At 53.4% G+C, this 139519-nt stretch overlaps 4 protein-coding genes across 10 annotated transcripts in view; 1 reads left to right on the top strand and 3 right to left on the bottom strand.

Moving 5' to 3' along the window:
* The first annotated feature begins 38204 nt into the window (after window positions 1-38204).
* On the top strand, window positions 38205-90670 carry PLXND1 (plexin D1). Its single transcript, XM_037802540.1, has 36 exons — window positions 38205-39679; window positions 54926-55102; window positions 57990-58121; window positions 59005-59105; window positions 59194-59323; window positions 60850-61027; window positions 61204-61312; window positions 61783-61885; window positions 67796-67900; window positions 70779-70868; window positions 71043-71136; window positions 72219-72373; window positions 73219-73370; window positions 74245-74344; window positions 74433-74572; window positions 75317-75484; window positions 75574-75664; window positions 75967-76233; window positions 76343-76492; window positions 77315-77429; window positions 78936-79043; window positions 79128-79240; window positions 80107-80211; window positions 80692-80822; window positions 81111-81309; window positions 82983-83129; window positions 83277-83433; window positions 84242-84345; window positions 84438-84501; window positions 85191-85225; window positions 85460-85564; window positions 86064-86227; window positions 87344-87491; window positions 88609-88749; window positions 89134-89208; window positions 89480-90670. Exons 1-36 carry the CDS (start codon window positions 38360-38362, stop codon window positions 89594-89596), a joined length of 5790 nt encoding a protein of 1929 aa, XP_037658468.1. The 5' UTR covers window positions 38205-38359; the 3' UTR covers window positions 89597-90670.
* A 4597-nt stretch (window positions 90671-95267) lies between these two features.
* LOC119529304 (histone H1.8) lies at window positions 95268-106590 on the bottom strand. The gene is made up of 5 exons (XM_037829568.1): window positions 106527-106590; window positions 100604-100863; window positions 98212-98554; window positions 95849-95910; window positions 95268-95534 (listed from the first exon to the last, which is right to left on the bottom strand). Exons 1-5 carry the CDS (start codon window positions 106588-106590, stop codon window positions 95268-95270), a joined length of 996 nt encoding a protein of 331 aa, XP_037685496.1.
* Window positions 106591-114580: 7990 nt separating this feature from the next.
* RHO (rhodopsin) lies at window positions 114581-121190 on the bottom strand. Its single transcript, XM_037802528.1, has 5 exons — window positions 120800-121190; window positions 118839-119007; window positions 117441-117606; window positions 117056-117295; window positions 114581-116148 (listed from the first exon to the last, which is right to left on the bottom strand). The coding sequence occupies exons 1-5, from the start codon at window positions 121158-121160 to the stop codon at window positions 116038-116040; spliced, it is 1047 nt and encodes a 348-aa protein (XP_037658456.1). The 5' UTR covers window positions 121161-121190; the 3' UTR covers window positions 114581-116037.
* IFT122 (intraflagellar transport 122) overlaps window positions 120835-139519 on the bottom strand; it is a 104366-nt gene continuing 85681 nt past the window's right edge. For 2 of the 7 annotated variants that reach the window (XM_037802468.1, XM_037802509.1), the window contains 9 exons: window positions 138350-138447; window positions 135005-135105; window positions 132846-133011; window positions 131896-132007; window positions 131193-131318; window positions 129496-129575; window positions 128931-129095; window positions 125852-126086; window positions 120835-120968 (listed from right to left, as the gene is read on the bottom strand). In XM_037802468.1, coding sequence (XP_037658396.1) covers window positions 125874-126086; window positions 128931-129095; window positions 129496-129575; window positions 131193-131318; window positions 131896-132007; window positions 132846-133011; window positions 135005-135105; window positions 138350-138447 — 1061 coding nt within the window. In that variant the 3' untranslated portion in view covers window positions 120835-120968; window positions 125852-125873. Of the gene's footprint in view, window positions 120969-125851; window positions 126087-128143; window positions 128598-128930; window positions 129096-129495; window positions 129576-131192; window positions 131319-131895; window positions 132008-132845; window positions 133012-135004; window positions 135106-138349; window positions 138448-139519 lie in introns of those variants that run through there. The other 5 variants (XM_037802479.1, XM_037802490.1, XM_037802501.1 and 2 more) reach the window with 5 other exon arrangements.

Genomic DNA, 139519 nt, shown 5'->3' with positions numbered 1-139519 from the left:
ATGCTCTGGCTTCACACTGAGATCTACTAGGAGACTTGGGGAGGCAGTACATCCTTTTCCTCCATCTTTTAATTTTTTTTTTTTTTTGGGGGGGAGTAGGGTCTGGTAGATCCCTGAGGAAAAATAAAAACTGAGTGATTCCAGGCCTCAACAAGTAAAATCAGAAAACCCTGAGGACTGATGAGTGGGAGAACCAGATTTCCAGAGTGACCAAAGTGTTATACTCAGAATGTCCAATTCTCAACAAAAAAATTACAGAACATACAAGGAGACAGAAAAGTATGGCCCAGTCACAGGAAAAAAGTTTGACAGAAACTATCCCAGAGGAAAGCCAATCACTAGAATTATTAACCAAAGATCTTGGACCAACTGCCTTCTATGAACAATGACCTGGAGAGAAAGAAACATGGACAAAGAGCTAAAGGAAATCAGGAAATTGAAATATGAGCAAAAAGAATTTTAAGGAAGAACCTAAGATGGCAAAAAACACCTCCGTGTAATATATTAGATAAAAGCCAGAAAGTGACCCAGAACACCAGTCCCAGTGATGTACCAGATGGACAAGATCTGCTAAATCAACAGGGACCATGCACTTGGTGAAACCGGGAGTCTGCGTTCTGAAACAAGTGAGTAAGCCGCTGAATATCCAGCAGCCACACTGCGGTGTGGGGAAACCGAGGGTTGACATTTGGAGGTGGACTAGTTCTTTTTAAAAGAAACCCAGGAGAACCTAAGATGGTGGCTAGGAGAGACAGGGCAAAAAAACACCTCTGTGAAAAATAGTAGATAGAGGCCAGAAAGTGACCCAGAACACCAGTTTCAGCAATGCACCAGCTGGACAAGTTCTGCTAAATCCACAGGGACCATGCACTTGGTGAAACCAGGAGTCTGCATTCTGAAATGAGTGAGTGAGCCGGCTGAAAGTCCCGCAGCTGTGCTGTGGTGTGGGGAAACCATGGGTTGGCATTTGGAGGCAGACTAGTTCTTTTTTAAAAAAAACCAAAAGCGGCCACAAACACGGCAGCGAGAACCACACAGTGAAGCACAGCAGGAAAGGGCTGTGCGAATGCCTCAGTATCTGGCATGGAAGATAGCCTTTCACGCACCCACTGCTAGTTGTCTCAGAGCAAGGAGGGCAGAGGGGAGCCAAAAAGGGAAAAAAACCACACCTCTTGCAGCCATCTTCCCGGCAGGCTGGGAACACTCCTGCCCAGCACTGGAGACACAGCCCAGAGCCGTGCCAAGGGACCCAGTGGGACAGGAAGTGTTTCTGGCAACACCGCTCATGCGCCACAATATCGGGCGTGGACAATAGCCTTTCGTGCACCCACAGCTAATTGTCCCAGGGCTGAAAAGGTGGAGCTGTGCGAAAAGGGGGAAATTAACACGCCCATTCAGCCATCTTTACAGCAGGCTGGGAATGCCCCGCATGGCCCGGTGGCCCAGTGCTTCCCTTGAGGGATGGCACGCACTTGTGACATAGCACAACCTTCCCTCGGCAGAGGCCCTAGAAGGGCACGGCTGAGAAGAGGAACCCACCTGGAAATCCCAGGGACCCTACACAAATACCAAGGACTTGTGGGTCAGCAGCAGAGAAAATCTGTGGCGAGACTGAAATGAAAGTTTAGACTCTTGCAGCAGGCTTAAATCTCCAGGAACACCTGGGAGGCTTGATTATTAAAGCTGCCCTGCCTCCCTAACCACTCAGACACATGCCCCACATTCAGGGCGGACAGCACCAACATTACACCCAAACTTCGTGCACGAATTGGACCCCACAAGAACCAGACCCCCACACACCACAAAGACAAAGTTGGGGAGAGCTGACTTGAGGGGAATAGGTGACTCGCAGACGCCATCTGCTGGTTAGTTAGAGAAAGTGTACACCACCAAGCTGTAGGTCTGACAAATTAGAGATTGGTGTCTGAATAATCCTTCTTATCCTAAAAGAACCCTATCAAGTAAAGCAAATGCCAAGAGGCCAAAAACAACAGAAAATTTTAAAGCCTATGAAAAAACCAGATGATATGGATAACCCAAACCCAAACACCCAAATCAAAAGATCAGAGGAGACATAGTACTTGGAGCAATTAATCAAAGAACTAAAAATGAACAGCGAGAACATGGCACAGGATATAAAGGACATGAAGAATACCCTAGAAGAGCATAAAGAAGAAATGGCAAGAGTAAATAAAAAAATAGATGATCTTATGGAAATAAAAGAAACTGTTGACCAAATTAAAAAGATTCTGATACCCATAGTACAAGACTACAGGAAGCTGAACAACAACTTGGCAACCTCGAGAACCACAGAATGGAAAATGAAAGAACAAAAGAAAGAATGGGGAAAAAAAATTGAAAAAACCAAAATGGACCTCAGGGATATGATAGATAAAATAAAACATCCAAATATAAGACTCATTGGTGTCCCAGAAGGGGAAGAGAAGGGTAAAGGTCTGGAAAGAGTATTCAAAGAAATTGTTGGGGAAAACTTCCCAAACCTTCTACACAATATAAATACACAAAGCATAAATGCCCAGTGAACTCCAAATAGAATAAATCCAAATAAACTCATTCCAAGACATATTCTGATCAGACTCTTTAATACTGAAGAGAAGGAGCAAGTTGTGAAAGCAACAAGAGAGAAGCAATTCGCCACATACAAAGGAAACAACATAAGACTAAGTTGTGACTACTCAGCGGCCACCATGGAGGCGAGAAGGCAGTGGCATGACGTATTTAAAATTCTGAGAGAGAAAAATTTCCAACCAAGAATACTTCATCCAGCAAAACTCCCCCTCAAGTTTGAGGAAGAGCTTAAATTTTTCACAGACAAAGAAATGCTGAGAGATTTTGCTAATAAAAGACCTGCCCTACTTCAGATACTTAAGGGAGCCCTACTAAGAAACAAAGATAGAGAGATATAGAGAAAGTTTCGGTAGTAAAGAGATTCAATATTGGTTCATTAAAGGACAGTGAGAGAGAGGGAAAAAATATATCTGATGAACATAAATCAAAGAAAAAGAAGGCTGATTCAAGAAATGCCTTCACAGTAATAACATTGAATGTAAATGGATTAAATTCCCCAATTAAAAGTAATAGATTGGCAGAATGGATCAAAAAATAGGAACCATCAATATGTTGCATACAAGAGACTCATCTTAGACACGGACACAAAAAAAATTGAAAGTGAAAGGATAGAAAAAATATTTCTTGCAAGCTACAGCCAAAAGAAAGCAGGAGTAGCAATATTAATCTCAGATAAAACAGACTTCAAATGCAAGGATGTTATGAGAGACAAAGAAGGCCACTACATACTAATAAAAAGGGCAATTCAACAAGAAGAAATAACAATCATGAATTTTATGCATCCAGTCATGGTGCCACAAAATACAGGAGACAAACACTGGCAAAACTAAAGTATGCAATGGATGTTTCTACAATAATTGTGGGAGACTTCAACACATCACTCTCTCCTATAGATAGATCAACCAGACAGAAGACCAATAAGGAAATTGAAAACCTAAACAATCTGATAAATTAATTTGATTTAACAGACATATATAGAACATCATATCCCAAATCACCAGGATACACATTCTTCTCTAGTGATCACGGAACTTTCTCCAGAATAGACCATATGCTGGGACATAAAATAAGCCTCAATAGATTTAAAAAAATTGAAATTATTCAAAGCACATTCTCTGACCACAATGGAATACAATTAGAAGTCAATAACCATCAGAGACTTAGAAAATTCACAAACACCTGGAGGTTAAACAACACACTCCTAAAATAAATGGTTTATAATGTAGAATGTAGGGGAACTAGCAGTAGAGAGCAATTAATGAAGGGGGAATGATAACCCAATGAGAACAGATAATCTATCGTGGGTAAATTTAACGTTCTGGGGATGCCCAGGAATGACTATGGTTTGTTAATTTCTGATGGGTATGGTAGGAACAAGTTCACAGAAATGTTGCTATATTAGGTTATTTTCTCGGGATAGAGTAGGAACATGTTGGAAGTAAAGTAGTTATTTTAGGTTAGTTGTCTTTTTCTTAATCCCTTGTTATGGTTTGTTTGAAATGTTTTTTTATTGTATATCTTTTTTTAAAAAAAAAATTTATATAGTTAATTAAAAAAGTTAATTAAGACTTAATGACAATCAATGCAATATATGATACTGGAGTGGATCTAAGAATGGAGGAGAAAAGCTCAAAGGGGGCATAAGGAAAAATTGGAATATGGAATTGAAGCTTTATGTCCATATTAATTTTCTTGAATTAACTGCAGTTAAGTTCATGACATAAGTGAATATCCTTGTTCGTAGGAAATGTACGTGGAAGTGTTATGAGTTCAAGGAGTATGATATATGCAACCTGCTCTCAAATGTTCAGAAGATGATAAATGGGTAGATAAATAATTGATAGAAAGATAATAGAGTTGAAAGAAAGAGGAAGGGAGGGAGGCAGAGAGGAAGGGAGGGAGGAAGGAAGGAAGGAAAGAGAAAGAGGTACAGCAAAGGTAGCAAAATGTAAAATTGGTAGATATGGATATCTGGGGGTGGGGGGATGTTGGAGCTCTCTGTATGGGGTTTCTATTATATTTGCAACTGTCCTATATGTTTGAAATTATTTCAAAATAAAAATTTAAAAAAAAGAATTTTAATAATGAGGTAAAAATCATAAAGAGGAACCAATAGAGATTCTGGAGCCTAAAAGTATGATAGCAAAAAGTTGAACAGAGGTGTTCAACAGATTTGAGCAGGCAAAAGACAGGAACAGCAAACTTGAAGATAAGACAAATGAAATTTTTCAGTCTGGGAAGAAAAAAAAAGAATGAAGAAAAATGAGTAGAGTCTGAGGAACCCATGGGACACCATCAAGTGTACCAACATATGCAACACTGGAGTCCCAGAAAGAAAAGAGAGGGGAAAAAAGGGCAGAAAAAAATAAGCCAAAAACTTCCCAAATCTCTTGAATGATGTGAATATATAAATCTAAGAAGCTCAACGAACTCCAAGCTGGATAAACTCAAAGAGATCCTTAAACAAGACAAAGTATAGTTAAATTATCAAAATCCAAAGACAGAATCTTGAAAACATATTTAAAGTGCCAAAAGAAAGGAACATTTCTGGATAAACAAAAGCTAAGTAAGGGAGTTCATTACCACTAGACTGGCCCTATAAGAAATGCTAAAAGGGGTCCTTCATGTTGAAAGGAAAGGACACTAGACAGTAACTTGAAGCTGTGTGAGAAATAAAGACCCCTGGTATAAGTAACTATATGGGTAAATATAAATGCTAGTATTACTGCATATTTTGTTAGTAACATCGTTTTTGTTTCTTTTACTTCTTATGTATTTTAAAATACAAGTGCATTTTAAAAAGATCATAAACCTCTGTTACTGAGCACAAAATGTATAAAGATGTAATCTGTGACAAGACAACATAAAGAGAGGAAGGTATATAGAAGAAGATATTTTATTTATTGCAATAAAGTTAAGTTGATATCAATACAAACTGGATTGCAATAGATTTAGGATACTAAATGTAATCCCAGAGGTAACCACAAAAAAATCTAAAAAATCTGCACAAAAGGAAATCAGAAGTGATTCAAAACTGTTCACTGTTTAAGATCACCTAAATAAAAAAAGTATAAGACACACAGAAAACAATTAGCACAGTAGCAGAAGTAAGCCTTCCCTTATCAGTAATTACCTTAAATGTAACTGGATTAAACTCCCCAATCAAAACTCAGAGACTGGCAGAATGGACAAAGAAATAAAACCCAACTATATGCTGTTTACAAGAGACTCACCTTAGATCCAAAGACATAAGTATGTTGAAAGTGAAAGGAGGGAAAAATATTCCATGCAAATAGTAACTAAAAGAGAGCTGAGGTAGCTATACCAACATCAGACAAAATAGACATGAAATCAAAAACTGTTACAAGAGACATAAAGGACATCATAGGGTGATAAAAGGGTCAATTCAATAAGAAAATAAGATGATTATAAACATATATTCCAAAATATATGAAGCAAACATTGATAGAATTGAAGTGAGAAACAAGAACTGTTGTTTAACAGTACTATTAAACAATAATAATAGTTGGAGACTACAATATATCACTTAAATACGGGATAGAACATCTTGACAGAAGATGAACAAAGAAATAGACAAGTTGATCAACTCTATAAAGCACGTATAGCTCACATATTTGGAGTATTTCACCCAATAATCACTAATACACATTGTTCTCAAGTGCACATGGATCATTCTTCAAGACCGTATATTAGGGCACAAGACAAATCTCAATAAATTTTAAAATATGAAATCATATGAAGTATCATCTTCAACCATAATGGAATGAAGCTAGAAATCAGTAACAGAAAGCTTGAAATTTTACAAATATGTGGAAATTAACATACTTTTAAGCAACCAATAGTTTAAAGAAGAAATCACAAGGAAAACAAGCAAATATGTAGCGAGCAATGAAAACAAAAGCACAACATACCAAAACTTACGGACGCAGTGAAAGCAGTGCTCAAAAGGAAACTTATAGTTTCAAATGCCCATTTTAAAAAAGAAGAAAGATTTTAAATTAATAACCTAACTTCACATCTTCAGAAAAGGGCAAAGTAAGCCCAAAATTTGCAGAAGGAAGAAGATAATTAAGATTAGAGTGGAGATAAATGCAACAGAGATTAGAAAAATGGTTAAGAGAAGCAATGAAAGTAAAGTTGGTTCTTTGAAAAGATCAATAAAGTTGACAAACCTTAACTACACTGATAAAGGGAAAAAAAGAAAGACAAACTCAAATAAAATCAGGAATGAAAGTGGTGGCATCACCACAAACTTTACAGAAATAAAAAGAACAAGAGAAAACTGAATAATTGTATGCCAACAAATTAGATAATCCAGATGAAATGGACAAACTCCTAGAAATAGACAAAGAACCTACACTGACTAAAAAGAAATAAAATATCTCAGCAGATTTATGACAAGTAAAGAGAATAAATCAATAAAACTTTCCATTAAAGAAAGTCCAGGACCGCATGGCTTCACTGATGAACTCTAACAAACATACAAAGAAGAATTGACAACAATCCTTCTCAAGCTCTTCCAAAAAATTCAAGAGGAGAGAACACATTCTAACTCATTATTAGTGGCCATCATTACCCTGTTACTAAAGACAGATAAGTAAAGCATAAGAAAAGAAAATTACTCACCAGTCTGCCTTGTGAATATAGATGCAAAGATCCTTAGCAAAGTACTAGCAAACCAAATCCAACAGCATATCATAAAGATGTTATACACCATGACCAAGTAGGTTCTATTCCAGAAATACAAGGTTGGTTCAACATAAGAAAAGTAATCAATGTATTACACCATATTACTAGAACAAAGGAAAAAAAAATGCTCATCTCAACAGATGCAGAAAGGCATTTGAAAATATTCAACAACTTTTAATGATTAAAACACTCAGAAAACTAGGAATAGAAGGGAACTTCTTCAATTAAAGGGCATTTATGAAAAACCCACAGCTAACATCATACTCAATGTTGAAAGACTGCAATCTTTCCCCCTAAGATCAGGGAGAAGACAAGGATGTCTGCTTTCGCTACTTCTCTTAAACATTTTACTGAAAGTTCTAGCCAGAGAAATTAGTCAAGAAAAAGAAATGCAAGGCATCTAAATTGGAAAGGAAGAGTAAAATTATCTCTATTCACATATATAGAAATTTCAAAGGAATGCACAAGAAAGCTACTAGAGCTAATAAACAAATTCAGCAGAGTTGCAGGGTACAAGATCAACATGCAAAAATCTGTAGTTTTTCTCTACCCTAGCAACAGGCAATCTGAAGAGTAAATGAAGAAAACAGTTCCATTTAGAATACTATCTAAAAGAATAATATATCTAGGAATAAATTTAACCAAGGAAGTGAAAGAATTGTACACTAAAAACTACAAAACACTGTTGAAAGAAATGAAAGAAGATCTAAATAAGTAGCAAGGCATCCCAGGTTCATGGATTGGAAGACTCACTATTGTTAAGATGTCAGTACTACTCAAAACTATCCCTGTATATCAACACTATCCCTATCAAAATTCTAGCAGCCTTTTCTGCAGAAATGGAAAAGCCAATCCTCAAATTCATATGCAATTGCAAGGGGTCTCGAATAACCAAAACAATTTTGAGAAAGAAAAACAAAACTGGAAGACTCACACTTCCCAATTTCAAAACTTACTACAAAGCTACAGTAATCAAACCAGTGTGATGCTGGAATATGGATAGATATATAAACCAATTGAATAGATATGAAAGCCCAGAAACAGACCCACACATCTATGGCAACTTGATGTTCAATAAGGGTGCCAAATACACACTGTAGGGAAAGAATAGTCTCTTCAACAAATCGTGCTTGAAAAACTGGACATCCACATGCAAAAGAATGAACTTGGACCCCTACCTCACACCACATACAAAAATTAACTCAAAATGGGTCAAAGATCTACATATAAGAGCTAACATTGTGAAACTCATAGAAGATAGCATGGGGCAAATATTCATGACCTCGTATTGTGTAATCAATTCTTAGATATGATTCAAAAACCATGAACAATGGAAAAAAAATAGATAAATTCAACTTCATCGAAATTAAAAACTATTGTGCATCAAAAGCATTATCAAGAAAGTGAAAAGACACCCTTCAGGACTTGGGTGGGATGATGATGGAGCAGGAAGCTCCAGAAATCAGTCCCCCACCAAAACAACTATTGAACTAGCAGGAATTTTCTGAATCAACCATTTTGAAACTTTAGAGTCTAGGGAAACACTGTGCAGCATCCAGAGAGGAGCAGGAGGAAGCAGCTGGTAAGCTGTGATAAGGACCACTCCTGGCATTCAAGAAAATCTCTTTCGTGTCACTAACTGAATACAAACTTAAGAGACAGCCCAGGGACTAAATCCCAAAATTAACACTTTAAAATATTAACCTACAATGTGCAACAGAAGACTACAAGACAAAGAATCAGGAACGACGGCCCATCCAAAGAAACAAATAAGAATCCAGAATCCATCGATGAAGAGGAACAGATTTGTGACTTACTGGACAGAGACTTTAAAATAATGATCCTCTATATGGTCAATGAGATAAAGGAAAACACAAAGAGAAGGACTAAAGTATATAAGGAAAATAATGATTGAAAAATATGGGAATCTCTCCAGAGAATATTGGAATTGAAGAACACTATAATTGAAATGAAAACTTCCCTAGATGGCTTCAACAACAGATTGGAGGTGGCAGAAAAAAGAATCAGCGAACTCAAAGGCAAGACAACTGAAATGATTCAGGCTGAGGAGCAGAAAGTTAAAGAATGAAAAAGAAAAAAAAAAATGAACAGAGCCTGAGAGAACTGTGGGACACTATAAAGTGTACCAAAATATACATTATGGGAATCCCAAGAGAAGAAAGAAAGGGGTAGAAGAAATATTCAAAGAAATAATGGCAGAAATCTTCCCAAGGTTAGTGAAAGACATGAATATGCACAATCAAGAAGCCCAATGAACCCCAAACAGGATAAATACAAAGAGAACCATGCCCAGACACATAGTAACCAAATTGTCTAATGCCAAGAACAAGGAGAGTTCTGAACACTACAAGAAAAAAGCAACAAGTTATGTACAAGGAACTTCCAATAAGATTAAGTACTTTTTTTCTCATCAGAAACAACGGAAGGTTGAGTACTAATTTCTCATCAGAAACAAGGCAAGAAGGCAGGGGTACAAAATATTTAAAGCACTGAAAGAAAAAAAAAATGTCAACCAAGAAGTTTATATCCAGCAAGACTTTCTTTCAAAAATGAGGGAGAGCAGTCACATGTAATCCTGAGTTGTAACGGTTATCTCCAAATCCTGAGATGCTGAGCTCTTTGTGTATAACCTGGTCAGTCTCTGGAACTTTGGGTATCTGTGTGACACCCAAAATACAGAGCTAGAGCTCAGCAGCTGTGAATGTCAGTATTACTTCATACAATAACTGTTTTTAAAGAAAGCTGAAAAAGAGTTCAGACTTAAATTAGAGATATGAATGAAGCGGATCTGGTTAGGACTAAGGCAAATCAGGCCAAAGGGTAAAGGACAATATTGACTGTTTTAAAACTTCAGCTTCTGTGTGAGACCAAGGGAAGAGATGTTTATTTGGTGCAGGATCTTTATTTTCTGTAGCACACTAAATAATTTAACTTGTATGGTCAGTTTATTCAAACACCACAATTACATGGAACTTTGAATAGGAAGTGAGATCTGGTAGGTTTGTACAGGTTAGTGTGAAATCCTGATACATCCCAAAGTAATTTGGGCAGAGAATAAAAATGTATTTGCAGGACTTCCCTGAGAAACTGGGGGAAAATGAAGAAATATTGGACTTCCCCATTGAGGACTACCAATTTAGTAAGCTGAACCCTTGATCTTGGTGCTTGCCCTTGTGAAGCTTGTTGCTGCAAAGGAGAGGCTGAGCCTGCTTATAATTGTGCCTAAGAGTCTCCCCAAGAGAACCTCTTTGTTGCTCAGATGTGGCCTCTCTTTCTAAGCCCATGCAGCAGGTGAACACACTGTCCTCCCCCTACGTGGGACATGACTCCCAGGGGTGTAAATCCCCCTGGCAACACAGGACATGACTCCCAGGGATGAGCCTGGACCCAGCATTGTGGGATTGAGAAAATCTTCTTGACCAAAAGGGGGAAGCAAAATGAAACAAAATCAAGTTTCAGTGGCTGAGAGATTTCAAATGGAGTCAAGAGGTCACTCTGGAGGGCATTCTTATGTGCTATATAGATATCCCTTTTTAGTCTGTAGTGTATTGGATTAGCTAAAAGGAAATACCTGAAACTGTTGAACTACAACCTGGTAGCCTTGATCTTTGAAGACTATTGCATAACTATGTAGCTTACATGGTGTGACCCTGTGATTGTGAAAACCTTTTGGCTCACACTCCCTTTATCCAGTGTATGGACAGATAAGTAGAAAAATGGGGACAAAAATTAAATGAAAAATAGGGTATGGGGGGATGGAATGCTTTGGGTGTTCTTTTTTACTTTTATTTTTATTCTTATTTTTAGTTTTTCTGGAGTAAGTAAAATGTTTAAAAGTTGATTGTGGTGATGAGTGCACAACTGTATGATGGCACTGGGAACAGTTGACTGCACGCTGTGGATGATTGTATGGTATGTGAATATATCTCAATAAAACTGAATTTTATAAAAATGAGGGAGAGATTAAGATACCCCCAGATAAAAGCTGAGGGACTTCTCACCACTAGACCTGCCCTACAAGCAATGCTAAAGGAAATTCTTCAGACTGAAAGGAAAGGACATAAGACAGTGGATCAAAGCAGCATGAAGAAATAGACTTCCAGTAAAGGTAACCATTTGGGTAACTAATAAATGCCAGTACTATTGTGTTGTATTGTTTGTTATGTAACTCCCCTTCCAACTTCATACAGGTGCTAAAATGGAAATGCATAAAAGTTATAATAAATTGATGGTTTGGAACATACAATGTCCAAAGATATAATTTCTAACAAGTACAAAAATAGGTGAGGAAGGGGTATAGGAACAGTATGTTGTTGAAGGTAAGTTGGTATCAAATCAAATATGACTGTTACAGATTTAGGATGTTAAATTTTAACCTCATGATAACCACAAAGAAAATATCTGAAAAATATATTCAGAAAGAAATAAGAAGGGACTCAAATGGTGCAATACAAAAAAGCCAAATAAATATGGAAGTAGGAAATAACAGCAGAATTGAAGGTCAAAAAAGAATAAGATTTACAAAAACAAAATGGCAAAAGAAAGTCCTGGATTATCAGTGGTTATTTTAAATGTAAAGGGATTAAACTCCTCAATAAAAATCAAAGATTGGCAGAATGAAAAAACAGTGTGGCCCAACTATATTCGGTTTACAGGAGACTCACTTTTAATTGAAAGACATAAAAAAGTTGAAAGTGGCAGGGTGGGAAAAAATATACCATGCAAGTAGTAACAAAAGAGAGCTGGGTAGCTATAATAATAGCAGATAAAATAGACTTTAAGTCAAAAATAGTTACAAGGGACAAAGAAGATGATTATATACTGATAAAGGGGTCAATTAATAAGAAGACATAACAATTATAAATATATATGCACCTAATAGCAAAGCCCCAAAATATATGAAGCAAATATTGACAAATTTGAAGGGAGAAATAGATGGATGTACATTAATACTATGAGATTCAATGTACCACTTTCAATGACAGATAGAACATCTAGACAGAAGATCAGTAAGGAAATGAAAGACTTGAACGATACTCTAAACAAGCTAGAACTAACAGACATACATGAACACTTCACCCAGCAGTAGCAGAACACACATTCTTCTGTAGTGCACATGGATCACTCTCAAGGTTAGACCATATGTTAGGTCATAAAACAAGTCTTGAGAAATTAAAAAATATTGAAATCATACAGTGTATTTTCTCTGACCACAGTGGACTGAAGCTAGAAATCAATGACACAGAGGAAATGGAAAATTCACAAATACGTGGAAAAGAATGTACTCTTTTCCCCCCATTATTTTATTTATCCTATGTCAGCCTTAATGTTTTTTAAAGCAGTTTTATTTACATACCATACAATCCATCCAAAGTATAAAATCAGTGGCTCTTGGTATAATCACAGAGTTGTGCATTCATCACCACAATCAATTTTAGAACATTTTCATTACTCCAAAAAGAAAATCCCCATAACCCTATAGTCCCTACTATTGACACTTAGCCTTGGTGTGGTAACTTTGTTACAATTGATGAGAGAATATTGAAATATTACTGTTAACTAATCCATTACTTGCATTAGGTATATTTTCCTCCATATACCATACCTTGTATTATTAGCACCTTGTAATAGTGACATACATTTGTTCTAGTTCATGGAAGAACATTCTTATATTTGTACAATTAATCACCTTCATTGTCCACCACAGGGTCCACTGTGTTATACTGTCCCATGTTTCATCCTCTAGCTTTCCTTCTAGTGACACACATGACCCTAAACTTCCCCTTTCAACCACAATCACACCCAGAATTCAGTGATATTAACTACACTCACAATAATGTGCTACTATCACTTCTATTCATTTCCAAACATTTACAATCAACCTAATTATAAAATGAACTCAAAATGGATCAAAGACCTAAATGTAAGAGCCAGGACCATGAAACTCCTAGAAGAAAGTGTAGGGAGGCATCTACAAAATTTTGTGGTAGGCAATGTTTTCTTTGACTTTACACCCAGAGCACAAGCAATGAAAGAAAAATGGAATATTTTGTGCTTTGAAGGACTTTGTCAAAAAGGTGAAAAGGCAGCCTATTCAATGGGAGAAAATATTTGGAAACCACATATCTGATAATGGTTTAGTGTCCAGAATATATAAAGAAATTCTTCAATTTAACAATAAAAAAGACAGAACCCCAATTTAAAAATGGGCAAAAGACTCAAACAGACATCTCTCCAAAGAAGATACACAAATTGCCAGAAAGCACTTGAAAAGAAGCTCAAAACCATTAGCCATCAGGGAAATGCAAGTCAAAATCACAATGAAGTATCACTTCACACCCATTAGAATGGCTGCTATTTTAAAAATGGAAAATTACAAGTGTTCAAGAGAATTCAGAGAAATAGGAATGCTCATTTATTGTTGGTGGGAATGTAAAATGGTGCAGCCGCTGTGGAAAACAGTTTGGTGGTTCCTCAGAAAGTTAAGTATAGAATTACCATATGACCTGGCAATCCCTCTTCTAGGTATATACCCAAAAGAACTGAAAGCAGGGACTCAAGCAGGTATTTGCACATTGATGTTCATAGCGGCATTATTCACAACTGCCAGAAGATGGAAGCAACCCAAGTGTCCGTCAACTGATGAATGGTTAAATAAAATGTGTTGTATACATACCATGAAAGATTATCCAACCATACAAAAGAATGAAGTCCTAATACATGCACAACATGGATGAACCTTGAAGACATCATGTTAAGTGAAATAAGCCATACACAAAAGGGCTCACTGATATAAAATAATTAGAATAAGCAAACTCATAAATTCAGAAGCTAGAACCCAGGTTACCAGGGATCAGGGTGGAGGTAGGGAATGGGAGTTAATGCTTAAATTGTACAGAATTTCTATTTGGGTTGATTGTAAAGTTTTGGTAATGAAAGGTGGTTGATGGTAGCACAACATTGTGAATGGAATTAATAGCAATGAATTATATATTTGAATGTAGTTAAAGGGGGAAATTTTATGTTGTATATGTATTATGAGAATAAAAATTAAAAAAAAAACATACGACTGTACAAATCAGTGAACCCTGTCATAAATGATGGACTATATCTAATGGTACAATTATTAAAATGTTCTTTCAGGAGTTGTAACAGTTGCACTATGCTAATGCAAGGTGTTAATAATAGGGTGGTGTTTTAGTTTGCTAAAGCTGATGAAATGCAATATACCAGAAATGGGCTGGCTTTTACAATGGGGATTTTTTAATTTACAGGATTACTTCTTAGGCTGTGAAAATGGCACATGGTGACATCTGCTGGTCTCTCCCTTCTCTCCCAGGTTTCATTGCTTCCAGCTTCCAACTTCAGTGACTTCCTCTCTGGGCTTCTGCATGTTTCTCTCTTGTCTCGCTTAGCGTCTGCGTGGTCTTTCACTTGTCTTAATTTCTCTGAATTCCATTTCTTATATGGGACTCCAGTAAGAGGATTAAGATCCACCTGAGGCACGACTCAATTGAAATAACCTAATCAAAAGGTCCTATCCACACTAGGTCTACACCCACAGGAATGGATTACCATTAAGAACATGCTTTTCTGGGGTATATACAGCTTCAAACTACCACAGGTGGTATATAGGAACTCCATATTTTATGCATGGTTTTTCTGTAAATCTACAACTTCTCTAATAAAAATTTAGTCTTGGAATCAAAGGATTGCAAATAAACTTGAGTGTAAATAAACAGCAACAATTTTTCCACAGTAAAAGTTTAAAGAAATTATCTTTTCTTCTTTAAATGTTTTATTTTGAAATAATTTCAAACTTAACAGGACAGTTGCAAAAATAATACAAATCTCATACAAAGAACTCCAACCTACCCCCATCTCTCAGACACCCAGACCCACCAATTTTAACATTTTGCCACATTTGCTGTATAAAGATATTTTTAATCTGTTAGTTGACAACTCGATTGCACCTAACTGGCAATCTGCTCCCAGCCTTTGGAGCCTTTAGATCCCTTCTCCCTCTCCAGATCCACTGCTGGATTCCAAGTGGCTCTGCCTGCCTCAAGATGGGGGGCTGGGGGGAAGTTTGCCTTCCTTCCTAATGTGCCAAATGGTCCTTTCTTTAGGGAGCCAGTGCCCTTTGGGGAGTCTTTGGTGCTCTAATTTGAAGACCGCTGGACCCACTGACCAAGGCTGGGGAAATGGGCCAAAATCAGGAAGTTGAAAGAGCAACGCGGCTTCAGAATGCAAGTGAATTCTCCGACGCCGCTGCTCCCTCCTGGGCACCCTATCAGATTCTCTCTGCAGGGTTGACTTGCTGCTGGCGTCACGAGGGTTAAGAAGGGTGAGGCTGGAACCCTTTGCACCCATCTTTTCTAAATTATTTCAGCCCAGGAAAGATTACTGAATACATTGTAATTAAAATAAAGATGCACAACTACATGCAATGGGTGGTGTGGGAGTAGACCTTGGGTTTTTGCCGGGAAGGGGGAGGATGCTTCAAAAGACACCGCTGGGACAACTGGCAATATTTGAGTAAGATTTGCAGATTAAGCAATAGTACTGTATCATGGCTAAATCTCCTGATGTTGAAAACTGCTGTGGTTGTGTAATAGAAAGTCCTTGCTCTTCGGAAAAACACAGGCAAATCTTTGCTCTTCGGAAAAACACAGGCAAATCAAAGGCAAAAGGTGAGCAACTTACTCTCTTGCGGAGAGGGCGCAAATGTTAACACTTGCTGAATCTGGGTTAAGAAGAGGATAAGGAAGTTCTTTGTACCATTCGATCGACTTTTCCGTAACGCTGAAATTATTTCACAATTAAAAAAAAAAAAAAAAAAAAATCGCGCCCAGTCGCCAGGCATAACCCGGTCTCTGCTGCCACTTGGTGTCTGCTTCGGGTAGCGCACCCTACGTGACTCAGATCTTTAAACTTCCCGCCTCCCGCCAGGAGCTCCCGACGTCCTTGGGTCCCGGCCTCTGCGCGCCGCCGCAGCTCCCGGCCACCCGCCGGGTAAGAGAGTCCTGCCCCGGGCGACCCTAGCTGTGCCGGTTTTATTTCTGTTCGTGTCCAAGACTGCCTGCCTCTGTGACACGCTGCAGGCGCATTTCTTGTGCAACCAAAGTAGATTCAGAATTTCAGAGCCTCCAACCTTGATCCCCTTTACAAATACGGAAACTGAGTCACAGAGGGGGAAGAGACCGAGCATGACTAGAACCAAAGTCTTTCTGACTTCCCCATCATCTCCTCCTTGGGTTTGGCCCTCAATTTCTGACATACTGCATAAAGCCTCATGCCGGTCATTGTGTGGGTTGTAGTGTTGGGCTGAGGTCCAAATGACCAGAATTAATCAGGTGTACCTTTACCTTGTTTTTCAGATAATGCAGTAGAAGCCGTGGATGAATTTGCTGGCCACCTTAATTACATGAGCCCTCCCCTCCCTAGTGTCTATTTCAGCACCGATTTGTGCAATTATACATTCGTCTGTTTGTTGTTGACTTGTCTGCTGTCCTCCCCGTTCCCCCAGTGGAATGAGAGTTCATGGGTGCAGTTCCTTGCCCATCTACTTTCCCGGTGTGTCTCCAATGCCTGGCATGCAGCCTGGCACAGAGCAGGGGCTTGGCAAGGACAGGAATGTCTGTCCTTACCCACCCCCTCACCCTGCAGCTTGCCGGGTTCCTTTCCCCCCCAACTTTGCTCCTAGGTGACCATCTAGCGAGGGAATGTCCAACCACTGGGCAACTGTAGTTTCTGAGTATTTCAAGGCCCCAAGGGGTTGCTGGTGGTGGTGGTGGCATCTAATGGTGGAACTGCCCTCTGGGGGCAGCCGGCTGCATAACAGTAGGACACTGCCAGAGAAGGGAGTATAGGGGCTGCGCGGCGGAGGAGACAGCCACTACCCCGCGAGGTTCAGGGCTGGCGCCATTTAGTCCTCCCAGCAAGGGAAGCTGAGGCTCAGCACTCGAACCCAGGAAAGCAGGCTTCAGGGCCCCCGCTCTTAACCAGTGCGCGATTCTCCCTCTTGCAAGAGAAGACAGAAAGGGCGTTAGTTGGTCCGGGCGGCGCAGGGTCTAATCCCACTTGGCCCCTGGGCTCAGGCCAGCAGGGACGGTCCCCACTCTGCAGCGCGGGGTCCCGCCCGGCCTCCCGGAAAATGGGCGGGGGCGGAGCCGGAGCGGACGCGCGAACAATGGGCTCCCGGCCTCCCGCCCGCCCTTCCCGGCCCCACTTCCGGCCTTTCTTGGGCAGAAGCCGGCTGGGGAGAAGGAAGACTAGTGGGCGCTTGGGACTGCAACGCGCCTGGTGCAAGGACGAGAGCACCATGGCCCAGAGTCACCATGCGGACACGTGGGCCGGAGCTCCAGTGCTCCTTCCCTGGGGAAGCCTCCTGGGCACCCGCAGCCCCGGACCCCTGCCCCCAAGTCTGTCCCAGCACTGCTTGCCTCAAAGCCTGGCACAAGCTGGCATGGGAGGCAGTTTTTAAAACTTTTTAAAAATTGAGGTATGATTTACATAGAGGGAAATGGAAAAATCTTAAATATGAAGTTTGATGAAATTTTACCTATGTTTATACCCTGTGACCAACTCTCAGAACAAAACACAGAGGATACCTGGCTCTTTAGAAGGTTGTCACACCCCTTCCCTGGCATCCCCTGCCTCCAATCCCCCCACTTGGCAACCACTGACCTGGTTTCTGCCCCTATTGCTTTGTCTTTTCCAGAATTTTGTATCAGTGGGATCATTTATGTGGCCTTTTGAGTCTGGCTTTGAGATACATCTGTGTGGTTGTGTATCAAGTCTGTCCTTTTTCACAGCTGTGTAGTATTCCATTGCATAAATACACCCCGTTATTCCTTGTTCTCCAGTTGAGGGACATTTAGGTTGTTTCCACTTAGGGCTATCATGAATTATGCCACTATGAACATTAGTATATGACTTTTTCATTTCTCTTGAGTAAATACCTAGGAGTGAGTTTCCTGGGTTGTATGATAACTCTATGCCTGACTCTTCAGGAAACTACTAAACAGTTTTCCATTTTCCATTCCCACCAGCAGAGTCTGAGACTTCCAGGGCTCCACATCTTCATCAGCACTTGGTGTTGTCTTTTTTATTTCAACCATTCGAGTGGGTGTGGCCTTGTCGCAAAATTGTTTGTTGACGGAACAAGTGAGAAAAGTCCAGCGTACCCCCACCCTCAGGAAGTCCCACTGGATTCCCACCCAGCCTTTCCTCATGCTGCTCCCCATTTTTGTGGTGCAGGCAGGATTCCTTGGCCCAGACTAGCCCCTGAGCAGCCTCTGGACTGGCAGACACCTGTCCCCACCAGCCCCCAAGGCTGAGCGGGCATGAACCTTCCTAGACAGCAGACCCAGAGGGGGAGAGGAGACTGGCACAGAGTCCCCAAGTCAAAAGTGATGGGGCAAAGTTTCAATCTGGGTGTTACTCACTCTGCCACACAAGGAGCCTCTGATAGGATAATCCAAAGACAGATGGGGAAGAGGGACGTGTTCTCGGAAGTTGTCTTTGGAAGCCGAGGGTGTGGGGGGCAGCAGCCTGTGCACCTGGTGGACAGGTAGGCCTTGTGGATGGACCACTAGGTGCCATCACCTGAGTCTGCAGGATGCCTGGAGGCTCAGCTCTGCCTCTGAGGCCCCCTATGGCCCTAAGCTTTGGAAGATGGGGGGAGGGCGCAAGGAAGGACCTGCCTTTGACAAATCTTTATTGTGCACTTACTATATGCCAGGCCCTGCACAGGGACACAGCCCATGCCATGGCAAAGTTCATAGACCAGTGGGAGACATGGACAACCTCGGTGAACACTTGGTCAGGAAGCACCTCTCCGAAGGGGGATGTTTGAGCCCCACGTAAGTAATAAGAAGGAGACAGGCCTGGGGAGATCTGGAGAAAGGGCATGAGGGAAGAGCTACACAACAGCCTGGAGGCGGGAACATACTTAGTGCCATAAGGAACAGCAGGGGCCCGTGGTGCTGGAGCAGAGGGCAAAGGGGAGAGCACGAGGAGTGGGGTGGGGTGGGGGCGGGTGGGTGATAGTAGCGGTCATCGGCATCTGAGGGAGGTGGGGGAACAGAGGTGGGAGAAGCTCCAACTTTCATGCTAATAGGATCCCTCTAGCTGCCAGGAGTGAGGGTGGCGGAGGGGAGACCAGCGAGGAAGCTTCTGCAACCACCCAGGCACTGAGCTGTGGCTGGGCCAGGGGGAGTGTGGGGTGGAGATCAAAGGTCAGACTCTTGCAGTGTTTGGGAAGCAGAGTCAGCAGGTTTCCAGCAGGACTGATAGGGGGGAGGGTAGAGAGGGAAGAGGATTGGGGGGGCAGTTGAGGTTGGGACCTGAGCCCCGAGGTGCCAGCCTCTCCTTCCTGCCTCACTCACCCACCAAGTGCCCACCGTGCACCGAGTCCACGGGACTGTGCCACCTTGGACCTCCTGCACCTCTGGCTCTCTTGCCCTCCTCCTGCCAGCCGAGCCTGACCACCACTTAGACAAACATCTTGTGGCCATTTCCTCCTAGCCAGCCCGGAGCCCCGGCCCAGCCTGAACAAACACTCAGGACCTGCACTTCCGGCCTCAGCTCTGGGAAAAGCTGAACCAGGGGCTGTTGAGGTCAACCCTGGAGGCAAGTGGGAAGGAGGAAGCACCCCAGGCTGCTTCATGGGGGGCTGGCGTGGCCTGTCCTGGGCACCTCCTGCTGCTCCTGGAGCTGCCAACAAAGCTCCTTGGGCTTCAGTTTCCCTGCGTGTAAAATGGGCCCAATTATGCCCACCTTGGAGGCCTGTGGTGAGGATGGAAAGCACCCAGGGCTGGGTGGGCACCAAGGAGACACCCCCTGATGTAATGTAATGAAGGGGGTGATGCTCTCTACAAGGTGATTCACAGTCCTAGGAGGAGCCATAGAGGATTTCCGCCAAGGGACTGTAGTGCTATTAGGGGAGGAGATGTACTTGCCTTCTCAGGGACTCCCCATTCTTCTTCCCCATCTTGGGATTTCATTTAGAGCCCTCCCTACAGCTTACAGACTGGATGTAAGCTCCAATGGTGAAATTTCAGGCACCATGGTGTATAGTGGCGGTCCCCCTTGTATCACTCCACAACAGTATGTGGCTATTAATCTCAGATGGGGTTGGTGTCAGGTCCAAAGGACAGAAGAAGGGACGGAGGGGCATTGGGGGTTCAGACACAGCCCTGAGGAGCTGGCTGCCTTCAGAGGGTGTATGCTTAGCTCTCAGGGCCTCCAAATGCCTCGATTCCATACCTGATCAGGAGCTGGGAAATTCTTTATGGGAAAGCTCCCTGAGGCCATGGGAGCCAAAGTTTCCCACGAGGCGGCACCTCCAGCCTGTCCCTATCACTCCAGAGCCTCCCGATCTCCTGGTCAGGCTGGGGTGGAGTGGAAATTTCTAGCAATGCAAAATATGTGAAATTGGTTGACCAAGGAGTAAGCTCCCCACCCCTGGAAGTGTGAGCAGAGGTAGCCGGACATGCCAGAAGTGACCCCACTTGGACCCCACCTTGTTTTCCTCCCTCATTAACCGCTCCCAGAGCCCTCTGAACCATGGCTTGAGTGGGGTAAGCCCGTGGGTTCCTGGGTCAGAAAGACTGGGTTCGAATCCCAGCTCTGGCTGTGGGGCCGAGGTCACTATGGCAAGGCTCCTCTGTTCCACCTCTGTAAAAGGGACTGATCATAGCACCTCGGGCTGTTGGAGGATTAAATGAAATGATTAGTGAAAAGTGCCCGGCACACAGCACTCAATCATTGTCAGCAGGGGCCTCGGCTCACCTCTGAGGAGTCTGCCACTGAGGTAATTGTCAAGCTGTGTAGTAGGTGCACGGAGATACCTGCCAACTCCCTGCAAGGGGGTCCGGTGCGGTGGCCACCATTCAATCCCTCTAGTTGAAAGCTTTGCCGGATGAAGCCTCCCCAGCTGGGGTTTGATTTTGTTTTTGTTTTTCAGGCAGGATCTGGGAGCGGAGACAATGGAATTAATGTGTGTGTGTGTGTGTGTGTGTTTTTTTCCTTCTGAGCAGTTTCTCCTCATCTGGGAGCTGTGGGACTGGATTCCCACCTCTTCTTCCGGTCTTTGGCGGAGCTGCCAGGAGAGGAAAGGCGTGGGCAGAGGTCAGGGAAGGGAGGTTTCGCCAGGGGAGAAGGGCCTTCTAGGCCGGCGAACAGTAGGGAAAGGCAGGGTGTGCCCTGTCCTGCCTCTGGGTGTTTGCACATGCTATTCCCCCTTGTCTGACCCCTTCTCCCCAGATGGCAGCTCCTATGGATTCTTGAGATCATACATCACCTCTTCCAGGAAGCCCTCCCTGGACGCACCCAATCAAGGCTTAATTGGCGTTAGCACTTTACTGCTCTCGTTCCACCATGGACTGGTCCTATTGATTTATGGCCCGTTCCTAGGCACGAGACTCTGCGCCCAGCACAGGACCCCAAGATGACTCTTGATGAACACCAGCTGAATTGAGCATGGAAAGAGGGACCCCGTCCCTGCTCCGCGGCCCTCGTCATCTGGTCAGGGGTCTGCATCTGGGGCACTTGGGGAGGAAACAGAAGGGAGAGTCACACGGAGGCCCAAGGGGTGGGGTGGGAAGCCAAGGCACGGAGTGGGTGTGGATGGGACCGCGCACAAATGCTGTGACCTTGGGCAGGTCTCCTTCTCTGTAGAATGGGAGGCGGGTCACAGCGCCACCTGGCGGACGAACCTGAATGGACCCGCGGCGCCCGTGGGTGCCTCAACCCGCTTAGCCGGGCCCGGCGCGGAGGTGCTGGGGTCGCCGGGCTGCGAGGGTCCAGGGCGCGGAGGAGCCAGCGGAGGCCCCGCCCCATCAATCACACCCCGCCCCCCAGCTATTAGTGCTAAAAATAGCGCGACCTCTCCCCCCGCCCCCCGCGTCTTCTCCCAGCATCCTCGGGGTGGGGGCCAAAGGTCGTGCAAATGGGAAGTGAATTATGGGCTGGGGGCGACTCAAACCTGCTGTAAATCAAGCCGGGGCTGCAGGCATTTGAGAGGCTCCTCACTTAACCTCTCGGCCCCGAGAGGCGTCTAATGCCCGAGCCCCACGGCGGCCTTGAGGTCCCGCGAGGAGAGAGGGGCTTGAATGGGGAGGGATGCGGCAGAGGGGGGCACCGTGGATAAGCGGCGATGACCTGGACACTAAGGCAGGGCGTCACAGCCCCCCAGGCCGCCCCGCACCCCGACACCCGTGTGCTTGGCGCTAAGCCCCAGGGCTCTCCAACAGCGCACGCGGCTCCTGTGTACCTGCCTCGGCCCCAAGTTCATGCCCCGGGACAGCAGCTGAGGAACCCGAGAAACTGAGGCACCCAGCAGTGATGGGGACGTGCCAGAGGCTCCACAGCTTCAGCTGCCGCTGCCTCAGCGTGGCGCCGGCGACCACCGGGGACCGAGACCAGCTCTGGAAGTTGCCATGTGGCCGAGGGTCTGGGGGGGCATCCCTGGCAGTGAATTTTGGCCTCTTTTCAACTGGGCGACCCCAGACGGGTGAGTCTACCTCTCCCACCGGCAAAAGGGAGCCCAGAGTCTCACCCTCAGCGCTGTGGGTAGTGACAGGTCCTGGCTGAGCTGACATCCCCCATCGGTGTCGCCAGGGCAGCCCATGTCCTCCACCTGCCCAGCCCCAGAGCCTTGGCCTCAGCTGCGCCTTTGACCTCCGACTCCCTATAAAAACCCACCAGAACCGCCCTCCCACCACACCCCATGGCTTTTTCCCCATGTTTGCTTTTTTAAACAGTCAATAGTAGTTGTCACTTATTTTAGAAGCAGGACTATATCATATAACCCATCTTAAATATTTGTTTTCAACACAAATAATACACATTCTTTGAGGAAAACTTAGAAAATTCAAACACAAAGAAAGAAAAACTTCAGAAACTCCTTGGAACTCCCCCACCCCCACTCAGAGGTCATAACCTGGTAAGGTGTCTGGGGGTTTGCCTCTCTAACACTGTGACCAGTGGTGCCCACCCTTGGTGGTTGGGCCTCAGGGTGCCCATCTGTAGCTGCACAGCCCCTCTACTCCCCAGATCCTGGAGCTGGAGCTCAGGCCAGGGAGCCCTTGGTTCCTTTGGGGCAGGGTTGCCCACCTCTGCCCAAGGGTGCTGAGGGGAAGTGAGAATGAAGGGGCAGGGGTGGGGGTGACGTGGGTCAGTTGAGGAAGCGAAAGTGCCCACGGGGTCCTCCTCTTTCCTGGCAGGGCCACCCACAGTTAGGCCTGTGCCATCCCTTGCCCAGGATGGGGGGGTTCCCCAAGCCAGGTTCCATCCCACCACCCATGCAGGAGAGAGAGGGGTTCCCTGGCCCACAGAGACAGCTCTGAGCCCCCTGCCCAGGTAGTCTCAGCTTGGGGGGCTTTCCCAGCCACAGCCCTGCTCTCTACCGCACACTCCTAGCCTTGACCCAGCCTGGACTGCCAAGCCTCTTGAGTGCAGATGGGGAAATCGAGGCCCAAGGGGGGCACTCTACTAGCCCAGTTTTCAGCTGAGCCAAGATTAGAACCTAGGCCTGGTGAAACCTAGGGGTGGGGATGGGCTAGACAAAAAAGAGGCCAAGCCTGCTGCAGCCAGGACCTCAGCCACGCTTCCCAAACTTTCCTGGCCAGTAGGAGAGGGGTGGCCACCTCCAGAGCAATTTTGGAGGCTCCCAAATCCTCTGTACCCCTTGAGGCTTGGAAGCCAGAGAGATCTCCAGAGACACAAATCTGTGTCCCCAAACTGGCGCTACTTCTCTCTGACTTTGTGGCTTTGGCAAACTCCTGCCCCACTTTGACCCTCTGTTTCCTCATCTGTAAAATAGGGCTAATGAGACCCCCTCAAATGGAGAGTAAATGAGATAGCATGCAGGACCTGATTCATGGAGGGACCCGGGGCAGCCAGGCATCCATTGGGTTTGGGGGGTTTGGGTTCATGGCCCCTCCTGCCCAGCCGTGTGGGCCTCAGATTTGGCTAAGACAATGGGCCGAGATGGCCGCATTGAGCTGACCTCACCGGCTTCCGCCAGGGCCCCACAGGGCTGCCTGTTTTGCTGGGGAGAGGGTCTCCCCTCGTATCCTCTTCCTCCAGGCCTCCTTCCTGCTTCCCTGGGCGGTGGCGGGACCCTTCCGTCGAGGCGGTCATCAATCGCACCCGAGGTGCCGAGTGTCCGTCCAGCCTTCTCGGGCCATGACTCACTTCCTGTTTCCAGGAGTTGAAAATAGCTTCCCCTGATGCACGGCCCAGTGGCCCATCAGCTCCTGCCTGCCTCAGCTCCATCCCCAGATAACACCTCCTACCCAGTCCACTATCAGTGACCCACTTCTCTGTTCTGTCTCAGCACCCAAATGCCCAGATGGTCACGAATCACCTGTTTTGAGGGTCTGGCCCTGGGAGTGCAGCGGTGAGCGGGACAGACGAGAACTCAGTCCCTATGATATGTGACCAGATGGTCACACAAATAAAGTGCTGTGAGCACTGAGCAGGCAGGGAGGGATTCCCTCAATGCAAGACCGCTGAGCTGAGCATGGGGGAATGAGGGAGAGTGAATGGGCAAAAGGGAAAAGAGGGTATAGCAGGCAGAGGGAACAGCATGTGCAAAGGCCCAGTGGCGGGATGAGCGAGCGGGAGTGTACGAGTGACCACAGGAAGGCCAGTGTGTGTGCAGACTGCACCAAGGTTTGGGGACAAGGATAAAAACATGAAGCTTTATCCCAAGAGCTTTTTTTTAAGCAGTTTTATTGAGATAAAGTCACGTACCATACAATATACAGCTCATCTAAAGTGTACAATCGCTGTCTTCTAGTATATTCACAGAGTTGTGCATTCATCACTACAGCCAAGTCTAGAACATTTTCACACTGAAGAGGGTTCATTATGTTATACAGCCCCATGTTTCATCCTCCGGCTTTCCTTTTAGTGACCTACACGACCCTACACTTTCCCTGTCACGCACAATCACATCCACATATCACTGTTAGTTACACTCACTATAATGTGCTCCTATCACCTCTGTCCATTTCCAAACATTTCCAATCCACCTTATTACATATTCTGTACACTTTAAGCATCAGCTCCCCATTCTCTGCCCTCATTCTATCTTCTGGTGATCTATGTCCTAGATATTAACACCATGAGTTTGCTAGTTATATTTAGCTCGTATTAGTGACATCATACAATATTTGTCCTTTTGCGTCTGACTCACTCAACATAATGTCCTCAAGGTCCATCCATGATGTTGCATGCATCGGGACTTCCTTCCTTCTTACAGCTGAATAATATCCCATCATATGTACATACCACATTTTGCTTATCCGTTCATTGGTTGATAGACACTTGGGTTGTTTCCATCTTTTGGCAATTGTGAATAATGCCACTGTGAACGTTGGTGTGCAAACATCTGTTTGCATCCCTGCTTTCAGTTCTTCTGAGTATATACCTAGTGGCGTATCCCAAGAGCTTGTGCAGGGTTTTAAAGTTGGAGAAAAACATGAACGGATTTGCAATTTGAAACTATCCCTCAGGCTGCCGAATGTGGAGACAATTGGGGAGAGGAAGGGATGAGGGCAGTGTGGGGAGAGTGGTCCAGGTGGGTGGGAATGGGGTGCAGATGGATGCAGTAGGGTTCTGCTGGAGGAGACGCAGATGAGTGGCATGCAGGGGATGCTTAGGAGGTGACATTTGGACGGGGAGGAACCAGGGGATGCAGCGTGCAGCACTTCCTGGGTTTTGCCTTGGCAGCTGGGTGGGCAGTGAACCGGGCACCCCAGGGGACAGGGCCATGGGGGAGATGTTGGCTTCAGTTTAGGACAGTGGAGTTTGAGCTCTTAACCCTGCTGATGGTACCATCCTCCCCTTTCAGTAAGCACGAGGATACACACTCAGGGGCCACCTGCTGGGCAAACAGTAACGGAGAAATAGGTACATGTGCAATGTGGCCCGGGAAGGATACAGACCCACCTTGGCACACAGTGAGGTCCGGAGGCGCTTGGGCCTCAGTGGATTTGTTGGTGGAAGGATGACCCTTCTCTTCCTCCACCACCCTCCCCACAGCCGCCACCCAGGTCCAGCGACCAGCCTCGCCTAAACGGAGACCCCTCTCCCGGGCCTCCTACCCCGACTCTGCCCTCCCACAGTGTCTCCTCCAGAGCAGCCAGGAGGCTGTCCCTCCTGTGCGGTCCCCGGGGCCCTGTGTGGTCTAACCCTGTCACCCTTAGACCTCCTGCTCACCTCCCCGACTCCTCCTGCTCCAGCCGCACAGAGTCCCTGGCTGTTCTCCAAACACACCTGGCACACAGTAGGTGCTCAATAAATGCTTGCTGGGGAATGAGAGAATGAAGGAGCAGGCCAAGCTGGTGTGAGGGGCAAGTTAGCGGGGGCTGGTCCCCACTGTCCCACTGAGGCCAGCTCGGGGCGTGGATGCTGCCCCTGCTAAGGGTCCCTCCTCTGCACCTCAGCCCCACCAGCCTCTGCCCGGGACCACCCCATCGATCCCCGCAGGGCTGTGAGGGGCGGTGGTTCTGTGCCACAGCCGGGGTGTGGCGGCCTGTGCCACTCATTTACTCTGTGACTTTAGACAAGCCAATTAACTTCTCCCTGCCTCAGTTTCCCCATCTGTAAAATAGGGATAATAAACACATACACCCCAATAAGGTGGTCACTGGGGGGAATAAACACAGTAATCCATGCAAGGCTTTTGGAACAGCTCCTGTCAGCCTCAATAAACGTTAACTGTTTTTATTTCAAAAGTTGTGAGCCTGGAGCCCTCCCTGGCCCACTATACCTTGCGGGGACCTGGAAATGGCCCTCCCCCTGCCCCATGAGCATGAGCTGGGGAACGGAGGTGAGGCTGGCATGGCTTTCCTGCTGAAATTTCCACATGGCCAGGTCCTGGTCTTTCCAAGCAAGTCCCTGTCCTCACTGGAAAACCCGTATTTTAGAAACATGAACCCTTCTCAACCCAGGACAGAGGATGGTGGCTGAGTGAGTGTCAAGCAGGGACTTTCACAGGAGGCCCGGTGGGGGGAGTCACGGCCTGCTCCCCCTGGTCGGCCTGCCCTGGAAGCTGTAGGGGCTGGGCACTGGAGGATGATGGCAAAACAGCCAGTGATGGCCTTCCGCCCTCCCTCCATCTCCCCCCACCTCCATCTCCCTCCCTCCCTCCCTCCCATCTTCCTTCCTTCCCCGTGCAAACCTCTGCCTGGTGATGCAGGGACCCAGGTGTGCCCAGACAAGATCTAGGGGAAGACGGCAACAGACAAATTGTCACCTGATGTGAAGGCAGACGGAAGCACAGGGCACTGTGGGATTCCAGGGAGGGAGGCCTAGCCCAGCCTGGGAGGTTAGGGCAGGCCACCAGGAAGAAGCCAGGCGGAGCTAACCAGGGGAGAAGGCAGAAAGGGGGTGGTTCGGGTCGTGGCAGGACTCAGTCTGTGCACTGACCAGGGAACTCGGGCAGAGCAGGGGGCCTTTGGGACTCGGGGGAAGCTGCCCCATGGCTGGGGGGGAAGGGCTGGCCAAGGAAAGACGGCTCATCCTGAGACATCAGGCTGTGGTCAGCGGAGTAGGATGTCACCCAAAAGTCCCTTGAGACTGGTTCCAAGTTCCTCAACAGGGAAATCCAGGCTGAGTCATTACTCCTAGGCTGGGCCGCCCAAGGTTAGGACAGGACAACCCAAGATCAAAGGCTAGACCATGTGAGATCAGAGGCTAGAGCATCCAATGTCAGCAGCTGAAGCATGCAGGGCCACACGCTGGACCATTCAAGGCCAGAGGTCAGAGCCTGGCCCATCCAAGGTCAGAAGCCAGACGATCCAAGGTCATGCTGTTAAAGGTTGATCATAAAAGTCAAGGGAGTCTTCTGAGAAAACCTTCTTTCAGCACTGGGGGCAGGAGGACCAGAACCAATGGCTCCAGCAGAGAAAGCCTTGATGGCCTTTAAGGTTTCAAATCCCAAGTGTGAACCACAGAGGCTGGGCCCCAGCCCTTGAGTGTACGCACGACCCCTTGTGCACCCCCATGCACACCCACACACAGTTACACCCCTCCTCACGCTCACATCCGTCATGTGTGCACACGCCTCACACACGCCCGCGTGCACATGTACACCCCGGAGTACATCCTGATACAGGCTCTGAACAGACTCCAGAAGCCTCGGGTGAGCTGTGGGGAAGCTGATTGCAACAGTGGGCTCCAGGGACCCCCCTTGGAAGCAGGGAGCTGGGCCATCAAGCTCTGCCCTGTCCTCCCCATCACCCCCACCCATCAGAGACACCTGGCTGCACGTGGTGAACTCCCACCCCCAGGAGGGTGCACACAGGGTAGTGATCTGTGTGGCAGGATGCAGAGGGCTCCGGTGACTGTGATCATGTTGGCGGGAGAGGCCCGGCTGAGGGTTGGGGCCCCTCGAGCTTAAGCCCCCAAAACAGCTCTGGATTCCCCACCAACCTGCTCTCCAACTCAGAAAGAGGCACCCTCTGGTTAGGGAAGCCAGAGATCTGTGAGTGCCCTACCCAATGCCCCCCACATCTGAACCTCCCCCACATCCAAGCATCCCCACATATCCTCACCCCCCACATCCAAGCATCCCCCATCTGAGCATCCCCCTACATCCTCACCTCCTGCATCCGAGCATCCCGCATCCTGGGGAGTGCACCTTCTTCCGCCTCTACCACCCCGACTCCAGGCCTCCTTGTCCCTTGCCTGGCTGTCTGAAGTAGCCTCCTCCCTGGTCTCTCTCCGGGCCATTCTGATCTTACCAGTCCCCCTCTGAAGACCTTCTTAGGCTTCCCGACTTGCAGCATAAAGAACACCGGCCTCTCCTTGGCCTGCAGGGCCCCGTGTGGTGGGCCTTCCCACCCCCTCCGGCCTCAGCGGAGCCCTCCCGCTCACCACCTCTGTTCCACCCACAGCCTCCTCTCTGTTCCAGCCTTTGCCCTGGTTCCTTTGCCAGGAAACTCTCTCTTCACCTTCCTCGCTCCTCCACAGCCTGCTGAGCTCAGCTTGCGGGCCACTTCCTCAGGGAGACCCTTACGGAGCCCCGAGATGGGCCTAAGTCCCTCTGTGGGAAGCTCTCGTAGAACCACCTGGTGTTGCCCTTTATGGTTAGGTAATGGTTTAGGTCACTTGATTAATGTCTCTCTCCCTGTGGGGCAGGTGGAGGGGGATAGGACTAAGCCGACCGGTTCACTGTGCTATCCCAGCAGCTAGCACATAGTAGGTGCTCAGTCAATGGTGTTGAATGATGGAAGGGAGGGAGGAGGGACTCTGTTCCAGTGTTTCATTATGGCCAGTGTTTTGCCTGTGTGCAGAGGTGGGAACTCTCCCTGGGGTTCAGGAGCCGCCCAGCTTGGAGGGGCAGCGGCAGGTGTGTGTGAGGGTCACCTTGGGGCCAGCAGGCCTCCGAGGCTGGGCAGGCAGAGCAGGATGGCCTGACGTGGCGGGATGGCCAGACGAAATGAGGGTCAGGGAGGGCGGAGGCAGTTTTGGCAGAGTCTGTCTGGCATTGTCCAGGGAGAGGGCCGTAAGCAGGCGACACGACCACCCTGTCTGCTTGGCAGATGTGTCCTGTGGTGGCGACGTGGCCATCCATCCACCCTAACCTTTTTTAGTGGTGACCGTGTGTCCCAGATATGGTCAGACGTGGTCCGCCCCATGGGGATAAACGACTCATACTGTGTGATGAGCAATTTGATGGTGGAGGCCTTAATACTGCCTCAGAGCTCTTGGAAGAAGGGGCATTTGGACTAGGCTTTGAGGGATGCTAGGAGTTCACTAGGAAAGGCTTTCCAGAGGAGGTGACATTTGGGGTGGGTCTTGAGGACTGCATACAAGTTCACTAAGAAAATGGAGAGGAAACACATCTTTTCTGGAGCATGGGTTCTCTTTAGGGCCACGAAGACCAAGTATACCTGGACCCTGCTTGTCTTTGTCAGCCTCTCCCATATACCTGTGTGTGACTGGAGGGGAGAGAGTGCCTCGGTTGCCCTGCCCTAGAACTATGAGGAGTGACCCAGCTAATGTGTGTGTTAAGCACATAGCAAGTGCTCAGCTGGCATGGAATCTCAGAATCTTACAGTTGGTCAAATTTGAGGCCATGCTTAGGGTAGGACTTCCCTCATTAAGGCCTGCTTGCATACCTCCAGTGACAGAGTGCTCACTACCTTAAAGGGTAGCCCTTTCCCTTTTCAGGCTCAATAGTGCTTTCAGAAGATGGGTGGGGTCTTGTCTGCCCCGGCTGGATTGGCCATAAGTGGCAAGGTTTGGGGACCAGCTGGAAGAGAGAGAGGCCCGGTGGGAAAACAGTCTCACCTAGATTTCAGCCCACACGTGTCTGGTCCCCTGGCAATCCTAAGGCTTCCTGGCAATCCTAAGGCTTCCTGGCATGGCTTTCTCCTTAGCCTTGGAGAGCATCAGGGGCCTTGGGAGCATCAGAGGTGAGGAAAGGGTCTCAGAAGTTTTGGGGGGCCTAAAGGCACCCAACCAACCTTACAGGATGGGAACATCTTGAAAGGGCTGTACAGGTCTGCAGTGCGGTGTCCATGCCAGGCTTAGTACCCAGGTGGCCCACTGCTGTTGAGGCCTGAGGCAGTGGGACAGGGGCCCATGGGGACTCAAGTTTATTCACAACCAGGACTCTGGAACCCAGGCGCCAACACACACCAGCTGGTGACCTCGGGCAAGTCGCTTCACCTCCTTGTGCCTCAGTTTCCCCACCTGTAAATGGGTTTAAGATGGGCATCTTCTTCGTAGGGTTGTTGTGAGGTTTAAATAAATTGAAATAAGCATGGTGCTTAGGACAGGCCCTCCCCCATGGAGGGTTGTCAGTTATTATTATTGTCTTGCTGTTATCTGCCATGAGGCTGTGCTTGCTCTGCCAGCGTGGGGTGGGGGTGCTGGGGAGGCTGAGGTGCTAGAGCCTAAGGGCCAAACTCCAGGGCCCCAGTGAGAAAGGACCCAGCTCCACCATGAGAGGAGACACAATGTTGGCCAACTCTATGGGGGTGGGGGTGATGGTGGGGGAGCAGATGCACCATTGCATTTCACAGAAGAGGAAACTGAGGCCCAGAGGAGAGTGAGTCTGGAGAGATGAGGCTCAGGCTGGGGCTGGAGAGGGGGGTACTTGAGAGTCTGATGGGAAAACCCAAATCAGCTCGCCTCCATTCCTCCCCAGGGCAGGGAAGGGGCAGGCCCTTCTGAGCCCAAAATGGGGGTGGCGGAGGGTGGGAAACAGCAACACCTCTCCCCATCAGTGATTTTAATAATAGATGTCATTGAGCATTTGCCATGGCCCAGGTGCTGGCTCACTGCTCCTCAGGGATTATCTCAGGTTATCCTCACAGCCTGGAGAGGTAAGGACTCTCCTAGCCATCTCACAGGCAGGGAAACTGAGGCCCAGAAGGGTGAAGGGACATGTCCTGGGTCACACAGATAGGAGGTAGAAGGGCTGGGATTTGAACCCAGGTCCCAGGACTCCAAAGCCTTGGCTGGGGACCCTCCCCTGAGAAGAGGGAGCAGCCAGAGCTGGGTGGAAATCATGACTTTAGCCCCAGTGGCTGGGTGGCCCTGGCCAAGTCACTTTCCCTCTCTGAGCCTCAGTCTCTCCATCTGTAAATGGGTCTCACAGCCCCTCCCCTGCCTTGTGAGGATGAGCCAAAGCTCTGAGAAAGCCCAAGGTCTCTCAGGGACTTAAAAAACATTGTAGAGCTCAAGGCCCCACCTCCTCTGGGAAGCCTGCCTTACCTGCCCCCATACCTGATCGGCTGGTCACTCTCCTACTGTCCAGGGCCGGTTCCTGCTGTGTCCCCAGAGTACACAGTAGGTGCTCAGCATCCGCTGGGATGGGCGTGATGTGATTCCAGGACCATCACCTGGCCTTGTCCACTGAGCCTCAGTTGGTTCATCCATCAAACGGGGATGCACCCTCGATGGTTTGTTTTTAGGAGGATCAGAATGGAAAGGTCTAGCACACAGGTGCTCAACCTACATGACCTTCCCCCCCCTTCGGCTCTACTCCATCCCTGCCAGCTTTGTAGCTCCAGCCATCGGGGATGCATTCTTGGGGTGGCTGCGGCCCAATGATGGCATCGGCCGGGGAATGTGGGTGGGGGCCCCCGGGGCGGCCCGGCCCCTCGGCGGCTGCTACGGGACAGAGGGCTCAGTGTGGAGCTACCCGGGGTCCTTTCACAGACCCAGACCCATGACGGGGCGTCTGAGAATGCCGCCCATTATCCGACTCACAGAGCACAAAGGGGCCACGCTGGGGCTCGGTGGGCCAGGCGCCCGGGGTGGGTGCACGGGGGCTGCGGGTCCCCACCCCGGCCGGCCACAGCCCTGACCGCAGAGGGCAAGGATGTGGCCCGAGTCGGAGAGGGCATCTCGCACATGCAGGAATGAGAACCATTTCCTCCAGCCCCACAGGGAGACAGACAGAGAGAAACGACCGAGGGGACACACTCCCCTGAACCCTGAAACCAGATCTTGAAGGCCTGCCCCCAGGGGTGGTATCCAGCAAGGCAGAGAAGGGAACACTCCAGAAGCCCCAGGGCCGGGAAGGAGAGGGGGAGCTAGAACTCTGAAGTTTCCCCCGAGTATCTCCTGGTATCTGCAGTGAGGGACCCTGTGCCAGCAGCTCCAGTTGCTGTAATTTAAACCTATTAGTGCAATGGGGGCTATGTCTCTTGTCAGTGGCTCTGCTGGAGGGTCACTCAGCCTGCCCTGGGCGGCAGTGAGAGGTGGTGATGTGTGGAGGCAAGAGAGGGGGTGGGATTCACTTTGTGCCACCTGTTTGCTGTGTGACCTTGGGTAAGCCTCTAGGCCCCTCTGAGCCTCAGTGTTCCTGGTTATGAGAGGAGAGGAAGGAATAATCTCACAGGATTGGAAGACCTGTTGGAGGATTAATAAATGAAGGGTTCTCATGCCTCAGAGCCCTTAACGGTGCCCGCACGGCAGCTGTGAGAACGATAGTCAGGTTCTCGAATGGGTGAGTTTATGTATTAACTTGGCTAGGCCATGGAGTCCAGTTATTTGATCAAATACTGGCCTAGATGTTGCCATGAAGGTATTTTGTAGACATTATCAAAAACAACAGTAGTAGATTTTGAGTAAAGGAGAACACTCTCGATACCATAGGTGGGTCTCATCCCATTAGCTGAGGGACTTAAAAGGCAAAGAAAAGATTTCTAAAGGAAGAAATTCTGTTTCAAGACTACACCAGCTATTCCTCTCTGAGTTTCCAGCCCGCTCGCCTCCCCTAGAGAGAATTTCTACCAGAATTTCTCGACTGCAGCCTGCCCTATGGATTTCAGACTTGCTAGCCTGACAATCACATCAGCCAATTCCTTAAAATCAATAAATCAATCAACAGTCTATCTATCCATTCATAAACACAACTATCCTATTGGTTCTTTTTCTCTGGAGAACCCTGATTGATACAGGGTACAAATGAACAATTTGAGGAACCCCCATTGCCATCCCTTTGGGAGCCTGAGGGAGAGAAACCCCATGTTTCAGAGCTGGAAAAGCAGTCATTTTTGTGGGTTTTTTTTTTTTTTTTTTTTTTTGAGTTTTATTTATTACATTTTTAATTTTTTTTATTATGGTAGCATATGTATATAACAAAATTTGCCATTTTAACCATTTTTAAGTGTACAAATCAGTGGCACTAAATACATCCACGATGCTATATAACCATCACCACTATCTAGTTCCAGAACTTTCCCATCACCCAATGGAAACTCTGTACCCATCAAGCAGTAATTCCCCATTCCCCAGCCTCCGCCCCTGATAACCTCTAATCTACATTTTATCTCTCTCAGTTTGCTTTTTCTACATATTTCATATCAGTGAGCTCATGCAGTGTTTGTCCCTCTGTGTCTGGCTTATTTCACTCAACATCACATCTTCAAGTTTCATCCATGCTGTAATGTAGATCAGAACGGTCATTCCTTTTTACGGCTGAATAACAGCAGCCCCGTGGAGAGGCTTAACTCCCTGTTTCCAGATGAGAAAACTGAGGCTCAGAGAGAGGCGAGGCAGATGGCTGGGGTTAGAGCTGGACCTGGAACTCAAACCTCTAAACTTCAAGGCAGAGGGGCAGGGGGATGCGGTGTCCAAGAGCAGGTTGGGAGGCTGGTGAGCTGTGTGGCTGGAGGCAAGTGGCAATGTCGCTCTGAGCCTCCATGTCCCCATCTGTGAAATGGGGCTGACAGTGCCCCCCTCTGCAGGTTGCTCCCCATCAGGAAGTGAGGCGGGGCTAGCGAGACCCCTGCTAAGCCACAGCTAATGCTTCCTATCAGTATCTAGGTCCACAGCTGTGGGCCGCTGAACTGTCCCAGAGGATTCCATTTCTAGCACCTTCCTGTTATCAAGGCAGAGCTGGGGGGTGGGGGGGAGGGGCCGAGTGAGTAAGTCAGGAGCACTTCCTGTAGGGAAAGCGCTCTCCGAGGCTGGACCCAGTGGCCAAGAGGGCAGGAGCCCCTCTCCCAGTGCTGTCCAGGCCCCACTGTTATTTTTTCCAATTGAAGAAGAAAAACATTTCCTCCTAGCAGCTCTGCCCTGGGCGGCCTGAGAGCTGAGGATGGTGGAGCAGAGCCGAGCCCCGCCTTCTCTGGGTACCCCAGGCAAGGACCTGCCCCTCTCTGAGTCACTAAGTCCTCATCCACAAAGGCGTTGGAGCAGGTCAATGTTTCCCAAACTTCAGTCATTCTTGTACCACCTGTATAATGTCCTACTTCATATTTGTCTTTAATGTGCTTTTAAAAAAACTTTAATACATGCATTTATCAAGGAAACTTTGTATCACTGTTGTACGTGGAAAACTGGTACCATGTGCCAAAAGCAGAAGTAACTGCAAATATACCCCTATACCAGGGGTTTAGGGAGGCTGCTGCCCATGACCCATTCTGGCCCGGAGGGTGGGAGGGGAGAAAGCGCAGGATCTGGAGACGAATCTGGGTTTGAATCCTCACCTTACTAACCTCCCTTAGTTTCCCCATCTGTCAAATGGGTTTGATGACTCCAGTCTTGTGAGCTGAGATCGTGCAGGGCAGTGATGGACGAAGAACTCAGCTGTTGGTAGACAGAGGCTGTGCCAGCTGCCATGGGGCTCAGGGCAGGAAGTGGGGTCCTGGTCTTCTGATGCCCCCGACCGCCACCTCCAGGATGGGCTTCATGGGCCATTCCTCACTGCAACAAGGGGAGAGAAATGAGTTTGCCGAGTGCCGGCAACATGCGTGGTGCACCATGTTTCCTGACTCCTTATGTTCTCCAAATCTCACAACCTCCCAAAGGAAACAGATGCTCAGAGGGAGCAAGTGCTTTGCCCAAGGCCACACAGCTCTCCCCACCTTGGGCTTAATTGAGGACGCTGGGACCCTGGCCATGCCCCCTGAATTCTAACCTGGACCCTGCACCCCCAACCCCTGGGCAGCTCCCTAGTCCTGTGCTCTCAGCTTGGCAGGGGGTTTAATGTCCAAAATGCCCAGAACCTTCCACTGTGGGCTGAGCTGCGACGATGGGGAGCATTATCCCTGAGGCTCAGTGGGGGGAGCTGCAGGACGCAGCAAGTTGAGCCTGGAGACAGGAAGGAAGAAGGGAGGGGCAAGGAAAGAGGGAGAGAGGGGTGGGGGAAGAGAGAGGGAGACAGAGAGACACACAGAGAGATGCACAGCCAGAGACAAAGAGTGGAAAGGAGGGGAGGGGAGAGAGACCAGAAGAGAGACAAAGGGAGAGAGAAACTGGGAGGAGCAAGAAGTCCAAAACAGAATGGAGGGGTGGGGGAGAGGAAGAAAGGCTAGAGAAACATAAGACCTGGGAAAGAGACAGACAGATGGACTGATACTGGTGGTGTGGGGGAGAGGGTGGGATGGGGGGGTAGGGGGGGTGTATCACTGAGGAGGGGTGGGCTGGGGAGGGTACACTGATGCAAGTCCCCCGCTGGACCCCACAGCTCATCCCCATGGTTGGCACATGAGCACCCCTCTCCACTGAGACGGAGGTGGAGATGTCAGTCCCATCAGACCATCCTCTGTGTGGCCTTGAGCCCCGGTGGACAGGGTGCCGGGAGGAGGCCTCTGATTTCCTGCAGCTGGACGCCCCTCGCCATCAAAGCAGTGGATGGCCAGGGGGATAAAAGGGGCTGGAAAAAGGCAGGCGTGGTGGGCGAATGCTGATGGCAGGAAGACGAGGGTGGGGTGTTGGGGCCAGGGAAGTAGGGGGTGGCTGGAGGCCTGGCCTTTCCTGCCTGCCCTGTGGGGCACAGCGAAACCCCCTGCCCTTCCTTCCTGGCTGGGTGGGAACACCATCCTGGAACAGGTGAGGGGAGGCCAGGCCTCACTCAGAGAGAGGGCCACTGGTTACCATGTGGTGGCTTGGGGGGCTGTCTTTGGGGGATCCCATTTTGAGAAGCCAGAGCTGGCCTGAGGTCAGGGAGGGAGTGCTTCGGACAGACTTTGGATTTCTTACGTTCTAGTTCTACTTCTTATAGGCTGAGCTTCTTTGGACCAGTCCCTTCACCTCTCAGGGCCTCAGTTTCCACATCTGTAAAATGGGGATGCTAATAATGACCAACCCCAGAGGGGGTCTGTGAGGACCAAGTGACCAAATACATGTAAAGTGCTTGGCTCCGTACCTGGGACGGGGCAGTCAACAAACTTTCCAATGCCAGATGTTGTGGGCTGTGTGCCAGCTCTGGTGCTCACACAGGCTCTGAGTTGGCAGTCCTCGCTACCTGCCTCTGACACCAGTGCCCCCTGCTCCTTTCCAGGCGAAAGGAGAAGCATGTCCAGTGTGCCTAAACTTCTGTTAAGCCTGGGGTCCTTTGTCATCCTTCAGGTGTCCTGAACAAAGGAGAAGTGCCTGGGAGAGGGACAGCAGCTGGCAGGGCTGGGTCCCCATCACAGGCAACCAAGTGGCCCAGCCTGCCCCACACCTAAAATATATCCGTTCTCAATACTTCCTTGATTTATAAGTCTGACCCCTGAGGACTACCCCTCTGTCCTGCCACTTGTAAAACTCCTTTCATGGGGCTGGGGGCAGATCATGGGGTCTGAGATGCCTGGTGCCCCCAGACTGCCTGGCCCAGGGGGAGCCCCAGACCCGGGGCCTGAGAACTGGACCCTGCCCCGTGAAGGGGAAAGATGCAGACTGTGAGGTGGGGCGAGAGATAAGGAGGGGCTGCGAAGGGGGACAGGGAGGGAGACACTGATGGAGAGATGGGCGGGAGGTGCTGAGGGGCAGAGAGAGAGAAAGTGAGGGGGGAGGCGGCAGAGGGAGCCACGAAGAAGGAGAGAGAACGGGGACAGACGAGCAGAATCGGAGAGAGCAAGCGAACCAGGGGAGGGAGACGGGGGCGTTGACAGAGACGGGGAGAGAGAAACTGAGTCAGACAGACGAGAACCAGATACCTAGAAAAAGAAACGCACACGGGGTTTGGCCGGGAGGGGAAACAGAGGCTGACACACAGAGACAGTGGGTGTGAACGAGAGAGCGCGCACGAGGCAGAGGGAGAAAGAAGAAAAAAACGAGGAAAGCCGGAGCGAGACAGGCCAAGCGCCCAAGAAGGAGGAAGGAGCAAGGGAAACGCGGGCGGAGGCAGCGCCTGGGAGGGAGGTTCGGGCTGCGGGCGCCGCGCCGGAGGGTCCTGGAGGGCGCGGGGCGGCCGGACCCACCGACCGAGGAGCGGGGCCTGGCGGCCCGAGGGCGGGGCGAAGCCCGGAGAGCGCGAGGGTTGCGGGGGAGCCCGAGGACGCCAGGCGGGGCGCGGGGCGGCGCGGAAGAGGGAACCCGGGCAGCGGGGCGCGGCCGGGGCGGGGCGCGAGGGCGTGTCGGCAGCAGACCCGCCCCCGTCCCGCCCCCGGGCCGCGGCGGCGCGGCAGAGCCTGGCCGGGGCGCCGGGGCCGGGGGCGGTTGGCGCGGGCAGGAAGCGCCTCGCGGCCCGGGCCCGCCCCCCGCCTCCTGCCGCCTCCGGGCTCCCGGCTCCCGGCCGCGCCGCGCCCCATGCACTCCGCGCGCAGCGCAGCCCGCGCACGCCCGGATGGCTCGTCGCGCCGCGGGCGGCGCAACCCTTAGCGCCCGGGCCGCCGCGGCCAGCCCCCTGCCGCCGCGCCCGCCATGCCGGCCCCCGCCGCTGCGCCCGCTGCTCCCGCTGCTGCTGCTCCTGGGGGCGGCGCGGGCCGGCGCCCTGGAGATCCAGCGCCGGTTCCCCTCGCCCACGCCCACCAACAACTTCGCCCTGGACGGGGCGGCGGGGACCGTGTACTTGGCGGCCGTCAACCGCCTCTACCAGCTGTCGGGCCCCAACCTGAGCCTGGAGGCCGAGGCGGCCGTGGGACCCGTGGCCGATAGCCCGCTGTGCCACGCCCCGCAGCTGCCGCAGGCCTCGTGCGAGCACCCGCGGCGTCTCACCGACAATTACAACAAGATTCTGCAGCTGGACCCCGGCCAGGGCCTGGTGGTCGTTTGCGGTTCCATTTACCAGGGCTTCTGCCAGCTGCGGCGCCGGGGCAACATCTCGGCCGTGGCCGTGCACTTCCCGCCCGCCGTGCCGCCCGCCGAGCCCGTCACTGTGTTCCCCAGCATGCTGAACGTGGCTGCCAACCACCCGAACGCGTCCACCGTGGGGCTGGTCCTGCCGCCGGCCGCCGGCGCGGGGAGCAGCCGCCTGCTCGTGGGCGCCACGTACACGGGCTACGGCAGCGCCTTCTTCCCGCGCAACCGCAGCCTGGAGGATCACCGCTTCGAGAACACGCCGGAGATCGCCATCCGCTCCCTGGACGCGCGCGGCGACCTGGCCAAACTCTTCACTTTCGACCTCAATCCCTCCGACGACAACATCCTCAAGATCAAGCAGGGCGCCAAGGAGCAGCACAAGCTGGGCTTCGTGCGCGCCTTCTTGCACCCGCCGGACCCGCCGCCGGGCGCCCCGTCCTACGCTTACCTGGCGCTCAACAGCGAGGCGCGCGCGGGCGACAAGGAGAGCCAGGCCCGGAGCTTACTGGCGCGCATCTGCCTACCCCGCGGCGCCGGCGGCGACGCCAAGAAACTCACCGAATCGTACATCCAGCTGGGCTTGCAGTGCGCGGGCGGCGCGGGTCGCGGCGAACTCTACAGCCGCCTGGTGTCGGTCTTCCCCGCGCGTGAGCTGCTCTTTGCGGTCTTCGAGCGGCCCCCGGGGACCCCCGCGGCCCGCGCGGCCCCTGCCGCGCTCTGCGCCTTCCGCTTCGCCGACGTGCGAGCCGCCATCCGCGCCGCGCGCACCGCCTGCTTCGTGGAGCCGGCGCCGGATGTGGTGGCCGTGCTCGACAGCGTGGTGCAGGGCACTGGGCCGGCCTGCGAGCGCAAGCGTAACATCCAGGTACACCCGGGCCGCGAGGGCGCAAGGGGACTGGAGGAAGGGGGAGCGTGCTGGTGGCCGGGCGTGGTTGTGCGCCGAGCGGGCGCCTGGCAGTGAGCGGGCCGGGACCCAGGTGTGCGTGTGCAGGAACCCAAGTGTGTACTCTGGGCCACAGGTGCACGTGGCTGAAGGGAGCCACAGGTGTCCGCGGAGAGGGTCCACTGCGCAAATGCGGCCCAGGTGCGTGCGCGTGGAGACTCACTTGTGAGTGCGGGGTTTTAGCTATACCAAGAGGGTTCTTCCGATGGGCGGGCGGGTATCCAAAGGTGCGCATACAGCTCAGGTGTGCTTGGAGGTCAAGAGTGCGTGCTGAGCTGCAGCAAGCGCACGCCCGACTAAAGGTTTATGTTGGGACCACTGGGTGAGCCGCCTTTTTGAGCTGTCACTGAGCATTGGGAGTGGACAGTTGTATGCACGGGTGTGGCAGGTGTGCAGGAAACCACACAGGTGTGCACCAGGGCCCTGCAGATGGGGCGGGGGCGGGGGGGCAAGGTGGGGGCGACAGACTTGTGTATCAGTGATCTGCAAGGCAGGCGGGTGTGTGCAGCAGGGACAGTGATGCAGCAGGGTGGGCCTGGGTGTGCAGTGGGACCTGTGTGCCAGAGGACGCAGGTGTTTAGAAAACAATAGGTACTCGGGGGAGGCCACGTGGTTGGTACACAGGGATTGGCTGAGGTCAGTTTTTATTCACTCATTCCACAAATATTTCCCAAGAACTCGGTATGTACCAGGCATGGGGGATGTGGGGGCAATCCACTGTGAGTAATAACTCTCTCAGTTCTCCGAACAACCCTGTGAGGCATGTTCTGCTCTCATCCCCATTTAACAGATGAAGAAACCGGTTTGTGGGGGGAGCACAGAGAAGTTAAGTAACTTGCTCAACATCACACAGCCAGGAAGTAGCAGAAGAGGGATTTGAACTCAGGCTGTCTAGCCTCGGCATCTGTGTTCTTAACATCGAGCCTTTGCTCCCCTACAGAGCTCAGGGTGTGTGTGTTGGGGGAGCCCCAGGTGGCTGAGGTGGGCAGGTGGGGGGGGGGGCCAGGAGGTGAACAAGTTATCTGTAGAGGGTGGGAGAGGGCTGTGGGGGGCACACAAGCTGGGTAGGAACAGGGCCCAAGTGTCAGAGTCTGGGTTGGGCAGTGGCTGGGGGGCCAAATTGTGGGTATCAGTGTGTATGTTGAGGGGGTTCTGTGGCCTTGGTGGGGGTGGGAGATGACACAGGGGTGCAAGATGGAATTTTGTGCATCGGTTACAAAATAGTTGAGCTTGGTCTTCCAGGAAGCCCCACTAGGAAGGGACCACTTCTCCCATCAGCCCTGGGAGGCGGGCCTGCTGATTCCCTTTTTCCACTTTAGAGGAAGGAGGTTTAGAAATGACACCTTGCTCTCCTACTGTGTGCCTTTTCCATGCTCTGAGTCTGGGGAACCCGTTTCAGTCCCAGGCCTCCCCACTCCTCTCGGCAGCCTTATCTCTTCTCCATGGCTCTGACCCATGATTGTGGCAGGAACCTCACCAGATTAATTATTCCCCCGTGGGCGTCCCCAACACTGGGGCTTTGAGCAAACAGATTCCTTCTCCCGCCATCAGGCTCCCCCAGCTGCCTACCACCCGGCGGCTGCCCTGAAAGTAAAGGTCGTAGCGGGGGAGCTGGGCCGACTGTCCCAGGGATGGATGTGCCAGCCATGGGCACCAGGGTCGGGGCTGCCACAGTGTTCTTTATGTGCCTGGCTGCCATCTGGGGGACCCCTACCGTTCCTGACTGCGGAACCACGTTCTTCCCTCCGGAGAGCAGGCTTTGGGGCTGGAGGAGGTGAGTGATGGTGGGGGGGGGGAGTCAGCCCTTGCTTTCCAGAGGGAAGGTCCTGTCAGGCCCAGGGCTGGGCAGCCTTCCTCCTGCGGGTGGGTTCCAGGCCCTGCCTCCCGGCCCTTCCATGTGAGTTGATCTGTGGGATTCCTCAGCCGGCCACAATCCCCCACCTCCCGCTCTGGCAGGAACGTTCCTAGTTCCCACGGTCCCATGTCCCCCAGCTGGGCCCAGTGCCATGACTCACTCCTGGGGGCGGGGCTTCTTCAGGGACATGGCCCCGGGGACGGGACGGCGGCCCAGGAGGGCCTAAGCCAGCACCCGCCTGGCCACTCCACTCCACCTCCCACCCCCCACTCCCCTTCACCATGCTCGGCTGTGGACCAATGCCACGGGAGCTCCCAGATGTGGCACAGCTGGACGTGGGGCTGGCTGGGTGAGTGTTATTCTCATTCCAGGCTGTTGTTACCTCCCCAACTGGGGATGAACTTGGACTTTGCACCAGGTGCCTGGGTTCAAATCCTACTCTGTAGCTGCCGAGCTGTGTGACCTTAGGCAAGTGGCTTAACCTCTCTGAGCCTCAAGCTCCTTATCTGTAGAGCACAAAAGCAGTCCTTATTTCCAATGACTCTTTTGTCCTTTGTTTTAAAGGCAAAATGAATTACTTAATGTAAAGCACTTATTTCCTGGCATCTAGTAAGCCCCAGGTTGATATTGGCTGTTCTCGTTGTCATTAGTATTATTCTCCCAGTGGACATTATACTAAGTCTGGGCTTGGCTCTTGAGAGCAAACAGTGACCTACTTTGGCTTGTTCTGGGCAGCAAGGATGCCACCTCTGAGCTCCAGATAGGGACCTAGGTCAACATTTACTAAGCCCCTACTATGTGGCCAGCCCTAGTCTGTGCTGTGCAGAACCAGTGGTGAACGACTCACCTCCTTTCCGTCCTCGTGGACCGTGTGTGTGAGCAGAGGACAGGCAAGCAACCAAGCAGTTACAGCACAGGGCGATGGGTGCTCAGAGAAGGGTGTCCCAGCTTCCCGGGGCAGTGGCATCGAAGCTGAGGTGAAAGAATGAGCCGGACTCCACCAGGGGAAGCTGGCAGGAGAGGAGGAAAGGCATCCAGGCAGAGGGAACAGTCTGTGCAAAGGCCTGGAGGTAGGACATAGCGCAGCCAGCCCGAGCAATGAGAAGAAGGTCACTAGGGCTGGGGGAGCAGGGAAGGAGAGGGAAGGGTGGCGGGTCTTAGAGGGACATATTGAGGTCTAGACTTTTCCTGGGGGCCATGGAGAGCCATGAAGGGTTTTAGCCAGAGGAGGGACAGGATCCAAGTGCACCCCAGTTTCCCCCACTGTAGAATGGGAGTGCTAATAACAGTCTCTCCCTTGAAGGATTGTTGAACGGATTCAGTGAGATAACAGTGAGCGCCTGGCACACGTGCTTGTGACTCTTAGGGTTATCTTGTTCAGTCCCGTGGTGGCTGGTGAGAAGGGGAGTTGGGCAGCAGGCAGGGGAGTCAGGAAGCTGAGGCCACCTCCCCGGCAAGAGATCTACTCATTCGTTTGCAAATATTTCTTGAGCCCTCACCAAGTGCCAGGCCCTGTGGCGGGTGCTGGGGTGCAGCTGTGGGGACGGCGGGCTGGGCCTTGTTCTCTGGGGGTTTTGCAGCCTCGTCTGAAACACGGAAGTAAGCAGGTGCATTTGGGAGAGGTTCAGGCACCGGGAGGATGGTAGCTCCAGAGGTGGAGGTCAGCAGGAGGGTGGGAGAGGAAACTGCTCACGGGCTGATCCCGCATCCGGGGTGCACCTTGCTGTGGTCGGGCTGGGGGATGCATGGCAGGGGTGCGTCTCGAGGAAGAGGATGACTTTGGTTGTGGGTTGGCAAGGGGTCTAGAATCCCTTTCCCTCCACCTGTGCCTTTTTGGCCTGACTTGTCTGGCATCAGGGTGGCCTGAATGGGGCCGAACGTGGAGCAGAGGGTCCTGACTTTCCATCTGTTTGCCAGGAGCATCAGACTTCCAAGGGAGGTGGTTCAGACAGGTGTCTGGAAACCCAACCTCTCAGTCTAGCCTTTAGGGGTCTCTCAGCAGCACCCGGGGCCTGCCAGGACCCCCACAAGCTGCCCAGAGCCCCAGAACCCCAATCAGGGTGGCCTCTGGGTTTGGCTGGATTTGTTTTCTGCCTTCCACCTTTAAGATAGTGCCACCACTTTCCCTCTGGGAATCCTATTGAAGAAGGTGTGAGGTCAGAGGCACAGACCCCTGGCTCCCGGAAGCCCTCGGAGGCCCTGGTGGTCCCCACCTTTGTCCTTGACTGATTGGGAGCATATTTGGGGCTGCTGGAATATTTCAAGATTGAGTGAAGCAATCAGTCTCCTTTGAATGTAGCTTGGATCCCTTTCTTCAAATCACAGCCTGTGTGAGGTGAAAGGGAATTGGGAAGGCATCACACATTATCCATGGGGGAAACTGAGGCACAGACAGGGCAGGCTGAGTCTAACACCCCTCCCCGAACCCATCCCTTCAGTCTCTGAATGACCATAATATTTGTTTTATTAAATCAAAAGGAAAACCAGCAGGCAAACGTCAATGCTGCCTTTTCAAGGTGTCTTTTTATAGTAAAGGTGGAAAAAAATCCTCCCAGGCAGTTTTAAACTGGCATGTGGTGGGCGGGTGTGCGTAGTCAAGAGGGCGTTTTCTGAACCAATTGAAGGGGCTGAAATGCCTGGTGGAGAGGAGACTGAGCTTCCAAGATGGGCTTTACATTTTGGCTTGGCTTAAGGAAGGGCTCGGTAGTGAGCGCCCTGTGGCTGAGGGGGTACAAGCAGAGACACTTGTCGGGGATATGAGAGAGGGGATTTGGGCAGGTTGGAGAGATAGACAAGGGGTGGTTGGACCAGGAAGCGGTTCACACTCCTCCGGGCCTGAGAATCAGTAGTCCCCAGCTCCAAGGTACATAGGGTAAGGTTGACCTTGAGTCCCATTCTTCTGCCCCTAAGCTGTGTGACCTGGGGCCAGTCGTTTACCCTCTCTGGGCCTCATGCTTTCTCACTGAAAAAAAAAAAAATGGAGCCAGTGCCTCCCTCTGAGGATGTAGGTAGATTAAAATCTCATGCACAGTGCCCAGGAAATGTCAGGGGGAGGTCTTATCACCAGGAGGGAGACAGTATCCCAGGGACAGCCAGCCAGGCAGGTCGGGGAAGGCAGCCCATGGGGCAGGAGGGACCTCCCGGGCCCTGCAGAGTGATCAGGGAGTGATGAGAAGGAGGGGAGAGGCGAGGGCGTGTCTGGTGCTGTCCCCACCTGAGCAAAGCTTGGAAACAGAGGCTGAGATGCAGAAAGCAAGACTAGAGGGCACCACTGTGGTTGCTGGGGCTGGAGGGTTACTGGGGCATAGGGGGTGTTGGGGAAGGGGCCCTGGGCAAGTGTCCTCTGGGCCCTCCAGGGCGGCATAATAATTACCCAGCTCTCAATTTCGAGTGGCTCCCAGTCACCCTGTGAGGTCAGAAGTACTATTCATCTCAGTTTACAGATGAGGGAACTGAGGCCCAGAGAGGTGAAGATACTGGCTGAAGGTCACACAGCTCTAAGGAGGGAGTCGGGATTTGCAGACTGGCTGGCTAGCTCTAGAGCTGATGCCCCCAGCTCCGTGCCAAGAGGCGGCCAGGCCGAGGGGTTCTGCAGTTCTCCCCTCAGGCTGGGACATGAGGATTCAGGTGGGGCTCCTTGTACAGCCACCCCCCTTGGGACAGCACCTCCATGCAGACCCCAGGAAGCTCAGGCTGGGACATTGCTGAGGCTTGGGCCACAAGGCTGGGGCCAGGGCTGCCTGTGAGGAGATGAGGGAGGCGGGGAAGACCTAATTGCAGTCATCCCTGAAAATTCACTTGTCTCACCCCTGGAGGGAGCAGATCCCTGGCCCTGTGGGTGTGCATATGGGGGTGGGGTGGGGCATGGGTTGAATGGATGATTGACAGATCCCTTTCAACACTGTCCGTGGGTGGGGGTCCTGACCCTAGCCTAAGACCATGCCAGGTGCTACTGGCCAGGTTTTGGAGGGCTGGCCAGCCACCCCCTCCCCTTCAGGGTGGCATCTGGCTGCCCAAGGGTTTGTTGTTTCTGGAGAATTGACTGCAAAGCTCTTTACATAGAGTATCTCTTTCCATGAGATGTGGATCATCCCCAACCTAGAGAAGGAGAGACAGAGGCCCAGAGAGGTTAAGTGACTTGCCTGAGCTCACACAGCAGGATGGAGACAAAGCGGGTGTCAGAGCCTATGCTCACCATTTTTACTCTCTGGTCTCTCCCAAAATATTGACTGGAGGGGGTGTGAACCCAAGGGACCCTGGGGGGTCACAGTGGGAAGAGGGGAATGGGCCCATTTTATAGGTGGGGAAATAGACCCCAGGAAGCTCTGCTCCCACTGGGGCCACTGTGCAGAGCAGGGAGTGCTTTCTGGTGAGAACTGCCAGGCTGTGGCTCTTGGCGGGGTGAGCGGGGTGTTGGGGGCTCTTGTCCCTGGTCCCCAGGCCCGTAGCTGTCTCTATCATCACCCACCAGAGCCCAGCACCTCCTTGGCAATATCTCATGTCCCTCAGGGCTCCTGGCGGAGATTCTCAGGAGCAAGGGAGCACAGGAGGGGCTTTGGCTTTATGACCCAGCAATACCTGCCCAGCCCCTCCACCAAAGAGATGCATCAGACCCTGCCCCCATTCTCTAGGAGCCCCCAGAACAGCCAGGGAGATCCTGACAGGACACAGGCTATAGCCAATGCTGTACACTGACCATTCCCATCTGAGGAAATCCAGGAAGGCTTCTCGGAGGAAGGGACATTTGAGTAGGACTTTGATAAATGGGGAAAGTTTTGTGGGGGGTGGGAGGGAGGCATTCTGGGCAGAGGAAATGTCAGGAGCAAAGGCCCAGAGATGTGATAAAACACGGCCTAAGTAGCAGGCAGGGGACAAAGCTGCAGAGATTGCTCAGGCTAGAATCCACCTGGCCTTGAATACAAGCCAAGGATTTGGACACTGTCCTGTGAGCAGTGGGGAGCCAGGAGAGGCTTTTGAGGAAGAGAGCAGCAGAGTCAGATCTGGTTCTACAAGGGTCTCCCTGGCTGTCGATCCCCCATTAGAGCTGCCAGGGGCTGGCAGGAGCTGGAGGTGGAGGCTCTTGCCCAGAAGCCCCCACTGTGGCTGGGCCAGGTGATTGTGGAGGGCCTCTCCAGCTCTGGCTAAGACACTGTGGGGATTGCCATGGAAACCAGCCGGTCCCCACAAGGGGACAGGCCCAGAAAGTCTCCTGGCGCGAGCCACGTGGATTTGGATCCCGACTACCCCCGGAGCGCGCAGCCGTTCTCTTCTTTCCAAAGCCCTGGTTTGGGCCAGGGCCGAACCAAACAGGCCACCCAGACAGGCCCCTGCCAGCCCACTCTAGGCTGATACTCCATGCCTCCAGGATCTGCCTGAGCCAGGAGGCCCTCCCCATCCAAGCCATCGTCCGTTAGCCTGAAACACGATAAATCAAGCGCTGGAGTGGGGAGGAAGTTCGCAGCTCCATTACGAGGCCTGGCGAGGCCCCAGCGGGGCGTTAATCATGTAGCACTCTGTGCTCTGATCAGTAAATAATGGGGGGGCAGTGGGCAGCAGCCTTGGAGTGGAAGCCAGGCCCCGGGAAAGGAGCTAAGCAGGGGTTGGCATGCCCTACAGCCCGGAATCCTCACAGGCCTCTGCCCACCACTCGCTTTTGGGGCACTGGGGATTGAGCCCTCTGTAAGTGGCCTTCTCCTCCATGGGCCTCAGTTTCCCCAGCTCACAACCCAGGGCTGTTTTAGGTCCCAACTGCAGCAGGTGGTGAGGTCTTGGGTACGGATGGGGCCCCTGGAGCCAGCCTGCCTGGGTCTGAGTTCCAGATCTGGCCGGTCTGGCTGTGTGACCCTGGGCAAGTCGCTTCACCTCTCTGTGCCTCGGAACCCTTTGCTGTCAAGTAACATCAGCTCTTTAGGGTGTGGTGAAGGTTAAATGAGATAACACAGGCAAGAGGATGTAGTGGTGCTGGTGATGTGACTGTTATTGTTAATTTTAAAACTATTTTAAAGCCATCCCGTTGCGAGCTGGGGAGGTGGGTCTCTGAGCTGAGATGTGGGCAGATAGAAGGATCTGCTGTGGTCATGTCTCATGTCCCCAGCGCACGGGACCTGGCCCAGAAATGTTTGCTAAGAGCCTCGAGCCAGCCCTGCCCACCCATCTGCACCCGCCAGCCGCTGTGTGGCTAACTCTGCCACCAGCTGATCTCCAAATCCCCCAGGAGTGGGAGAATATTCCCGAGAGAGGCCGCTGCAGCTCTCTCAGCTTCTCCTGGGCTGGGATCCCCTTCAGGGGAGGAAGCCGGGGCAGTAACTGTTCCAGGGCGAGGAGGGCCGGAGGGAGGCACAGCCTGCTGCCCGCCCCCCTAACCCCCCTCTTTAGAGCTGGCAGGAGGGAGGGAATGACTTTTTCACGGGGACCAGAGAAGCATCGCTGGCTGGCCGTGCAGCCCACTCTGGGCTCCTCTGGGACCCAGGGAGGAGGGCTGGAAGTGGGGCCTGGCTGGGCCGCCATGAGAAACGGCTTCAAGAAGGGGGGAGCTGGGCGTCCAGCTAACAAAACAACGGTGGTGCTTGAATCAGCGGCTGCGGCCGGGGTTCCCAGGCAGGCTCTGAGCAGAGCAGGGGGGGGCGTCTTGGGGGCCAGGGCTCCCCACACCCCCAGTCCTGGCCTCAGATGTGTGACTGCAGGAAGTGCAGGGGCAGTTCGTCCTACGCGGCTCCCCCTGCTCCCAGGCGTCCCCCAGCTTCTGCCCAGCAGCCTGCAGAGCTCCTCGGGAGCATTTATTGAGGGCCCAGGGGGCTGACCATGGGGTGTGATTGTGGGTTGGGCTTTGCCGCAGCCCCCTGTGGCGGGGGCCATTGTGGTACCCACTTTATGGGTGAGGAGACTGAGGCTTGGAGGGGAGGGGGTGCAACCCTAGTGAGCTGTGGGGCTTGGCACGAGCAGGAGCCTCAGCTTCCTCATCTGTAAGATGGGCATGAGGCAAGAGTGTGTGTGCCCCTGAGTGCCCACACACGGTAGGCGTGTGACCTCAGCAGGGGCCGTCCTTCCAGCTGGGTCCGACCAGAGACTGGTGGGTGGGCGTCCCATGCCCTGCCATGTGGTTTCACTCAGGGCCACCCGGATGGCTGGTTTGCATGGCCCGGATCACTTGGATAACCTCAGCACCCTGGGGCGGCAGTGACCCACCTCCTCCAGAGGAGGGGAAACTGAGGCAGACCTTTCTGAAGCTGTGGAAAGACTCTGACTGAGTCACTGTATCCACCGCCCCATTTGTCCGTCAATCCTGCCTGGTCTGGACAGCCAGGCGCCAGAGGGAGAGTTGCCGCTAGCCACACTGCGAGTCCTGGGGAAGCCTCTGCCCCTCCCCGGGCCTCAGTTTCCCCAAAACGTTCCTCCAGGCTGCTTTTCCTCTCTGGATGAGGGCAGGCCTAGTTGGCCACCCCCTCTCAACCCCAGCTCCTCTGGGAAGCGGGAAGTGAGCATCTTGGTCACTCCCTGGGAGTGCTGATATTTCCTTTCTCGGTGGCAGCAGGCAGCTTCCTCCCTCGCATTGGGGGCTGGCGACAGAGGCCCTCCAGCACTCAGTCCATCCTGTCCCCTCCTACGGCGGACACACAGTAGGCCCGTGGCTCTTTTCCCACTTGTTTTCCCGCAGTGGAGGGGTCAGCTCGGTGGACCCCGTAGCTCAGGAGCTGTGCTGTTTGGAGAGGTGGCACGTGCTAAAGTGGGATCACATCCCAACCTGACCACGTGCCGCTGGGCATCCTGTGAGCCTCATAGCATCTGTGGAGCAAGCAGAGGGGGCAGAGGAGTCAGGGTTTGCAGGATGACTGGGCTTTGCAAGAAGTGACAGCCCAGGAGTGATTAGTGGCTCTTTATTCAAGACTTGGCTTTGAGATCTCCAATAGTGTATACCTATCAGGCCCCATTATTTACCAGGCCTGGTCCTTCCTCCCTCCATCTCCTCTCGTTGTTCTTTCTGCGACTCTCTGAGCTCCTAACCTGATGGAGACAGGGCTTGTGTTTCACTCAGGTCTTCATCCCAAGACTGGGACACACACTGGGCAGGGCCAGATTGAGTGGGGCCTTGAAGTTCCAGGAGCAAAGTTTGGTTTTATGTTGAGGGCACTGGGGAGCCATTGATGTTGTTGAGTGGTGGAGGGGACGTGACCTGCTTTGCAGATTTTTAATTTTGGAATAGATTTACAGGAATGCTGCCAAGATAGTACAGAGAGTTCCCGTATACTATTTCCCCCATCGCTAACATCTTACTTTACCATGTACATTTGTCAGAACTAAGAAACCAACATTGGTACATTCTCGTTAACTCCAGACTTTATTCCATGAATGTTCTTTTTCTGTTCCAGGATCCATTCCAGGATCCCATATTGCATGTAGTGCCCTGAAGTTTTAAAGGCTCCCTTTGGCCGCTGTGGAGGGTGAATCCGAGGTGTTGGGGGGAGGGGAGGTGCAGGCAGCCCTGCCCCCAACCAACTGGATATTTAGTGGCTGCCCCACAGTCTGCCGTTAACTACCCCAAAATGCAGTGAAACCTGATGTTCCCAGGGTCACTGCTCAATAATAATCAAAAGCTTCAGGCAGGAAGGTGCCCTCACTTCCCAAGCACAAAGCTCCAGCAGCCGGTGTAGCCATACCTGGGACGGAACCACTGAGTCTGGAAACCTGCCTCGGTGTCCACCGTGAACACTTCATCCTCCTCAAAGAGCCACCTGCGGTAGGACTGAGGTTCGGTGGGGTCTGCGGGCAGGATATGAGGCCCGAGAAGCTGGCTCGCTCTCCCTCCAAGTGGCTTCCTGGGGAGAGAAAGTCAACAATTATAGTCAGTAGTGAAATCAATATGTCAGAATTCTAATGGGAGCGCGGGTGGAGCTGAACTGCAGCTCCATGAGGCAGCCAGCTGGTGGGGGAAGGGGCATCCTGCTGCAGCAGGCTGCCCTAAAAAATTGCTGAGACCAGTGGCTGTTGTCCATCCATTTTAGTGAGGGAGAAACTGAGGTTCTTAGGGGAGCCCAAAGTAGCAGCCAGGTATCGGCTGATGTTGCCAGTCACCATAGGCCTTTGGTTGACCCATCATTTCCCTGTCCGTTTTCCAGCATCCTGTACGACCAGTTTGCTCTCAATCTCTACTTGGAAAGGAAGCAGCCAAAGGTAGTCATTCACCCTTTAGTCTAAATTAGTCTCCTTTCTTTAGTGACTGCTCGCTCCAGAGCACAGTCTCTGCCCTGGAGAAGCTTAGGCACATGCTACAGTGATAAATATGGAAGTGGTCACCAGCCCAGGACTGTCACAGAGGAGGGGAAGTTTTGAGCCAAATCTCAAAGGATGATGGAAACTTGCAGCCTGGGCCCGCCTGGCAGAGGGGACAGCCTGGGTCAAGACAAGGAGGACTGAAGTGCCAGGGTAAGCAGGAGTGGCCTGATGGGCTTGGAGGTATGGCGAGGGTGTTGGCTGCTGAGGGAACAGCATTTACAAAGGTTCAGGAACGCTGGGGAAGGAAAGGGTGGCCACTTTTGAGGAACTACAGAGATTGGTGTGGTCAGAGCAGAGGGCGAGGGCAGGAAGGAGACGACATCTGGTGCCTGAGCAATTGGCAGGAGCCGGATCTCCTAGGGCCTTGAATGCCAGGCTGGAGAGCTGGGGCTTTACCCCCAGGACAGTTGGGAGCCCAGGGAGGTTTTACATCAGGGAGGGATGAACCAGCTTTGGGCCTCAGAATGGCCACCCGTGTGGATTGGAGTGGGGTACAAAATGCGAGGCCAGAGGGGGCTGTGATGGGCCCACCCTCCCTGGCTCTGAGGGGTCTTTGTGTTTCGAAAGATCTGCCAGTAAAGGAGCCTTAAAAGAAGGGTTGCTGCTGATGGTGTAACTTCCGGCAGCGTGAGAAGGTCAAGGGTAGTATTTTGGGCTTAGGGAGCTCACTGCCCCTGGAGAACAAGTTCAGCCGAGGCCACGCTCAGGCCGACTGCTCTGTCGCCAAGCCCCGCTGTCCCCCTTTCCCGGCCTGCAGCTCCCTCCCCCTGCAGGGCAGGCACTTCCCGCCCGCCTGGACAGACATTTGTCCAGCTTCTGTTTTTGAGCCACTTTGCAATCTCCTCCCCACCCCCGGCATTTGGGGAATCAGCTTCCCTCTTGGAGCACAGATCATTCGCAACAGCCAATCGTTATTTCTCCTTTAAATTTTTTTTAAAATTTTATTTTTAGGATAAGAAAAAAAAAAACAGTTGGGGGAAAGGCTTTTTAGAAAATTCCTTCGGTGCAGAATTAATGGCTTGTGAACGTCAGGGCGGGCGGGTGAGAGCCGATTCCCAGCGTGCCCCGCTTCCCCTGCAGTGCTCTGGCCCACAAATCACCCCCAAGCTGGAGGCCTGATCTGGCTTTTCCCAGGACACCCCTCAACCCCCCCATCCTGGCTGGGGCCCAGTCATAGGGGCCAAGAACCCCAAAGGTGGCACCCGGGGCCTCCCAAGCCTGCCCATCCTTCCTTCCCACCCTCCCAGGGGCCGACCGTCCCAGATCTCTGGGAGGAAACTTGACCCGTGGGGTGGGGGGAGGCTTTACAATTTTAATTTTAAAACAAGTTATTTTTTCAGTGATGCAAGTAATCCATAGTCAGTGAAGACAAGTTATATAATCCCTAGAAAAAGCGTCTACGTTCCCTTCAGTGGGACTCGGGGCCCAGGCGCCCACTCTCCTGCCTACTCGCTGGCAGGGCCCACCTCACCTCTTCCCTGCAGCTGCAGGATTGCTGAGCCAGGGGCCCAGTGAGTGGGAGGGGCAGCTGGGGGGAAGGTTCAGCACCCACTTTCCAGGGCTGGGCCCCCAGTGTGGGACACACGGGGTGAAAAGCCAGGCAGGTTAGGTCTGGGAGAAGAAGCTAGTTTTACAGCAAGCTGGGGGAAGGGCATTCCAGGAGCGGGAGAAGCACGTGCAAAGGCCCTGGGGCAGGACCCAGCTGTAATGTTCAAGGAATATCGGTGAGGCCAGTGTGGCTGGAGAGGAGGGGATCGGATGGAATTAGAAGGTCATGGGGGACCCGATGGGGCAAGGCCACGGGGACGGTTGAGGGTTTACTCTAAGCATAACTGAAGCTGTTAGAGCTTTTTAAGCAGGGGAGACCTGCTTTGCATTTTGAAAGAGCTCATTTGGCCATTATGTTTGGGGGGCAGGAGGGATATTGGGTGGGGAGAGTAGATGCAGATTGACAAGGGACTGGGAGAGCTGTCTAAGTGAAAGGATGGCCGCCTTAAGGCAGTTGAGTTTGCAAACTTCTGAGCTAGGCATGATCTTCTCCAAATTCCACTTCAAAATAATAAGATGAGCAACTATTATACCTGAAATCACAGGAGCAGCAAGCACTTACCAAGCACACCCCATGGGCCATGCACTGTGCAAACCCTTTAGGACAGATTTTTCTCTTCCCAGCCCCAGGGATTGGAGGCCCCATGGATGCACCCATTTTACTCTCGAGTAAATTGAGGCTCAGAGAAGTTGAAGTGATTTGCCCAGGTCACCCACCACCATTTTGCTGAAGACCCCACACTCGAGGACTTCAGTCCAGGGAACCCCCCCCTCCCCAGCCTGCTCCAGCTCTGGGCTCGGGGTTCGGTTCCCCCAAGGGTCACGCTGGGAAACACGCCCCAGCCTAGAAGCCCATGAGGTCTCCACTGCATTTATTTGCCCAAAGATAGAAGAACCCAGTATTCAGTGCTTTCTTTTGACAACTAGCTCGATTCCTGAGCAAAAACCATGCAGCCTCACCATCAGTGGCTTAGGCACACCGGGAAGCACGAGCAAATCCTCTACAGGCCATGCCCTAAAACTGGGTCCCACACTGCATTCTGGTGACACCCCCCCCCCCCGTGTTTCCGGCTCAGAGCCTCTGACACCCAGATCCTGGGGTCCACAGGGGCAAGTCAGGGGCCCCAGACTCTGTGCTGGCTTCAGGCCCAGCTGCCTGGCTTTGCAACTGGGTGATCCCAAGCAGGTCACTGCCCCTCTGAGCCTCAGTTTCCCCATCTGTGAGATGGTCTCGTGGGGCTGCCAGGAGGATTCAGGAACTTGGCATGGTGTGAGTTCCTGGTAAATGTTGCCTATTATTATGCTTATAATTGTGAGTATTAATTTGTTATTTATGTACTTTTTTTTTTTTTACCAAAATGGCCCCATGACATCCTGCAACTTTTCTGTACAGATTCGCAGTGTCACTAAAGGGCAGGGGTTGCTCTCCTGAACCATGTGCCAAAATTTATGTGTTCAATCCCCTGTTGACTTTGAACTTGCTTCCCCCTTTTCACTCTTATAAACCACCCTTAGGTCTGCATCTTTGTGGATTTGCACAATCATTTTCTCAAAGGTGCTTCCTGGAGGGCCTGTTTTACCTATTTTATATTTATATTTTTTGTGTGCAAATTGCCTAAGGAATCTTCAAAAGGACCAATGAGACCCAGAAAAAGGCAGGAGAAGGCAAGATCAAGTCCAGGGGACTGCCAGGGGCTGAGAGTCACCCTGGAGGCCGGAGCCAGTCGACTCCTGTGATGTGGGGCTGATTTGCCGCTTCGGGGTCCTTCAGGGCAGCACTGAGCTGGGTGTGGATGGCAGGACTGGGCTCTTGGACATGCCTGGCCTCCGTCCCACCTCTCTCCACTTGCTGGGTGCCCTGGGCAAGCACCTGCCTCCTTGTCGGCCTCAGTGTACCCATCTGTGATGTGGGCAGGTGAGGGCATGCCTGCTCAGGGAAGGAGAAACCTAGAGGCTAAACCCGAAATCTGGCAAGCTGCTGGGGCTTGGCTGGGGTTGGGGGGTGATCAGAACAAAGAGGAAACCCCATAGCTGCTGTGGAGACACAGAGCTAGTTGGGACTGTAGAAAAGCACAGCCGAGGAGGAAAGAGAGACCTCTGTGGGCGTTAGCTGGTAAGTTGAGGCAGATGACGCAGACGCCTCTGCTGCTCGTGGCTTTGACTAGTGAGGAGGGGGCAGCTCCAAGGGCAGTGAGGGTGTGCAAACCTCACCCTGTTCTGACCTGCTGGCCTCTTAAAAATGCAAACCTGATCTTGTCCCCGCTCTTCTTGCCTCCTGTCTGGTTCTCCGCACCCTTAAATGTCATCTCCTTGACTGAAATCAGAGTCGGGGCTTGGGGGCTCACATTTGGGCCTCAGCCCCGAGCTGGGGATGCCAAGTAGGAATAAGAATTTTAAAAGCTCTGACGCAGAGACCTGAGATACCAGCTGGCTGGGCCCACTGGGAGCCAAAGAAGGTTCCAGAGCCGAGGTCTGATGTGCCGTCTCCCTTGCAGCTGCAGCCGGAGCAGCTGGACTGTGGCGCGGCCCACCTGCAGCACCCGCTGTCCGTCCTGCAGCCCCTGAAGGCCGCTCCCGTGTTCCGCGCCCCGGGCCTCACCTCCGTGGCCGTGGCCAGTGTCAACAACTACACGGTGGTCTTCCTGGGGACTGTCAACGGGCGACTCCTCAAGGTAGGGGCCAGGGTGGGGTGGGGGAGAGGGGAAGGGAGAGCCTGGGGTGGGGGTGGGGGTGTGTGTCCAGCCTGGGTCAGAGTCTACACACGGCCTCTCCCAAGTCCAATAATCTCTGTTTTCTCCTGTTTGCCCAGCACTTTACAGTTAACACATTTTTCACACCTGTTTTTTTTCCATGGTTGCTCATCACAATAGGTGCCCGTTGGGGAGAAGAAGGACACCAGGGCTACAAGAAGCCCCTCTGGCAGGGTCTCCAGGGCCGGGCTTTTGCAGCCACATGCTCTGAGTCACAGTCTCTGGGCTCTGCCACTTGCTGGCTGCATGATCTTAGGCAACTCACTCTTTCTCCAGGACTCAGTTTTCCCATCTGTTAAGGGCCATAAGCCCTGCCTCTTTAGGCTGTTGGGGGGCTTTGATGGGGGAAGACCACAGCCTTGCTAGCGGAGGTTCTCATGCCCATCCCCTCCCCAAGCCCACCCAGCCACTCTCTGAAGATTCCCCCAGGCTTCCAGGAAGTAGAAATAACCCATCCCCTGGTTTGAGATTCCCGGGAAGGGAAAGGGGTGCATGGAATCCAGTTTCCCCGCTATAGGGCAGGATAGATACAGCAGGGCCTGGCCAGTTCCCCCAGTGAGGCCCTAGATCTGCTCTCTCAACCTCTCACAGCCCCCCTTCCAACCTCCCCTTTTGCCCTTGCTCTCAGGAGAGGCATCTGCCTGGCACAGCTCCATCGTGTACCAGGCTCACATCCCATAACCCAGTTCTCCACGGCTGCCCAGGCAGACACCCTTGACCTGGTGGAGGTGACGGTCAGAGCCAGCCCTGGGACCCTGGCTGCCCCACTCGCAGCAGTGGGGGAGATGCCAGGCCTGGGAGTAGCGGTGGGGTGAGGGTGGGGTCCCCTTCAGCCCTCAAATCCCCCACTGAGGGTCCTTGTGTGATGGTGGAGGCAGCAGTGGGTGGGGGCTCATGTTTTCTGATCAGATCCTAGAGTTTAGGACCTGGCTGTGCCCCTCCTGGCTGTGTGGCTTGAGCATGGGCGCCTGCAGGCCTCAGTTTCCCCGAATGCCAAGGGGAAGATTTGCTGGGCCACCCAGAACTGTGGTCAGAGTGCATGTGGAAAGCAGGGAGCTGGAGTCCGCCTCGGGGTCTGCTCCCACCTCCACTCTATGAAGCTGCACTTATTAGACACCTACTGTCTACCCAGTGCCTCAAAGGCCACACCTCGGGCATCATCTTATTTAATTCCCACACCCTTGAGGGGAAGCACAGTCATTATCCCCACTTCACAGATGAGGAAATTGAGGCTCTCATAGGGGAAACGGCCACCCCAAAGTCACGCACGAGAGCTGGGGTTGAATTCAGGTCTCCCTTTCCCAGAGCCCACGCTAAACCCCAAACCCACAACCCCTTCACCCACCACCCTGGCCTGTGTGTCGCCCATCTCCTGCCATCTCTCTGTGACCCGGGGTTGAAGTTGTAGCACCCAGCTCAGGCCTGGGGGCCCAGTCAGTGCTCAATAAATGGAATGGACACTGATTGAGCACCTGCTGGATGCCTGAGGGTGAGGTGGGGGCAGTGGTCTGAGCCCCAAGTCGCTCCACCAAGAGAGGCCACCTGGGGTTGTCTCAGAGGCTCGGATAAGTGGGGGGACAGTCAGTTCGAGTTGGTGGGTGGCAGGCATATGGGAAGCTGTTCCAGGGAAGGCGTTGGGAGGATGGGTCTTGAAAAATAGGGCCTTATTTGCACATTGCTAGAAGGGGGAGTCGGGAGAGATTCCAGACAAGCGGCCCGGCCCCAGCAAACACAGGCATGTGTCAGCTGGGTTTGAATGGGTGGGGATGAGGCTGGAGGGTAAGTTGGGGTCAGATCTTCTGGGCCTTGAATACCAGAACAAGTTCATTCTGTACCCAGGAGGGAGCCACTGGACGTTTTAGAGCCCCATGGGGAGGGTGGGGTGGTGGGAAGGAGGCCCCGGGTAGGAGGGTCTGGCTGCTGGCCCGGGAGGAGTCGAGGCAGGGCCTTGACAGGGCGGCGTGTTGGGGACAGCTGACATTGGGGGGTGGGGCCAGCCAAGACAGAGCAGAGTCTGACGGGGCATTGTCAGTCCTCAGGAGGATGTGCAGAGGGGCCCTCAGAGCCAGAGAAGCTTCCAGGCCCCAGCTGGCCCTGCTCGTCCTTCTCCCTGGACCTGGGCCAGGGCCAGAGACAACCCCCATCCCCACCCCAACCCCCCATCTTGCACTCTGGGGTCAGCCCAGCCTGAGCTTGAGTCCCATCCCTGATGCTTCTTCGCTGTGTGACCTTTGCTGAGTGCTTCAGCCTCTCTGGGCCTCAGTTTCCTCATCTGTGCATTGTTGACTGGCTCGAGAGAGGGAGAATGAGAAGTAGGGGCCAGCAGCTCCCCCCTCCCTCCCGGGCCTGGCCCCATCAGCGCTTTGCTTGTACCTTCTCATCTAACCCTCACTAGAGTCCTGAATGCCCATAGCTCAGGACACTGAGGCTCAGAGAGGGAAATGACTTGCCCAGAGTCACACAGCTTGTGTCAACATCAGAATTCGAACCCAAGTCCCCACTCTTAGCCTTGACATTAAAGAGCCTCCCAAAGGATGTTCTGTAAACTGTAAAGTCTGTGCATATTTACAGGGGAGGGGGTGGGGATGTGTTTGGAGATGAGCACGGGGCAAGTGCCTGGTGGGGGGCACCTCAGAGCCCTTTGTAAGACCCACTGGCCCTGCCTTGTGTGCCATTTTCTCCCACCAGTTGGACCCAGGAGAAGGGGGGGGCAGGCAGAGACTCCAGGCCTGGGTCGGATCCTTCTGGGGCAGGTCCCCTCCAGGTGCACCCACCCCCTGACATGCACCCACCCCCCTCCCGCCCCCAGATCAACCTGAACGAGAGCCTGCAGGTGGTCAGCAGGCGGGTGGTGACCGTGGCCTTCGGGGAGCCCGTGCACCACGTCATGCAGTTTGACCCAGCCGACTCTGCCTACCTGTACTTGATGACGTCCCACCAGGTAAGGCCAGCTCTCTTTTCAATTTGTTTTGCTGCTTCCCTCCAATATAATCCTATTTAAAAAACGAATTAATTAATTAACTTATGTATTTGCATTTTATTGTGGTAATCTAGATACAACATAAAACCTCCTGGTTTAACCCTTTTTAAGTGTACAATTCCGTGGCATTAATTATATTCACCGTGCGGCACGACCAGCAACCACCGTCCCTTACCCAGACTTTGCCATCACCCCAAACAGAAACTCTGCACCCGTTAAGCAATAACCCCCCATCCCCGCCCTCAGCCCCGTAACCCCCAGTCTACGTTCTGTCTCTGTGAATTTGCATGTTCTAGACAGTTCACGGAAGCAAGCTGGCTTCTTTTGCTCAGCGTGATGTTTTCAAGGTTCGTCCATGTTGCGGCATGGATCCGAACTTCATTCCTTTTTATGGCTGAATGATATCCCAGCGTATGGCTGGATCACATTTTGTGTATCTGTTCGTCCGTCAGCGGACACTTGGGTGGCTCCCTCCTTCTTACCATCGTGAATTACGCTGCTGTGAACACCGGTGGACAAGTATCTGTTCGAGTCCTTGCTTTCATCTCCTGGGGGTGAACACCTAGGAGTGGGATTGCCAAGCTGAGGTCTCCCACTTGCCTTGCCTTTGCACACGCTGTTCCCCCTCCAGGAGCACTCTCCTTGCTTGTCCCCGCGCTGCCTGCTGACTCCAGCTCAGCCTTCACCCCCCAGCTCTGGCATCCCCTCTGCAGAGAGGCTTTCCCCCCAACATGCCAGTGCCCGTGTTTCCTCCATTAGAGCCTCAAGCCTCGTTTTCCTGGACCCCCAAAAGGGAAGGGCCAGCAGTGCCCCCCCTGAGTTGGCCTCTCTCCTCTGCTCCCAGATGGCCAGGGTGAAGGTTGCTGCGTGCGACACCTACTTGACCTGTGAGGACTGCGTGGGCGCCGCAGACGCCTACTGTGGCTGGTGTGCCCTGGAGACACGGTGAGGCCCCCCGCGGGCAGGGCCTGGGCCCAGGGTGGGGGGCTGCAGGAGGCCACATGTCCCTCACCCCCACGGGCACCGCCTCCAGGTGCGCCCTGCAGCAGGACTGCGCCAACTCCAGCCAGCCACACTTCTGGACCAGCGCCAGCGAGGGCACTGGCCGCTGCCCCGCCATGACCGTCCTGCCTGCCGAGATCGACGTGCACCAGGAGTACCCGGTGAGTCGAGGAGGGAGCCAGGAGCCAGCTGGCGGGGGGCACAGGCGGGGAAGCCTCCCGTCCCGCAGCCCCCGCTCGTCAGAGCTGCCCCAAACCCCCGTGTAAAGGTGGGAGCACAAGCTCAGAGAGGAGAAGACTCCTGCCTACAGTGCTCTGGGGACTTGGATGCAAATGTCAATGACAATAATATTGGGTTTTATTGAGCACACGCCAAGTGCCACACGCATGCTGCATCCGTGACCTTCAACTCTGTTGGGCTTCATGACAACCCTCCAAAGTAGGTGCTCTTGACATCCCTGTTGTGCAGATGAGAAACCGAGGCACAGAGAGGTAAAGTGACTTGCCCGAGGTCACACAGCAAGAGAGTGGCAGAGCTGGGATTTGAACTCAAGTGGGCAGGCTCCAGAGGATAGAAGGGGGCAAGCCAGAGGATGGGAGAAGAGGGTGCCTCACTTCCCGCCCTTTCCTGGACAGGTGGGCTCGGGGGCTACCAAAGGCCAGGCTGCTATTTCATGTTCACAGAAGGTGAATCTGCAGCCTGGGGGTAAGCGGCTTCTCCTGCCCGCCTTGCCCTGCCCTGGAGGCCCTAGAGTGACCCCAGACCCCTTCCTCCCTCCTTCTAGCAGACAGGGGAGGGGAAGAGACTTCCAGGCCTTGGCACAGGGCTGGGGCTGAGGGTCTGACAGGCCTGGGTCTTTCCCTGTCCTGGCTTCAGCGACTTCTCTGAGACTCTGTGCCTCGCCTCTCAACTGGGGGAGGACAGCTCTGACCACACAGACCTCTCGGCTCCTGGGGCTCCTCTGAACCCCCTCCTGTGATTACATGTCATCAGGTCCTTCATGCACCTTATCCTGTTGGGCACATGGGGCATGCATTCATTGTTTGTGCATTCATTCATTCATTCATCCATCTGTCCATCCATCCATTCATCAAATATTGAACCCCACTGTGTGCTGAGCTTCTAGAGTCTGGGGAGACATCCATAAACAAGACAAAACCCTGGCCCTTAAGGAGCTGACATGCTCATGGGGAGAGGGAATAAGCACAATCAAATGTCAAGATGGTGATGAGCATGGTGGAGAAGTAGCAAGAAGAACAGAGAGGACAGAGCGGTGGGCTGTTGACATTTTAGACCAGAAGTGGGTGTGGGGGGATCACTGAAAGTGACACTTGAGTAAGGCTACGTAGTGAGCCCAGGTGAGTGGGGAGGGGTGTTTTGGGCAGAGTGAGTGCAAAGGCCCTGGGGTAGGAATGCCATCAGGGTGTTTGGGGGGAGAGTTAGGGGGTGGGGTTAGAGAGGGGTCATGGAAGCCAGACCAGATAGAGCCTTCTCACCACTATTAGCAATGAGTGCCATTTTGCAGTTGGGGAAACAGGCCCAGAGGGAGTCCTGCCTGCCCCACGTCAGCGCCTTGCCTGGAGGACTCTTGGACAGAGCAGGCCCTGGGTTGACTCTTGGCTCCAGGCAGAGTGGGGCTGTGAGGGTGCAGCCGGGGTCCTCGGAGCTGAGGGTCCCTCTCCCCCAGGGCATGATTCTGCAGGTGTTGGGCAGCCTGCCCAGCCTCAGCGGCATGGAGATGGCCTGCGACTACGGGGACGGCGTCCGCACGGTGGCCCGGGTTCCGGGTCCTGCCTTCGGCCACCAGATCGCCTACTGCAATCTCCTTCCGAGGGACAGGTTCCCGCCCTTCCTACCCCACCAAGGTAAAGCCCCCTCTCCGGGGCTCCCAGGAGGCCCAGCCCCTAAATGGATCTAAGGGTGGACTCTGAGGCCTGGAGATGGGCAGGGGTCCCGGGATCACAGTCTCCTTGGTCGATGGAGACCACCCCTGCCCCCGCCATCATGTCCTTCCCTCCCCGGCTCCCCTTGTCCGTTCCAGACCACGTCACTGTCGAGATGTCTGTAAGGGTCAAAGGTCGGAACATCGTCAAGGCCAATTTCACCATCTACGACTGCAGCCGCATTGGACAAGTGTACCCCCACACAGCGTGAGTGGCTCGGCTCTGGGTGGCAGGAGGAGGACCTGGGTCCCCAGCAAAGGGACTGTCCTCTCAGGGAGGCTCTTGGAAGAAAAACCATAGCGTCCCAGAGGCAGACAGACCCTCAGACCTTCACTCATCAGCTCATTTACTCACATAGCAAACTCTTAGATCCCAGCATCTGTCTGGCTTCTGGGAGCTCCCTACCTGATGGGGTGGGGGTGGGCAGAGAGAAATGCTTTGATAACACTTACTTTAGATAAGTCTCTTTCCTCTTTGCGTATCCCTTGCGACGGGGAGCTCACTACCTTACAAGGAGCCCACCTCCTCCCAGGCAGCTCTGACGATGAGACAGCTCTTCTTTCCTGGTGCTGGGATCTGCCTCCTGGCTGTCTGCCTAGGCCCCAGGTCCTGGGGACAGGGGCAAGGTGAAGGGCAAGGAGCCCGGCATCTGAGGGCCACGCCCCCTTCTCTTCCAGCTGCACCAGCTGCCTGTCAGCTCAGTGGCCCTGTTATTGGTGCACTCAGCAGCATGTTTGTATCTCCAACCAGTCACGGTGTGAGACCTCCCCAAATCCCACGGTAAGCCAGGCCTGGGAGACGCCCTCTGTCTTTACTGTTTTATTACCTATTTTTTTCCCCCACTAACTATGTTGAGAACATTCCCACATCATTAAATATTTTTCCTTTGGCATCATATTGAACACCTGCGCAGGGTTCATCACTTCACCTGGCGCATTTAGCCAATCCCCTGTTGTTGGACATGCTGGTCATTTCCTGTTTCACTTTTGCATTTTAAACATTGCCACACCAGACAACTTTGCAGCCAGGCTATTGTGCACATCCTGGATTATTCCCCAAAGATCAATTCTAAGAAATCTTTCTAAATTCTTAGAAAGAAAAGCCTGACTGTTTTTTTAAAAAATACCTGTAGCTCAGCTGCCCTCCAGCAAGCAATACTCTCGCTGACATTCGGGGTGCCTGATTTTGCACCCCCATGCCAACACTGGTGTCTTTAAAAATTACCTTCAATATTTTCAACAATCCTCAGGGTCAAGGTAATTGTCCCTGAGGCCCCTGCAGGTAAGAGGTACCAGACTTGGGCTCAGGCTTCCAGGCCCATGTTCTCTCCAGTACCTCAAATCAGCAGCTGGGCTGAAAAAAAGCCTCCTGCCTTGGTTTCCCCATGTGCACAGGGCACCAAGTTTGCTGGGGCGGGTGGTGCTGTGCTTCTCCTTGTGCCAGGAGGGTGGATTGGCCTTGGGTAGTACCCACTCCTGGTTCTTCTTGCCTGTGTGGGTCCCTCAGGCTCCAGGACGGCTAGATTCAATCAGTTAAATTGGTGGGGGCAGGGAGGAGGTGCAGAACTAGAAGGAAAATGGAAAAGGAAAAGCCACATCTGTTGTCATTGACTGGTTTCTGGGGTGTGTTCACTAGCTGTGTGGCCTCTCACCTTTGCCCAAAGAGCCTCTGAGGCCACCCCAGACTTGTGCCAGGCAGGATGACTGACCTTGGTGGGGGTTGGGGGTGCCAGGCTCATGATATCACAGCTTATCCCCTCTCCCACCTGGCTGCCGGGCCCTCTGCCTTGTGTCAGAGCAGGGCTGGAGTTATATCCCAAGTCCCCACCTGCAGCTCCTTTCTCTGGGAAAGGGACACTCCTGCCCATTTTGCAGATGGCACAATTGAGGTAGCCAACATGCCCCCAGGTGCCCTAGTTCCCAGCAGGAGGAGGTCACCAGGGGCACCACCCTGATCCTACATCCCTGGGAAGCAGCCCCAGTCCCCAGAGCATCTGAAGCCCCAGCCTCTTGGCGCTGGGCTCAGAAAAGCTTGCCGGGATTCTTTAAGTTTTATCTGCCCGTGGCAGATGCCAGGCTGGCAAAGGAGGGTCCTCCATGGCCTGAGCCTCAACTTTTCTGGTCTCAGCACCTTCTGCCTGCACCTCGCAGCTGCTTTGCAGGAGAGGAGTCTGGCAGAGGCAATGTTTAAGTCAAAGAAATGAAGCAGTAATGGTGGGGTTTTTAGGCACTGGGAGAGAGAGGCCAGGGGGAGGTCTCGTGTCTAAATCCCAGGCCAGGCCCTCGAGCCACCGCACCGGGCGCCAGGATCGCCACAGTCTGGGCCCAATCAGGATTCTGGCCCAACCACATCTCAGTCGCCCCCCGTACACAGCAGGAACTCAATGAATGTCTGCGTGAAACATTAGTGCACCTGTGTGCTCTCAGAGAGGTGGGGGCAAGGAGGCCCCCACCACAACCCTGTTCGCCAACATTTATTGAGTGCCTGCTGTATGCCCGAGTCAGTAGTGGGCACTGGGGAAGAACCCGATTAGACGTAGTCTTGCCAAGAGCCCTAGGTGTGACTCATGGCTGGGTGACCCTGGGCAAACTGCTGAACCTCTCTGTGCCTTTGTTTTCCCATCTGTAAAATGGGGCCTGCCTCAAAGGGCTGTGGTGGGGATCTGGAATCACATCTGGGAGGCACCTGGCTCACTCAGATGCCACCATGATTATGATGGGAGTGGACCAAGCATATGCCTTGGGGGCTGATGGCGACATTCTGCAGAGGTGGGCCTTGTTCTGGGTTCTGACAGATGCATAGGAGCTCACCAGCTGGGAGGTGTTTCCAGAGTGGCCCCTTGGAGCTGCCTTCTCCCCCGGCCTCATCAGGTCGGCAACTCTGTGGGCTCGGAGTGGGGTGCTGGGAGTGGAGATGGGGCACAGAGAGGGTCAGTCTTAGAGGATTAGTGTAACCCTGCCAGAGGACACCAGCCCCTTCCCTGGGCCTGCAGGAGCCTCTGAATCTGACATTTAATTAAGTGCCAGTTAGCCTTGGAGGCGCCAGGCCTCTCTGGCCGGGTGGGAGTGTCGGCAGCCAGGGGTTTCTGCCCATCCAGGCTGGGCCTCTTGGGACCCAAAAGGAGGGGCTGGTGCCAGGGCCAGGCCAGGAGAGGTGTCTTGGGAAGGTGCCAGGGGCTCAGTCTCCTGTCACTTTCCCATTGTCCCTGGTGGGCCCCAGATGAAAGCGGGAGGCACGGCCCTTACCTGATGGAAGATGCTGGAAGGAGGGCCCCAGCTTTTTGGGGGGACGGGAGGAGAGTGAGGAAGGCGGCCATGTCGTCCGTTCTCCGGTGCCTGAGGATGCTTGTGGCTTCCCCAGGCAGGAGTGACGTTAGGCCTTAGGAACTGGCGAGAGAGGGTGTTTGGTGGAAATTTGGGAGGTGGTATAGGGAGGGCCCTGGGGGTGCAGAGAGGTACGGAGGGGCCAGGCCAGGGGGATTTGGGGTCCTTGGGCTGGTCATTGGGATGACAGTCGTGGCCCCTCAATCTTGGGAGAGGCCTTGGGAGGGTGGTGAGGATGTTTCCAGCCTTAGCCTCCCCTCCGGACCGTGAGGGAGCCGGGCCCCACCCCGCTTGGCTCTCCCAGCTCAGTTGAGGTGACGGCCCTCTGTGAACCCGTGAACATCTGGCTTCCTCGTGGCTCCTGCCGTTGCTTCCTCAGCATCTGTTTCCCACTCCCTGTCTCCCGTCTTCTCTTCTCCATCCGAGGACAGTCGGTTGAACGTGGTTTCCTGAGCCTCCAGGCCATACCCTTGTCCTGTGCTGGCGCAAGGGGAGAAGCTGCTCAGCCTCTTTCTAAGGCATTGGTTGCTTGGATTGGGATAGGGGTGGGCGGCACAGTCCTTTGGTTGCAAGTGGGAAAACCCCAGCTCAGTGGCTTTGACTCAGCAGAACTGACTGGCTCGTGTGAGTGAAAAGTCTGGGGGGGGGGGGGGGGGGGGAGTGGGATCGCCTTCAGGCACAGCTGGATCCAGGGCTTCCCACAGTCCCTCTGTATGTGCCCCATGCTCCAGAAGGCCTTCCCCTCTTGGTGTAGAGATGGCCTCAGCAGCTCGAGGCTGGCTTCTGACACCCTCCCTGCACCCCACCAACCCCGGAAACAAGAATTTCTCTGTCTCATAGGTTCCCCGGAAGACTCATAGTTAAGTCTCACTGGTTGAACTTGGGTCATATATAATCCCTGAACCTACTGCACCCACCCATCCCAAACCACAGGCCTGTGGGGAAAGGTTCCCCAAAGGCCAAGATTTTGGAGGTGGGGCAGGGAGGAGGCTGGGGGCTGGGGGCAGCTGCAGAGCCCATGCACTGATGGGGGCTTAGCAGACCCTGAGTGGGGTGGGGGGCACTGAGGGAGGGCAGAGGCAGGCTGGGACAGTCAGCCCCCTGTTTCACTCTGGAATGGGTACAGGCACCCTTGACCACAGAGTTAGAAGTGTCAAGGAGAGGCAGGGGCCCTCAGGGATGGTTCTGCGTCATTCCTTCCAGGGGGCCTCTTGGGGACTCAGGGGAGATTATGGAGCACCCCGTCCCCCCTCCTGTCTCCTCTACCCACTGGTGGGGGTGGAGCTGGAAGGAAAGAGACACTGGCCCAACTGCAAAACAGGCCTGGCAGCAGCCATGAAACCTGGTTGGAAATACGTTGGTCCGTTCCCTGAAATTCCTTGGGGTTTACCCATAAGAGGGCGCAGGGTGGCAGCCCAGGGTCCTCGGGGGACTTGGGGCCAGTCTCATCCAGCAGCCTTGCCTTGAAAAGCCCCATTGTGCAGGTGGGAACACCGAGGCCCAGAGAGGGTCAGCCGCTTGTGCATGCTCACACAGCCAGCTGCACGCCAGCTCCCACCCCCCCAGCCCCCAACGTGGTCCACGCAGGAGGCCTCTCAGGGGCTGGGCCTTGTTGCTTCTTCAGCCAAGATGCCTGTGGTCTGTACCGGGCACTGCTGCCCAGGGAAACTCACCTTTCTGGCCTCGTGGGTTAATGAAGGGTCTGGAGAACCAGAGCCTGGTGAGCTGCCCGTTCCACTGAGGGCAGATCGCTTTGCTTCTCCGTGCCTCAGTTTCCTCTTCTGTAAAATGGGTGTAAGATAGTCCTTGCCCTGTAAGGTCCTTGCAAAGAGGATCTGGTGCATTGATACAGTGTAATATTCTCAGACCTGCGGCAGGCATGGGGTAAGAGCTGCAATAGCTGTCTGGCCGGGCACTGCCAGTGTTCTTTATTCATTATTATAATGATTGGCACTCCATTGAGGTCACCTTTTATGCTGGGGTCTCTGAAGAGAATCAGCCCCTGTCCTGCCCTCAAGGAGCTCCCCTTCAGATCAGGAGCAAGGAGAGAAGACTCCAGGAAGGCACCCAAATTCTACCCCCAGAGGCGTTTGCTCCCAGCTGGGTGACCTCAGGGTGGACACACATGGCTCAGTGAGCGTTTTCTGGCCTGTTTCTCACCTAGATCCTTCCCCAGCCAGACTCGAGCCAGGAGGAGGGCAGAGCAGGATGCACCCTGGGCAGGAGGGTCATTGGCCCCTGTCCTGGGTACGGTTGCCCTGAGTCCCCAGCAGGTGGGACTGTCAGAGTGGGAGGACATAGGAACTGGCTCACCGGGACCCCCAGGTCTGAAGGATCCAGGGTAGAGTAGGGGCTGCAGCCTTCCCAGCTCAGAGGGGCCACTAAGATGAATACGGTATCATGGGCACAGCCCCTCTCCCTGGGCCTCAGATTCCTCGTCTGTACAGTGGGGCGTGGACTCCCAGAATCTTGGAGACCACAGGGCAGGTGGGGGTTCAAAGTCCAGCTGTGCCCTCACTCGCTGTGTGACCTTGGGTAGATCACCACACCTCTCTGAACCTCAGTTTTTTTTCCTTTTCTCCTTTTTTTTTTTTTTTTTTTTTTTAATAAATGGTAACTGTCATCTGCGTAGCCACAGCTCCACTGGGCCTCTGCAACCCACCTCCAATGCAGGGACAATGATGAATGAGGCTCACAGGTGCTGCCCAAAGCCCTAGCCCTTCCTTGGAGCTCATGGAGCTGTGACTCCCACCTGGGTGGTGGGAGGGGTTGTTCTCTCAAGCTCCTGGTGGTCCCAAGGCCCCCTGAATGCCCTGGCATTCCCAGCCCTCACAATCCCTAACCCCACAGACTGCTAGAAGCATTTATCACGTGTCAATCAGAAACCAGAGTTTGGGAGCCAGGTGGAGTCTCAGAGAATGGGTACAGCGCCTCATTTTACAGGTGGGAAAGGTGAGGCCTAGAGACAGCAGAGATGGGGTGGGGGGTGGGACTCAGGCCATGCTGGAGTGGCGGTGGGGTCGGAATCCTGGCTCCTCACAGGGCAGCTTATTTCTTCCCTCTGTGCCTCAATTTCCCCACCTGTAAAATGGGGCCAGGAAACTGCTCCCACTCACGCAGTCTCTGTGTGGCTCAAGCAAGGGTGTGAGTGAGAAGCCAGGGCCTTGCCGTTGGTGGTGGCTGCTGCTATGATTTCATCACTCATGTTTCTCACTACACAGGCTGACAGGCGCTATGCCATCCGCGTGAGCCCCCCAGGGAGGCAGCATGGCCTGGGGCAGGCTGGGGTGGGCAGCAACCCCCACCCACCCCCGTCTCCCTCTGAAGTGCCCCTGGTTAACCTCCACCTCCCCCTGTTTGCCTGCAGAGCCCTGAGGACTGCCCCCAGATCCTGCCCTCGCCCCTGGTCCCTACGCCCACCGGTGGCTCACAGAACATCCTGGTGCCGTTGGCCAATGCTGCCTTCTTCCAAGTAAGTGGGGAGCCAGGCCAGTGTAGGGGGAGGGGGGCAGGCCACTAGCTTCACCAGGCATCTGCAGTTTAACACCCTCCACGGGTAGCTCCGGGGAACCCCTAGGTCTGGGACCCTCCAGCTGTGGACAGACAGGTGGGGGTTCAAAGCCCAGCTCTGCCCTCACTGGCTGTGTGACCTTGGGTAGATCACCGCACCTCTCTGGTGGTTTGCCCTCTTCCCATGCTTTGGGCCCTGCATCCTGCAGTGTCTGCCTGGGTTTTGTCTCTCTTTCTAGGTTTCCAAGTTCTAGTAGAGAAAGCCCCGCTCTGGTCGGGCAGGGCTGGGGGAGGCTCATGGGGGTTGGCAACAGCAGACAGCCAATACTTCCTGAGGAAAGCCCCAGCTGCGACCCGCTGTGTCAGCCAGGGCAAGGATTAAAATACTGAAACACTTCACCAGGACCCCTGAGCCTTCCCCAACTCCTGAAGCGGTCACCCCTGGCAGAGTAGGGCCCCCTGGCTTCTGGCCCCAGCACTGTGGTCCGTGGAGGGGGGCCCATTCCCATTCCGAGCAGGTGTTATCCGTGTGGTACCCTAACCTGCCCCCGGCTGAACTGTAACCCTAGACACCCCCATGTTCCCCTGGCTGAGCTTCACCTCCCCAATCTGTGGCTGCCACATCTTCCCTAAAGAACGCCCTGAGAGAACTCTTTCACCACCCCACTCCCCAGTGCCCAGATGGGGAAAATGAGGCACAGAAAGGGCAAGTAGGAAGACTCCAGGTCACACAGCATCGGGCTGGCTCAGACCCTAGCCCCAGACTCCCCGTCCAGTGCTCTTCCCTGAAACCAGCTCCCCCTGCCCCCCACCCATCTGGGCCGGGGGAGGGGAGGCAGCCCCTGCAGGCCCCTCCCAGAGGAGCGTCCTGGGTGGGAAGTGTTGACGAGTCCTGGAAGGCTGCCAGCCACTCCCCTCCCCAGCTCCTGGGACTCGCCATCTGTCGCTTCCACGGAGGAGCTGAGGCCCGCGACGGGCTGCCACACGTGAGGGTCACGTGTGGGGCATCTGGGATGTGTCAGGACGCCATGCACAGCCACCGTCCCAGCTTGGCATGGGCGGTGGAGCTGCCTGGGGCCAGGGGGCGGCCCTGCCCTCAGCCCTCAGGCCCCACCCAGAGACAGCCCAGAAACAGTGCAGGGGCCTGGGCAAGCGGGAAGGGCTGCTCTGCTCCCCTGGGCTCTCGGAGCCTTGGATGTGGAGGCCAAAGCCCTTGAACTTGAGTCCCGGCTGATCGTTTCCAGCTGTGTAGCCAGGGGCACGTCTCTTCTCCTCGCTGGGCTACAGTTTCCCCCACCGCTTGCACGGACAGATCCCTGCCCTCCCACCCCACCCCGGGCCTGCTTCCGGAACACTGAGGCCAGGCCCAGGAACTGAGGGCTAAGGGCCAGCAGAGCTGCCTGCTTGGGCTCCTCAGCGACCTGTTTGCTGGGCTTGCACCCTGGGGAGCCCCAGGACAGGCTGGACCTGCTGTCCCAAGGTGGCCGAGAGGTTGAGCTCGGGGACTCAGTGGACAGACCCACCTCCCAGCTCAGCTCAGCAGGAAGAAAACAAGCTTTCAGCCCTGTCAGCAACCAGCTTCCTGTGTTAGCTTCGCAGCCGGGACCCTTGGAGGTAGGGCAGGGTGGGGGAGCTGACCTGCCTTCTCCTCAGGGTGTCACATCAGCCAGCGACAGGGACATAAACAGGAAGTCCTGCCACGTGGCTGGCTGGGGGCTTGGCCCGACTCGTTCGTTCATTCAGCAAATATTTGTTGATGCCACTCTTGGGGCGCCTGTGCTGGGCCAAGGGCACAATGAGACCGGGGAATCAGGCCCTGTTTGTTCATCCAACAAGCATTTATTGAGCACCTCATGCATACTAATAACAGCCAGCCCATATTAAGCCCCTGCTGAGTGCAAACCACTAAAAAGATAGCCCAGCCACCCTGCAAGGCAGAGAAGTGGATTCCTACTGTACAGCTAAGAAAATTCAGGCTCAGAGAGGAGAAACAACTTACACAAGGTCACACAGCCAGGAAGTAAGAGAGGTGGGGATGGAACCCAGGCCCATGAGACGTAGAAACTGACCTCTTCCTTGCAGTCTTCTGCTTCCCTTGGCAGGGGAGTCATAGGGACCCAGGCCCAGCCCCTGCCTTCCCCCAGTGGGCAAGGAGACAAATGTGAACAGCTTGGGCAGGGGATGAGGGTGGTGCTTGACACATTGGGTGGGGCGGAGGTTGGTTTTAGAAGCTTAGCAGAGAGCTCCCGGCACATACCCAGGATATTCATTGTCGAATGAATGAATGAATGAATGATGGAAGGAAGGGTGCCCTCTGATGGAGGGCAGGGTCTGGGCAGGCTGTGGAACATGGAACTTGAGCTCGATTTTGAAGGCTGTGCTGAGTGTGCTGGGTGGTAAAAAGGGAGAGAAACCTTTCAGGTGGCGGAGTGGCCTGTATAGCTGGGACACAGGCCTGTGGGCCAGAGGTGGGGGACTTAGGGTTAAGTTCAAAAGCAGGTGGAGTCACTGAGGTACAACCCTGACCGTAGATTGTGCTAAGGAGTTCGGAAACTTTATGAGCTGAGTCAGAGGCCCCTGGTTTCGAGCGGTGTGTGGCATACAGAAAAGGCACAAGAACACAAGGCCAAAATGCTGGGCACGCATGGCACTCCTTGCCTTCCTCGAACATTGGACAAGGAGGCCAGGAAGGACATTCCGGAGCAGGATGCAGCCCAAGCAAGGGGCTGATGGTGGGGCCAAGCCCACCTTGTAAAGGGCAGCAATCTGTGGTATCCTTGGGAGTTGGAAGACAGTGGATACTGGCCTGGCCTTCCTCAGTGCCCCCTTTTTTCCCACAGGATGCAGCCCTAGAGTGTAGCTTTGGGGCAGAGGAAATCTTCGAGGCCGTGTGGGTGAATGAATCAGCGGTACGCTGCAACCAAGTAGTGGTGAGTGGTGTGGCTCCAACTCGGGTGGGCGGGAGAGGCCTGCACAAAACCCGATGCTGCACCCCTTCCTCCCCCCTTCACCTCCCACCTGGCCTGTCTCCACGACACCCCCTTCCCCCAAGAGAGACCCAGACACCAGCCAGCCCCCTCATGCTCTTTCCCATCCTTTTGCAGCTGCGCACGACCCAAAAGAGCCAGGTGTTCCCATTGAACCTTCAGCTAAAGGGTTGGCCAGCCCGATTCCTGGACAGCCCTGACCCCATGACAGGTGGGTGCCCCCATTCTCCCCAGATAGCACCTCACCACCAGCCATGGCCACGGGACACTCAGCCAGGGTGGGGAGCTCAGCCTCGGGGGTCTCTTAGAGCTTGCTACAGTCCCCGACTGCCCACCTTGCTGTTCCCCAACAGACACCCAGCCCCCACCCCCATCCCCAGCCCTGCCACCCCGTCTAGTCATTCATTCTGCAGTGACTCTGTATCAGGTTCTATGCTGGGCACTAGGGAAAGAGCTCTGAACTCTTTCATACCCAAGAAACATACCCAAGAAAATACCCATGCCCTTGGAGCATTTTTGTGTTTCTTTTTTTCTGAGCTGGGGCTTTGAAAATTTGATGAGACGGTGCATACAAAATCTTGAGAACAGTGCCTGTGGCCCAGCCAGCGCCCCCAAATGGTGGTGGTTGTCCTTACTGTGTATTTTATTATAATAATAGAATTGTCTTTATATTTGTACTGTATTTAATTCACTCTCTGAGAGCCTGTCTGTTTGTGGGGAGTCTTAGACCTCCAATGGACAGGGAGCCCCCTGACACCCAGGGATGCCCCCCACTCTACACCCGCACTTGGTAGCCCTGCCAAGAAGGCCTGGTGGAGCTGAGAGGTCACAGGGAACGGCCCCAGAACCGGCCCCCTCACCCTGAGGGTCTGAGACCCCGGAACCCGGGCCCCGTCCGCCCACATGGCACAGCGGTCCCCAGCCCCACTGTGGGACAAAGGACCTGCCCAGCCCGCCCCCGCCCGGGTCCCAGCGCGAATCCAGCTCAGCCAGTCGGTGGCTGTGCAACCCTGGACAAGGCAGGGCTCCTCTCCCGTCCCTCTTGTAATTGTAGAATTGAGGGTAGTAAAGAGCTCCCTCCTGATGGAATTACAGTCAGTTTGAATGGAATTAAATGACGGCTGTGCAAGCTGCCCCGGGGACTGGAGACCCCCTCTTTAGAAGCACTGACCCGGAGGAGAGCACAGGAGCAGGACCTGCCTCTGGGAGGGAAGCGCGGGTGGGTGGGGAGGGGACGGCCCGGTGATCGGGACATCACCGGTCTCTGCCCCGCCCCGCCCCGCGTCTTCCCAGTCGTCGTCTATAACTGCGCCATGGGCAGCCCCGACTGTTCCCAGTGCCTGGGCCGCGAGGACCTCGGCCACCTCTGCGTGTGGAGCGACGGCTGCCGCCTGCGGGGGCCCCTGCTGCCCCTGCCAGGCTCCTGCCCCGCCCCCGAGATTCGCACGGTAAGCTCTGCCCCGCGCACGCACCCGCACGGCAACCTGCACCCCCGCGCATGCACCTGTGCACGCACGGGACCCGATCTTCCATGGCTGGTAGACGTGGTGCATGTGCTTGTCTACACTCAGGCCCGTGCGAGCAGTGTTACCTGTTGAGCGTCTTGTCGGGTGCCGGGCCCCGTGTTGGGTGCTGGAGACGCAACAGTGAACTATGCAAAGTGCTCCACTCTCCAGGAGCCGACATTTTAGCGGGGGAAGTGGAGGATAAACAAATAAGGAAATAAATTATGTAGAGAGATGGTGGTAATTGCTATGGAGGGAAATAGGGGAGGATCATGGGGAGGCCCAGGTGGAGAGGAGGGTGGGTGTCTCTGGTTTTTATAGCAGAGTAAGGGAAACCTTGCTGACCTTGTGATACATGAGGCTGCCAGCAACTCCCAAGCCTCAGTTTTAATGAAGAAAAAAAATCCCAGGGAAGGATTCCGATTGGCCCAATCAGCTGTGGCTGGGATGCTGCATGACGTGGTCAGACACAGCCACCATAACTGACCTCGGTGACCACCACATGGGCCCCCTAAGTGGCACTGACTTTGTATATACTTGTGTCCCACCCAGATGGGCTCAGTCATGCACACGCATCCTTGTTTGCACCCCACCATCTTTGCACCCACACACATCCTCGTTTGCACCCTCACCGATCTGCAGAGGGAATGTGGGTGGTCCCAGCCCTCTTGCAATTGTGTGTCTGCCCTGCCCTGCCTTCCCCGGGCTCCATGCAACAGTAGGAGTGGCAGCTTGCTGTTGCCCCGGCCTCAGGACCCCATTTGCCCCTCTCTCCGGCCACCTGGCAGATCGAGCCCCTGAGCGGCCCCCTGGACGGTGGGACCTTGTTGACCATCCGCGGCAGGAACCTGGGCCGGCGGCTCAGCGACGTGGCCCATGGTGTGTGGATCGGCGGCGTGGCCTGTGAGCCGCTGGCCGGCAGATACACGGTGTCAGAGGAGTGAGTAGTGGGCAGTGATCCAGGCCCTTTGTGTGACACTCCAGTCCCCACCCTTCCCAGCAGTGCCAACTGCAGAACTGTCCTTTTCCCTTCCCTCTTTCCATCCTGCCCTCGTTGGCACCTTGGAAGTCACTCACACTTCCCAGTCCAGGGCATGCTCAAGCCATTCCTGCCTTCCGTTTATGCCCTTTTCTGATTGGGAGTCTCTTTCTTAGCCTTCGAGTCCCAGCTCCAATGCCCACTCCTCCGGGAAGCCCTCCCAAATTCCCCTAGACCAGCCCTACTCCTTACACATAAGCCTTGCTCTGATGAAAAGAATTTGTATGTAGGAAAGAAATTTTGGGTGCTACTAGTGTGGTCTAAAGATCTGGGTCTGCAGCTGTTGGGCCTGGCCCATGAGGAAGCTTCAGGAAATGTTTGTGAGCAAGAAAGAGCTGGATTTCCTCTCAGGAGGCCCTAAGTCAGGCTTGTAGATAAGGCTGTCAATCTACCAGCCCAGCTGGCATTCTCGTGATCAGAGAGACCATCTTGTCCAATACCCCTATCTTATAGATTGCACAATTGTGGGAGAGTTACTGGGGCAGAGTTGTCCAGGGGCAGAGCCTGGGACTGGGGGGGGGGGGACGCAGTTTGAGCCCCCAAGTTGGAATTGTTTCAATATTTTGACAACTGGTAAAGCCACCCAGGTGAGTCCCCGCTGAATGTCAGCCCTAACTGTGCATGGGAAGGGCTGGTTGAGTGCAGGAATGGGGGGCTTACACCTCATCAGGATGGGGGGCTGGGTTCTCAGGAGGAGGGGGGAAGCCAGGGTGGTCCCCGCCCGGCTCCCAGGATCCTCCGGCTGCTCCCGCTGACCAAAGCTGCCTCCGCGCAGGATCGTGTGTGCCACGGGGCCAGCCCCAGGGGCCTTCTCAGACGTGGTGACGGTCAATGCCTCCAAGGAGGGCAAGTCCCGGGAACGCTTCTCCTACGTGGTAAGGGAGGCCGCAGCCAGCCGTGCAGCCCAGCCCACCGGGCGCAACCCTGGTGGCCGGCCCGACCTCTTGCCTTCCTCTCCCACAGCTGCCCTTGGCCTACTCCCTGGAGCCTGCCGTGGGCCCCAAGGCAGGGGGCACCAGGGTCACCATCCGTGGGAGCAACCTTGATGTCGGCTCTGAGCTCCAGGTCCTGGTTAACGACACAGAGCCCTGCACAGAGCTCGTGTAAGTCCCCCAGGGCCCAGCCCCCTGCCTTCCAGCCCAGAGAAGACCCAGGGGGTGGAGGGCAGAGGGTGATGCCCTTTGTATCAAGCATCTACTGATCCCCATTGACTGTTCTTTCCCCTTTCTGGGCTTCAGTCTCCTCAACTGGGAAGCTGTGGGAAGTGCTCTGTGCCTGGCATACAGTAGGTGCTCCATAAGTGACAGCCGGGATGATTGCATGCATGTGTGATCCTCTGGCCAGGGCATGGCCAGTGGCAGGACGGTCCCAGAGCCTCTTGGTGGAGGCCTTTTGTCTTTATTATGCACCTACTGTGTACCAGGCCCCACTGATGGGCACTGTTGGGGCACCAAGAGGAGTTTGACACAATCTCAGCTCTCAAGACGAAGGCAGGCACTTCCACAGGAGATAGTGTCGTCAGAGCGGGGGGAAAGAGCCCTTCCCAGGGGTGGACTCGGGAGAGGGGCTCTCAGAAGGCTCTTTGGACGAGATCGGAAGGAGCAGAACTGTGAAGTAGGGGCCGGGTTTAGAAAGGAGCAGCTGAAGTGTTCAAGGTGGGGAAGACAGCCTGGGTGGAGGAGAAAATGGTTGAGAGCTAAGGGATTTCGGCCTTGGGGGTGGGACCAGTAGAGATGGGCCTTGGACACCATGGTGGCTGAGGACATGGGCCTTTGCCCCTGGGGCCATGGGGCGCGTAGCAGGGGGGGAAGCGGGAGCCCTGGTGATGCCATTGCCACCCTCCACAGGCGCACAGACACCACCATCTCCTGCACGGTGCCCGCGGGAACCCTGGTGGCCCTGGTGCCCGTGTGCGTGCGCTTCGAGCGCCGGGGCTGCGTGCGCGGCAACCTCACCTTCCACTACATGCGCAACCCCGTCATCACGGCCATCAGCCCCCGCCGCAGCCCGGTCAGGTGAGCCCCCCAAGCCCGCGGCCCCCACCCCGGGCGGACCTGCCCGCGGGGGCTGCATCGGGGCTGATGGGGCTGGCTGTCCCCCACAGCGGCGGCAGGACCATCACCGTGGCTGGTGAGCGTTTCCACATGGTGCAGAATGTCTCCATGGCCGTGCACCATATTGGCCAGGAGCCCACGGTGAGGATGCACAGGAGGACGGGGCCCTGGCTGTGGCCCAGGCGGGCAGGAGGAATGGGGGCGGCCCTGACTGACCCCCCCCCCTTGCTTCTCTGCCTCCCTCTGTCTGTCTCTGTCTCCCCATCTCTCCTTGTCTGTTTCTCTGTATCTCTCCCTAATTCTTTTCCTCTCCTGTTTCTCCTTGTTTGTCATCCCCTTCCTTCTCTCTTCCTGACTTTCTTTTCCTCGCTCTCTCTGTCCTGAAACCTCAATCTCTTCTCCATGTCTGTCTGTCCCCCTCCACCACCACCCCCCCCCACCAGCTCTGCAAGGTTCTCAACTCCACGCTCATCACCTGCCCATCCCCTGGGGCCCTGAGCAACGCATCTGCACCCGTGGACTTCTTCATCAACGGGAGGGTCTACACAGACGAGGTGGCCGTGGCCGAGGAGCTGCTGGACCCCGAGGAGGCGCAGCGGGGCAGCAGGTTCCGCCTGGACTACCTCCCAAACCCTCAATTCTCCACGGCCAAGAGGGGAGAAGTGGAATCAAGCACCACCCCCGGGGAGCCACTCACCCTCGTCATCCATGTGAGCACTGACGGGTGCCCAGGTGGGTGGGAGCAAGCAGGGCCCAGCCATGCCCAGGGGCCTCAGCCAGCATCTCCCCTGGCAAGCATCCCCTGCTCTGTGCCCACAGAAGGAACAGGACAGCCTGGGGCTCGAGAGCCACGAGTACCGGATCAAGATAGGCCAGGTGGCCTGCGACATCCAGATCGTCTCGGAGAGAGTCATCCACTGCTCGGTCAACGAGTCCCTGGGCACGGCCGAGGGGCAGCTGCCCATCACCGTGAGTGGGTGGGGCACTGAAGACAGAGGCGAATTCTGGCCCATCTGGCCAGTCCCATGCCCCTTGCCCAGCCCTGCAGAGTTTGCTGAAACTTTTCATGCTTAATTGAAGCAAAGCAGAACTTTACATCTGCATCTGCCAGATGAGTAAATAAGCCCATAAGGACTTAGTGACCTGCTCAAGGCCAGTGATCAGCCCCATCTGGGCGTGAGGGGGGCTAGACTTTGGGGAACTGTAATCCCACTTGCTGTCCCCCATCCCACCCCCTGAGACTTGGCTGCCAGTCACCATTTGAATTCATGGTGGGAAGAGGAGCAGGGCCTGGAGGAGAGGAGAGAGAAAAGTTTTGCACTGTACCTGCTTGCATACCTCCTGGGATGGGGACCTCAGTCCCTCATGGGCAGCATGTACCAGAGCAGGATAGCTCTAACTGGGAATGCTCCCTTTTGCCCCCACCTCAGTTTCAGTTCTACCCTCTGAATCTTTAGACCCCACCTGCTCCCCAGGTCCCAGGAAAATACTTGGGTATGGCTGCTGAGCCTCATGAATTGCCTGTCTCTGGCTCCTCCACTGCTCTTCACAGCCCCCTGTATTGAGTCTTGCCTCTGTGCCAGGCCTGGTCCTAAGGGCCTGACAAGCATCACCGCATTTAACCCTCATAACATTCCCCAGGTGGTGGGTGTAGTTATCTATATGTTACAGATGTAACACCTGAGGCTCAGAGAGGTTAGGTGGCTCACCCAAGACCACACAACTAGCGAGGAGAGCAGCCAAGGTGTAAGTACATCAAGGCTACAGGCCCCTCCCCTCCCCTCCGCACAGATCCGGGTAGGGAACTTCAACCAGACCATCGCCACACTGCAGCTGGGGGGCAGCGAGACTGCCATCATTGTGTCCATCGTCATCTGCAGTGTCCTGCTGCTGCTCTCCGTGGTTGGTAAGAAGCCCCCCTCCCTGTGTCACTTTGGAGGGTGGCTGCTGCCCCACCTCGCCCCTGGCCCCTCTGAGGATTGGCAGATAGGAGAGAAGGCAGCAGGCTGGAGTGACATCTGGAACAAAGGTTTGGAGGTGGGAACAGATTACACTCACCAGAGGTGGGTGAGAGGCATGCCCTGGCTATGGCGCAGGTGCGTCTGGCACGATGGCGGGACGTGCTAGGCCTGGGCTACAGGTCCTGATTGCTGGGCAGAGAGACTTGGAACTTTGTTCTCTGGTCAATAGGGAGCCACTGAAGGTACCTAAGAGAGGGCTGTTAATGGATTAACCTAATGGTTTGATGGGTTATACCACTATAAAGATAGTACTTAAAATAAGGTTATAAACATCATATATTCGGTGTAGCAGAGAAATTTGAACTGTTGTGCATGGCCGATGGGATTGTAAAATGGTGCACTCTCCATTGCTGTGGAATGCTGTGGAAAGCAGTTTGGCACTTCCTCAAAAGGTTAAACATAGATTTATATCATATGACCCAGCAGTTCCACTCCTAGGAATAGATCCAAGAGAACTGACAACATCTGTCCACTCAAAAACTTGTACATGAACTTTTATAGCTGCACTCTTAATAATAGGCAAAAGTGGGGACAGCCCAGCTGTCCATCAGCAGATGAATGGATAAACAAAATATGGTCTACACATAATGATGGAATATTATTCAGCTGTAAAAAAGAATGATGTTCTGATCCATGCCACAACATGGATGAAACTGGAAGACATCATGCTAAGTTAGTTACAAAAAGACAAATACTGTACGATTCCATTTACATGAGATATCTAGAATAAGTAAATTCATAGAGACAGAAAGTGGATTAGAGGTTATCAGGGGCTGGGGAAAGAGAGAATGGGGGCTGACAGTTCGTGGGTCCAGAGTCGTTTTCTGGGGTGATGAAAATGTTCTAAAATTAGATGGTGGTGATGACACAATTCTGTGACTGTGCTAAAAACCATTGAATTGTACACTTGAAATGGAGGAATTATCTGGTATGTGAATTATATCTCATGAATCTGTTTCTAAAAAAGTAATATATGCAATGTAGAAAATGTTCGGGAAAAACCAAGGATGCCACCGGAAGGAAAAAATTCCCATGATCAACACCCTGTATATTATTTTGGTATATTTCCTTCCAATCTGTTTTCTAAGCACGCAAATATGAATATGAATATATACATATCGCAGAGGGGTTTTTATATAATACTGCTTTGTAATCTTTTAAACTTCTTAATTCACAAGTAGCATCTGGTCATTTTGGAAAGAATAGAAAATGGTAAAAAGTGGGAATCTTGATTTTATTGGTCATTCCACCAGCCCCTCTAGGAGTTTTCAGCCCACAGGAAAAACCCACACTCAGTTCTCATGGTAGCCGAGCAGTGGTCTCCCAGCAGGTGACAATAAATGCTTTCTAAAGGGCTTTCATGGCCTGACCCTCCTTTCCACTGCCCACAGCCCTGTTTGTCTTCTGCACCAAGAGTCGTCGGGCTGAGCGCTACTGGCAGAAGACCCTGCTGCAGATGGAGGAGATGGAGTCTCAGATCCGTGAGGAAATCCGCAAAGGTAGTGGCCGGATCCATGGGCCTCAGCTTTCCTATCTGGGGAATGGGTTCACAATCTGCTCACAGCTGCCTACCCGCCCGCCAGGCTTTGCCGAGCTGCAGACGGACATGACGGATCTGACCAAGGAGCTGAATCGCAGCCAAGGCATCCCTTTCCTGGAGTATAAGCACTTTGTGACCCGCACCTTCTTCCCCAAGGTCAGCCCACGCCCATGCCAGCCACCCCGGGGGCTCCTTAACCACCCTGGGCCATGCCAGCCCAGAGTGCGCCTTTGTGGAGATGGGAAAACTCGACAAATGTAGCGTGGGCCCTCTTGAGCAGTGCGAAACCTGTACACCTGCCCACTGCAGCCCTGGCTAGCTGCCCTGGCCTGTGAAGGGCGTAGGGCCCGGTTTCTCTCCCACTCCCCATGTCCCCTGCCAGCCTCTCTTGCCTCTCCGGACCCTTTCCCAGCTATGCTTCTCTGGGTCTCCCCTTTCCACTGGCCTGTGTCCCATCCTGTCCGTTTCCTGCAACTCTGCCCTTTTCCAGGGGCTGCTCTGTCCCCATCCTTTCTGGCCTGCCTGGGGCATTTGTGGCTGGTGGCTTGTGCTGTCCCTCTTGCCCTATCCATGCCGTTCCCTTGATAGCAGCCGAAGAAGCCCTTTTCTGATGACGTCGCTTTTCATGAGCCCCTCCGGTGGCTTTTCCTGGCTCGGGATAAAGCTCAGATCCCACGGGTAGCCCTTCATAGCCTGGTCCCTGCTGGCCTCCCTGCTTCAGTTTCCCCCATTCCCCGGGCTGCTTTTGCTTCCTCTTGAGCCTCGGTCCCTCTTGAATTGCCCCACATTGGCTCATGTTGGCTCCTCTGCTATGTGACCCCCTCTGGGAAGTGCTCTGGAAACACCCCCCCACCCCCCCACTAGAATCCCACAGTCCCCTGGGCTTGGCCCCCTGCCCCTTACTCCTTTTTGTCATTTCTATGTCAGTTTCTCCAAGTAGCGGATCCGAGGGCCAGCAGATGCATGCCAGGGTTGGGGGTGCCTCCAGCTGTGCTGAGACACTGGGGGTCTCCCCTCTACAGTGCTCCTCCCTTTATGAAGAGCGTTATGTGCTGCCCTCCCAGACCCTCAACTCCCAAGGCGGCTCCCCAGTGCCGGAGACCCACCCACTGCTCGGAGAGTGGAAGGTGAGTGCCCCACCCCCCACCCCCTCGCCAGCATACACACTAGAGGGGTGCCTCAGGGAAACCCTGCCCTTCTCTTACCCCATTCTCCAGCTCATCTGATCCATTGATCCCAACCATAGGGAGCTGGGAGATACCCAGCATTGGAGCGTAGTGATACCCATCCCAGGAGGTATCATAAGTGCTGACCCCCAGGCCAGGTACGGAGGAGGGAGGATTGGCCCCCACCCCATAATCCACTTTACCTGCCACTTAAAGAGTGGAAGGTGAGAAGGTCCCACACACAGGATGCTGGGCTACCTCTTGGCACCCTTGCCCATCTCTGGATCATACTGTTCAACTCAACTGAGCCATTGTTCTCAGTTATGGGGAATTGGGAGGCACCTGCTATTGTAAGGTAGTGAGCTCCCCATCCCAGGAGGCATTCAAGCAGCCACTCACCAGTCACAAGCAGTGAACTTCCCACCCCAACTCCTTTTACAGATCCCTGAGAGTTGCCGGCCCAACATGGAAGAGGGTATCAGCCTGTTCTCCTCGCTGCTCAACAACAAGCACTTCCTCATTGTCTTCGTCCATGCACTGGAACAGCAAAAGGACTTTGCAGTGCGTGACAGGTCAGGCTGCAGGAGACTCCCGGGGAAGGAGCAGGGGCCCAGCCCAGACTACACAGCCGGGCCTCTGGGTGCTGAAGGCGTGGGTTCACAGGCACGGCTGGGGCCATGGGAGTTAGCAAAGGCCCCACTCACCCAGCCAGCAGGGTGCCACCCCCACCATCCCATGGCCGCCCTCTCGCCAGATCTCAGGGACGAGGTTGGAGGCCCCTGGCTCCAAGCTCACCAGGTGGCAGGGCCCGTGTTGCGCTGGTGCCAAGGCTGCCCATCCCCACCCCACCCCACCCCCAGGTGCAACCTGGCGTCCCTGCTGACCATCGCGCTCCACGGCAAGCTCGAGTACTACACGGGCATCATGAAAGAGCTGCTGGTGGACCTCATCGACGCCTCGGCCTCCAAGAACCCCAAGCTCATGCTGCGGCGCACGGAGTCCGTGGTGGAGAAGATGCTCACCAACTGGATGTCCATCTGCATGTACAGCTGCCTGCGGGTAAGGTCCCAGCAGCTGCCACCACCGCCACCTCCCAGGTCACCTTCAATTGATCCAAATTCATTTTATCCTTCTGCCAACCCACCCGCCAGGAGGGATTACCATGCTCTTTGTGCAGATGTGCAGAGATAGGCTCAGAGAGCAGCCTGCGCTGCTGGGGAGAAGAGGCTAGACCCATTAGCCCGACAGGAAAACTGAGGCTCAGAGATGGCCTGGCTTCCTGCGAGGGTGCAGAGGCTGCATGGGGGCCTTGTTCCTAGAGGTTGTTTATTCAGTCAGCAAATGCTCTCCAGTGTGTCTAGGGGCCACTGCTCTGGGTTCAGATTAATCAGAGCCAGGCCCAGCCATTGAGCTGCATGTTCCAGCCTTAGGGAGACACGTGTGGAAACAGAAATTAAACTACTGGGTGACAGATGCCAGACCTGGCCGAGGGCTCAGGGTGTCTTCCTGGAGCAGGAACTGAAGGGTTAGTGGGAACAAGTCAGGTGAAGAGTTGGGTAGGGAGGGCAAGAGTCTTTCTGATGAGAGATGAGGCTGGAGAGGGCTATGGAGCCAGTGGTAAGGGCCATCAGAGCTTTGCTGCAGAACAGAGGTCACTCAGGCCCTGGTCCTGTCCCACCGCCCTGCAGTGACAAAGGCCTGGCTGGAGCCTTGTCTTTGGCAAAAACCGGCTGTGTGTCGTTGGGCAAGTCATTGCCCTCTCTGGGCTCGGCTTCCTTCTCTGTCAGATGGGACCTTAGCCTCTGGGCTTGGGGCTTGTGAGGGTCCAGGTAGCCTGGGGGAACAGGGAAGTGGAGTGGGCTGGAAGCTGGGTCTGGGGACTGGCACAATGGGGAGGGTCGGGCTGTGAAGGGGACCACAGGGGCATGGACTGTGGCCCCGGCTCCCCTGGCTTCCTCTGTGTGACCTCAGTCCCCCGTCTTCTCTGACCCTCTGTTTCTTCTTCCAAAACAGGGAGCATCAATGGCTCCCACCCCCTAGACTTGGAGGATTGGATTGGGAACAAGGGCTGGTGTGCTGTTTCATCAGTACTGCCCAGTCTACCTGACGCTGTTTAGTATTTCATGTTTTCTTTATGTCAGTTCACCATTTTTACCTAAGTGTCCACCACAGGGTTGCTTGTCATAACCCAACCTGTGGGTTCCAGCCTGTTCTTTATGAAACAGGGAGATGGCCCAGGGCAGGAGCATTTGAGATCCCTGGCTTGAGACAGGCAGGCTGCGTTTGGGTTATCTGAGACAGCGTCTGTATTTCGGTTCTCCCTGAGCTCACCTGGGAGGCACTGAGTTAGCAGAATATGTCATGGACTTGGGAGCCAGCCAGATCCTCCCTCAGTCCTAGCTGGGTGATCCTGGGCAGGGTGCTTGCCCTCTCTGAGCCTCAGCAGTGTCATCTACACAATGAGGATGATACCTGGTATCTGGAAGGGTGGTTGGGATGAATGTACCTGCCCACAGCTAGTGGCATTTAATAAACAGGAGCTTAGAGGCCGTGGGGGTGGGGCACTTGGCAGCTACGGTGGTGCTGGGCAGAAGAGGACAGGGGCGGGGCACAGAGTGGCCAGAGGCTTGGGGAGTGGGAACTGGGGGTGGGGGCGGGCAGGCAAGGAGATCCTGAGGGGCTGGGCTGGGCAAACTGGGCCTGAGCCCCTTCTAGCCTGCTGCCCGCCCTAGGAGACGGTCGGAGAGCCATTCTTCCTGCTGCTGTGTGCCATCAAGCAGCAAATCAACAAGGGCTCCATCGACGCCATTACCGGCAAGGCCCGCTACACGCTCAATGAGGAGTGGCTGCTGCGGGAGAACATCGAGGCCAAGCCCCGGGTGAGTCACGGACAGAACGGGTGGGTGGGCGGACAGTTTCTGGATGGACCTGGCTGCCAGTGTGGACCCTGCCCTTTGCTGGGCCCGTGCCTCCATGGTCAGTACTGCTGGTGGTTTGCTGACCCTCTCCTGCTCTCTCTCGCGCAGAACCTGAACGTGTCCTTCCAGGGCTGCGGCATGGACTCCCTGAGCGTGCGGGCCATGGACACCGACACGCTGACCCAGGTGAAGGAGAAGATCCTGGAGGCCTTCTGCAAGAACGTGCCCTACTCCCAGTGGCCGCGGGCGGAAGATGTTGACCTCGGTGGGCAGGGGCGGGACGGGCACATCTTGTCTGGCTGCTTCTGCAGGGGCTTCTTACATTCAGCACGTGGGCATGACTAGCGGCGCTGGGGACGTGACTTGGATGAGGGGCTTCCATTCTGGCGGGGAGGCAAGTCCTGGACAGCGTGAGCAAGCTGCGGGCAATAGCAAAAAATGTTCAGTGCAGGCTTACCAAAGGAGGGGGACATCAGAGTGGGTTTTGAAGGGTGCATAGGAGTTTTCATTAGGTCAGGAAGCTGAGATGATTCATTCCTGTGGTCACAGGCATCTTCTGAGCACTGTGTTCTAGACCTGGGGACGTAATGGGGAACAGGCAGGCCCGTTGACTGACCTTAGCAAGTAGGAGACTTCAGGTGGCTCACTGGGGCTGGTATTCAGGGGTCAGGATGGGACTGGGCAGGTGTTCAATCTCCCAGAGCCTTGAAGGGCAGAGTAGGACACTTGGGCTTTTTCTTGAGGATGGTGGGGAGCCATGGGAGGTATGGATCCCCGTTCACACGTGCTACTTTTTCAGCAACAAGATTCACATTCCTGAAGTTGGGGACATTTCCAGAGCTCCTGGTCTGTGCCAGCCACATCCTGGGCTCTTTGGTGCCTTCACTTTGTGCCCTCAACACCCTCTCCCACCTAGCTCTTTGTCCTCCTCCCCATTTCTCAGACTGGGAAATAAAGGTTCAGAGAGAGGCACAGTTCAGAGAGCAAAGGCCCCGGGCCCTGGGGCCCAGGCTGGTCCCTGCCTGTGGCCCTGACGCCCCCATCCCCCACTTCTTGCTCCCCCCTACCCCCAGAGTGGTTTGCCTCGAGTACGCAGAGCTACATCCTGCGGGACCTGGACGACACCTCGATCATGGAGGACGGCCGCAAGAAGCTCAACACGCTGGCCCACTACAAGGTGCAGCCCCCTCACCCACCTCCCCACCTACCCCGGCCACTCCCACCCACCCCTTGTCAGACGTCTGACCTCAGCCTCCCCCTTCCCACCAGATCCCTGAAGGTGCCTCCCTGGCCATGAGCCTCACAGACAAGAAGGACAACACACTGGGCCGAGGTAGCAGCGGGGGACATGGGGAAGGGGTCTAGGCCGGCACGGCAGGGGGGCAACCTCCACCAGGAGCCTGGCTGCTTCTGAGTAGCCCCAGTGGGGAAACTGAGGCTCCAGAAGGACAGGGCTGGGCCACAGCTGTGGTGTCTTTGGTGGGGAAGCCGGGACAGGCCCCTCTGACCCAGTATTGCTTGGCAGGGCCTATGCCAGGCCTCCTCAAGCCGCTTTCCTGCGGGCAGCCAGAACGAGGCCCCGGGAGGGCAGGATGTGGTTTTTTGAGGGTCTGGGCAGCCGCCAGGCCAGATGGGAAGGCTGGAGTGCCGACTGGGGCTCTTTGCTGGGTCCCTGCCTTAAGTACCCCCTCCCCTTCCCCACTCACCTGATGCCACGGGCCTAGCTGCCCACGGCTGGCCTGGGCTCCTGTGCGTCTTCAGGCTTCCTCCTGAGGTTGGGAGCGGAGTCTGGAGTCTGTCCAGCAGCCTCTGGGGCTCGGGGTTGGCAGGAACTCCGGGCTGGAGTGGGGCAGGGATGAGGGCAGCCACCCCTGCCCGGCTCCGTCAGCCTCTCCCTCCCGTTCTCTGCCTGCCTGTCTCTGTCCGTCTGTCTGCCGCCTCCTCTCCTTGTATGTGTTTCTTTCTCTGCATCTCTCTCCCCCTGCTCTCTCATGTTTATTTATTGTGTGTTTTTCTTCACAGTGAAAGATTTGGACACGGAGAAGTATTTCCATTTGGTGAGTGCCCGGCGTCCAGCCCCGTGCTGGGTGCGGCCTCGGACTCCTGCCCTGGGCCTCTGGGAAAAGTGCTCCCAGACCCTGGGAAAAGCTGGCAGAGGGTGGTGGAGAGGGAGCTCCCCCCTGTGACCCCACAAGGCATGTGCAGAGCCAGTGCCCCTGGGCTGAGGGGCAGGACCTCCAGGGGTGGGCTGAGGCTGGCACAGGCCCTGAACCCTGCCCCCTGGCTCCCAGGTTCTGCCCACGGATGAGCTGGTGGAGCCCAAGAAGTCCCACCGGCAGAGCCACCGCAAGAAGGTTCTCCCGGAGATCTACCTGACCCGCTTGCTGTCCACCAAGGTGGGCGTGACCTCAGTTTCCCCTCCATGCCCTGTGTCTGGGAGGCTGGCATCTGCACCCATGCTTGGGGGAGAGTGGTAGGTGGGCTTTTCCTGTTACCCCCATGGAACTGAATGGGCACCCAGGTCAAGAAGCGAAGGATTTGGTATCCTACCTGAGTTGGGATTGGCTGACAGTGATGAAGGGTGCCTGATGACAACTGCTGTGTTAGCTCCTGTAGCAGAGAGAGGTGGGGTCCCAGAGTGATGCCCCAAGGTCATGCAGTACCTAAAGCAGAGGACAGCACCCCAGAAGCCATGCCCCAGATGCACCACTTCCCAGCTCTGTGCCCTGGTTTCATGAACCCATTTCACAGACATGAGAACAGAGGCCCAGAGAGGTTAGGTGACCAGCCTGGTGCCACACAGCATTCCCATCCACCAGCCTGAGGCCCCAGGGGATGCCCACCCACCTTCCATGCCCCAGCCCTGGGCTGACGGTGGCCACCGCGCTCCTTCAGGGCACGCTGCAGAAGTTTCTGGATGACCTGTTCAAGGCCATTCTGAGCATCCGCGAGGACAAGCCCCCGCTGGCCGTCAAGTACTTCTTCGACTTCCTGGAGGAGCAGGCCGAGAAGAGGGGCGTCTCAGACCCTGACACGCTGCACATCTGGAAGACCAACAGGTGGCGGGTGCAAGGCAGGGTGGGGAGGGCTGTACAGACTTCCACTGTATCACTGGCATTAAGAGTCAGCCACTCAGACCACCTGCCAGGGTTCAGTCCTTACTCCGCTGCTTCCCTACTGTGTGACTTTGGGTGAGTGACTTAATCTCTCTGTGCCTCAGTTTCCTCAGCTGTGAAACCAGGGCAGTAAAAATAACCTACTTTAATTGTGACGATTAACCAGAAGGGTGCCTGGTATCCAGTGAGTGCTGTGTAAGTGTGGCCCACCATCAGTCCCCACCCTCCCCAACCCCCACCCCCTGGGGCAGGCACAGTCAGCTCCATTTCACAGACAAAGAAACCAAGGCTGATGGAGAAGCCACGCCTGCCCAAGATCACGCAGCACGTCTTGTGGCAGAGCCGGAAACTAATCCACATTATCTCACTCCCACCCCCCAAGTTTGTAGCCCCCCCCGGGAGGCACCTCTTAGCTTTTTGGGATCACAGACCTCACCAAAAAAAGTTGTTGAAAGACTTGTGACTTTCAGAAAAAAATGCCCACAGGCCCAGAAGTTTCTGCGCAGTTGCAGGGGCTTCTCAGAGCTCTGGGGGTCCATACCCCGGGGCTGCCAATTCTCTTGCATGGCTGGGGTGGGGCCTGGGAGGGGGTCCCCAACCCTCTCTGGTCACCTGAGGACAAGGCCAAGGATCCAAGTCCCACCCTCCCAGCCCTAACACCAGCAAATGGTGGATTTTCTGCCGTGCAAGGGTTGGAGGAGGAGCCGTGGGTGCCTAATGGGAACCAGGACCTGGCTGGAGGGTCCTGCGTGACAGCCAGGGAGCCTTGTGGGAGTGGAGGGCCAGGCAGCGAGGCAGCCTCTTGCCCATAGGCCTCTTGCAGCTCCTGCCCAGTTATGCTCCAGAGACGCAGCTCCCAGCCCTCGGCTACCCCCTCGGCCAGAGGGTCATCAGCTCCCTTTGGCTGAAGTTCCCAGAGGTTTTGTCTTGTGAGGAGGCTCCACTGGCCCTCAGGGGCCAAGGCCTGCCCTGTCCCAGGCCTGCCTGCTGCACCCTCCTGCCTGCCCCTGTCCCAGGCCACCCTCAGGGCTCACCTCTCTCCACCTCCTGCTTCTACAGCCTGCCTCTCCGCTTCTGGGTGAACATCCTGAAAAACCCGCAGTTCGTCTTTGACATTGATAAGACTGACCACATCGACGCCTGCCTCTCGGTCATCGCCCAGGCCTTCATCGACGCCTGCTCCATCTCTGACCTGCAGCTGGGCAAGGTGAGCTGCTCCTGGGGCAGGCAGGGCCCGAGAGGATGGGGCCGAGGGGGTGTTGGGGTGGGACTGACCCACCCTCAGCTCGGGGAGAAGTGGGAAGAGTGGGGTCGTCCAGACAGAGGAAGACACCCAGAGACTGGCACCTACAGTCACCGAGGACCTACCTCACCTGCCTCAGGTGTGTGTCTGCACCAGTGCAAAAACTTAGGCTGTAGAGCCAGGCCTGGGGAAGCCGGTGTGGCCATGGAAAACCTGCTTGGGCAGGCAGCAGCGTGTCTCAGAAGCAGGTGGGACTCCAGCTGGCACATTCTAATGCACGAGAGCCACACAAGGGGGACATTCGGTAACAGGGTGGGCCGAGAATGGAAGAGATGACCAAGACACAGGCCCTGAACCCTGAGGGGCATCTGTCTGAGGCAAGAGAACCCTGCTGGCTTTAGAGGGGGGAGAGGAAGGAAGGGTGTTCCAGGCAGAAGGAACAGCCTTGGCTCAGGCAGGAGCTCTGAGGGAGCCCGGGTTGTGGAGAGCATTCAGGGAGATTGACCCTGCAGAGCTGGCCCTCAGGGGTTGGGGTGGGGGGAGCACGGCCCTGCCGTCTTAGCCTGTGGATTTCAGACACGAGGCACTAGAAAGTGCTGTCACTTCTCCCAGGCCAGAGGCTCGTGACAGACAAAGAAAGGGGAGTGTCCCTGGCCCGTTTAGCTTTGGGGCATTAGAAACATGTGGTGGGAAAGATTCCACTGAGCCGGCAACCAGGCTTCCCGAAATCTTAGCCACCAACTCCCATAACCCGAAGCAGGGATGTCCACACCGCAGCCTGTCGGAGGCAAAGAGCTGGCGCTGAGCCCATGCACATTTTCTCCTGAAGGAAGGCGCTCTCTCTCTTCTGGTCATCACCCCGCCAGGCCCATGAAAAATAGGGCAGGGGATGGATGTGAAGGACAGTGGAGGGAGGGACCTCTGGTCTGAAGCCAGCAGAGTGGGGACATTCAGGGATGGACCTCGGGAGCCCAATAATTCAGCAGTTCATGTGGCTGGAGGGACGAGGGCTCCTCTAGAAATAGAAAACCTGTCCCTGTCCGCACCTGCCAGGTAATGGCTGTCCCTCTCCCCCACCCAGGATTCACCAACCAACAAGCTCCTCTATGCCAAGGAGATTCCCGAGTACCGGAAAATCGTGCAGCGCTACTACAAGCAGATCCACGACATGACCCCTCTCAGCGAGCAGGAGATGAACGCCCACCTGGCCGAGGAGTCGCGGGTGTGGGCGCTGGGCCCAGCAGACCCTGTCCCCGTGGGGTCCTCAGGCCTCGGGGGGTGGGGCTGGGCATCCAGGGCCCCTTGCATAGCTGCCCCAGCAAACCACAGAGCTGGGAGGCACACGGGGCATTCCCCAGAGACCCCAGCTCGCCGTCTTGTTCACCTGCAACTTTTCTCAATATTTTTCCCCAGGGACCAGTGGGTGGGGGCAGGAGTACTTCCCAGAGTGGGGAGAAGTTCTGAATTTAGGGTCCATGCACCAGGGCTGGCAAGGGTCTGTTTATTTCCCTGTGCCGCGATGGAGGGTTTTATCTTGTACCAGCCGGCTGCTCTTGCTGGGGCTGAGTCCTCTTTTGCCCACCTCCTGCCTTCTCTTTTCTCTTAGAAATACCAGAACGAGTTCAACACTAACGTGGCCATGGCGGAGATTTACAAATACGCCAAGAGGTATCGCCCTCAGGTGAGAGCCCTACAGCCTGAGGCTTCTGGGCCCTGGGCCCCAGTTTCCCCCCCCTTAGCCCTGCCTACCTCCATTTTGCTCAGAAAAACCCCAAGGGGAAGTTTCCCCATCGAACTTTCCAGAAGCCAGAAACATTTGCACTTACAGGGCTGATTTCTCATGGTGGGAGCTCATCCAGGCTTTGTGTTCTCTGCCCAGGATCTAAGGGGGAGACTGGGAGGGCAGGCGTGGGGGTGAGCATGAGGCCCAGCCAGTCCCTCTGCTCCCCCAGATCATGGCAGCCCTCGAGGCAAACCCCACAGCGCGGAGGACGCAGCTACAGCACAAGTTTGAGCAGGTGGTGGCCTTGATGGAGGACAACATCTACGAGTGCTACAGCGAGGCCTGAGGCAGCCTGGGGGAGAGGGCCACCCTCGGTTCACTCCCAATGCCACCGACTCAGCCAGGGAACAACTGAGAGGGGACGGCTGGGGGGCGACGAGGGGCTTTTCTGAGCCAGGCAGAGGAGCCCCCCTTCTGCACCTCCAACCCCTCCTGCCTGCCCCAGACCCTCTATCTGGGCATGGGGGGCCTCGAATGCCACCACCAGTCCCTGGTAAACCCCTCTCACCCCCCTCTCCAAGCAAGTGCACCTGGACTGTTCTGCCAGCCATGAGGGACCCCTACCCCAGGAAGAAGAGCCCAGCACAAATGGGGGACGGGCCCCAGGCTGCCAACCAGAAACACTACCTCATCCATATGGCCCGGGGAGGCCTCCTCAAACCAGTCCTCCATTGCTTTCTGCTTCCACCACCAAAAAGTCGCCTCCATTTCCCTTCCTGGCACCAGGAAGTTTCCGGCGGCCTCAAAGTTTGGCCCCTCAAGCGGCCTGGGGTACAGTGGGCAGTGCCCACCGCCCAGGGGGAGTCTGGGGGGCTTTCCCACAAGCTGGGGCAGGAGGAGGGAGGAGGAAAGGAACTTGGAGCCTCCAGAAAGGAGTGGGGTGGAGGCTGAGGGAGAGGGGCACGGGTGGGTGCAGGGGAATTCCAGGTCCCGAGGGAGGGGAGAGGGGTCGACAGGCACAAGGCTGTAGCTGAGCTACTTGATCTTGCTGGAAGTGTTTCTAAAGATAGCACCACTTTTTTGTGTTTTTTGTTTAAAAAAAAAAAAAGCTTTTATATATTAAAAAACTTATCACGCGCCAACTGTGAATAGCTGCCGCTCCCGCGGAGGCCCCTAGGGAGGGGTCCCAAGGGGCTCCCAATGCAACACTGGAAATGACTCTTCCAGAGAACAGGGCAGGCTGGTGGAGACCCCCCTGCAACACCCTGAGAAAATCGCCCCCTCTGTTCCTGTCAGAAGGGACCCCCTGGCTGGCCGGACCATCCAGCCCCGCAGAGCCGGCCAGCGCGGGGGCTGGGCTGGAAGGGGATGGCCGGGACTCTGGAAACTTCTTTATAATAAAAGCCTGATGTGAAAACTTGCTGTGGGTTTCAGCCTTTATCCTGGCAAAGGGGGGGGTGTGGAGAGTGGGTCAGCAGGGGCGGGGGAAAGAGTGGGTCAGCGGAGGGAGGTGTGGAGAGTGGGTCAGTGGAGGGGGGTGTGGAGAGTGGGTCAGTGGGGGGGTGTGGAGAGCGGGTCAGTGGAGGGGGGTGTGGAGAGCGGGTCAGTGGGGGGGGTGTGGAGAGTGGGTCAGTGGGGGGTGTGGAGAGTGGGTCAGTGGGGGGGGTGTGGAGAGTGGATCAGTGGGGGGGTGTGGAGAGTGGATCAGTGGGGGGGTGGAGAGTGGGTCAGTGGAGGGGGGTGTGGAGAGCGGGTCAGTGGGGGGGGTGGAGAGCGGGTCAGTGGAGGGGGGTGTGGAGAGCGGGTCAGTGGGGGGGGGTGTGGAGAGCGGGTCAGTGGGGGGGGTGTGGAGAGCGGGTCAGTGGGGGGGGGTGGAGAGCGGGTCAGTGGAGGGGGGTGTGGAGAGCGGGTCAGTGGGGGGGGTGTGGAGAGTGGGTCAGCAGGGGCGGGGGAAAGAGTGGGTCAGCGGAGGGAGGTGTGGAGAGTGGGTCAGTGGAGGGGGGTGTGGAGAGCGGGTCAGTGGGGGGGTGTGGAGAGCGGGTCAGTGGGGGGGGTGTGGAGAGCGGGTCAGTGGGGGGGGTGTGGAGAGCGGGTCAGTGGGGGGGGTGGAGAGCGGGTCAGTGGGGGGGGGTGGAGAGCGGGTCAGTGGAGGGGGGTGTGGAGAGCGGGTCAGTGGGGGGGTGTGGAGAGCGGGTCAGTGGAGGGGGGTGTGGAGAGCGGGTCAGCAGGGGGGGGGTGTGGAGAGTGGGTCAGCAGGGGCGGGGGAAAGAGTGGGTCAGCGGAGGGAGGTGTGGAGAGTGGGTCAGTGGAGGGGGGTGTGGAGAGTGGGTCAGTGGGGGGGTGTGGAGAGCGGGTCAGTGGAGGGGGGTGTGGAGAGCGGGTCAGTGGGGGGGGGTGTGGAGAGCGGGTCAGTGGGGGGGGTGTGGAGAGCGGGTCAGTGGGGGGGGGTGGAGAGCGGGTCAGTGGGGGGGGTGGAGAGCGGGTCAGTGGAGGGGGGTGTGGAGAGCGGGTCAGTGGGGGGGTGTGGAGAGCGGGTCAGTGGAGGGGGGTGTGGAGAGCGGGTCAGTGGGGGGGGTGTGGAGAGTGGGTCAGTGGGGGGTGTGGAGAGTGGGTCAGTGGGGGGGGTGTGGAGAGTGGGTCAGTGGGGGGGTGTGGAGAGTGGATCAGTGGGGGGGTGGAGAGTGGGTCAGTGGAGGGGGGTGTGGAGAGTGGGTCAGTGGGGGGGGTGTGGAGAGCGGGTCAGTGGAGGGGGGTGTGGAGAGCGGGTCAGTGGGGGGTGTGGAGAGGGTCAGTGGGGGGGGTGTGGAGAGTGGGTCAGTGGGGGTGTGTGTGCAGAGCGGGTCTGTGGGGGTGGGGTCGGATGGGGTGGGTGTGGGTGGGCTGGGGCGTGGATGCAGTTTCTTCTCATCCGTGGCGGGCTGCGGGCTTGCCCGGGTCGCTGCTGCCCTTTGCTGGCTTCACCCCAGGAAGGGGTCCCCGCAGCCGTGCGGACCCCGCTCCTAACCTCATTAATCTTTAGAACAAGCCTGTGTCCCAGCCCTAGGGGCTACCAACAACGGGGTTGTATAAAGCAACAGAAATTTGTCTCACAGTTTTGGAGGCCGGAACTCCCAAATCGAGTGTCAGCGGGGCCGCGCTCCCTTGGAAGTGTCTCCTGGCGCGGGGGGTTACCGCCAGGCCTGGGCGCGCCTTGGCTCGTGGCACAGTCGCCCCAGTTTCTGCCTCGGCGGCATTCTCGTGCCCTGCTCCCGTGAGTCCGTCGGCGTCTCTTCCCCCCGCCCGCATCTAAATTAATTAATTTCATCTGCAAAGACCCTGGTTCCAAATAAGGCTACATTCACAGGTGCCACGGCTTAGGCCTGCAGCTAGCCTTTCGGGAGACACAACTCAACCCATCACAGCCTGCGAGGAAAGTAATTTTATCCCCATTTTACAGATGGACAAACTGAGTCTCCAGACCGTTGAGGTTCCTTCCCAGGTCACACAGCCAGGGAGTGGCAACCTGGAGACTCAAAGTAGGTCTCACAGACCAACTCCTTTCTCTGTTCCATGCTTTCTCCAGTCCAGGGTCTCCCACTGCAGCTCCCCCTCCCCAAAATGGGGAGGTCAAAGGTGACCACCCTAGAAAAGGAACTGATTTTTTTTTTACAGGCTTGCCCCAATGTCTTGTTCATCTTGAAAAATATAACCCATTTTGCAGAGAGGGAACAATCAGTTTCCCTGAGGTCAGTAACTGACCCAGGCGCTGTTCACAAAAGAGCAGGCTTTTCTGCCCACAGCATCTGGATTTTCCACACCACAACCCACGTGGACAGTGGACCTGGCTTGGGGTTAGCAAATAAACAACACAACCCTCAGCCCACCCAGCAGGATCCGGACCTGACCGGGGGGTGAGGCTTACCCTCTCCTCTCCTTCCTCCAACCCCCCCCAGGAAAAGGTCACTGGAGAGCCCATCTAAAAATTAAAAGCAACCCAAATTAATCCCCCCACTCCTTATGAAGGAAAAATAAATACATAAATATTTATCCAGAGTATGAACTGGGGCCAAAAAAAAATATATATATATGCATACAATTTAAACAAAATCCCACAAACACCAGTTCTAGAATTAGTGAGAACAGAAAAGCAAGAGAAAAAGTAAACAATCTTTAGTTTTAAAAATAGCCTTTTCCTGAAGTGGCTTCTGGGTGGGGGAAGATTATTTGTTGTCTTTCACATTTGTGAAAGACATTGATTTTTTATTAAGCAAGAAGATACTCTTAAGATTTAAGTGACCATCACTTTTGATTGGGTATTTGGGGTTTTGGATTTTTGGTGTGATTCTAGGACAAATGCATGCTTTCTAGAGAAAGGTCAGGAAGTACAAAAAAGCACGAAGAAAATAAAAGCACCCCTACCCTTTCCTTCAGAGAACGCCATTCCACATCTTGTGCTAGCATGGAGTGGGGGTGTGGCGGGAGGGGGCTGGTGAGTGCAAACAGGGATCAGAGGGTATGTGCCATCTCAAAACTTCCCTTTCCTCATGCAACAATGTCAGCAACATCTTTCTAAATCATTACAGATTCCACAGCCTGTTTTTCAAGCCTGATTAACATGCAGTTCTGGAAGTTTGGAACTGCGTTTGCAAATGGAGAAAATCTCTAGTTTTCGGCGTCATTGCCCAGTGTAGGAAGTGGTCCCCCATCTCAGGGCCCTGAAGTCTCTCTCGTAGCTCCGGGCATGAGGGGGGCTCCCTGCCCTCTGTTTGAGGGTCTCAGGAGGGTGGGGACCTTTGGCATAGAGTCCTTGAGCTAAACTTTCAAAAGGGGAGAAATGGCTGCAGACGGGGGCTGGCTTGCCCTAGGTTTTCCCCTATGACCCCAGCTGGAGATGAGCTGCCCTTATGGATGCCCCCCAGAAGGCATGTCCCTGGGGTGCCCCCCACAGCCCCTGAAAGGAGCAGGGGATGTGCCAACCCGGCCCCTGCTCATCTGCTCACGGTGCCCCTGGGGGCCCTGCTGGTAGTCACATTAGCAGGCACCCAGGGAAGCACCAGTGCAGCCTGACAAAGCATCCTGGGGGATTTCTGCAGGGGCAGTCAGATGCTGCACACTGGGTAGCCTTGGGTTCCCCTTTGTGTCCCATCTGCCCCCTTTCTCAGTCCCATCTGGTTTGCCTCCCACCCCCACCCTTAAATCCACCCCCTCTCTCCACCCTCCTGGCTCAGCTCCTGCTGGTGCTGCTACTTCACCTCAGGAAATGTCCACCATACAGTCACCTGGCTGTTTAGACCCCAGATTGTGGACTCAGCCTTGATGCCTTTGTATATTGAACACACCACATCTGACACATCAACAAATCCCTTCCACCCTACTTTCAAAATCTCCTTTAATCCCTCATCTCGGCAGCCAGAGGGCCCTTTCTAAACATACGCATCAATCCTCCCCTGCCTACAACCCTCCCTGGCTCCCCATTGCCCCCCAAGAGAAAGTCCACATTCTTAAGCATGCCCCCTCCGGGCCTTCCTACCCACCCCCCACAGGCCATTTGCTCACACCACCCTCCCCCTCCACTCCACTCAAAACCACAAAACTTCAACCACAAATTCCAACCCCACCCCCTTCTGCTGTGCCCTCTGCCTGCAGTACCCTTCCCTCCAGCTGTCTGACAACTCCTACTCATCCTCGAAAAGCAAAAGCCACCTCCTCCAGGAAGCTGTCCCAGATTGCACAGCTGGATTAAACACCGCTCCTTCATGTCCCATGGGCCCCTACATTTACCAACCATGTACCAGTCTGTGTCCTCAGAACAGCAGCTCCTATCTGAGCCCCAGACAAACATTAGATACTCAGTGGATTAGGAGGGTCTGTGTGGCCAAATCCTTGAGCCACTGCCCACACCAATTTATGAGAGGGGGAAAAAAGTCTTTATTGATAAATATTTTACAATTAAATAAATAGAATATTGGTTTTTTGGGGGGGCGAGGGGTTAATAAAAACTCAAGCAGAATCATCTCAGTCTCTCTCCACCCTGGCTCCTAACTCCTGGCACCTGCCTTCTTGGTGGGCACCTTGGACGATAGGGACTTGGTGGGCAGCCCAGGCCTGCTTGGGCCCTTGGGGGCCTCCGTCTTGCTGACCAGGCCTGCAGGCGCTGTCTTGGACCCACTGCCACCCTTGCCCTTGGGAGGAGCGGCTGCCCTGGCTTTTGGCTCCTCCTCAGGCCCTGGGGCAGCTGCCCCTTTAGGGACCTTGGCCACGGCCGCCATTTTCTTTTTGGCTGGGGAAGTAGCACCATTCTTGCCCTACAAGAAAGCAAAGCAGGAGCAGGGAGGCGGTATGGGGCAGGGCTGGGCACGCAGCTTGGGGCCCACAGAACTGGGTGACTTTGGACATGTGACATCACCTCTGTAAGCCTCAGTTCCTTCTCTGTAAAATGGGGCTGGTGGTCTCCCAGGGAATGGGGGGAGAAGAAGGTGAACGGTATTTTGTAAGGGAAAAGCTTTCCCCCTTTTCCTGACAGATCCCTCCAGGAGCTGGATGTGGGACGCCCAAGCTCTGGCCTGATGGTGGGGACGGGCGGCAGAAGTGGACCAGGGAAGCCATAGCAGGTACCTACCTTGGTGGCCGAGGCTTTGGAACTCTTACTCCCAGCCTTTGTTTTCCTGTGGGCCTCAGCATCTGTGGAAAGAGGGGCCACATGGAAAAAAGTGTCAACAGGAGCTACTGGGAGGACAGGAACGTCTGGTGTCCCAGTCCCCACTATGACACTTAACAGCTGTGTGACCTGGGGTAAGGTCCTAGCCTGCAAATGGGCTCACGCGCAGGGCGGTTGCAGAGCTAAAGGATGGTGGATGCCAGTGGCTTACTCCGTGCCAAGCATCTGGGGCAGACATTCTTTTCCTCACCCACCCATATCAAAGGCTCCTAACGAGTCTATCTACCATCTTCTCCATGGCAGCCAGGAGACCTTTAAAAAAATAATTCTGACCCTAGCTCTCCCTTGCTCAGAATCCTTCCACAGCTTCTCCTTGCCCACCAGAGAGAGTCCAGACTCCTGGCTGCACATCCCAGCCTCCTCCTTTTGCTTCCATGTCCCCCTCCTTGCACTGTGGTGGAACTATCTGCAATTCCTCAAAAGCTCCATCTGAACCACCCAAGTGTCCATCGAAAGATGAATGGATAGACAAAATGTGGCACATTTGTACAATAGAATGCTATCCAACCATAAAAATTTCTCAAAAAAGGTGAAGACGCAGCCAACTCAATGGGAAAAAAAAATTTGGAAACCATGTATCTGATAAAAGGCTGATATCTTGCATATTTAACAAGTCTTACAACTCAACGACAATAGTACAAACAGCCCAATTATAAAATGGGCAAAAGATAGGAAAAGACATTTCTCTGAAGAAGAAGTACAAATGGCTAAAAAGCACATGAAAAAAATGGTCATCTTCACTAGCTATTAAGGAGATGCAAATTAAGACTATAATTAGACATCATCTCACACCAACTAGATTGGCTGCCATCAAACAAACAGGAAACTACAAATGCTGGAGGGGATGTGGAGAAATTGGAACTCTTATTCATTGTTGGTGGGACTGTATAGTGGTTCAGCCACTCCGGAAGACAGTCTGGTGGTTCCTTGGAAAACTAGATATAGAGTTACCCTTCGATCCAGCAATTTCACTTCTCGGTATATACCCGGAAGATCGGAAAGCAGTGACACAAACAGATAGCTGCACACTGATGTTCATAGGGGCATTATTCACAATTTCCAAGAGATGGAAACAATCCAAATGTCCTTCAACAGATGAGTGGATAAACAAAATGTGGTATATACACACAATGGAATACTACATGGCAGTAAGAAGGAACGAGGTCGTGAAACATGACAACATGGTTGAACCTTGAGGACATAATGCTGAGCAAAATAAGCCAGACACAAAAAGAGAGACATTTTATGTTACCACTAATGTGAACTATGTGAAAAATGCAAAATAAATGTTTTATATTGTAGAATGTAGGGGACCTAGGGATAGAGAGCAACTAGTGACGGGGAACAATAATAAGAACAGATAAGATATGGAGAATAATCTTAATGAGATGGGAATGCTCAGGAATGACCATGCTGTGTTAACTTTCTTGGGGTATAGTAGGAACATATTAGAAGTAATGTAGTTATTTTAGGTTATTTGTTTTTCTTATTCCTTTGTTTTGTTTCCTCTGAAATGTTTTTTTTTAATTTTTTGATAAAGTATAAAAAAAAAGGAACAAAGGTCTGATACATGCTACAATATGGATAAACCCTGAAGACATGTTGCATGAAATAAACCAGATACAAATGGACAAATATTGCATGATCACACTTATATGAAATATCTAGAATAAGCAAATTCAAAGAGACAGAAAATGTTACCAGGCGTTGGTGGGGTGGGCAGGGGAAACAGGGAGTTATTGAATAATAACTCTAATTTGGGTGATGAAAAGGTTTTGGGAAAGGATGGTGGTGATGGTAGCACAACATTGTAAATGTAATTATGCCACTGGATTGTACACTTAAAAACAGCTGAAATGGCAAGTTTTACATTATATATGCTCCCTATAATCAGAGGGGAAAAAGCACTTTGCTTTCTTTATGCCTCCAGGCCTTTGCACATACAGTTTCCCTGCCCAGGACACCTCCTCCAGGAAGCCTCCCAGGGCTGAGCCTTGGGGATGAGTCATACTTCTCTGGGTTCCCAGTGACTCTACGCTTCTCTGTTTAAATGTCTGCCCCGTTCCCCACTACACAACCCCCACTCCACATCCCACCAGTTACACCAGGAGTCGTCTGTCTCCCCAGGCCAAGCTAAGGACCTGGGATACGTTTGCTAGACAAAGAAACCCCCTCCCCAGAGCTGGGCCACTGTCCACCCTCCTCCAGCCGGTTTGGAAACACCATCACCCGGTCCCCCCCTCTTGGCCCCCTCGCACACCCACCTTGGCCGCTGCCTTTGGCCTTCGCCTTCCCCCCGAGCCCAGCAGCACCGGGAGCGGCCTTCGTGGCCTTGTCTGGTTTGGGGGGGCCCTTCTTGGCCTCGCCCAGTTTTGCCACCTTGACCTCGCGGCCTTTCTTGAGGGCCTTCTCCTTGGCTGCCCCCGGTTTCGTGGGAGCCTTCTTCACCTCCCCTGGCTTCTTGGGGACCTTTTTCACCTGGCCTGGCTTGGGAGCCTCCTTCTTTGCCTCACTTGGTTTCTTGTGGCCCTTCCCTGCAGGTTTACTGAGGGCCATCATGGCGGATGTCTTCCTGGGCTTGGTTTTCCTTTTTTTCTGGGGAACTAACTAGAGGAGGAGAGCATGGAGTAAAATTGAGATCAAACTCAGGGAAGAAGTTTCCATCCCAAAAGAGAGGGGGCCGGGAGGTGGGAAAGGGCACAGGGAGAAGACACACAGCCAGGTCTCATTCCCAGGACACTTTTGAAATGCCTAATGTCCTTAACCCTCCAAATGCTCCCTGCCCAGGACACCTCCTCCAGGAAGCCTCCCAGGTCTGAGTCTCAGGGATGAGGTGTTTGGTCAGAGAAATGAAGCAACTCCCAAGGTCACATGTAGAGATCCAAACCCCAAGCAGCTGACTCCCCTGCCTGGCTTCTTACTTTTTGGTGCAGGGTGGCTGCAAAGCAGCTTTCAGCAATGAGTGAAGGCAGAGACATGCTCTGCACCCCCTGCAACCGGGAGCCTCAAAGCCAGGCTTCTGGGAGCACATCGTGCAGCTGGGGACCCCGAGGCCTCTTCCCCCACCGCTGTCCAAGATGCTGAGTATACCCATCGCCTCTGACGACCCACCCCTCTTCCTGCCTCCCCGTGCATTGAGCTCTCGCCTCCACCTCCCTCTTCCTTCACAGGCCTGGCCTCATCTCCTCACCTCCAACTCTCCAGCTGCCCTCACCTCTTAACACCCCCACCCCACCCCAGCCTCTCCCTTCAAGCCCTGCAGGACATGAGCTTTGAGGTCATGGGGCTCCAGGCTCCCAACTTTCTTCAGCAACACCCCCCTCCCCACTCACACCCCCTGCCAGCTGTGCAACCCTGAAAGTCTCCTCTCCTTTCACAGGCCTCGGTTTTCTCATCTTTACAATGGAAACAAGTGTCCTTCCATCAGGGATCGTCGGGGTGAATCAAGAACAAAAAGGTGGCTGCTGTCCTTCCGGAGCCCAGCTCTGAGGGTGTTATCCCTGTCCCCCACCCCAGTCTGCAGAAACAACCCCCCACCCACACACACATATACCAAACGCCATGACACCCATCTGCCCCTGCACCCCATCCCCCCACCCTGAGTCTGTTTTCCTGACTGGCTCATAGACCCTGGGGACTCACTCTCCCCTCTGCATCCCCAGCACCACTGTCCCTTCCTAGGTGACATTTCTGCTGGGGACCAGCCTCTGGGCTGTCCCATTTGTTTCTTGCAAGCACGTTATTGTCCACTTTGCAGATAGGAACTCCAAGGCTCAGAGAGGGTGAGTCATCTGCCAACGTCACACAGCAAGGGTTCAATCCCAGAAATGGCTCCTCCTGAGTCTGGGCCCCTCTGTCTCCTTTCTCTTAGTGCTTAATCATCCCATCTGGCCTTTAAGTATCAGCAGCTCCCCAGGGGTCCTATCTGGCCCTCTACAGGGGCCGAGGCTCCTTCCCTTGGCCCCCCAAGTTCACCCGTCCCATCTACCTGGCCTTTCCATATCTTGTGTCTGAGCTCTAACCCACGCCCAGGAGTTGTACGAGGGCGGGACTTCCTGCTGTCAGTCACATGGTTACCACAGGGACTGGCACGTGGTAGGTCGAGAATGTTCCACAATGTTCCCTGGCAACTATCCGAGCAACTGCTAAACGTACCGGACGTTGGTCGAGATGTCAGGGCCTCACGAGAAGGTGGACCCGGTGTCTGGGTCCCAGATTTTCCCAGTGGCAGCTGGTCCTCGCCATGCTAGGGTTCGAGTTCTTCCCCAATCTGCCCTCAGCCCTGGGGGACCCCGGACTGGTCCCATCAGAGCCTCATTTCCAGGATGAGGGGACAAAATGGCAGCACGGGAAGGACTGGGCTTTGTTCTGGGTTTGCAGCCAGAGGGCCGGGCTCCAACCTAAGCTCCAGGGCCTTCCGGAGTCCCAGGTCCTATTTGCCTCATCTGGGGTGAGGGATTCCAGGAACGGGCCGTGGTCACCAAGCATGGAGCCCAGCCAACATGGTCTCCGATCTCCAATAAACCCCCATCCCGGTGGCTGAAGACGGGCAGAGGCTGTGGGAGCCCGTGAGCAGGCCTTCCCGGAGGAGAGGGCGTCTGAGCCCAGACCTCCACCCATCCCTGGGCTCACACGTCCCTTCCCTGCCCTCCTCACCTTGAAGCTGCCGGTGGCACCCCTGGCCTTGGAGTTGATGGGCCTGACGAGGAGGCCGCGGTGGATCCCCTTGGCCAGCGCCTGCTTCAGCAGGTACTTGAGCCGCACCACGTCCACCGTGGGGTACTTCTGCAGGATGTACAGCTTGATGGCGGCCACTGAGGTGCCCTGGCGCCGCTCCCTGGCCTGCAGAGCCTCTAGGACCATGCGCAGCATTGGGGGGTGGCGGCGCAGACCCCGAACACCACTGCGGCTTGGGCCTGCGGGGGTCGGGGGGACGGGGGGACAGCAGGACGTGACCCAGGGTTCACGCTTCTCTCCAGCCCCAAACAAGCAAGGACTGAGTGAGGCATGACCCAGGGGGCCCAGCTCATGGTGGGTCAGGATAAGCCACGTATGCAATGGGTGCCACCAAAGGCAGGCCACGTCCCCATCTCCAGCCATGGCTTCCCACGTGGAGCTCGGTGCAGTCTCAGTGAGTCTCTGTAGAGTTAAATACTCTAAGCACACATACAAGTGTGCTAATGACACATACACACACACACACACACAGCCCTGCACCACAGGGCATGTAATCAATGCCACCAATCAAATACTTAAAAAGAGTGAAAGTGACAAATTTTTGCTTCAACATAAGTGCAGTCATACTTTGAAAGATACTATCTTTTTGTATACATGTTGTATTTCATAATAAGGAAAGAACTGAAACGGTGGAAGTATAACCTATGATATTCTTTGAAATTTGCTAACTACTTGTTAAATTGCACTTGGAAAGCTATCGCTTTTATGTACATATGTTATATTCTACAATAAAAAACAGAAAAAAATAGAAGTGCATTATAGTTCAAGCATCAGGCATCTTTGTATATATAACCTTTTATACCCTATGTTTATTTGTTACAATGGACAAATTGGCTGAGGCGGGTGGCAATGGATTTTTATCCTGCTTTATCTATATGGTCTAACTGTAGAGTTTTTCACGGTGCCCTAACAATATAAGCTATTGCTCCAAATTTGCTCATCTCCAGTGATCAAATTACTGAGGATATATCTACTTTGAGATGAAATAGAGAACCAAACTTAAAAAAATTAAGACAAAAAACCAAAACCTGATTCAGATCATGTCTCTAGATCTAACTGCCAGTTTACAGCAAATCCTGGGCTCTGTGAGGAGAGACAAATCAATCAGACAAATTCAATCAGCCAAATCCAGGAGATGAGAACCTCTCCAGGACACACAAGCTGCTGTCTTCTACACATAGTAAGGAAAAGAAAATGAGGGAGGTCCATCCTATACACAAAAGGCTACTTGAGACCTTTCACCCAAATGAGACTTGGGATCCTGGCTTCGACTCAGAGCACGACTTGAACAATCCAACTGAAGAAAAAGCAACCAGATAAATGTGCACACTGGGCATATTTGATAATATCAGGGACAATACTAATTGCTTCAACAGAGCTAATGACATCGCAATGATTTTCTAAAAGTTTTTTATCCTTTAAATATAAATACCAAAATATTTTCAGATGCAATGGTCAGCTGAGATTTGCTTCAAAATAACCTAGTAGACCTGACTCCCAGGGGCGTAAATCTCCCTGGCAACGCAGGATATGACTCCCAGAGATGAATCTGGACCCAACATGTGGGATTGAGAACATCTTCTTGACCAAAAGAGGGACGCGAAATGAAACAAAATAAAGTTTCAGTGGCGGAGAGGTTTCAAATGGAGTCGAAAGGTCACTCTGGAGGGCATTCTTATGCACTGTAGAGACAACACTTTTTAGGTTTTAATGTATTGGAATAGCTAGAAGTAAATACCTGAAACTATCAAACTCCAACCCTGTAGCCTTGACTCGAAGACGTGATTGTATAACAATGTAGATTACAAGAGGTGACAGTGTGACTGTGAAAACCTTGTGGATCACACTCCCTTTATCCAGTGTATGGATGGATGAGTAGAAAAAATGGGGACAAAAACTAAACGAAAAATAGAGTGGGATGATTTGGGTGTTCTTTTTTACTTTTATTTTTTATTTTTATTCTGATTCTTTCTCATGTAAGGAAAATATTCAAAAATAGATTGGGGTGATGAATGCATAACTATATGATGGTTCTGTGAACATTTGATTGTACACCATGGATGATTGTATGGTATGTGAATGTATTTCAATAAAACTGTATTTTTAAAAAAAAGAACCTACTTACAATGGGTTCACACCCACAGGAATGGATTAAGTTTAAGAACATGTTGTTCTGGGATACATACAGCTCCAAACCACCAAAAACACTACAAAAAAATTTATTCTATTATATTTGAAACACACACATTCGTACACAGACATACACACCAGGCCTAGAGGCGTGAATAGGTAAGCTCCACTGCACCTTAAAAGAGAGTCCCGCATGTCACCCAGCAAGGTAAGTCTCCCTGGCAACAAGGGACAGGACTCTCAGGATGAGCCTGGACCCGGCATTGTGGGATTAAGAAAGCCTTCTTGACCAAAAGGGGGAAGAGAAATGAAACAAAATAAAGCTTCAGTGGCTGAGAGATTTCAAATGGAGTCGAGAGGTCACTCTTGGAGGGTATTCTTACATATCACATAGATATTCCTTTTCAGTTTCTAGTGTATTAGAATAGCTAGAAGGAACTCTGTTGAACTGTAATTGAGTAGACTTGATTCCTGATGATGATTATATAACCGTATAGCTTTCATCATGTGACAGTGAAAACCTGGTGACTGACACTCCCTTTAAACAGTGTATGAGCAGATGAGTAATAAAATAATGACAAAAATATATAAATAATAGGGGGAATTAGTGGTATGGGATGGTTTGGGTGCTCTTTTTTATTTCTTTTTTAATACATTTTTTCTTTATTTTTGGAGTGATGAAAATGCTTGAAAATTGATTGTGGCAATGAATATACAACTATATGATGATACTGTGTGCCATTGGTTGTGTAATTTGGATGGATTATATGGTGTGTGCATATATCTCAATAAAATTGCATTAAAAAACAAACAAAAAGCATAGAGATGAATGCCTAACTATACGATGATACTGTGATCAACTATTGTACACTACGGATGATTATATGGTATGTGAATATATCTCAATAAAATTGCATTAAAAAAAAATGACCCAGTAAATGAAATGAGAGTGGTCACCAGCCAATCTCTGTTGAAGCTGGGCACGTGGGAAGGGGTCACTGTACCAGTCTGTCTACTTCTGTATCAGTTTGAAAGTTTTCATAATAAAAAGTTACAAAAAAATTCTAGTCCCAGGTACACATCCAAGAGAAATGAAAACATACATCCAGAAACTTGTACGTGGACACTCTTAGCAGCATGATTCACACTTGCCAAAAAGGTGGAAACAACCCACACATCCATCAACCAATAAATGAATAAACAAGAAAATGTGGTACCTACGTACAGTAGAATATTATTCTGCCATAAGGAGGAATGAAGTTCTGATCTATGAGACAACATGGTTGGAGACTGAAGATATTACGCTGAGTAAAAGAAGCCAGAACACAAAAGGCCACATATTATACTACCTCCTTTATAGGAAATGTCCAGAAAAGGCAAATCCATAGAGACAGAAAGTAAATTAGTGATGGCCGAGAGCTGGCTGTGTGTGTGACAGGGATAAGGGGTAGGGCGGGAAGTAACTGTTTCAGGGTTCAGGGCTTCTTTTGGGGGTGATGAAAATGTTCTAAAGTTGGATTATAGTGGTGATTGTATGACTCCATCAATATACTAAAAGCCATTGAATTGCACACTTTAAACGGGTGAATTGTAAGGTATCTCACTAAAACTTATTTTTTAAAAAGTTACAAAAGAGTACTTGTTAAATTGTAATTTGAAAGCCATACTTTTTGTATATATGTTAGATTTCACATAAGGGAATAACTGAAACTATGGTGCTATAACTCATAATAACTTTGGAAATTTCCTACATATCTACTTGTTAAATCATACTTTGAAAGCTATTACCTTTTTGTATACATATTTCATAATAAGGAAATAACTGAAATTGCAGAATTGTAACCTATAATATTCTTTGAAATTTGCTAACTACAAGTTAAATTGCACTTGGAAAGTTATCATTTTTATGTATATACGTTATATTCTACAATTTAAAAAATATGAGAAAAAAAAGTCACTAAAGAGTTGGGGAAGGGAGGATGTAAAAAAAAAACTGTCAGTCACCACAAGACACACAAGAGTGATTTAAACATGAAATGTGATTTGAACCTGGTGATTTAAAGATGATTTTTAAATGTTAATTTGTGATCAATTTGCAAAATGTAAAGACTTAAAAAGGAAATCAATTGGCTAAAAATACAGTTTAAAAAAAAAAAAAGTAAACCCACCTAAAAACTCTAGAGAACAAAATTGTGAAGAGGCCTAAATGGCGATTAATCCCTGCTGTATGCTGGTCAGGAAGAGCCCAGGATCTGGAAATATTCATTTTGAGGCCAAAGCCTGTGGTTTGGTGGAGCCCCTGCTCACTCCCCTCTCTGGGCCATAGTCTTCCCATCTGTACTATGGGGACAGGGTCCATAAGTGGGTCTGAGCTCTCCCAGATGCAATATTATGGGGTCCTCTTGCCTGGCCCTCTTCTGCTTTCCCTAACCAAGCCCTGCCCACTTGGTTCTTTCAGGCCCATCTCCTCCCTCCTGCCCCTCTAGCAGGATTCAGCCCCTCGTTTGGTAGTTATTAAACACCTGATGTATACCTGGATGTCCAGGACAGAACTAACACCTCCCCCAAACCTGCCCTCCATCTTCTCTGTCCTGGGAACAGTGATCCCCCAAACCTCCCCCAGATATCCAAGCAAGAAGTCAGGACCCTCATGGGCCTCTCCTCCCCTTCACAACCACTCCACGTATCCCAAAGCCTTCAATCTCTCTCTCACCCGAACCCTCCTCTCCATCCCCAAGGCCCCAGCCTCCTCCCTGCTGCCTTTCTCCTCACTGCATCTCACATCCCTCACCTGCTGGCTTAAAACCTTCCGTGGCGCCCCACTGCCCTCAGCCATGGAGGCCCTGCCCCGAGCTCCCCACCCCGACTCTGCCCTTAGCCAGAAGGAAGACTCACAGCTCCCCAAATGCTCCACTAGCTCTCTCACCTCTGGGCCTCTGCCCATGCTGTTCCCTCTGCCTGGGATGCCTTTCTCCTCCTTGGTTACCCTTGCAACACTCACTCCTCCAAGGGCCAAATGGCACCTTGATCTGGACACCTTCCCTGCCTTCCCAAGCAACTCCGCCCCTGTGTTCCTACAGCACCTGGAACACCCAAGGAGCCTTTGTAAATGCTCAGAATCCTTCCCTTGGGTGAGACTTCTCCATCCTTCAGGGGTCACCTCCTCCAGGAAGCCTTCCCTGACCTCCCTGCCTGGATTGGGATCTTCAAGTCCTCTGTGTTACTTCCCATAAAGCACATGGCACTTTATCTAATCCAAATGGTATCTACTAACAAGGCAGGCACCCCCATCAGACTGGGAGTAAACTGGGTCTGGTTTGCTCTGAGTCTTCGGTTGGTGACTGAAAACTGGAAAGCAGCCCTAAATCCAAAGCTCAGACCCGCATCAAACACTTGTCGCTCTGGTTTCTCCAACTACCTGCAGCTGCAGCCCTGGCGGCCATGACGAGAAGGAGAAATGGGTTCCAGCTGGAGAGGCCCTGTTCTGCCTTCTTTCCCTGAGAGGGGCCAGTCTCAGCCCCCAGGCCCAACCTGGACCCGGTTACCTAACGATGGCATTAGCTCTTCTGCCCTATGCATAGTTGCGCTCAACAGCCTCTGGGATGGGCGATGAGGGGCCAGGCTGGGAGAGGAGGTGAGAGGAGGGAAGGCCCAGGACAGCGCAGGGAGTGGGCTTGCAGAGCCGAGGTGGGTGCCGCTTCCCCTCGCTCACCTGGCTTCTCAGACCCGGTGGACCCCGCGGAGACGTCGCTGGAAGCATCGCTCCCGGAAGCCATGACACAGGCAGATACACAAGGCCAGCTCCCCTCCCCAGCTGCAAGGCTGAGCAGGGCTTGCCTGCTGCCGACTTATATACTGGCAGCCCCGCCCCCCTCCACTCCAATTAGCCTCTGATTAGGTGCCGCCTGCTGATTGGGGCAGCGGCGTGGGGCGGGGCACTGCAGCCCCGCCCTCCCGCTCTGAGCCCAGGCTCGCCCAGTCTCCCCGGGCTTTTCTGGGTCTCAGCTCCACCAGCAAAGGGATGGGGCATGGAGGGGGCTGTGTGTGTGTGACTACGTGGAATCGGGTCCCTTCTGATGTTTCCTGTGGGGAGCGGGTTTTTTCCCAGGATCCTGGAGCTCACTCTGTTTCCATCAGCTGAGACGCCCAACTTTCCTGCCCTTCTACCAGCAGGGATTGGGGTGAAATCGGAGGCACCTGGGTTGCCAAGGAGGTCGCCAAGGGCCTCCAATCCCACTCCGTGGGCAGCGGCTGCCCCAGCTTTTGCTCCTATTCCCAGGTCACTGCTGGCCTTGGTTCCCCAAATAGTAGAAGTTGGAGGCCCACCAGGGGGTTTGCTCGGAGCAGACATCCCCAGATCAGATACGACCAGAACAGACACCCCCAGATCAGGTATGCCTGAAGAAGTCACTCCCAGATCAAGTATGTCCAGGGCAGACACCCCCAGATCAGGCCATGGTTTCCCCTTTGGCTTTGATTTTTAAGAAAGGAATCTTTAAGGGGTGAAAGGGTAATATTAAAATAAAATTGCTCAGCCAGTGTCCTCATAAATAAAGACAATGTCCTTTAGGGAAAATGGGCAAAGAATATGAACAGGCAATTCACCAGAAAGGCTGATAAAGAGGAAAATATGCTCAACCGCCTTGGTATTCAGGGAGATTCGAATAGAAACAATGATGAGATACTATTTTTATCCATCAAATTCACAAAAATTGTCGACAGAGTGTTGGCAAGGACATGGGAAGCCAGCTCTGGCAGCCCCTGCTGGGGTATAAATGAGCACATTTGGGAAAGTATTTCTTGGAGCCCAGCAACTCCACTTACAGGATTCTATCCTGCAGATGTGCACACAGAGATTTATCTATGAGGATATATCTTGTACCAAATAGTGTTGGTGCATTATTTGGGAAAGAAAAACAAATTAGAACTAACTTCCAAGCAAATCACTTTGAACCTGGCTAAATTACTCCCTTGCTGTAGAATATTCTGTAGCCATTTAAAATAATGATGTGGATTAGAATAGGGATGAGGATTTTTTAAATTCAGTTTTATTGAGATATATTCACATACCATACCATACAGTCATCCACAGTGTGCAATCAGTTGTTCACAGTACCGACATATAGTTGTGCATTCATCACCACAATCAATTTTTGAATATTTTCATTATTCCAAAAAATAAAAATAAGAATAAAAATAAAAGTGAAAAAGAACAGCCAAAACATTCCACTCCCTCCATCTCCCCTCCCATAATTCATTTAATTTTTGCCCTCATTTTTCTACTCATCCATCCATACACTGGATAAAGGGAGCGTGAGCCACAAGGTTTTCACAATCACACAGTCACACCATGTAAACTACATGGTTATGCAATCATCTTCAAGAATCAAAGCTATTGGTTTGCTTTCAACAGTTTCAGGTATTTTCTTCTAGCTATTCCAATACACTAAAAACTAAGAAGAGATACCTATATAATGTATAAGAATAACCTCTAGAATATCCTCTCAACTCCATTTGAAATCTCTCAGCCACTGAAACCTTATTTTGTTTCATTTCTCTTCCCCCTTTTGCTGAAGAAGACTTTCTCAATCTCACGATGCCAGGTCCAGGCTGATCCCCAGAAGTCATGTCCCATGTTGCCAGGGAGATTTACACCCCTGGGAGTCATGTCCCATGCAGAGGGGAGGGCAGTGAATTCACCTGCCGAGTGGGCTTAAGGGTTGAGGTTTTACTTCACATAAAACAGAATGACAAATATTTAAATTTGTATCCATACTGACTGTCAAAGATGTGAAGAAAAAAGCAGCAGGCCATCTCACACATACTGGTGGGAGGGCAAATTGGTAAATTATTTTAGAAGGCAATTCAGCAACGTCTAATCTGACTAAGGATGTGCTCACCCCACAGTTCCCCCGTTTTGCTCTAGGTATAAACCTGAGAGAAACTCTTACCCTCAAGTACCAGGTTCAGTGCAGTGCTGGTCATAATGGCAAACACTTGGAACAACCTAGATGTCCATCAGGAGGATGGTGGATAAATAAAATGTGGCCTATCCACACAGTGGAATAGTATACAGCAGCAAAAAATGAATGAACCGGAATGTATATGTAGAATATGCTCCCATTTTTGATAAACCAAAAGTACTCTGTGTGTGCATGTATGTGTGTGCATGTGTGTGCATGTGTGCGTGTGTGTGTGTGGGCACAGAAGATCTGAAAGGATTCATACCAAGGTAATATCAGTGGTTACCTCTGAGGCAGGCACAGATTTGGAGGGGGTGGGGTTAAAAAGAATGTGAACTTTTCTCTATGTGGTCTCTGTATTCTTGAAATGTTTCCAGAGGACTCTCCATCACCGGAGGTCCAGATGAAGGGTGGCCACAGCCATCAAAGTGTTCTAAAGTGAAATCAGACCTCACTCCCCGGTCTAGCACTTTTCATGGCTCCCTACTGCCCTTGGGTGAAAGTTTGAGCTCTTCAGACTGGCTTACAGAGCCTGGTCCCCTGCCCCCCACCTTAAACCACACAATTCAGCTACATGTGTGATTCTTGGAATGGGCTATGTGCCCACTGTGTGGTCTTGATGCCAAAATGGCCCTGATTTTTCATCCTTCTCCATATCCCCACCATTTGCAATGTGACATTGAAGCTCCTCCTCCCACATCTTAAATCTGGGTTGGCCTTTTGACTTACTTGAATGACAAAATACAGCAGAAGTAAAGTTATGCCAGTCCCACTGCCATGTAAGCAAGCCCTGGCTAGCCTGCTGGATGCTGGATGACCCATGGCTCAGTCACCCCTGCCATGCAGCCAACAGCCAACCAACCAGCCAGCTGACTGCAGATGCTAGACTGAGCCCAGCCACGATCAACTGAGCTTGGTCAGATCAGCAGAATGGCCCAGCTGAGCCCCAGAGTCGTGAGCCACAATACATGGTGTTCTGGTTTGCTAATGCTGCCATTATGCAAAATACCAGAAATGAATTGGCTTTTATAACGGGGGTTTATTTGGTTACACATTTACAGTCTGAAGGCCATGAAAATGTCCAAATCAAGGCATCAACACAAGTATACCTTTACTGAAGGAAGGCCAATGGCGTCCAGGAAACCTCTGTTAGCTGGGAAGGCACGTGGCTGGCATCTGCTGATCCCGGGTTGTGTTCCAGCTCCTCTCTCAGCTCCTGTGCATTCTTCAAAATGTTGCTCTTGGGGTGTTTTGTCCTCTCTTAGCTTCTCTGGAGCAAAGATTGGGCTAGCATCTCCAAAGTGTCAGCAAAAGTCTGCTTTCAACAGCTGTCTCCAAAATGTCTCTCAGCTGCTCTGAGGTCCTTTAGTTTGTGAGCTTTTTCACAGGACTCCAGTGATTAAATCAAGACCCACCCTGAATGGGCAGGGTCCATATATCTATGGAAATAATCTAATCAAAGGTTTCACCCACAGTTGAGTGGGTCATATCTCCATGGAAACATCCAATCAAGAGGTCACACCCTAATCAAAAAGAGCAATCAATCTGCCTCCACAAGATTGCATCAAAGAACATGGCTTTTTCTGGGGGGCATAATATATACAAACCAGCACACATGGTGTGCTGTTTTAAGCCATGACGTTTGGAGGCTGTTTGTCACATGGCATAAGCTAATTGATGCACTCTGCCTACAAGGCCCTTCTTTGCCCCCCAGCTATCTTTTCTGGACTATTTCCACTTGACCCTTTGGGCCTCAGTGTAGACATCACTTCCTTAAAAGAAGCCTTCTCTGACCTCCTAGAAGGTTAGGGGCCCCTCCTCTGGGTGCCAACAACCCCTGGACTCCCTCTTGGGGAGTCCCTGGCACTCCAAATTACAACTACGCCCTAACTGTCTCCTGCATTAGCCCTTGTTCTGGGAGGGCAGGGCTGTGTCTGTCTTGTTCTAGGAGGTATCCTAACCCAGGGCCTGGCACACAGTAGGTGTTCAACACGTGTTATTCAATGCTGTGGAAGCCCCAGTGCCAGACCCCCATGTGGCTGAGTGGAGGGTGTCCTGAAAACCATCTGCTGGAACAGCACTAGGGCAGGAGATGAACATGAAGCAAAAAAGGCAAATGGAAGTTGGTACAAATCAGGGCAGCAATTTTGATCACATTTGTGGGACAGTTCCAAGATTCAAGAAACAGAGAAACACTCAGCAATACAAATATTCCCACGAGCTTCATCTGAAACCCTGCTCCTGGGCTGTGCCAGCACAGAATTTTGCATTTATAGGGAAGAGTTCTCAAATGCACTGTGTGATCTAAAAATTCCTCTAGGTTGCCTTTTTGCAGGGGAATTATAATTGTTAGGCTCAGAGAGACTATGGGCTGCTTCGTGTATTTACAAGAATTTTTTTTGCTGAGCCCAGAAAAACTTTTTTACAGTCTTGGAATATCAGAAAGGGGTCATCCTACGTGTGGACTTTTTTGTAGTTCTAAAGACTGCAGTTCTGAACTTTTGGAAGCACTTATAGAATGTTTTGTGTAACTCTAACCCTTGTTACATCAAGACATTTGCAACTTTTCTGACTTAAGGTCAATAAATGTATAGAAGGTAGGGTAGAAAGAGTAACAGCTGCCACCATTTAATGTCCATGTAAATATTTTATATTTGCTATTTTATTTATACATGAAGAAGTTGAAGTTCAGAGAGGAACTGCACTTAGATCTTCCCAAGTTCAGAACCTGGGCTTTAACCTGGAAGCCTTCTGTGTTAGTTAAGATTTTGGCTATCATAAAGACCCCCCAAATAACAGTAGCTTAAATAATGAAAACCATTATTTCATTAAACCATTTGAGTATAGGGCTGGTCAGACAGCAGGAGCCACCCAGATTCTTTCTGCCTTGCTGCTCGGCTATTCTTTGCCCACAGAGGCTATCTCACGATCCAAAATGGATGCTGTGGTTCCTGTCATCATGACTATATTCCAGCCAGTAGGAAGGAGGTGGAGGACACCTCCATTCTCTGACATGCACAACCATTTCACTGGCCAGATCTTAGTCTCATCCAGGTGCAAGGGAAGCTGGGAGAGACAGTTTTGTGCTGGGCAACTAGGTGCCCAGCCAGAACTTGGGGTACTCTCACTAAAGGAAGGAAAGAAAATGAATACTGGGGGGGCAATTGTCACTCTCTGTTCTTCCTTCCTGAGACCCCCTCCCCAATTATATTAATCTCTTTATACATCTGTCTCCCACCACATCCAGGGGCCACCTTCTTTGAACTCAGTTCACATTTATAAAATACATACTGTGTGCTGCATCCTCTGTATTAGTAATCTCATTCACCTCTTTAGACAGTGCTACCAAGTGGGATGATTCTCCCCTTTACAACTGAGGAGGCTGAAGCCTAGAGAGGTTCAGGGACTCACCCAGAGGTCACCCAGCTGGGAAATGCACCCTCTCCTGGAGGCACCCTTGGCTGTGGAGGGTGCACGCATTTCCCAATGGGGGGACATGCTGAGATCAGACCGGCAGCATGGAGCCCGATGCCTTGTGAGTGGGGCCAGATGCCTGGTGACTTAGGAGGGCTTTCACGCTCTCTGCCTGGCTCCCAGAGGTGGAAGCAAGGGTGAGAGAGCGCTGTGACCCTGGATGCTGGCCAGGACACAGCACAGAGAACTCATCCTGTGATCCATCTCTGAGCCTCCAGCTCATCCTGGCCTGGGGTCGGCATCCTCAAATTTAGCTGAATAGAGCAGTGATTGTATACAAGAGGCGCTTAATAAATCTGTTAACTGCCTGGATCCTGGAGGTGAGGTGGGGGCACCCTCTCCCCAGCTTTAAACCAATGGCTCTTTCCCTCTATCTTGAAAGAGGCTGTCAAATCTATTGTAAATTAAGGAGGTAAAGAGGCTGTTGTGGACTGAATTATGTCCCCAAGAAAGATGTTTTCAAATCTTAACCCTTGGTCCTATGGGTGTGAACCCATTTGTAAATAGGATCTTTGAAGATGTTTTGAGTTAAGGGGAGGTCAAACTGAATCTGGGGGGGTCTTAATCCAATATGACTGGAGTCCTTATAAACAGAGGAAATCTGGACATGGCAGGAATGAGGAGGAGACAGATGGTCATGTGACAGAGGCAGAGGTTGAGTCATGCTGGGCAGCCACCCCCAGAAAGCTACAGAGATTAAGTCAGGGCCTGCTGATGCCTTGATTTTGACTTCTATTCTCCAAAACTGTGAGAAAATAAATTCCTATGGTTGAAGCCAACTAGCCTGTGGTGTTTGTTATAGCAGCCCTGGCAAAGGAAGATAGAGGCTTTCTGAGGCTGTTGTGGTTTTAGTGTAAAAATTTGCCCTGGGCATGAGGTTGAGGAAAATGTACCACCCCCAAGGATAAGTACAATGTGGTGGGGGGTGGGGTGGGGTTACAGAATGCTGGGAAGGGGATGCCTGCAAGCAGGGTCCCTCTGTCCCCCACCCTGGGACCACCTGAAGGCTCTTTGTCCTTGTGTCCCAGGTGTGGGAGGGAAGGAGGCTGCTCTGACCCTGCTCCTCCAGGTCACCCACTTAGGGTCCACCCTGCCTCCTCCCCTTCCTCTTCTGGTAACTACACCCTGGGGTTTCCTTTGGGGAAGGACCTCTCCCGACCCACAGACCATTTGGTTTATGTGGGTTTGAGTGTCTTGGGCTGCAAGGGTGAGCATGTGACTCAGGCCTAGCCAATTAGAGAATGAATCCTCTTCCCAGCCATGGTGATAGGTTTAGGGTTGAGTATGTGACCCAGCCCTGGCCAATTGGAGCCTGAGTCCCCTTCCCAGCCATGGTGATGGGTTTAAGGGGCGAGCATGTGACCCAGGCCTAGCCAATGAGAGCCCTACCTGGGACCTTTGCTGGAACTAATGAGAAAGTCCTCTCTTTCTGACGGACTTGCTGACCCTGGAACTGATGGTGGCCATTTTCTGCCACCTCTTAGTAATAGCCTGCCTGTGAATGAAGCCAAAACAGAGGAAAGAAGGGCCAGGAGAAAGGGAGGGAAAGAAAACTGGTAATATTATCTCAGCACCTGCATCCATGGTGCCTGCAGCCATGGGCTGTTCATGTATGTGAGCCAATAATTTCTCCCTTTCAGCCTGATTGAGCTCACTTGCAACCAAAGGAATCCTGAGTGACATCACCCAGTGACACAGAGCAAAGACAGCATCGCCTGCCCCATCCCAACCATAGCACTGAAGATCTTCCCACCTGAGGCTCCTGTCACCCTTTCTCTACCCTGGAGGATGGGGGTACCCCTTGGGACATATATCTCCATCCCGTTCCCCCTGCCGATGGGGTCCCTGGGAAGGCCTGCTTGAGCTGAGGCTTCAGGGCTGATAAGACCAAAAGTCACCCACCATCTGCTGTGTGCCAGGAAGTGGGCTGGCTGCTAAAGTCTGTAATCTCATCTAAACCCTTCAAGGTCAGTTTTAAGATTCTCTCTTGCAGATAAAGAGGCTCAGAGAGGTGGGGGAAGAGCCTTTACTTGCAGTTTCACAGGTCACCTGGGTCTGTGTAACTCCAACATGGGGCTTTCCCCATTCCCAGGACTGTTCCCTTTCCCCCACCCCAAGGGGCTCTGGGCTGCTTGGCTCTGCTCATCCAGGCACCCTAGATTGAAAGGATCAAATGAAAGCTGCCCAGTTTCAATCATCTGGCAGAGAAAGACCTTGGAAGTGACCCCCCAAAAAAACAAAAACAAAAACAAAAACAAAAACAAAAACCTCCAAACAAACAAAACAAAAACAACACACCAGACATTAACACAATGTATAGGAGCTGAGCTTTTAATGCCCCAATTTCCCTTATTCTCCAGGCAGAGCTGGGGAAAACAAGAGCTTCCAGTGTCGTTGATGTGCGTGTGGGTGGGGGAGTTACTGAGGCAGCTCAATTCTGACCCCCCCTGGGTTCTGGCCAGCTTTGGAGCAAGAACTCTCCAGAATGGAGGACGAACTGGCAGCTGCTAAAGACAGGGGCTTGTCCACCACCAAAGCTGTGAACTGGAAGCCATAAACTATCCCAGGCCAAATTTCCCACTGTTAGTTTCTAAGTTCTTTGAGAAAGGAGTGACACTGGGGACTCAGCTCTTCATTAAATGTGGGCAGGTGGGCATGGCTTCTAGAAGCTCCAGATTGGCCCAAATGTGCTGCAGCCTGGGTGCTGGGGCAGAAATAGCAGGTATTTTCCAGAATCTAAAAGAAAGACCCTTTTCTCAATAGGTCATGTGGTGAAGGGGAGGCACCAGGCCTGGAGCTCCCCTGGGCCTCAGCCGCAGACCCTAGTCCCCTGAGGGTTTTTTTTTTTTTTTCTTTCAGATTTGATGAATGTATTCCCTTGATTGTCCCTCCCAATGCCTGGGTCCCCAGACCTAGTTGGCCACAGATGCCCCACTGATTTTAAAAACCTGCTGAGACTGTGTGAAAGCCCTTTGCCTAGATGCTCGGGGACTTGCCCAGTCTCAAAATGGTCACTATCAAGAGAAGATGGTTATAGTAATTAATTAATTAATAATTAAGTAACTAATAGATTAATAGATACTATTCATGATGCTCACTACAATCTGTACAGCTCCTTACCATTTACAAAGTCTTAGACATGCACACACACAGACAAAAATGCAGGCAAACACAATCTTGATGGGTCTTCACAGCAGCCCCTGTGTAGAAGGGAGGGCCAGGACTGGGATGTCCATTTTATGGATAAGAAAAAGTGTGGTCCAGGGAAGAGGAAAAGAGGATAAACTGCTGCAGCTAAGGTGGATTTGAGAGGACAGATAAATTTTCCTTGCCTCTTTCTTCCTTCCTCCATTCATTCCAGCATTCATTCCTTTGTTCATCCATCAAGCATTTGTTAAGCACCTACTGTGTGCCCCGCTCTGTGCTAGACACTTATCCCTAAGCGGGGACACTCTTCCAGAGAGCAAGAGTCCTTTGTTCCTGAGAGCTGAGATGAGGGGGAAGAGAGGGTCCAGATCCCACCAGCTCCTGGGAATTCAGGACTTGAGATGGAGGGTCTCTGTGTGTGTCCTTCCTTGGGCCGACCCTGCCATGAGGGGAGCCTCATTTTTCTCTCATGAATTCATTACTTTTTCTTTTCTTTTTTTTTTTTTAAAAAAAACTCGGGGAACCTGTGTGACCTGGTTCCGACAAGCACTGCTCCTGGCAGGGTGGCTGTGGCTTGGGGTGGGGTGTGAGGGACAGGAGACTCCTACAGGCAGCCCCAAGGCGAGTCCTTGGCTGGGCTTAGGCCGGGGCCACCTGGCTGGTCTCCGTCTTGGAGGCGGTGGCGGAGGCCTCGTCATCACCCAGCGGGTTCCTGCCGCAGCAGATGGTTGTGAGCATGCAGTTCCGGAACTGGAAGGCAAGAGTATGTGTCAGGGGACCAGGCACTGCCCAAGGGGGTGCTCTTGGCAAACTGGCATCATCAGTGACATTTGCCTCCAAACCCTTCCCTGCCTCTGCCACTCAAAACCTCCACTCACCTCTCAAACTTGCTAAGCACCAATTAGCCCCCAAGCCAGGGATACCAGGAACCTAACCCAAGGGGACTTTGTCACTGATGGAGGGGAAAACTGTCATTCAGTGGTGCTCATCTCATACCAAGGGCTTTCTGTAAATGATCTCATTTAATCCTATGAGTTTGTCATTTTGCCTTTTCTATGGGTGAGGAAACTGAAGCCCAGAGAGGGGAAGCGACTTGCCCATGATCACACAGCTAGAAAATGGCAGAGTTGAGATTTGAACCCAGTAAGTCCAACCCCAGAGACCATGACTTCTCTCCTTGAATCATGGATCCTGCAGAGGAACTGCCAGCATTTGTTACAGGAACACTTTATCCCTTACAGAAGACTGGGCCTCAGAATGAGACTGTTCTAGCTCCTTGTTTGGCTTTGTGGAGACCTGTGCCCATCCATTCCTCGTTTTGCAGTTAGGATTTGACTCTTCAAGTAGGCTTCTAGAACCATCTGGCTGATTGCTTCTCGAACTCGAGCACCCATCAGAATCAGCTGGGGGGCTTGTGAGAGTGCATTCCCAGGCCTGCCCCCGAGAGGTTCTGGTCTTGGAGGCCTGGGAACCTGCATTTCTAACAAGCGCCAGGCCAGGCTGCTGACTCGGGACCCAGCCTGCCCACAGCCCTGGTGCCGACCAACTCCCTGGCCCCTTTGTGCAGGTGGGAGGACGGCAGCCCAGTGGAGGATGCAGCTTGTCCTCCACGGCCCTGGGGAGCTTAGGGGACCCTCCCCACCCAGCCAGCATGCACCTGCTTGTTCATCATGATGTAGATGACGGGGTTGTAGATGGAGGCGCTCTTGGCGAAGAATGCCGGGAGGGTCATGAAAATGGGGCCGAAGTCGGAGCCCTGGTGGGTGAAGATGTAGAATGCCACACCGGCGTAGGGCAGCCAGCAGATCAGGAAGGCGATAACCATGATGATGACCATACGGGTGACCTCCTTCTCCGCCTTCTGGGTGGTGGCTGACTCCTGCTGTTGGGCGGCTGCCTGTCGGGGAGACAGAGCTGGTTTCCAGATTGGGGGCTCCCGGTCCACATTCCCCAGTATCCGGCACCTGGCTGGACCCATGGCAGGCGTGTTGGGGAGAGAAGGGACGGGGCTGGGCATTCGGAGCCCCCTGGGGCCCACGTACCTCCTTGACCGTGAAGACGAGCTGCCCGTAGCAGAAGAAGATGACGATCATGGGGATGGTGAAATGGACAATGAACATGTAGATGACGAAGGACTCATTGTTGACCTCGGGCTTGAGCGTGTAGTAGTCGATCCCGCAAGAGCACTGCATCCCCTCCGGGATGTACCTGAGGACCCACCGGGTGGTGGGCATGGAGGGAAGGGCAAAGGGTACCCACAGGTGAGGGGCTTTGGGAGCAGGCCTCAGCAGGCCAGAGTCCTTGCTCAGCCCATGCACTGGCTGGGTGGCCCTGACCCAGTCTCCACCCCTATCTGGGCCTCACTCTCTTCCTCTGTAAAATGGAAATAAAAAGTCTCCTTGTGGCTGGGTGACTGCGAGGACCAAGTCAGCTGAGCTAAGGAGCATACCCTGTGTATCACTTGTCGGTCCGTCTCCCCTGCCTTGCCCAGTGACCCCAGCTTTTCTGTCTGCTCGTTGCCATTTTGGCGGCCCCTGGAGCAACACTGACTGGAGAGGGGCAGAGACCCCCAGTTCTGTACTTGAGGCAGTTTGTACAAACTGGGGTCGCACTAGGAACTGGGTATGTGTCTTTTCTAGGCCCACAGGGTATATAAGGGAACTTTGAGCAACTCCAGGAAGCAGGAGGCCTCTGGGGCATGTGGTGAGGACGTTTCAATGATTTCTGAGGACAGTGACATTGGACTGACATCAGAAAACCTGGGGTGTCCACTGGCTGAGCCTATAGAGGATGTAATGGAGCCAGACAGGAGAAGACAAGGAAAGAGGTTGGGAGGTGGGAACAGGCTTGAAAACAGCCAGGGCTGAGAAATCGACTCCAGGAAGGTTGAGAGAAGATGAAAGGAAGGTAAGAATAGGATTTTCCTGAAGGCGGGGGACACGCCCTACTGGCACTGCAGAGTCACCCATCTGCTGCCCCCACCATCTCCCATCTCAGCCCCCATTTGGAGACAGAAGTGGAGGCTGGACTGGACCCTGTCCCCAGTGCCACCATCTGCACTAGGGAGTTTTGGCCACACCAGTGTTGAGGCCCAAGGTCAGAGAGAGCTGCCCATGAGGCCCTGGGCCAAAGAGGATTGGACTTGGGCCCTGGCTTAATTGAGGATTAGGGACACCACCAAGGAGAAGGGTTGGGGCACCTTAGAGACTCCTTGACATGGGGGCTCAGGCACTTGGACCAGCCTCCCAGCAACCTGGGGGCCCTCAGACTTCCCTCTCCCTGCCCTAAATCCCTACCCTGGGGGAGTTGCCAGGGCAGGCACCTGGGGCAGGGGACATCGAAGCTCAATGCCTGGAACCAGACTGCTCTGGGTCTGAAGCCTGGCTGGGGACCCTCCAAAAAGGCCCTGGGGACCCTCCCCTTCTGCTCAGTCCCATTACCTGGACCATCCAAAAAGCGGGGGTGCGGCACAGGCCAGGGCCATGACCCAGGTGAAGGCGACGCCCATGATGGCGTGGTTCTCCCCAAAGCGGAAGTTGCTCATGGGCTTACACACCACCACGTACCGCTCGATGGCCAGGACCACCAAGGACCACAGGGCAATTTCACCTGCAAGGTAGTCAGCTGGTTGGTCACGAACCACCTGCTGGGACCACACCTACCTGCCGGAGGAGGGAGCACTCCCCAGGTGGGGAGCACCCCTCCCAGTTTGGGGAGCACTCATCCCAGGTGAGGGAGCACTCTTGGGAAGGCAAACCAGAGCAGGTTGGAAAGGGTCTGGACATTGAGAAGAGGAGGGGAGGGGGAGAGGGGGAGAGGGCTCAGCATTCCAAGGGGGATTGACAGAGCAAATCCAGAGATTTAGAAGTTTAATTGGATCAGAGCACATTGGATTCGTGAGGGACACGGAAGTCAGATTGTGGTGTCCCCATTAGACTGGAGAGCACTTAGGGAGGTTTTACAGATGAGTATGTAAAAGGCAGGGCTCCTTGGCAGAAGGCAGCATGGAGGTAGAGGAAACCCCTATCTCTCCCTCTTGCTCAGTAGCCTCCCCGCTCTAGGAAACTGAAATAAACTAGGCATGGGGATCCTCTCCTAGGAGCCATAAAGGACTGGGTAAAGCTTTGCCCAGAGGAAGAAGGACAAAATAACACTGAACATCAGACATCTGCCCTGTACATCCCCCCAGGAGCTCACTAGCTAGGGTGGCCATTTAAGTCATCCACCAAACGGGGACATTTCTGAGCATGAAAGGAAACACCGTGAATGACTATTCCGAGACAGTTGTTGTAAACTGGGACTGACACTGCAGAGAAGGGCCTACCTGCCTGGGGGCCCCCATCTTCTGACCTAAGACAGGTATGAGCACTGAAGGTAACAAACACCCCCACAATGGCCAGAGACTTCCTGAGAATGGGAACCAGGCAGCATCCTAGCCACGCAAGGGACAGGCAAGACAAGGTGGGCAGAGTGATTCCCGTGGCTGGCGCTAGCTCTCCCCCCGACACCCCGGCTTTGTCGTATCGTACCTCTCGCATCTCCTGCTTGCCTGAGAGTTCTGCCCTGTCCTGCCACGTTCCTAAGTGAGATGCTTTCCCCCTCTCCATGCGTCAGATGTCTCCTTCGCTAAGTAGGATCCATTATCCCTACAGGATCCCCATCAGTTTTCCACTCAAATGAGAGAAAATATTCCAAAGCACCTTTTAAAAGTACAGATTGCCCCTCAGCTCTAAGGCCGCCCTGTGAATGGAGTGGTGTCAAGGGACGAGCTTCCCAACACAAAAAGCATGTAAGCAAGGCAGAGAGTCTGGAGGGGCACCCAAGTATCAGGTGGGCTGGGAAAGGAGTCAGATTAGAGGCCAGAGGGGGACTGAGACTGTCTCTGAGCCCACAGCAGGTACTTAGGAGAAATTTAGTGACTGAGGGGCAGGGGGTCTGCTTCCCACCCAGGCTGAGAGCTTCTGGAGGGCAGGGATTTATCCTATCCACTTCTAGCCCCAGTGATTGGCGAAGGTGCTCCGAGGGACACGCAAGGCTTAGTGCTCAGAATATGGCCCAAGGAGCTGCATAGATGCAAGCTCCAGACTCACCTCTGGCCCCCCACCCCCATCACTGTGTGACCTTCTGTAAGTCACTTGACTTCTCTGATCCTCAGTTTCCTTCCTGTAAAAACGCGACAATTAGCACCAATGAGAATGAGATGAAGAATGCTCAGTGGCTGCCTGGCTTATCACTAACAGTGTTTGTTGATCGAATAAACGAGGGCCTTGGTAATGCTGATGACTCCAGAGTTGGAGAAGACCTCTCAGCCACCATCCCTTCAGCCCGAAGCTGTCCCCAGATCCCTCCACGCTTCCTGGTTGTACAGCTCCCCCACCCCACCATGTACCCCAGCCCGTACCGCCTGTGGTGGCAAAGAAGCCCTCCAGATTGCATCCCGTTTCCCCGAAGACGAAGTATCCGTGCAGGGAGGTGTAGAGGGTGGTGGTGAAGCCACCGAAGACCATGAAGAGGTCGGCCACGGCCAGGTTGAGCAGGATGTAGTTGAGGGGCGTGCGCAGCTTCTTGTGCTGGACGGTGACATAGAGCGTGAGGAAGTTGATAGGAAAGCCGAGCACGATCAGCAGAAACATGTAGGCGGCCAGCATGGAGAACTGCCATGGCTCGGCCAGGTAGTATTGTGGGTACTCGAAGGGGCTGCGCACCACGCCCGTCTTGTTGGAGAAGGGCACGTAGAAGTTGGGGCCCTCTGTCCCGTTCATGGCTGCGGCCCTGGCGGCTGCCCCGCGTGCTGCTCCGGCCCAGGAATCCGGCTGAGGCCTGAGCTCGGCCACCCAGGGCTCCGGTTGGACACCCACCACCCCCCCCAGGCCCTTATAAAGGGGCCTCCCCACCCCATGCTCCTGGCTGAGTCAGCGCCTGGGAGATTGGGGCTGTTATTAATCATATTAATAATCCCACACTGTAACTGGAGCCTAATTGGCTTCCAAGAGGGGCCAAGGTGACACCAGGCAGAGGCCTGGGGTGGTGGAGGGGAGGGGCTCGGGGGCCGGGGGAAGGGAAGGGGGCCCTCCCCGGCTTTGTCTGTCCTCTGGTGGCCCCTGGCCTGGGATGGGGACCTCTGGACCCCCTGCCCGTTTCTCCCTGGCTTGGTGGGAGCCGAGTTTGAGTCTCTCCCTCGACTGGACTGTGAGCTCCCAAGGGGGCATCTCAGCTGCACGACCACACGTTCCCTCGCGCAACTGTCCCTCCCCTTGCCGTGTGGCTCCTCTATTCCATGGGCCCTGACGCCAGCTCATGTCATCAGATTAGGAGCTTCGTGAGGGCAGGGGCTGCACCCTGCCAGCTTTGACATTCCCAGGGCCAAAGGCGCAGGAGCTGGCGAAGGCTTTGTTGCATGGAATTGGAATCCATTCACTCACTCATTTATTAAACATTTAGGTGATGCAGAGATTGGGAAAGGAATAGCCCTGCCCGGAGGAGCTCACGGACCGGGGAGGGCTTGGACGGGGGGATGTAAAAGTTTCCAGTCCAAGAAGGGGTGTGCACAGAGGCAGTCAGGAGAGGTCGTGCTTGGGTCTTTGAGGAAGGGGAGTGGTTTGCTAGGTCCCCAAAGGGGGATGACAGTGCTGGTAGCAGCAAGGGCCAAGCAGAGGCCTGAAAGCCCAGGGCCTCTTGGGTGTGGCTGCATGGGAGCTGAGGGGCAGGGGTAAGGGCAGGGGCCACCTCTGATGGACCCTGAATGCCAACCCCCAAACTGGCTTTATCTGGAGGGCCATGGGGAGTGGGCTGGGCAGATCTGGGGGATGGACAAGAGGAGGCTCAAATGCCCAGCACAGATGGCTTGGAGGGAGTGAGGATGGAGGAGGGGGCGAGGGAGGGGGTGACAGGACTGTGGGAAGGACACAGAGCCCCTCAGCACTGTGCAGTGCACCAGGGTCCCTGCAGTGACCAAGGCAGGTGTGGCCCTGCCTGCCTGAGACTCCAGTCTGATGGGAAACTGAGGCAGACAGAGCAGTGTTTGGGATATCTGGTTTGTGCTTGCTGCCGGGCCAGGTGGGGAGGGTGGCCCTGGATGCCACATGGCCGGCAGCCCCCATGGGGACTGGTCCCAGGAGGGGGATGCACTGTGGTGGGGAGAGAGAATGAGCTTTGGGGGCAGACGACCTGGGTGCTGATGCTAAGGGGCATGTGGTAACACTCACCGAGGAACGAAGGGTAGGGACCGATGTGGGTGTCCCCAGCCAGGCCTCGGCAAGTGGTGGGCATGTGCGTGTGTAAGTGTGTGTGTGTGTGTGTGTTCAACAAATGTTTATCAAGCACCTACTGCCATCCAAGGAGACACAGCAGGGAAACAAGAAAGCCCCTGCCCTCAGGAGTTTGCATTTTAGTGAGGGGAGGGGAGGAGGCCACAAACAAGTAATGACACCAATAAAAATGGGACAAGCTCAGAGAATAGCAAGGGTTATGTGAGGAAAATAAAACAGAGCCCCTGTAAAGACTCACTCCACCCCTCCACATCTATTTTATAGAGAGCACCTGGGGAAGGCCTCCCTGGAGAGGGCAAGTTTGAGCTGAGAACTTAATGACAGGATGAAGCAGCCACAGGAAGATGGGAGAGGTGGGGAGATGTCCATGTAGACAGAACAGCAAGTGCAAAGGCCCCGAGGCAGGAATTGAGTGGCCAGGCTAAGTGTCCTTGTCTCTAGACCTCCCTCCCCGAAGCCCTCTCACCCTCTCTCTTCCCTCCCTGGGGTCCCTCCATCCTATCTGCTCCGAACAGGGCTTTTCCCTTCCTCCCAGCCCACCCAGGCCTCAAGAGCCCCCCTCCCCCCACACACAATCTGGCCAAGGCAGTATCCACCAGGGCTTGCTCCACAGGAAGGGTTTGGTGGAATGAGCTGAGGGTGGGGTGCCGAACTCTCCCAGGTTAAGGCGATTAGGCCCAATGCCAATGAGGTCAAGGTGGAGGGTTTGATTCTGACGCTGACCCCGGTGGGCAGAGGATGAACACCGGCTGGATTCCAGGGCCAAGAGCGGGGCCACGCCCAGCCCACCAGGCCAGGCTGAGCCCCTCACCCTCACCCCAGCCCACCTGGATCTCAGCGCTGGGCTTGGCTCCTTCCTCCTTCCTAAGGCATATGGCAGTTTGGAAGCATTTTATTTCTATCCTGTTCATGTGTTTCTTGTGCATCTCCTGGGCTATAATGTGAGCTTGGCAAGAGTGGGCCTGGGTCTGTCTTGTTCATGATGGGGATCTCCAGAGCCCTGCACGGTGCCTGGCACGGAGCGGGAGCCTCGTGGATTCTTTTCCCACCACTAGAAAGAGCTGGGCTTTCTGTCTCTTTTGGTCACCAATGTATCGCCAGAAGTTGGCATATAGTAGGTGCTCAATAAATATTTTTGGTTGAATGAATGAATGGGTCTAGGTTACTGTAAGTCTCAGTTTCCTCCTAAGAGAGTTTAACAGTCTCAACCTCACAAGGCTGTTGGGAGGATTAAAGGCCACCACGGAGGTGACAGGTGCTCTGTATTCTGCAAAGCATATTAAAGGATTTTTTTTTAAACAAAAAGTGGTCTCCATTCAGATCGACAGGCTCCCAGAATGAGCTGGAACGGTTGCTGGAAGTCACTCCTCTGACCTTTCCGGCTGCATCCTACAGTGAGTGGGATACAGGTCTCCTGATGCCTCTTCAGCCCATTCAAGTAGTTTTATGGGGGCATTTCCCCCCCTCCCCTACCCCAGCCCCCCATCAAAGACAGCCCTCAGGGAAAGATCTGCCAGCCATTCACACTACGGTATAAATGACTAAAACAGAACTCAGCTGGGGTGGTGGAAAAGGCCCAAAGGCCTAGATTGACTCAGACTGGCCTGGGACAGACGCTTGAGGGTAGAGGTGGCCCTGAATTCTGGGTCCCTTTCCCTGAGTCACCCTGAAACCCTGTTTCCACTCTGTTGGCCTCAGCTGGCTGGGACTAGGCCACCTCTGAGCAGCTTCACCCATCCACAGGTGGGGCAGGGTGAGCCTAACCAGGGCCAAGAGAAGGGCCACTCCCAGCCAGCACCGGGTTAGGGAACTTCACACCTCACACCTGTGCTCCCCACATTGCGTGTCCCCTGGACACACACTCACATTTGGACTAAGGCTGGGAGAGAAGACCCAGCTCTGTGCTCAGCGCCCTCCCTTCCCCGTGTGTCAGTTTCCTGGTCTGCAAAATGGGAATAATGATAGCTCCTTCTCTGCAGGGCTGTTGGGAGTGCTTAGTGAGTGCTTTAGGAATGTTAGCAGATAGTTTTCCTGTGTGAGTTCACACTCATGGAGACTCCTTTTCTGACCACCCTAAAAACCAGGCCTCCCACCTGATTACGTTCTATTTTCTCCACAGCACTAATTGCTTTCAGCAGTTGTCTTTTGTTATTTGTCTCCTCTTGACTGCCCATCTCATTCCAGAATCAGGGCTGGCCTGCCACACCCCCAGCTCCCAGCTGAGTGAGTGCTCACAGATGTTTGTTGAATGAATGAACAAACTCTCCTGACCCCTGAGAGGTGGGGCTCACGCCCTCTGACCACTGAGGAAACATGGCCCAGAGAGGTGAAAGCTCCTCAGCAGAGCTGGAACTTGAAGCCAGGCCTCTCTGACCTCAAAACCTGAGCTCTTTTATCTGCAGGGACAGGAAGCGCAGAGAGGGGTCCCCGTGCATGTCGATGGCTGGGCTGAGAACCCAGGCTGGGGGCATGAGGAGCTGCAAGAGGCAGGAACACAGTTTTCCAGTGACTGGCTGTCACTGAGTGAGCACCCTTCAGGCTTCCCCATGCTCTGACCCCTTGGGGAGTCCCAGGTGTGGGCCATGGAGGATTAGGGGCTTAGCTACAGGTGCGCAAATAGCTCTTAAGCTCAGCATGAAAGGTGCTGCTGGGTCAGCAGCTTCCCCCTCCTGGTTTCCCTAACGTAGCTGAGCCCCACCTGGCTCCATCGTCAGGGCCAAGTGAGGGAGTGAGGCCTTAGACTGAGTTGAGAATGTCAAGGCAGGGATAAAGGAAGGAGACAAACCAACTCTCCTACCTTCCTTGCCTTCCTTCTTCTTTTTCCTTCCCTTCCTCTTTCATTCCTAATCTTAACATCTGCCAAACACCTTTGGTAGGCCAGGCCCTGGGCTGGGTGCTGGGGACACTGAGATGAATCTGGCACAGCCCTTACCCTTGAGGAGCTCCCAGTCTCAGGGGGCAGAGGACAAGGGGAAAATAACTGCGAGGACTGGGCATTCACTCCCAGCTCAGGTACTGTGGGAGCCCAGGGGAGCAAGGGGCAGACCAGGGAGGAGCCAGGAAGGCTCCCCAGGGCGGCTGGGTTGGGCAGGGGCAAAGGCCAGGCCAAGACCCAGAGGAGAAGAGCTGGTGGGTGTGGTGGCTGCTGGGGCCCTGGGGTGGGGTGGCAGGGAAGGGGGACATACCTAGGAGTCTGGGTGTTATCTGTCATAAGCTGAGGCGTGCGAGCAGTCTCCATTTTGGGGAGATGATTCTGGAGTCTGGATGGAGGAGTATGAGGAACACTGATGTCAAGTGCCTGACCCAGGCTAACAGCCCCGTCCAGGTAATGGCCTCTTTGCTGAGTCTCCTTCCTGCCCCCCAAGGGCAGTGCTGGCACAAGTGGAAGGTCTGGGGGTCTCTGTCGTTGGCACACACACCCTGTGGCAGGGAAAAGACACAGCACTGGTCTTGGAGGAGCCACGTGGCGCTCCTGGGGACAGACGGGAAACTGAGGCCCACAGACACCCACCGGCTGAGGCAGGGCTCCTCCTGGGTCACCAGATCTCACCCTTCCTCACTTCCTTCTTCCAACCATGTCAGTGACAGGTTGAGGACTCAGGACAAGAGATCCAAATTCCAGCTTGAGCCTCTTCCAAGCTGTGCGATCTCAGGCAGGCCGCTCCTCTGGCTGGGCCTGTTTCCTCCTTGGACGCCATCATCACCAAGCCCCTTTTACAGATGGAGACGCTGAGGTGCAGCGATCAAGCATCTGGCACAGCAGTGGCTGGAACCTGTGTCTGGGCCAAAGGGGGCCTCATCCTAACCCCCTTTGAGCTTTGGAGGTCTGGACTCAGTTAAATCCCCATGCAGGTCAGAACAAGTTGAGGAGCAGGACATGCTGCCTCCAAGCAGCAGCTAGAGCTGGGTTTGAATCCCGTCTTGGCTCAGTAAATACGAAAAGTGAGTGTGGCTGAGGCTTGGTTTCTGCATCTGTGTAGGGGGGCTGGGGTGAGTGGCCCCTCTTCAGAGCACTGGTGAAGATTACATAATGCAAGGAAAGCTGTGAGCACAGGGTCTGGCCTCAGTAGGCGCTTCTTTTAACGGGATCTCCAGTGACTGCTCTCAGACTCAGGCCTTGACTTCCCTGTGAGGGCAGATCCTGGGCCCCAGGAGCTCTCATTTCCATGTTCCTCAGATGAGAGGATGTGAGCAGGAGTCTCGGGCTGGGCCCCCTCCCCCTGCCTCGAGCCAGGGACCATCTGATCTGTCACTGTGATTGACGCCTGTTGGGCGGCTGGGGCTGTTTTTAACTCTCCCCTCTTTTCCCAGCCATATGCAAATGATTTCAGTTCAAGCAACGCGCTAATGGAAATCCTAACACATTAATAAATGTTTAGCAAGAGAGGGAGCACGCATGATCCTAAGTAATTAGACACTCCACGGAGGAGTTCTGTTGGCACAACTGTCTGGCTCCCTTCATTTTCCTCCATCGTCGCCAAAGAGAGATGCAGAGGGAGGTGGGAGGAGGGGGTGGTCTGGGTGGGGGTGCCCGGGTCTCAGGCTCCAGCTCTGGCCCTTACCACGGGGTGATATGTCCCTGCAAGCCTCTCTGGGCCTCAGTGTCTTCGTCCCTCTAATGGGGACACTGATCCAGCCCTGCCCACACCCTAGACGAGCTGTGAGGTATCAATATTTAATCACGAGGGGTGGCTGTCAGCATGTTCTCTGACAACCCAATTCCCTTTCTCCTGCCTCTCGCTGGCTATGCCCAGGACTTTGTATAAAGCACTTCGTATAACTGCTGGTTCCTGGGCAGGTGGAGCTCCCTGGGCCCCGGATCCTGCCCCCACCCCTTCCCCACTGGCTGTAAAATGGTAATAATACTTCCCTCACAGGGATAGTGTGAGAACCGAGACACATGAAGTGTGCTGGCACAGAGAAGGTCCCCAAGGAGCATGAGGGCTCCTTCCCCAACTTCTCATCTGCTCTCGGGCCACACCCTAGGGCCGCTGTGCTGACCCCTGGGACACTCCAGGGAAGGGATCTCAGCCACTTGGAGTTTCAAATGGAATCCACTGGCTGGAAGAGATGGAGGGAAGAGGGAGTCTCTGTGGGATCTGGGAAAGTGAGAGGAGCGGCCAGGGCAGAAGGTGAGGATGGAGAGTTGGGCGGGACCCAGATTCTGCAGGGACTGATGGAGGAGGTGGCAGAGGGGCTCCCAGGATCTCCGAGGGGGTGGGGGGAGCCCTGAACGAAGTGACATTTCAACCTCCTTGCCATCTTCTTCTGAGTCAGGTATCTTATTTTCTTGTTAAGAAGGAGTCCCGTTAAACCAAAACAAACAAACAAAAAATAGCGGCTCCCCTACCCCTTCCCACACTGCCATGTCGATTAGATTAGATTTTAAGAGCACACAAATATAATGTTCCTCTCGGATTGAATGAGAAACAGGTGCACTTTTGCATAAGGAAATTAAGTTGCAGACAATATGAAGATTTGCGAAAATGCAGACACTGATGAAAATAAGTAGCCCTTTTATTTGTAATTATTGAGGCAATCTGTTCGCAAAGTGTACATGTTAATGGTCTGGCAGATCTGTGGACTCCAGCAGGCTGCCACGAACAACTCGGAGCCGCTTGCAAAGGAACAGATTTTTTTCCTTAGAAAATATATGTACATTCTCTTCCCCATCTCCTGGTGCTGTTTACAAGGCACGAAATGCCATAAATAGGAATTCGTTACGTGCTTGCACGAGGCGCTCCTAGCAGTGCAAACTTCATCTGGGCAGAAGTCACATTCTGACAGTTTTAACTCTTTCTGCTCTGGGCAGGACGGGAGGGGACAGGGGCCCGGGGGCCGTCAGGGGCCAGGGTCATCGATGCGCCGGCGGCAGTAGGGGCAGCAGCTGTGCTGGAGCACCAGCAGCTCATAGTCCTCCGAGTGGAACATCTGTGGAGAGGGGAGGCATCTGGAAGGGTCAGGGCTGAAAGCACAGCTCAGCTACTCCTGTGCCCAGGGCTGGGAAGGGGCATGGGGAGGGGGCGGGCCCCTTAGGGTTGCGTGAAGTTCAAAGGCACAGGGCACCTCCAAGATGGAGGGCAGCTGCACAGAGAGCCCAGGGCACCCCCTGGGGAAAGCCTGCCAGGACCCAGGTGAGACGGGGAGGGTTCAGGACATGCCCGGGTCTGCCCTTCCCCACAGGGAGCCGTGGCCCTGGGCACTCGGAAAGGAAGCAGAAAGAAGAAACAAGGCCATGTGACAGCAGCGATGGTGGGCGCCTACCTGAAAGCAGGAGGGGCACATGGTGATGGAGGCGTCGGGCAGGAGCGAGCGGAAGTACTGCCAGGGCAGGGGCGGGGGCCAGCGCTTGATGAGGACGTCCCGGCGGCTCATGGCGCGCAGCACCGATCGGCTCACCACCACGGGCACGAACTCCGAGCCACCTTGCTGGGTGCGAAGCGGGTGGGCAACGGCCCTGCTCAGCCCTGGCCACCCGCTCCCCTGGACCAGAGATCTCCCTGCCGGCACCCTGACCAGACCCTACCAGGTCACACAGGCCCCAGGCAGCTCCGACAGGGAGCAGGCCCTTCTCAGGCCGAGCTGGAAGCTGCCCTCCACTTCCTCTTCAGGGCCCACAGATGCACCCGCTCCCTGGCCTCAGGACAGCCCCAGCTCCTCTGGCTGCTCTGCTCCCCTGCCCACCCTCCCGGCTGCCACATCTAGAAGATCTGGCCAATCCTCTTTGGCCACATCCACTAACTGGGGTCCCCCATGTGCACAGGAGCAGGGACCTAAGACCACCCTCCCAGTAGGCCGTGCCTCAGTGGCCCATCCCTCAGGCGCTCACCTCGAAGCTCAGCTTTGCTGTGAATGGGTCATCATCCCCTGTGGAGTCCATGGTCTCATCAAGCCTCAGAGTCTGAGAATCTGGAGGCATCTGGTCAAGGAAGGCATCTGGGAAGAAGTGGGAAACAGGCCACCCCCCACCCTGGAGGCTGACCTCTGTGTCCTGGAGCTGCATCCAGGCCTCGTGCATCCGTCTCCCTATAGCTCCCTGGGAGAAGGGAGGGCTGAACAGGGAGAGCGGCAAGGTCTGTGGAACAGGTTTCCAGATGGAGGAAGGAGACAGAGAGGCCAGGGAGGAGGCTCGTGGCGGGTCACAGGCTGGGAGAGGAGGAGGAAGGGCTCTGCTGGCCCCTCGCCCACCCGCTCACAGACTGTGGGGCTTGCATGGTGTGGACAATGCCTGAGGGCCTGCCAGCATGGGGAGCAGAAACAGTAGAGCCTGTCAGAAACCACGGCCAGCCAGCCCAGCAGTTCTTGGAGGACCCCTTGGCAGCCACTGGGTGGTCTGAGGGCAAGTGTGAGGTGCAGCAGTAGGTGAGGGGCTGGGCCCCACTAGGGGCTGCAAGTCCCCGGGGCAGCAGTGCAGGAGCTGGTGGGAGACCAGGGAGAGCAGGGCTCCCCCCGGGAAGGCACCCAGGGCAATGGGAGCTGACGGCAGAGCCAGGTACAGGACAAGGCCACCTGCACACACAGACAACCCACCTAAGAATCTGAATGGTAGTGGTGGTGGGGAGTGCAGTGAGCTGGTACAGAGGACATGCCTTTTTGTCTCCCTTCTTCAGCAAACAACTCTCTGGGTTTTCCTCTCACCTTTGTTTCTCAAAACATGGCCCACAACCCAGCAGCATGGGTACCATCTGGGAGCTTGCTGGAAATGCAGTATCTCAGGCCCCATCCAGAACCTTCTGAGCCAGATGCCCAGGGGGAACGTGCGCACATTCCTGTCTGGAAGCACGGGCCTGGGAAGCCAGGTCCCAGGCCTGGACAGTCACCAGAGTCCTTTCCCCAGGCCAGAGGCTGTGCTGAGGGCTGGTCCCCGGTCCTAGCTGCTTGGGTGAGGGCACACCCTGGGGATTTGGCCATGGCGACTGGGAGGAGAGTGCTTCTGCCAGGGCTGCCAGCTGATGGCAAGCAGGGTCCCATTGCTGGAGGCCATCCCATCAACATGTTGGAGGGATGGGCGGGTGCTGCCCAGAGGACAGCAGAGCCAAGGGTGCTGCCTGAGCACCGGGACCCTGCAGAGCCTTCACCCACTGCTAGGCTTTTTAACTCCTTTTCGTTTGTCCATCCACTAAGTGGTTTCTGTCACTTACATGTGAAACCGATCTGACTGGAAAAGGCATTGTACACTTGTCTTAGCCACTTCTCAGCTCCCTTAGGAGCCAGAGTGGGTGGGAAGGCCTCAGGGGAAGGAAGCACAGGGAAGGACCCAGGAGCTGTCCCCTGGTCCTTGGGCCATGGCTGGGCCTGTGAGCTCTCATGGTCCCCTCTTTAGCCTTCTGCACCTGGGCCAGCTCTCTGCCCAGTTCTGCCCCCTCCCCCATCTTTCTGGGGCCACAAGGCTGGGACTCAGCGGTGGTCTGTCATATCCTGGCCCCTGCCCTCCGTCCTTGCCCCCTGCTGGCCCCGTCTCCCATCCACCTCCCAGACCCAGGCACAAGCTGGCAGGCTCAGGGCTCCAGCCGGGGCATAGGATACTGTTGCTTGTGATCTCCTGCCATTTGCTCTCCCGTTTATGTCTCGGGGCCTCCAGATCAATGAGGGCAACAGCTTCTTCGTCAGTGATCCCATCCTCCAGGTAGAACTCCACCAGGTGCAGCACCTCTGGAGGGCCAAGGTCAAGGGGAAGAGGCTGAAGAGGTGGCAGCCTTGTGGGGATGTGGGGCAGTACAGGGTGAGGGCAGCAGCCCCAGAGTTCCTTCCCTACCCGGCTAGCCTTTGCAAAAGCAGAGGCAGCCATGGCCCTCTCCATCCCCTGAGGTCTGGAGGTAGCTTGTGCGGTTGGGGAAGGGGGGATGGGGGAGACAGCAGCTTTTGGCCCTTCCTTCTTTCCCCAATAGCTTGATGGGCTCCCCTCTGAGGGAGAAGGAGAGGCCTCTACCCAGCTCCTGGGAAGGGGCTTTGGAACCTTCTGTCGCCATCTAAGGAGCCTGGGGCTTGAGAGGACCATCCTGCCCCAGACCACGCACATGCCCATCGCTGTGCTTGGTGCAGTGCCTTTATGCAAAGTTCCACACCAGAGCCTGAGAGGTGGTGCTTCGGGGGCTGGGTCAGGAAATGTGGATGTCACACTGTTCCCAGAGTGCACATGCGTACGGCCTGACGGCGCAGCACCGAGAAGCATTGAGACCTGCCAGCCCCTTGCTGTGCAGTGCACCCCGTCCCGTCTGCCAGGACTCACCGTAGGAAGAGGCAGAGAAGACGAAGGGCTGACGGCAGTTGATGCAGACGTTGCCCAGGTTGTTAAGCAATGGGTTGTTGGTGGAGCAGCGATAGCACAAAGGAACCAGTTCCTACAAAACCACCAGTCCCACAGACCGCCTGAGGGGCGTGGAACCCTCTTCCTCCTTGGCTAGGGGAAGCAAGCTAAGGGGATGCAGAGACATCAGGGGCCCTGACCCTGAGGGGCGCCTCCTTCACAGGAAGGCACTCAAGGAATGGCAATCACCGCAGCCACCAAGTCCTGACCCCTCACCTGCTCCAGGGCCTGGGCTAAGCACATGACCTGCACTGTCTCATTTGTCCTCACAGCCAACTTTGTGAAAGCCATGCTGAGTATCCCATTTGACAGATGGAGAAACTGAGGCTCAAAGATTCAGACATGGCTAGGAAATGGGGGAAGCTGGGATTGAAACCCAGCTCTGTCTGATGCCAAGTTCCTGTCTTGGCTTGAAAGGGGGTCATGAAAGAGGCAGCAGCTGGTTGGGTTGGGAAGAGGGCTGGGCCCAGCCCTGGGCTGCAGAGACTGAGGGGCAGGTTTGCTGGAGAAAGGAAGTCTGGTTCCAGGAAGGAGCTGGGGTGGGGGGGCTCCTAGGATGAGGGTGAGCCCTGCGGCCAGGCCTGAGGGGAAGACAGCAAGACCAGGGGCAGAGCAGCCCGGCTGTAGCAATACAGGGGGGCTGGGGGAGGGCTGGGGCCCGAGGGTTGGGGGTGGGGGCAGCGAGCTGGAGCACAGAGGCCAAGTGGAGAGCAGAGAGGGGCAGAGGCTGTGAAGGAGGTGGCAGGCCAGGGGCTGCTCGGGCAAGGGGGGCACAAAGCGCTGAGAGCGGGGTAGGCCATCTTTCAAGTGCAGCCCAAGGCTAGGCAGGAAGTCATCAGAAGGCAGCTGAGAGGGGGTGGAGAGGCCCTCACCTCGCTGTCATGGAAGGGCTTCGAGCGGATGGTCAGGCTGCCCAGCTCGATGGACTTCTGGAACCGGGCGGGGATGTGCAGGCCCTGCAGCTTGTCATAGGCCTGCCGGGCCAGCCTGTAGGCACCCAGGGCCTTGCTCTGCTTGGCCAGGGTAAAAAGCGTGTTCCTGCCGGCAGGGGGTTAAGGACAACAGAGACCACGCCAGATCTGGGCTGGCACTGCCCACCCTTAGAGGGGTCCCAGGCTAGGACATGGCTCATGCTGGTGCTGGCCGGGAAGGGGCAGGAGCCCAAGGAGGGCATTTGTACATGTATAAGATATAAGTGAGCTTCTCGGATATAAAGGCCCAAGGATTTTTCCAAAGCTAAAGACAATGCAGTTTCCATTAATATTTTAACTTTGCTTAGATGCTCTGGGCCTCCCAATGTCTTATCTTGTGCCACAACCAGGTCCAAATGGCTCTCCCGGCCTCAGCCCAGCCTTCTAGCAAGTACTTGGATGCCTGGCACCAGTGCCCTGGGGCGCCAGCTCTGCTGGGTGGAGCCATCCCAGACTGCCCAGGGAGCACACAGGCACTTCCCTGTGCCTGCACCTTACCAGGGCTTCTTGGGTCACTTCTGAGGGGTAAGCTCAGCTGGTTTCTGCATCCTCCTCTGAACTCCTCGGCCTGGAGCTGACGAGCCTTTGTGCTCAGACCTCAGGTCACCTCAGACTCTGGCTGTGCCCAGTCCATGTCTGCACTCACTCCTGCCCCGGCCTGCTCTATGCCCTTCCCCGCTTCTCCCCGGCAAGCATCAGCCTCCCCTCACTCTGGCTCCCCATACCGCCCTGCGAGACACCCTGGAGCTCGGACGCCAGCAGTTACACAGAGGAGAGTTTCCTTGTCTGCGTCTCCAATGGGAGCTCCTCAAAGTCAGATGCTGGGCCCAAGGTGGGCCCAGGACAAGGGGTTCAATCAAACTTTGCTGAACTGAACTGAACTTGCTGCAAACATTGGGTACAGGTGCCAAGGCCCCACAGGCTTGGCAGACAGGGCTCCTTGGGGGAGGCTGGCCATCCCACAGGCAGCAGGGGCCTTGGTCAAAGTGTCCCTCTATTTGGGAAGAGTTTCTCCTGAAATGTAAATGATGTGCCTGGAAACTCTGAGGGAAACAAATCCTCACCAATTAGGACCTCTCGGCTTTCTCTTGGGAGAGATTTTCCTTCCAGAAAGGAGGGGCTGGGGCTGGGAAGGGGTTCAAGAGATCAGTGATATTTAGAAGTGAATAGGAGATAATTATGACTTTTATGACTCTTGAGACCTTTAAAGGTTTTGGTCGCTTCCCAGTAGTCTCTGATGGTATAAACCCTTTAGGCCCTTTCTCTGCTCAAAGCCCTTCAGGGGTTCTCAGCTGCCAGGAAAGGAGAGGCAAACTCGCCAGCCAGGGAGGCCATCCGGGCTGTTCCGGGTCCTGCTGCCCTCTGTAGCCTTGCCCCCACACCAGGCCTGGCTTCAGCTCTCTCCTATAGCGTACTCTCTTTCTCTCCAAGCCTGTCCACGTGCTGGGGCTCCCCCGGGACATCCGGCTACCTCAGCTTTCAGGATGCGGTCACTTCCTTCAGGCAGCCTTCCCTGACCATGACCCAGACCTAGGCCACATTGTCACAGCACATGTCCCACTGACCTGTCCCCAGGTCCTGAAAGCATCCCCCTGTCCCCTCCCACCCCCCAGCAGCAGCTCTGTCACCAGTGCCTGGCCTGGTACCAGGGACACAGCAGGTGCTCCATATATCCAGACCGAACACCCTCCCCACCCTGCCCCTTCCCTGGGAAATACCCGTGATTCCAAGTCTGAAGGCCTGGTACTTCCTACACTTTCAGTCACATCCTTATTTGTGGGTTCTGGGAGGACAGGGGACAGTGTGTTGGCCAGAGACCTAAAGCTGGGCCCAGCCAAGAGAGGCCTGTAACTAAGCTTTGCTTCTCTTGGCACTGGCCCCTTGGCTCCCTGGCTGAGTTGCTGCTACACAACACAGCAGCCTTAGGGCAAGCTCTCTCTCTTTTCCCTGAGGGCTGCTGGAGAGAGGGGAGGTTCTGCCAGGAAAGTGCTCTGGAAGGAACTTCTCGGGGCAATTAGACAAAAGGGATAGACAGAGGGTGGATGTGAGAGAAAGGATACACTTTAGAGATGCCCAAGGGGGTGTCCTTGGTCAGGCTGTGCAGCAGGAACCTGGAGATGTTGAAAAGGGTTTCGGGAAGATGGAAACTGAATGGCTCCTCCTGCAACAAGAGAAAAGCCAACCAGGATTGAATTCTTCCGTTAAGCCATTGCTGAGCCAAGCCAAAACAGACACTGGCAATTCTGAGTTACTACAATAAAGAGTGGCTCCATTTATTGAGCACCTACTATAGGCTGGGTGCTTTACAACCAATGTCATCTGGCCTCTAACATCATCGGTTGAGGTATGCAATTTCATCCTCACTGTTCTGAGGAGGAAACTGAGGCTTGGAGAGATGAAGTGCCAAGTCAGCTAGCTAGAACAGAGCAGGGCTGGGATTCAAACACAGGCCTGATTTCAAAATCCAAGAGCCTGCCTTTCTCCTGAGCTGCGGTGCCCCTAGGATTGGTAATGATTCCATTTCCTTGAACTAAAGTTCTCTCCAATTAGTTCCAAAAGAGATCGTTCACGCAATTTAGCAGGATGTACATGATATGAGTAAGCCTTTAAACGGAGGCTTCTAACCTTTTATGGCATGAAATTGCATTCCTCCTCCTGCTTTCCAATAGCACCAGCCTGATGCCCACCAAGTACGCCCCCGTGGAGTTCTTCCACCGCTCGTCCTTGCTCCCCCCACACGTGGCACAGGCCCAACACAGAGAGGCACTCAATCTACATTAGTCGCATAATAGATCTTTGGCACCCAGAGGCTACCAGAAGCTCAGCACAGAAGACCACAGGGAATTTTCTTTCGGGAGGTGGGTCATAAAAGGTTAGGAGTACTCTGTTTTAAAGGAATCTGGCACACTGTGTGCAAAGTGAGACTGCTGGTTTCTAGTAAAGCTTTTGATGAGGATGGTTGGAGCAGGCCAGCTGCCCTTCCCCTTCACAAGCACTTGCACAGTCATAAACAGACATTTCTTTAGGAATGTTGCTAAGCCTCACTGGTCACTAAGCCCCAGGGCTGAGCCCCTAATTGGCCTAAATTCCCGAGGACTCACTAACTTCTTCAGCGCGGAGTCCTAGAGTTTTCTTTTTAGTTTCCACCTACATTTCTGTAGCCTCTGCTAGTTCCAAGAACCCAAGAAAACCTGAAATTGCATCCTTTTCTGGGTGCGAGCCAGGAGGGAGCCTGCCTCTGGTTATTTTGCACCAAGTGTGGGAGCTAAGAAATGTCCCAGAGAGAACAGGAGCAGCCCCAAGATTAGCACCTCTCCTCTGGGAAAGCAGCCAGGCATCACAGGAGGGATCTAGCACTTCCCTTCCCAGGCTTATCTGAGTCAGTGCTGCTCTGCGGGACCCTGATGCCAAACCCTAAAATACCATGCACCTCCGGGCCTTTGCACGTGCTGCGATCCTTGCCAGGAATGCCCTCCCTCTTCATCACTGCCCCATTCTTGCTTATCTCCCTCGGCTTGGTTTTGGGGTTGCCTTGAGGGAACTATACAGTGACAGCTTGCCCTCATTCACATTGGTAAGTAAGCATACATCAGCTCAAGACATTGGCTCATATTTCTTGATGACATTGTTTGTGCTCCCTGATCTAATACCTATCTCTTAATAATTTTTTGTCCTTAAAAAAAATAGTGATTTCAATTAGATGGATAACTATCTCCTTAGGGGCAGGGACAGTCTTGTTTGCCACCAGGTCCTACGGTCTCAGCACAGGGCCTGTGACTCAGGAGGATTTGTTGAAGGAGTGGCCAGCTGGGTGGAAGGGCCGGGGTCCAGCTAGTGTGAGATGGCCGCACACTTGCGGTGCCACATGTGTCTGGGGCAGGCTCGGTGGATCAGGGAGAGGAGGCTCCCAAGTGCTGAGGAGGGAGGTGAAGAGCAAGGAGAGAAACAGCCAGGCCCCGAAGCAGCCTGAAAATGGGGACAAAAAAAATGGGGACAAAAATTAAATGAAAAATATGGTGGGATGGGGGGATGGAATGTTTTAGGTGCTCTTTTTTTTACCTTTTTTTTTTTTTTTTGGAGTAAGGAAAATGTTCAAAAATTCATTGTGGTGATGAATGCACAGCTATATGATGGTACTGTGAGTAACTGATTGTAAACTATGGATGATTGTAGGGTATGTGAATATATCTCAATAAAACTGTATTAAAAAAAAAAAAACAAAACTGCCCAGGGTGTTGAGGAGCTGCGAGCTGCTTGCTCAGCCTGGAGGGGCGCAGGCCGCAGGACGGCTGGTTTGGAGCCTCTGAATGGGGCAGCAATTATAGTGGGTGACACTGATGGAGGGTCTCAGCATGCCAGGCCCCCTTCCTGTGCTTTCCAAATTCACAACCACCCCACTGAATAAGTTCTGTAAGTACCCCCCCCCCCCCTTTTTTTAAAATAAAGGATGCTGAAGCACAGAGAAAGCAAATGACTTGCCCGAGGTCCCATGGTGGAGCTGGGGTATGGGGCCAGAGGCCTGCCCCCAGAGTTCACATTCCAAACCAACACCCAGGCTCGGGAGCAGCCTGCCTGGGTTCAAGTCCTGGCTCTGCCACCCATTAGCTGTAGGGTCCCTCTGTTCAGTGCCTTGGTTTGCTCATCTGTAAAATGGGAGTGACAGTACCTACTTCACAGCCTTGTTGAAAGGATTAAATGAATTGACATAATGAAGCTCTTAGCACATTGTAGTAAGTGCTCGATAAAAGTTGGCTACTGTTGGATAAATCCTGCCAGCTTAACACAGGGCCCCTCACAAAGGAGAGCTCACTCAACATTTGCTGAGCGACTAGGAGTGTTTGGGATAAGGAAGTTGTTGTCACCTGTTCCTCACTGCTGTGGGACAGATTTTAATGGTGCCATCAAAAGAATTAGAGAATGAAAAGAATGATTTGGGTCTCTGTAGATCAAACTAACCCTGTTTTATACAGAAGGGAACTGAGGGTCAGAGAGGGGAAGTGAACTGCTTGAGGACATCGGCAAGCCAGTGGCAGGGTCAGGAAGAGAACTCAACCCTTTGGTTAGACTCAGGCCTTCACCCGTCTAGAGAAGAGGTCCCCATAGAACTTACAGCCCCTGATCAATTTTTGGGAAGAGAGACCATCCTTTGTCTGGCTACAGAGTTTGCTTGAGTCATCTTTGCCTGAATAAAGCAACTAAATCCATTCCTACTCCAGACTACTAATTCAGAACTCCATAGCTTGCTGTGTGTCAAACTTTTCCCCCTGCAAAGGAAACTAGGATTTGTCAGCAGCTCATCATGACTCTGTGGGTTTATTTTATATTTAGGGGTCTGCTGCCCTATAAAACAGACCCAGGGCCCTACTTGCCAGGCATCCCCCAGTGCCATCTCCCAGCCACCTTACCGTGTACCGCTGAATGGCGTGGTAGCCATGGTACAGCTCAGCCAGGTGTTGGAAGTGGTGGAACTTGTCAAGCATGGCATCCTTCTGGGCAGGATCTGCTGTGTGCAGCGGGAGGGGGGTGAGGACAGGGCAGAGAAGAAGCGTCAAACCACGTCTGTGGCTGCCACCTGGCCACAGAGACAGGGCTGGGGGTGGCACCACTGCCAATGAGGGTTTTTCCCCAACACATAGCCCAGGCCGGGGAGCTGGTGGGGAGAGGTGCAGAGATGGGAAAAGCTCTGACTAGGGGCTGGCCACCAACGCACATAGCCAGGGACAGCTGGAGGATATTTCTCTCTTACTCTCCCAGATCTCATGCCATGCCCTACTGGGTTCTCCCACCAGGGGAGCACCAGCCACAATGAGAGGGAGGGGTCACTGACCCTGGAGATGCCAGCGGAGCCTGGTAGGGACAAGGGTCAGCTTCATTCATGCTCCTTTCATGCCTCTGCCCTTGGTGCTCCTTTTCAAAAGCATGAACCACTGGCCAGAAGGGTGACAAAGTGCCAGCTTACTATTGGGCTGGTCAGTTTCAAACTCTACCCAGGGCTTCTGTGATGATCAGAGCAGCCCTAGGAAGGAAGCTGGGGCAGGTGGGGATGGAGAGGCTGAAGTGGCAATTGTGACTTGCTGCAAATCACCTAGCTGCCTCCGATTCCAACGTTTTTTCCATTCCTGCACACTGGCCTTGATCCGGGGAGAAGAACGTCTCCCCGTAACCAAGGTCACCCCAAACTCCCTCAGTGCATCATGGGAAGTCTCAGGATAGAAAGCAACATGGAAGCAATTTTTCTGCCTGGGATGAGTGAGAATCTGGAGTGTGTTATTGTAAAGTGATCTCTTTTTCATCTTCTCATTTAATTCATTTTTTTTTTTTTTTAAACCAGTGCTCATCCAGGTCCAGCCATGAATTCCCAGGTAGCAGGATAGAGATAGGTTCTGAATTAGTAACACAGGGCAGGACCTCCCACCCATAACCCCAGGACAGCCCTCATTCCATCTTCAGTGCTTAGGGGCAAACTGGAAAAAGATGATGACCAGATTCTGCAGCTGTGAGACAGGGTTATGGACAATACACCCAGTAAACAAGCCCAGGGCTTTAATTAAAACTTCCCAGCTCCTTCGATGCTT

The sequence above is a fragment of the Choloepus didactylus genome, chromosome 1 (assembly GCF_015220235.1).
Source record: "Choloepus didactylus isolate mChoDid1 chromosome 1, mChoDid1.pri, whole genome shotgun sequence".
NCBI classification, from domain to species: Eukaryota; Metazoa; Chordata; class Mammalia; order Pilosa; family Megalonychidae; genus Choloepus; species Choloepus didactylus.
This window is presented reverse-complemented; position numbering and strand designations above follow the sequence as displayed.

What these genes read in the sequence shown, in the direction of transcription:
- PLXND1 (XM_037802540.1), top strand. Translation starts at nt 38,360, where the DNA reads ATGGCTCGTCGCGCCGCGGGCGGCGCAACCCTTAGCGCCCGGGCCGCC. An exon ending in CAAGTGTACCCCCACACAGC is followed by an intron (nt 61,313 to 61,782) that starts GTGAGTGGCTCG and finishes CTTCTCTTCCAG; the next exon opens with CTGCACCAGCTGCCTGTCAG. An exon ending in ACACGCTGGCCCACTACAAG is followed by an intron (nt 84,346 to 84,437) that starts GTGCAGCCCCCT and finishes CCTTCCCACCAG; the next exon opens with ATCCCTGAAGGTGCCTCCCT.
- LOC119529304 (XM_037829568.1), bottom strand. Translation starts at nt 106,590, where the DNA reads ATGGCTTCCGGGAGCGATGCTTCCAGCGACGTCTCCGCGGGGTCCACC. An exon ending in CACCGGGTCTGAGAAGCCAG is followed by an intron (nt 100,864 to 106,526) that starts GTGAGCGAGGGG and finishes CGACCCCCGCAG; the next exon opens with GCCCAAGCCGCAGTGGTGTT. An exon ending in CCAAAGCCTCGGCCACCAAG is followed by an intron (nt 95,535 to 95,848) that starts GTAGGTACCTGC and finishes GCTTTCTTGTAG; the next exon opens with GGCAAGAATGGTGCTACTTC.
- RHO (XM_037802528.1), bottom strand. Translation starts at nt 121,160, where the DNA reads ATGAACGGGACAGAGGGCCCCAACTTCTACGTGCCCTTCTCCAACAAG. An exon ending in CCGCTTTTTGGATGGTCCAG is followed by an intron (nt 117,607 to 118,838) that starts GTAATGGGACTG and finishes GTGGGTCCTCAG; the next exon opens with GTACATCCCGGAGGGGATGC. An exon ending in TCGTCTTCACGGTCAAGGAG is followed by an intron (nt 117,296 to 117,440) that starts GTACGTGGGCCC and finishes TCTCCCCGACAG; the next exon opens with GCAGCCGCCCAACAGCAGGA.